Source organism: Peromyscus maniculatus, chromosome 5 (genome assembly GCF_049852395.1).
Source record: "Peromyscus maniculatus bairdii isolate BWxNUB_F1_BW_parent chromosome 5, HU_Pman_BW_mat_3.1, whole genome shotgun sequence".
NCBI classification, from domain to species: domain Eukaryota; kingdom Metazoa; phylum Chordata; class Mammalia; order Rodentia; family Cricetidae; genus Peromyscus; species Peromyscus maniculatus.
In genome coordinates, this window is record NC_134856.1 from 93,232,641 (window position 1) to 93,376,819 (window position 144,179).

The 144,179-nt window shown below is 41.1% G+C and overlaps 2 protein-coding genes across 33 annotated transcripts in view; one reads left to right on the forward strand and one right to left on the reverse strand.

Moving 5' to 3' along the window:
* The window catches only part of Dip2c (disco interacting protein 2 homolog C), a 417,859-nt gene extending 414,504 nt beyond the window's left edge, over positions 1-3,355 (forward strand). For all 8 annotated transcript variants that reach the window (XM_015998738.3, XM_015998740.3, XM_015998739.3 and 5 more), the window contains one exon: positions 116-3,355. In XM_015998738.3, coding sequence (XP_015854224.1) covers positions 116-368 — 253 coding nt within the window. In that variant the 3' untranslated portion in view covers positions 369-3,355. The remainder of the gene's footprint in view (positions 1-115) is intronic.
* A 12,603-nt stretch (positions 3,356-15,958) lies between these two features.
* On the reverse strand, positions 15,959-106,359 carry Zmynd11 (zinc finger MYND-type containing 11). 25 transcript variants are annotated; one of them, XM_076572902.1, is made up of 17 exons: positions 91,051-91,155; positions 90,109-90,187; positions 70,804-70,938; positions 53,643-53,802; positions 46,040-46,084; positions 43,246-43,407; positions 31,072-31,149; positions 30,414-30,506; positions 28,101-28,188; positions 27,456-27,511; positions 26,498-26,575; positions 24,891-25,009; positions 21,801-22,008; positions 21,329-21,397; positions 20,308-20,580; positions 19,918-20,103; positions 15,959-18,213 (listed from the first exon to the last, which is right to left on the reverse strand). In XM_076572902.1, the coding sequence occupies exons 3-17, from the start codon at positions 70,917-70,919 to the stop codon at positions 18,091-18,093; spliced, it is 1,854 nt and encodes a 617-aa protein (XP_076429017.1). In that variant the 5' UTR covers positions 70,920-70,938; positions 90,109-90,187; positions 91,051-91,155; the 3' UTR covers positions 15,959-18,090. The 25 variants fall into 25 exon arrangements, with proteins under 25 accessions (XP_076429017.1, XP_076429015.1, XP_076429016.1 ...); XM_076572900.1 differs by having other exon boundaries at positions 90,096-90,187; XM_076572901.1 differs by lacking the exons at positions 90,109-90,187; positions 91,051-91,155 and adding an exon at positions 106,228-106,359.
* Between the last annotated feature and the right edge of the window lie 37,820 nt (positions 106,360-144,179).

Sequence of the window (144,179 nt, forward strand, 5' to 3'; positions counted from 1 at the left end):
GGGATGTGCCAGTCTGAGGAGATGAGTGTGATCATTCAGGCAGATCTGAACAGGAAAGCGTTATCATTATATAAAAGACTCCCCCAGTGATGGTGGTTTTCTTCTTGTCTTCTAGTGCTGTCTTTACCTGGACAAACCTGTTAGTGGTTGTGGTTGAACTTGATGGGTCAGAGCAGGAAGCCTTGGACTTGGTTCCCTTGGTAACCAATGTGGTCCTGGAAGAGCATTACCTGATTGTAGGAGTGGTGGTCGTGGTAGACATCGGTGTCATCCCCATCAACTCCCGGGGAGAGAAACAACGGATGCACCTGCGAGACGGGTTCTTGGCAGACCAGCTGGATCCCATCTACGTGGCCTATAACATGTAGTCCCGTCACTTTGGCTTCCACAGACTTTTCTACGGATGTGACCATTTTTTTTTCTCAGTGTCCACAGAGACATGCAGACACTCAGCCACACTCGAAGGAGGAGCCTTGTGTGCTGGGGTTGGGGGAGGACTTCTAGGAGCAGTCACCTGGCAGGGAGATGAAATGGGAATTTACGCTGGATTTTGCTCAGAAGGACTTTGGATCACTGCCTTCAGTTTGCTGGAAAAGCTCATTTTAAGAACTTTCTTTTGTTTATTTGTTTCTTTTTTTTTTAATTATTGGATAAGAAGTGCTCTCTTCGTAAATGTGGTATTTTGTTAAGCCAAAATAGCGATTAAAAAGAATATTCTACCCTCCAAATGGGTTCTTTTAAACAATTTATGTAGTGTGACAAAGAATTGTTTTCTCTGTTTTAATGTGTCATGGAATCTTAATGACATGGATCTGTTACTAATTTAAGCCATCACTAGATCTCACCCTTCTAGGAGAGTTTACTGAGGTACGAGAACCTTCCAGGTAGCACCTTCCAATTAGATTTTAGCAGCTTTCTTTGTCAGAGACATGCTGAAGAAACAGAGGCCAGTTTATGGCCTTTGAAGTTAACATAGAACAAGAAGCGATTATAAATAAGGTATTTCGGCAACTATCTTGCAGATATCTTTGTACTAAACTAAAAAGATAAAAATAAGTTAACTTCCTCGATATGTAATTATGTACAAAATGTTTAATTTATTTTGATCTCTTTAGAAGTATAAAAGAGAAAAAACATTCAAGAATATTAAAGTCTTGTAATGTTTGCTAATATAAAAAAAGTGTTGTATTATCTTGCGTGGATAGTATCACAACAAATATATATATATGAAATATAAATTCACTAATGAACAAAGGAGATTTTAAAGTTTAAATGCAGAACTTGTCACTTGCATGGTGCGCCCTCCACTGTATTCACACACACTTGGCTGTTTCCGAGCAATCACAGGTTGCCAGTAACCCTGTCTTAGACCAGAGACCAGCAAGTGGAGTCACCGCCGTCTCTAAGATAGTGAAGGGATTTAATGCAAACATGCACTATTTTTTCCTTTGCTCTGAGGACGACAGTGAATGCTTTCGTGCCAGCATGTGCCAATGACATTGAGGGGCTCCAGGTTGGCAAATGGCACTGTTTTCTCAGCTGCAAGAATCTGTTGCATAATGTCAATTTTATTTTATTTTGGCATTTTTTTTTTGTGTGTGTGTGTGTGTGTGTGTGTGTGTGTGTCACTTTAAAAAAAAATTTTTTTTTTTTTGGTTAGTGAGAAAAGAATGATACCTTGTGGTCATTTGTACCAGGTGTCACTCATTTACCCCTTCCATTGGCCATTGTGAGCAGATAAATGTCCAGAATAGCTTTGAGGGAAAAGCTATGTGTGATGTCTTGAGACTGTAGACCCAGCCAACTCTAATCCTCTAGTCCTGGGAGCTTCCTAGGTTGGACCTGATTAGCCACTATTCCAGGAACTCAAAACAGAGCTCTGGTTGAAGCAAGATATTCTGACAGCTTCATCCTTGTACTAACTGTTGGTACACCAATCTCTGGTTATGTGTGCCTACAACTCAGCCACTCTGTCAGTTGATCTGGCCTGTCTGCATCCAACCAAGTAGGATGTATCAGCAATGCAGGGGGTCTCTTTTATAATTGCCACAGTATTCTCCTGCAGTGGTTCCCAGTACTAGATAACCCTGACTAAAGTTGCTGCTGGGCAGAAATGAGGCTCTTGATTGCATTATGGGTGAGGTCTTTATCTGCCTAAGTTATATGCAGTCAACAGTAAGCCCTTTGCTAAAAGAGAGTTTGTTTCACTTCTGAGATGTAAGGCTGTTTATTTTGTTTTTAATTTAAGTGGCACATTTTTAAATTTGCATATGTAAAGCATTCTTCCATCTCCATGAATCATTTGATTTTTCAAATATTGTTTGCTCATTGCTATGTGTTTATACATGTTTCAAATGCACATTCCTAACAGTCTGTAGCTTCCCAAGGGGGAAAAAATCCCTACCACATACAGAAAAACATTTTCTTGATACATGTACACACACACACACACACACACACAAATACACACACACACACACACACACAAATACACACACACACACACACACACACACGCATGCATACACTCTCTCTTTCTTTCCCTCTTTTAAAGGGAACTTGGTTTGACATTTCAGATAGGATATTGATAGTTAAACATCATTGCAGTGTCCAGGAAATCTTCCATCTGGCTGATGTGAGGAAGCAGAGCAAATTTAGATGTCACTCAAAACATACTCTTAACTTTTCACCATATCAGCTTCACACCAGAGGAGGGCGAAGGCTGCAGTACAGTTGCACAGGCCGTTCACAGCAGGTCTCTTCTGCATCCTGTCATCTGGGACATTAGACTTTAGGTTGGAAAGAGTTGGTGGACTGGGTTGGAAGCTTCGTTGTGCAAGAAAAAGGAAAGGAGATGCTTAAGTACCACCAGTTTCAGCAATAAAGGAGGATCGTTATGTATTAGAAATCGTACTGTAGATAAATCATTCATGAGAATGTTTTTTAAAAAAAAAAATGTTTGTCTTGTGACCATGTGCTTTTGGAGTCAGCCAAAACCGTGTAATCAACTTGCACAAAAAGAGGGTACACAAAGAACACTGAGACACAGACCTAATCAAACAGGAGCAGATTCCTCATGGTGCTTGTTTATTATATATATTTAACCCTGCTTGACACTTTACCCAAGGGGACGGTCCCTTTATCAGTTGAATGTTAGCAGCGTTATTTCAGAGTGTGGTGACTGGTTAGAGAGAACTCGTATACTCAACCAATCACAGTTTCAAACAAAATTTTTATGTGCAAAGGACAGCAACCTTCTTGTATGTTCAACCACCAGTACGCTTTGTACATCTGTGATAACGCCTGTTTTATATTCAAATGAACAAATAAAAGCTTTTATTTTTGTTGCTCTGAACATAGCAGTTTCTTAATTGGTACCCTGGAAAAAATTTTCTGGGACAGACCACTTCCATGTGAGGAAGGAGGTGACTCCTGCTGGGAAATGTATCTGACTCTGTTTACATGACTTGTTGCATAACTTAGTACAGATGACCCTGCTCTGGATGATGTATAAATCTTGATGTAGGCATTTCTAGTTAACAGCAGTTCCTATGGCAACAAATGTTTTGTGAAATGTTTTTTTTTATTCTTTTAAATATATCTGAATATATTTGTTCACATTTTGCTGCAAGTGTACAGATTATTGGTAACTCTGGGACAGAAGTAAGCATATGTCTTGTGTGTGAACCCTTCTATTTACTGTGTCAAAGGGGAACTTGGCATGTGTGGACAGGTCACTGGTTTCCTGTCCTCTCTAATTCAAACTGTCTTTGCTTGTTTAATAACAAAAGGTTCTATCTTTTGCTCAAGATCCTTGAAGTCTTAACAGTTTTGTCTTGGGAAAGCCTCGACTAGTTACCTGCTCTTTAGCCTGATGATTATAAAAAGGATCAGCATGAGGCTAGGGAAATTGCTTAGCTGGTTAAAGAGTTGCCACACAGCCTGGCAACCTGAGTTTGATCCTGAAACTCATGTACAAATGGAAGGAAAGAGCCAGCTCCACAAAGTTGTCCTGTAGCTTCCACAGGGACACCATGGTACGCCCTCCCTATATATATCTATAACACAATGATGTTCAAGGAGGGCATGGTGACATGTGCTCCTAAGCCTAGCACTAGGGAAGCAGGACCTTGCAGCTCACTGACCAGTCTAATCTTTGAGTTCCAGGCCAAGGAGAGACCTGGGGCCACAAATCAAGATGGGTATGACCTGAAGAATGACAGCTTAGTTGGACGTCTGGCTTCCACTCAGAGCTTATTCACAGTATCAGAACGTAGGTGCATCTGCACAGAGCACAAGGCTACCTAAAGCCTTTGTGTTGAGTTCTACTTGCCACTGCCCAGGTTGTATCAGGCATGACAAATGTTCATGCTGCTTTGAGTGTGCAAAAGGTATAAGACCTGTTTGGCAGCATCAAGGTGAAAGAATCTTGGAAGAAAGGGGTGCATCTACAGAGACCCAGGTTTCTCAAAATGGCAACCCTGATAACAATTAGTCAAATAGAGACCAGGTAACCACAAGAAATGTACTGATGGAGGCCACTTCAGATCCAGCATATGTACTTATATATATGTATATATGCATGTATATATCGCATGTTTTAGTGTGGTGTCCTGCACACTCTGTCCTCTAGGACAAGGCTGCAGTCCTGAGACATGTTCTGTAGCACTTTGGTTACTGGTGAATTATTCCATCCTAGGAATCCTGGACTGTGGCATCTCAGTATGTTGAGATCCAATGGTCTGTTTACCAACATGAAAATATTGGAGTGAAGTTCTGTGGAAGAAGTTCTGGGGTGAAGGAAGCATTCCTTAGCTACCACATGGACTGTAATGTTTACTGTAGCTTGCTTCATCTGTATATAGGCCTCTTGATTCCCGATCCTTCCCATATACTAAACATGATTTTCTATTTCGTGCTAGAATGTCTTAATGGAATCATAAATGACCTTTTCCAAGGTCCTTGGGTTATCTTTGTAGCATCAGAAAGTCTAGAGATGTCAGCCTTCTCATTTCCTTGGAGCAAAGGTAGGTCTACTCTGGTTGCCTTACACTGGTTTTTGATCTTTCGGGTTGATTATATGAACAAAAAACGAGGGAGCATACAACCAATACTTTTTTTCCCTCAGCAAATGGTTTGGTCATCTGGCTCCAGTGTTTGTGTGGGCTGTCATTTTACTGCAATTATGTCTTTCCTTGATGGACAAGGCCAGGTCACCTTGTGTCATATCTTGATTCTGTTCCCTACAGTGTACTCCATCTTGGCTCCTCCCTTGAAATAGGACTAAATGACCTTGTATCTGACCTCTGCCAGACAGTGGCTAGGTCATTTTAACTGAGATCTGCCTTTCCAAGTAGAAGCAGTAGAAATATAAAGGGGTCAGGCTCCTCTTGCTGCCTCAGAGACCAGATGGTGAATGCCTTGGGTGAACTTGCTGAGGTGGCGCCTATTTCACCAGGGTTTATCCTAGAGGCAGTCTAAGAATGGAGAGGCAAGCAGATAAGATACCCCAGGAAGCCTGTTACATGCCTAGGGTGGGAGGAGACATGTTCTTTTACCTTCATGTCTCACTCTGTGTAAGAGAAGTGTACCCGTTTAGGTATCTCCCAAGAGGAGTCATCAAATAACCCATGGAATGGTAAAGTTGTGTGAACTGAAAGGAAGAAGGAATGCAAATGTTTAATTCAAGTTCTGTCTCCTTTGGGTGTTCACTCAACACATACTTAAACAACACACCTCACATACACTGATTGTTGCTGAGGGTATAGATGAAGCATCCCCAGACCCAAGACCAGGCTATGAGCAATGAGGGAAGTCTCAGTTCTGTCTGTTTCCAGTCTCTGTCCTTCCACAGTGTGTCCATTTATACAGCAGGGAAACATTACTTTCTGGGGAAGATCTCTCCTCTTTCCCCACCATATACAAGATTCTCTGAATTCGTCTAATCAAATGTATCAAAATGATGGCTCACTTTCTTTAGTTTTTTTCAAGACTAGGTTTCTCTGTGTAGCCCTGGCTGTCCTGGAACTAGCTCTGTAAATCAGGCTGACCTCAAACTCACAAAGACCCACCTGCCTCTGCCTCCCAAAATCTGGGATTAAAGGTGTGCACCACCACCACCTGGGCTGGGTCACTCTCTTAATCTCTTACCTGCTACTGATGTGAAGAAATTATATCCTGATTTTAGTGACAAGAGGTAGAGAATAGGAGTAAAGACAGCTATGGCCAAGCCCAAGGGAAAATTTGACATTCCTAATTGGTAAACTAGAATCATGACTTAAATGTCCCCAGGATTCCAAGTAACCTGGGAACAAAAGCACTTCTCACGTGACCAGACCAATATTTCTGTGCAAAGCCTCCCCTCCTGCGCTCCATCACTCCTTCCCTGTAGCCAGTCTGACTTCAGTGGACCCAGTGTTCTCCAGTCCCAGTGCTCAGGATACAAATGCTTCTAAACCAGGCATATTGGTGCACACCTGTAATCCAGACTCTGCTCAAGAGGTAGAAGCAGGAGGAGCAGAAGTTCAAGGTCATCCTTGGCTACATAGTAATTTCAAGGCCAGCCTGTGCTACATGAAACTGTTAAAAAAAAATAAAGTTCTTAGCTCTAGGTCCAGTGAATGTACTTTGAGTTACCATCTGTGCCTGCTGAGGGGACTTGTCCACACCTGGCCCCTTTTCAGTATGCTATCTGGAACAACTCAGAAAATGCTGTTCTTCATAGTCCCCTAACTCTGAAGAGTTTTAGTATGTGGAGATGAGGAACCTGTGCAAACTGGCCTCCTGATAGAACACACCCAGCGAGCCCTGGGATGAACAAACAGGACATAACATCCGTGTGGATGTGTTTACTCCTATATGTGGGGGCAGAGGTTGACATTAGTGGTCTTAATCGTTCACCTTATTTTTTGAATCAGAGTATCTGTCTTTTGGGAATCTTCCTGTCTCTGCCTGCCCAGTGCTCAGATTACAAGTACCTGGCTGTACCTGGCTTTCCATGTGGGTGCTGTGGATCTAATGTATCTTAAACTTTCCTAGAAAGCATGTAACCTGACCAATCAAGCCATGTCCCTAGCCCCACGGACATGGCATTTTTGTTTCTTCAGGTTAATGCATGGAATATCTGAAGGCCTCTGTGTATGGTGTGGGGCCTGGCTAAGTTTATGGGCAAAGATGCGTGAAAGGTGGCCCTGGGGGGTTTGTGGGGACCTGAATGGTAGAGCAGGTCCTGATTGGTCGTGTAGCACTAGGTCCCCTCTTGCATCTGACAGCCCTTGTTTCTTCATTTAGAAATGCAGGGCATGGTGCATAGAGAGGATAATAAGCCAGGTGACAGTAGATTCCCCCAAATTCTCTTTCCCCACACCACAGTTCAGAACCGCTCTGTCTTAATTTCTGCTCAGTAGTCCACCAGCAGAAGCAAACAGACTTACTTCATTTCTCACTCCATCTGTGTTTAAAGTGAAGTAAGGATGCTGTTGAGAAACAGCTTGAAAGGATCCTGTGATCCTCTGCAATGTGGATAATTAAACCCTCCGTCTGACCTTTCTGAAGTTTGCATCAAACATTTGGGCATTGGCATCAGGCAGCTTTGTGCAGTTTTGTAAAGGATGACTTAGGTATGGGTTTCTACAGAAAGATCTCCTTAGATATGACTGAGGGCCACTCTGGAGGCAGCCTCTCTAGTTTTCCCAGCTGACTTTCCAGCTGCTTTAAAGGACACAAAGACTCAGCCTCTCTCCTGGGTTTCAGTGGCTCCTTGGCAGTCTATATAAGGAGCATAGGCCACTTTGATAACACACGGAATTCTTACCGTTTAAAGTGCCTCACTAGAGGTGAGGGTGGGGTTTGAAGAGCACATGGGCTTAGTGCTGCCTGATAAACCCCAATGGGATCCTTAGCCAGCTGTATCAAAGAGCCAGTGATCTACGAGGATAGTGATTGTTACCCCACATTCCAAGTTGTCTTCAGTGGCAGATCACATAGGAAGGGGGAACAAAGACCAGCCAATCAATTCAGAGTTTAGTGTCCCCTGCGGTCAAGTGGTTGGTCTTGTCTCAGGGTGGTGGGGGTGGTTGCAGGGTGTTGGCAGTGTTTCCTCATTACGGTCTCCTCTGTGTAGCGTGGGAGGGCTCACAAACACTAAGGCCACTAAGTCTTGCTAAGATTGAAGGTTAATCGGGGCAAAGGAATCATTAGCAGTATGGACACATAGAGAGAAACCTTTAGGGTAGAAGTGGCACTTAAGAGGGAAACAAATATATCTCCATTACTTGGTATGGTCAACAGCTCGATGTGTACATGTGGGCTGTTGGGGAAAAGGGAAATGATTTCATTCTGTACAAAGAATAAAATTTTCAATAAGAATTGAGTCACTTGATTCAAATGTGGCAACTCTGAAGCAGTCACCAAGAACTTTGTGTTTTGGTTAGCCATTTATATTACCTCTGGTGTGTCTTTCCAGTGTTTGTGAATACAAACCGATTATGGAACTAGATCCTTACTACCCCTCCCTTAATCCAACAGTGTATAGTATGTACTCCGTTTTACACCTTGGGTTCTTAATGGATTATCTTGGTAGACCACTTGCCTAGCACACATGAGACCCTGGGCTGGTGCTCTGGTACCACAGCAAACAAACAATAAAATGATATGATATTGTCTGGATGCTTCATAGTCCCTGTTGGTGGCACAAAGTCTTTTTAGGCAGTCTGAGATTTTAAACATCTTACTTTTGTTAATCACATTGTTCATTTCCTCTGTGATAAGCACATCTGCTCAATAGATTTCCAGACATAAGACTGATAAGTGATAAATACATCTGTCATTCTGCTTTGGCCTATTGCAGAGTGTGCTCATTGTATTTCCATGGGCATCTAGGACACACTCTGTGACTCTGAGGAGCAACATTGCCATGGACATGTGTGCAGTTTGTGACAGCCATGCTTTTCTTTCTGTGAGGTATATGTTGTTAACTATTCTGACTTGCCCCTGGAGCCTCCCTGCATCCTGATGTAAAAGCCTCATTTTAAGGAAAAACCCCTCCCCTTCCTCTCTCTCTCCTGCTTTTCCTCAACCCCCCTTCCTTTCTCTCTTCTCTCCCTCTTTCCTATCTTTCTCTCCACCTCTCTATGGTGATATTTTATTTGTACTAAAATGTTATTTGTATGTTAATAAATAAAGTTGCCCAGGGGTCAGAGCTATTAGCAAGCCATAGGAAAGCAGGGCAGTGGTGGCATACGCTTGTAATCCCAGCACTTGGTAGGCAGAGCTAGGTAAATCTCTGTGTGTTCAAGGATACAGCCAGCATTGGAGATACATGCCTTTAATCTCAATACCAACCATAGAAGACCTGGAGGTCTGTACAGACAAGCAGTGACTAGGAGGTCATTTGGTTGGGTTTACAACCAATGAGAAGACAGAACAGAAACTCTATAAAAAAAGACAGACACAGGAAGTAGGTCTCTTTCGGTGAGAGGAAGGGTAAGGTTTTTAGCTCTTAGCTCTGACTTCTTGGCTTTCTTCTTTGCATTGGTTCTGTGTTTCCTATTTAATAAGACGGCTGGTTACATCTACACCTCTCTATTATAATAAGCAATTTCCATGCAGATGCAGCATTTGTGTTGTGAATGACTGTCCACCACCATGCCCACATGGCTTGGGGTGCCCACCAGCCTGCTGTTGCATCTGCGCAGCATGCCAGCATGGTTCCCTGCACACATGGAATACTCTGGCCCGGCTAGCTGAGGATCCCCCACATGTGGAAATTCAGAACATACATACCCAAAAGTAAAATGGCTGGACCATGTGGTTATATAGTGTGGTGCATCCAAGTAACTCCAAACTTTCCTGAGCCCACTGCCTGCTTTTGTGTGTGTGTGTGTGTGTGTATGTGTGTGTGTGTGTGTGTGTGTGCCCATTTCCATGCATGTGCATATGGCCTAAGGATAATCTTGGGTGTCATACCTCAGATACTGTCCACGTTTCCCTCTCTCTCTCTCTCCCTCCTGCCCCCCCCCACATGAGCAGGATTATAGATGATAGATAGATAGATAGATAGATAGATAGATAGATAATAGATAGATAGATAGATAGATAGATAGATAGATAGATAGATAGATAGATAGATAATCTCCTATCTTTAAAAAAAAATAGGGTCTCTCTATGGCTGGAAGTAGTCAAGGCTCCATGAAAGCTCTCAGGTCCACCTGTCTCTACCTCCCCAGCACTGAAATTACAAGCACACAACCCCATGCCTGGCCTTTTCTGCATGGGTTCTAGAGATCAAATAACGGAATTTTCCCAAGGGTCTGTCCTGGGACGATTCCTCCCAGAGTCCTGGGGAAGGCACTACATCCAGCATGGGGTTATCTGGGGGAAAAGAATATGTACACCATGCTCTTACATCTGTTTATTTCTCTATAACAAACATATCTACAGAGCTTCAGTTCCATCCTGACACTCAGTTCTTTTCTGTCCCTTTTATATCTGTCCTCATAGTTTTAGTAATCTCCTATGCTTTTGACCTCATCTTTGTCCTCTGTTCCTTCGTCCTCCATCTTTCCTTCCTTGCTTCTTACTCTGGCTCTGAGGAACTCTGTCTTCTCCTCTCCGGCCACATGGTTCTGCCTACCATCTACAGAAATTCTCCTTGTTCTCTTCTCTCAGGCCATGCAGCTCTGCCTGCCTCTAGAATTTGGCTCCAGTCCTTACTGCACCTGGTTATGCAAAAAGCCCTCTTGTCCTGAGTCAATAGCTCTTCCATGTTACTAGGCCTGAAGGCAAGGGATGGTCTGAGCTTCATTTGCAAAAGAAACAAAGCTATGCATCTACAGCCTGCTTGTCTCCTAGGCCCTGCAGGGGTTTTAGTTACCTAGTGGATCAGCAGTAGGTCTGAGAAGCTTAGTTGTTTGCCAGTATGGCCTAGTAGTATATGGGCACACAAGAATTTCATAGCAGAAGACAGCTGACATATATTAGTAAGCTAAATAACACCAAATATTCCTTGATAAATGGCTTCCTCTTGAAGGACACCTTGATCAGTCAAGATATAGCTTATTATATACAGCTAAATCTCTATAATATATTCTTGTGGCTTGCTGCAATCAAATTCAGGTCCTCACACTTTCACAGGAAGCACTTTGCCAACTGAGCCATCTTCCAAGCCCTCATTTTACATGCTTGCCAGCAGTGCGTAAGGACTCTAGCTTTTTCACATCCTTGATAGTACTGCTGAGCATCTATCTTGTCTACCAGTTATCCTCTATGTGTTGTTTTGGTTCCCATCTTTTAATTACCTGCAGTCACCTGGCATCATGTTGTCTCACAGTATCTCTCCTCCTCTCTCCATCTCCTTAGGCAGGCATTGCAAATTCTCTGATTATAGTGGGGTTGAGCACACCACATTCACATGCATTCAGCACAGTATATTGCTAGAGGAGTCTAACAATTTTTATTAGATTTTCATTCTAGGTGTGCATATGTAATTGTTAACTGTCTTTGTCAAATGGAGTGAGTTCATTGTTTTAGAGAGTATTTATAGAGAAGGAATGATCCACCTTGAATGTGGTCTTTGACTGAATAAACAGGGGAAAGAGCTTGAGCATCAACATTCATCCCTCTCTGCCTTCCAGCTGTAGAACATGGCCAGACACCCCTGACTTCTGCTGCTGTGCAATGTGTGTCATGATGGACTGGAGCCTTGACTGGTGAGCCAAAATAGACCTTTCCTTCCTAAAGTTGTTTTGTCAGGAATTTTCTCACAGCAACCAGAAGAGATCATTGCTGTGTACAGGAAGACATGGGACATGTAGAAGTCAACAGTACCTGAGGTTTCCTGTAACCCCAGAGTCTAGGTGAGGCTGCAGATAAGGGTAATGACTGAACAGCAGTCCTAGTGGGTGTGACCTGGTCTCTCAGTGGGTGGTGTATTTTTTGAGGGCTTTTGCATTCATTCCGTGTCTTTTTTGTCCTTGGTTTCAGTCTTTTCTATACTGGTAAGGATGGGTATGAGAGCCACCAAATGAACACATTCTGAGGAGCCACAATGTTGCTGTTGGTCTCTAGATCTCACTCATCTTTCCTAATTGGGATTCTTTCTGGCCCTAGCAACTTCCATCCCTGAGTCCTGCAAGGCATGGTTTTCTCTGAATCTTTGTCCTTGACTGCTTTAGAATCTCATCCATGTAGGATCACAGTGTTGTCTTCCTCTGGACTGCTTCACTTAACATTTCCCTGAAGAGTGGCAAAATATACCATCTGAAATGCTGTTTCTGCACAAAGGTTAGGTGCTAAGGATGTTCTCATCAGCTCTTCCCTCTTAAAAACAGGAGAATGAAACTTTCTTGAGAATGATCAAGGAAAGTACAAAGAAACATCCTCAGCAGGGGAACAGACAACTGCATGAGATCTTTTCCCAAAACTCCTTTCTTCTGCCAGCTCTGTCACCAGCCCCTCACCTGCTGCTCCACATCAGACCCGGGACTTGCCACTTCGTTGAGTGTTGGGATTTCTGTGGGGCCCCATGTGAAATGCGAGCACACTCATTGCCAGGTCAGTCATTTTCCTAGCCAGAGGATGCAGGTACTTTGTCTTGCCTACTCCCTCCTCAAGGTTAATCCTTATCACATTACAGGATTTCTGATGGGGTGAGGGTCCTCACTTTTCTTTAGAATATGGTGACCAGACAATTTCTAAGCTCTCAAATTTGAGACTGCAACAGAGCCTCAAGGAAGCTCTAATTCTGGGAAGAATTCATTTTTCTTTTTCTGCAGCTCCTAGGAACTCGAACACATGTATGCTGGTGAATGCCACAGTGAGTCACTGACAGGACAGGTACTTGTCTATGACAAAGGAAGCCACTGGTCACATGGGACTATGTGGCTAGTCTCAATGGAGACAGGGAGAAAGTAATAAAATACTAGATTTTGAAAGCTTGATACAAACTAAGAATGCAAATGCCATCAGTCATAATTTTCATATTAGAACTGAGGTGTAGATCTGTGGTAGAGAGCTTGCCTAGCATGCACAAAGCCCTGGGTTCCATCCTCAGAATCCCATGAGGCAGATGTGGTGGTACATGCCTGTGATTTCAGCACTCTGGTGGGACAGCCTGAAAGATCAGAAGTTCAAGGTCATCCTTGGCTACATAGTTTGTGGCCAGGCAGGAAAATGTGAGACCCTGTATCAAAAGTAATAACCATAAGTAATTTTACATTACTTGCAAATTAAAGTATTTGATGAGATACATTAATTTTACCTGGTTGTGGTTTTTTACATGGCTACTATATAACATGTATAGTTCTGGTATAGTTCTGTATTTCCCTCTCAGCATTTTGCTTTATGGAGTTTGTGGTTTAATGCAGTAACACCTTCTGTGAATTCTCACACCTGGTCAGCAGACTCCATACTGCCTGGAAGTTCACAAGTAGTAGACAAGCTCTAGCCTTTCATGCTGCAGACCCACTCATGGATCCTGACATGTACACTTCCCTGGTGAGCTATCTATGTGGCTTTGAGCAGTTTGAACTAGAACAGTGTGGTGATACTGTGTTCAATACATTGTGCACCCTAATAAACTTATCTGGGGTCAGAGAACAGAACAGCCACTAGATAGACATAGAGGCCAGAAAATGGTGGCACACAAACCTTTAATCCTAGTATTCCAAAGGCAGAGATCCATCTGGATCTCTGTGAGTTCAAAGCCACACTGGAAACAGCCAGGCATGGTGACACACACCTTTAATCCCAGGAAGGGATGGCAGGAAGCAGAAAGGTATATAAAGCGTGAGGACCAGGAACTAGAGTCGGGTTAAGCTTTTAGCAGCAGTTCAGCTGAGATCCATTTGGATGAGGACTCAGAGGCTTTCAGTTTGAGGAAACAGGATCGACTGAGAAATTGGCAAGGTGTGGTAGCGGTGGCCTGGTCTGTCTCTCTGATCTTTCAGCGTTCACCCCAATACCTGGCTCTGGGTTTGTTTTATTAATAAGACCCTTTAAGATTCCTGCTACAGAACAGTAACTCTATTTGTCTCTCTACATATTGATGTTTCATTAACTTGATTGGGTCAAGAATTCTTAACCTGAAGGTCAGGATAATTCTGGACATGAGGCATCTATAGAATTTCATGCAGTTTGTCTTAAACACTGGTATATGGACCCATCACTTTAATTTTCCTGGCAATAAAGCTGTGGTCCTCAGAGTTGGGAACTTGTTAATGATGCCTGTGCTTAAGTAGGACCTTGAAGTGCATGAACCCAAGACTTCCTTGTTAGGACCCACCCAGCATCCGGATACCATCTTACCTGCATGGTGTGAATAACTTTCCACAGTTCCCCCTTGGCCCTGCCCACGTGGCCTGTCTCCTCAGCTCAAACCCACCAAGGCCTTGAGCACCGTTCCATAACACTCCTGACCTCAGGTTTGTGCACCTCTAAACTGAAGACTACAGATGAAGACACAGCAGGTACAGCTGCTTGCTGTCCCTCAGTCAGTGAGGGTATGGCTGCCCTGGACTGAGAGAGCAATGTGTGGGTGGAGTGGAGATGCCAGCCATGGGGCAGGTGACAAGTACGACTCAGGGGATGTTGAACTTGCTGACACTGACAACTGTCGGATGGTCATTAAGTTTTTCTATCAAGTCTGGCACAGCAGATGGGTTAAAAAAATGGACTTTGAGTCGAGGGTTGGTGGCGCACACCTTTAATCCCAGCACTCGGGAGGCAGAGGCAGGTGGATGTCTGTGAGTTCGAGGCCAGCCTGGGCTACCAAGTGAATTCCAGGAAAGGCGCAAAGCTACACAGAGAAACCCTGTCTCGAAAAACCAAAAAAAAAAAAAAAAAAATGGACTTTGCAATCAAACCAACCTTAGCTTGACACCTAGCTCTGTGACTCACCAGTTAAGCATATCTAGGTATATTAGGAAATCACTTTGAATTGACCTGTCTATACTTTCCTGGTCTTGTGTGGCCAGACCGAGGCTAGAGTTGTTTGACTAACTGAAAAGCTTCCTTCTAATGTGTTAGAATACAGCCATTTCTCTGCAGTATCCTGGGGGAAGGTGCAAGCTGCTTTTCTGTCTCCTGGCACACACCAAGGCAGTGAGATCATCACCGACTCCGACCGTCACTCTGTACTGTCACGGGCTCATACCTGTTAAGTATTTCTTAGTTGAAAACCTTTCTGAACACAACTCTTATGCTTGAGGTCTAGAATTAGGTGTCCAAAGTATGAGGGTTTTTGTTTTTTGGGTTTTTTTTTTTTTAAATAGGTAAGCTTCTTGTTTAGAGACAGAGACAAAGACAAAAATGAAGTGAATAGAATATTATGTGAGGACTGTTGGAAACTTCAGAATCGTACAGTAAGTTCAAAGCTAAACCATCTCATCCCAACTATGAAACTACTAGAGGATGTCAGTGCTAAAACCACACAGAAAACTACATGCAGACAGGTTAACGTTGGTGTGAAAGCTGCAGACTAGTAAAATCGTACCCACCTGTCATCCTGTGAGAAGAGGATGGCCCTGCCTGCTTAGCAGTCCAGTCAAGAGCAGATATGAGCACATGTTCTCATCCTTTTCTCTCTGAGAAATAACCCTCGTAATCCAAGGTAAATGTTGAGGTGAAGAACTGAACAGAACATGCTTTTTTTTTTTTTTTTACATTTATGTGTATGAATATGTTACCTTCATAATATGTGCACCATTTGTGTGTCTGGTGCCCACAGAGGTCCAAGAGAGCATTGGGTTCCTAGAACAGGAATTACAGAGGCTGTGAACTGCCATGTGGGAATCAAACTCAGGTCTTCTGCAAGAGCAGCTAGTGCTCTTAACTGCTGAGGCGTCTCTCCAGCTCCCCACACTGGTTTAATAGTCTCCACAAGCAACCCACCACTTTTGAACAACCTTCAGGTCTTATGTCTGGGACATGACACTGGACTAAAGCAGCTTATTAACAAGAATTGTTTTTTTTTTAATACATTTATTAACCAATGTTAACACAGTAAATGAAATCTATATATTGCTAGTCAGAGCAGCTTACAAAATGCCAGAATGCATCATAGAACTGGACAGCCACGATGGGTACTTACAATGTGCAGAGTGGCTTAACTCAACACCTTGATATAGCTTTATGATTGCAGAAAATTTTAATGATTCCTAAAACAATCAATTGTAATTTTACCTAAAACTTTTACAAAACCAGGCCACAATCTTTTTTTAATTTTGTTTTTTTTTTTTTTGTTTTTTGTTTTTTAAACACACAGTTTTCACACTGTAGTAACTTGGAAATGTGCAGCCGTGTCGACAGAGACAAGAAGCCAAAGTAACAGGAACCTCACTTTCATGCAGCTATCAGGTAAATAGTACATACTCTGGAATGATTTTACACCAAAAATATTCCCACAATAACTTGCTTTCACAGGGTGGATCGAAGTTTGAAAACCTGAAAACAAAGACTGTCAGTGTCCTTGGTTAGGGCAGCGGCGCGGCAGCGAGGATATGGTCTGCGGCGGCGGCGGCGAGGAGGGAGCGGTGGTGCCGGCTACTGCGGTTACTGCAGAGCCTGGAGGAGGTGATGGCCCCTGGTGGTTTTCTAGAAAAGAGTGTGCTCCGCTTGGCAGTAGTTTGTCAATGAACTTGTGTTCCCACCATCTGCACCAGCAGCAGGCCTGATGGAGGAGGATTCACAGAAGACTCCTTAGCTTTCACTTTAGAGTGACCCTGATGGACCGGAGAAAACTTTTTTAAAAGGCTTTTCTCCCGACTCTTTCACTTCTGTTGTGAGTAATTCCTTTAATAAATATCAAAGGTCTAAATAAATATTTACAAATTATTTCTCTAGCCCCAAAAAATAACTAAAGGATAAAGTGGGAATTTGGTTTGGTCTATGATCGGTCTTGGGGCGGGGGGGGGGGGGGGGGAACCAAATTGTTTTAAAGAAATTTAATTTTCCTGGTTGTCTTTTATATATCTATGTATATATAAAAATGTTATTCAACTATCGATCCATTCCTACTGGTAATGCTTCTTAACCAGACATCCCGCAAAATACAGACTTTGTACAAATCACGGCATCTTTAATACAAGAAAAGGAACATGCATTATTCACTGTGTACAGCAACGGAGTTCGTTAGTAGCAATGACCCTTCCCTCCACACACCGGCTTCGGTGAGACCTAAGTGCTTTCTCTCTCTGAGCAGGAACTTCCACTCGAGGAGACACAGGGAGTCAGGTTAGGGTGGCCCTGGGGAGGGGGCACTCGGTGAAGAGACGCCATGTCTCAGCTGTATTCCACGTTCTGAGTACAGGTAGTTTTTGGCTTTTGATTTTTGTTTTTGCTGCTGATTTTGTTACAAGCACTCATGTCAGGACAAAGATGAAATGTGCAAACTTTAAAATTTAAATATTCATTTTTCTCTAAGATCCAGCTCAGTAAAAGATTACCCCAGTTTCCCTGCAATTTTAAACTACAAGATCAAAGCTAATAATTTGTTATAAAAGTTATATATTGAAAAGAAATAATGAAAACACAATTGGGAAATATTTAAGAAAAAATATGCAGGGCTAGCCCTGCTGTGTCAACCCTGTTCCCTATATTCAATCACATGCCGCCAGCACGGCCACAGGCGAGGCCTGTGAACAGTGAGCAAGCTGCACAAAACCAGCTCAGCAAGGTCACGGCCAGGTCACGGCCAGGTAGTCTGTTTTCTTCGGAAGCGTCTGCCGCTCTTACATTCAGCTCTGTTCCGTCTTTGTTAGACTCACTCGTATTCACCTGTTGTTGTTGTTGTTGTTGCTGTTGTTTTAAGATCTGTTGTTTAAAGGTTAAAATCTCTGTAAAACCTAAAAATGTTTTAAAATTTGCTGAAAATGCAACAAATCTTCAATTAGAATTTATTTAGAGTAATACCCTCCATTGATGTTACTTCAGCCCCCGAAAAATGCCGGAGGAGCATTAACAAAAGATTTAAACTACTGTGCAAAATTTCACCACGAAAAGTGTTTAAAGGCTGGTGCAAAATGGGAAGCAAATTCTACACAATTTTGGCTTCTTGGAAAGAAAAACCGCTGCGTGTGAGGGCGGCGAGCAGGCTCATCTCTTCCGGCGGCAGGTGCGCTTGTGCTCTGCGTGCCAGTGCTCCTGCTGGCACTTGATGGAGCAGTAGGACGTGTTCCAGCAGCAGTGGTACATGGCCTCCTCCTCACAGTTGTAGCACTGCAGGGCGGGAGGCACACATGAGACCAGGAGCCGACAGCTCAGGCCCGCTAAGTTTCTAAGGCTGCGCTTGCAAAGCTCTCTCTGCTCAGGCTAGCCTACAGGTACATGCATGTGCATTGCGAGTATCATATGTGAAAGGACAGGAAGCCAGGGTGAGGGCTCAGGCATCTCCCCGCACTTCATCTCTGTGTCTCTACAGGCTTGTTCATGTCCACCAGCTCCAGCACCAACTGCCTCCTCCCTCATGCCGCCCTGACTCCCTAAGGACAGGCATTTGTAGTTCTGCTCTCCCACGATCACATCCCTCCACTGCACTCCTATGAAGGAAGTGAGTCCTAGCTTGGCTTTTTCAGGGAGAAGTCACTCTTGATACTAGAAGTTCTCACAATGGCCAGCTGGGTCAAAAAGTGCCTAGTGTTGAGGCTAGACCTTTAGACATGGGAGAAGGAATGAGGGGAAGTTCATGCTTGAGTTTTTGTTATTTTGTCTTTTTATTTTTCAGAGCTGAGGACTGAACCCAGGGCCTTAAGCGCTCTACCACTGAGCTAACCCCCACCGCCATGCTTGAGTTGTGAGCAGGGCTGGTGAGCCAGCAGCTGCACTGCTGTAGACGCCTGCAAAGATGTGAGCAGGAGAGCAGACTGAGCTTAGAACCCACAAGACTACAGAGAGCTGTACGCTGCACCTGGGCTGGGCTGACAGAAACGGTGAGGACCCAGAACACTCGGGTTGGTAAAAAATTCAAAATTCAACCTTCCAGTTTTCTTTTTGGTTGCATATTTGTTTTATTTTCTGTTGAAATTAGTATTTTGAGTTTGGTGATTTTGCTGCATCAACAATGGCAACTTCTACCATATTGCTGCTGGGAAGGTGAAGAGAGTCATGTCTTCAATAAATCTAGCGTCTTATGTAAGACAGAATTACCACTGTGGTGTCTGGGCCTTCTGGAGCTTGCTGGAGCACACCTTAGCCCCTGCCTAGCCCTGTCTTCCTAGCCAGCAGTTCTTCCCACCAAGCTGTCTATACAGACTTCTTTCTGCGCATGTGCCAAGATGCCCTTGTCACTTTTGCTAAGTCTTTATAACAATTCTTTCTTACCACAGACTTCATGAAAACTTTACACATATATATATACAGAATCTTCATAATAGAAGCTGGGTAAAAGGAAGAATTACCATGAAATGCTATATAAAATATTATTTAAATTGAAACCAAGTTAGGAGCATAAGGGAGACTTGTTCCCACCAGGTAGTTCCCTCAGGGCTCTGGGGCTCTGTGCAGGAGTCCCAACAGGAGGAACGGCTTAAGACCAGGACTCGGTGCCCCTTGCAGGCAGGTGGAAGGAGGGCACTTGCCGAGCAATGACAGGCCTCTAAACAAAAGGAAGCAATTCTGTAAGCTACTGTAACAGGAACTGTCTAGGACAGGGACACCGCTTGCTGGGACGCATGTGCAGCTTTTCAGCTTGGCTACCGCTAGACATCTCCAGATTGAAGCCGAGACCAGACAATCACAGTGTCTGCGCTGCTGGAGAAGAGCAGAGGACTAGGTGACAGCAGCACTCTGCCCAGGAGGGGTTCTAGTTACGCTTGCAGGGGTCCCTCTGTGCGCACTGCACCTCTTCTTCTGAGCTGCCCTCAGCACAGCAGCTCCCAGTCCCAGGAGCAGTGGGGACAGCATCTACTCACCCACTCTACTCACCCACTGCTTCTTCTTGGTCTGAGAGATGAGCTGCTTGTGTTGTGTCGCTAGCTTCTTGATCTCCTCGACAAATTCTTCCTTACACTTTTCCTTCACCTGCTTACACTTTCTGTCCATCTCACCCTGCACGTTGGCTACAGCTTTATTTACAGCTTGTCTCTTTTCTTCTTCCATTTCAGAACGCAGCTGAAATGAAGACAGCAACAGACAGGACACACAGGTAAGTGAAGCCTTCCTGCTGAGATTGGGCTCTGTCCCCCTACTTCAGTACACACGAGAGATGCTAGCGAGAAGGCGTTACTAACTACAACAGTGGACGGAATATTGGCTCAGCCGCTCCTGCCAGAGCCCGTCCCACTCACCACCGCCCCCAGCAATGCACAGCCCCACCTTTTCCAGTGCCTCTCGGACCACTCGTTCTGTTTCCCGCTTGTGGTCCGACTTCATCCTGTCTTTAAAGTCATTAAAGATTTTGGTGTACTTGTCGTGGCACATGCTCTGACAGACGCCATCACTACTCGTCTGGGTGCTTCGATGCAGCATTCTTGGGGAGGAGGCACTTAACTTCTTGGTCTGGGTTGACACCGACACCTTCTCAATTGGCTGAGGCATTGTGGGGATTTCCTGGCTGGAACTTACTGCTTCTGTTTCTGGCTCTGGTTCCTACAGTGTTTAGAAGCAAAACAGGGCAATGTAACTCACACAGCTCAGTTAAGAGAAAAATTCAGTGTATGCTCATACACACACACACACACACACACACACACACACACACACACACACACACACAAATGGCTGTTAACAAGCAAGTAATGCTGGTATCTTGTTATATTTTGTCACAAATAAATCCTCCCCAAACACAACCAGTAAATGAAGAGTTAAACCATTAATAGCTTAAGAAAAGTCTAAACAAAAATTTCATTTATGATTTCACTATATACTTTTAAAATAAAGTTTTTGGTTTATAAAATATAAAATCATTATCAACTATCAACAGATTTCCTAGAATCATAAATCACACCTTACGGAACGTGTCTGGCATGTAGCCAGATCTACAATTTTAAAACATGCTCAGTTCACACAAAAAAGGAAGCTTGACCGTGGTCTCCTTGTTTTCAAAGCTGGCATGACCGGCTCATCAGATAACTGCTCTGTTTCACACAACGCCAAGAAAACCACCAGGTTCTCAGGAACCGCAGCAGCACCCTGCTCGCTCCCCGGACTCTGCTCCACGGCTGCTTACTGGGGACGGAGACTGTGCACTCGTGTGCTGGTCGAGCAGCAGTCCACAACGACAGGAGTCGGGAGACTGGGCCTTAACTTGACGGACATTACTTGACTGTCTTGACCGAACTGTGAGACTCTTTCCTCTTTCCACTGCCACCTGGACACTGTGAGGTGGGCAACTTACTTCCTTTTTGGGCTCCACACTCTGATTACGTCGTCCTTTCTTTGCTCTTGGTTCTTGAGTGACCTTCAGCTGTGGGCATTATAAAAGTAACATCTTATTATTCGACACACCAGGAAATACCTCTGTGCTGTAAGTACTTGTAGTGGCCCCGCAGCAGAGAAGGGAGGCCTTCCATCCACGAAGCAGCCACGTGCTTTGTTACTGCTGCGGGTTGGTGATCAAAGGGCCAGTGGACCTGCAGAGCCAAGTAGCACACTTACTCTCCTCCCACCGGCTGGGTCAGGCTCCAAGGCGCTTCTACCCACTCACATCTTTGCACTGGTTTGCTTACTTGGGCAGAGCACTTTACAGATGTTTGTATGAAAGGGAAAGAAGATGTCAAAACCTGTTTATGACAGTGAGGAGTGTACACAGAGGTTTCTGCATTGAAAAATCAGAATCAGCAGGCCCTTCTTACCGAGACATCACTCACCTGTTCATTACTGGTGGAGGAGATACTGGATTCTGCCTCTTCCTCACCTCGGTCCTCATTCTTAGACTTCCAGAACCGGCCTTCACGGAGGAACCGCTGGTGCAGTTCCAACTCATCACAGGCTTTTTTCCAACCCATACTGCGTTTTACATGCAGTCGGTGAACATTGACTGTGATATCTTGAATGTTTTCAGAAGGAATCCAGGCCCTATGGGAAGTATTGGGAGGTGTAGTTAGAGACAGCCATTGTGGTGGGAAAGGTTACGAGCATGGCGTGGACTCTGCCTACTGGAAAGAATATCTGCAACAACTTGACAGAGGCTCACACTCAGGCTTACCAAACTCTTAGCCAGTAGACAAGAAGTGAGGAGCCAGTTCCCAGGCCACGGTGATTTACTCACTGTCCTCTTTAGTCACCTCAGCTTGCCATGTTCAGAGAGACATTTGTAAGTCTTTTAAAAAATATTATCTATTGTTTTGGATAATGTAAGCTAGCAGGACCCATCCAGCTACATGCTGATCAGCATAATGGAACCATTTCAAAATGCACATAATTTTAATATGTGTGTGTGTGTGTGTGTGTGTGTGTGTGTGTGTACACCTACATACAATGAGGGTACCTTTTATTAACTAAGTTACATTTCTGCTATGCCCCTATAATTTAGACAAACCAAATTAACACATGGAGCTGGATCTGTATTCTTTAGCAATAATGCAAGCCCTCAGAAGTGCATCTGAGTTACAACATGTGCCAGAGATTTCAAAGAAACGAATAGGAGTGTGTGTGTGTGTGTGTGTGTGTGTGTGTGTGTGTGTGTGTGTGTACACACGCGCGCGCACGCATGTGCCAGTGTGTGAGTGCATGTACGCACACTGACTGGTAACTGGGAGCATGTGATGCATGCTCCTGATACAGTGTCTCTGCCTTTATGACTAAGCTAAAGATAAGAGGTGACAGGAGGTAAAGGTGATCTAGAACATGGAAGTCATGTGCTCCTGTTGCACAAGGGCAGTCAGCAAAAGTGGGAGAGTGTGCTGCTTCAGTGAGGTTCCTGTGACAAGGTGTGCATAGTGAGCTGGTCACCTACCAGGATAGATGCTCCTTCCCTTACATTCTCAACACAATTTAAAACATTTCCATGCATAGGTGTCAGTTTAAATTAACACTGGGTACTCTGAGCTAAAAAAAAAAAAAAGAAGAAGAAGAAGTAAAGACATCCCACAATTTAAGGCTAGTATAATAAAGTAAAGATGTATGAACTGATTCTGTGACTTATTACAAATTATTCAACGACTTTCTTGCTGGCTGCCTACTGGGGTCATGCCATCTCCAGCAACTTACAGAAAAAAGGTCTAGCTGCGTTAAGGAAGCTGACTGGTCCAAAGCAATCTTGCAGATTCTAGGTAGATCCACTACCACAGGTCCTATGTATAGGCAACTGGTTTCTCCTGCTGGCTAAGTCAGCTTCACAGTCTAGGTGAAGCGAGCCCAAAATTATTTGCTTAATTTTTTCTGCCTCTCATGTGTAATACAATATACTATCAAAAAACACATTCCTCAAAACTAGCAACTAGTGCCTTCTCATGAGCCATACATAGTCTTTTGATGCTTAATTCATGATTACAATTTCTGTTTATTTTCAATATATCAACTACTTGAATATAATAGAATTTTTACAGTATCTCCTAAGCAATCATTCATGTCATATTCTATCCAGATCAATGATTCTGCATTACGTGATGGAATAGCAGGTCTACTCAGAGACCTATCTATCTGGAAGTAAAAAAAAAAAATTCCCTTTCCCCATTCTCCCTATATTTGCTTTAGAACTCATCACTTTGTGGACTGCCACAACCAGCTAGGTGCTGTGCTTATGTCTGTATCAAGCTTGCATGAGGAGTGAGGCCCCAGCTTTGCCAAAGCTCAGAGAGCCTGGCTAGTGTGTCTGGGTGACAGAGTCAGTGCAGAGACTTGGACACACGCTGACAGACACTGACTTACTCCACAGGATGTGCACAGTGCCCCCTTGTGAGAACCTGAAACTAACTAGATATGATGCATGAAGCTTGTCACGCTAAAATTTACCTATTCATCAAAAGCTGAAATGTTCACTCTGTATTAAAATTGTACATTGTGTTTTTAGTTTATGTTTCTTAACGTAACAGTGTCTGCTAGGTGTGTCTGTATGAATGAGAAAACGGGCATTTAAAGTACTCACAGGTTATCTAAGACAAATTGCAAACCAGGAGGGAAAACACAGTCCTTTGTTTTGAAGCTTCTCGTACTGACCTTTGCCCCAGACACTAAGATCTACGGAGATATTCAGAGTTCACGCACAGCTGACTTTCAGCATGATTCCCATTCCTTTCCTATCTGTTACAGGAACCTTTTCTGACTTTATCACTGGACTCATTAATCTGAGTCCAATGGTACTTCTCAAAAGTTCAATTCACCTTTCTAATCCAAACTAATGGTGACAACACTTTATGACAATACTGTTAATATCCTAAGTTTAATGTTCAATGTTATCAGGGCCATAACTCACACTGAGAACAGTATTGGAAGCATGCCATCCTACAGGTTGGTATTTTTCTATGAAATATATGAAGTAATTTTATAGTCAGCTTCTTTGTATGTATTCCACATATGGAAACCTGGGAGTGGAGACGATGCTCTGCAACTGTGCGCTGTCTCTTTCCACTCACTGTGCTTGTCCACAGTCTTAGACTGATGCTATAATTAAGTTGATTGTTTTTGCCTGTTAAAGGTTTACAGAGAAGACTCAAATACATGTGCATCTTTACAGTGTGGAATGGACATGCCTGTAGACACCCCCCACCACACATACATACACACACATACACACACACCCTACATGATGGGTTCAATCTCAGTACAGTGTGCTCCGCACCTGAGGACCAAGCATCCCACTGAAATGTCCTGTTTACAATGATATTGGAAAACCTGCATAAATTATTACCAGCTACGGGCGTGTGCTGTATTTGAAACAAGCATGGCCCTCACTATCTCTAAGAGCCGTCAGCACACATATGTACATAGCTCTTGCTACTGCGTGTGTTTGGGATTACCTCTGGTGGTGGTGGCCAAAGAAGCGTACATCAACTTGATTGTCTTCTTTCTGCATGACTTTGGCTGGCCAAAACCCAAAACCTTTCATTTTAGCCCACACCAGCTCATGATTAGGTATCTGAAAGTGAAATGTTATTTCTTTTAATATTGACTACTTAAATAGAGAAGCATGGATTAAGTAAGACATAATCCATTTGGATAATATTTCCTTTTAACTCTGAAACACATACAAGTGTTTTGTTTTCCTTTTGCCATCAAGAAAAACAATTCATATGCTTAAGAGAAAGTAGACTTATGGAGTATTTCCCAGATGAGGTAGGAACTGGAATAAGGTCACCTCGAAAGTCAAGGGCTCTGTGCACGACAGCAGTCAACAGAGTGCCCTGACTTTGCTCCTGTCCCAGCATCACCTGGGGACTTGTTAGAAAGAGGAGAATTTTGGGTCGCACACAGACTCTCTGATTGTGAGGTCTCCTAAGTCCACCCAATGTCAGTTGCTTGCATGTACTTCCTGTTTTTATTTTTGTTAGCTAATATTATTTCCTCTTGGGTCTCTGAGGGAGATGAAGATTAGTTAGTTAGAAATGAAGATTAATTAGGATAGAAAGTGAATTAGATACAATAGGATAGATAATGGAATTATTTTCTCTGAATTTGTCAAATACAAATGAACTAGACATTGTTTAGGTATTTATTACTTGTATATATTGTATATAGTTATTGTACTTTTGTATATAGTTTTTCTTATATTAGTTATAAGCTTTTTCCTTTTTTCTTTTTATTAAAATAGAAAAGGGAAAATATGGTGATACCTTATTTGTATTAAAATGTTATTTGTATGTTAATAAATAAAGTTGCCCAGGGGTCAGAGCTATTAGCAAGCCATAGGAAAGCAGGGCAGTGGTGGCGTACGCTTGTAATCCCAGCACTTGGTAGGCAGAGCTAGGTAAGTCTCTGTGTGTTCAGGGATACAGCCAGTATTGGATACACATGCCTTTAATCTCAATACCAACCATAGAAAACCTGGAGGTCTAGACAGGCCATGACAAGGTGGTCATGTGGTTGGGTTTACAACCAATGAGAAGGCAGAACAGAAACTCTATATAAAGACTTTAACACAGGAAGTAGCTCTGGTTCGGAGAGGTAGGACCACTGCAGGAGGAAGGGTAAGGTTTTAGCTCTTAGCTCTGACCTCTTGGCTTTTCTTCTTTGCATTGGTTCTGTGTTTCTTATTTAATAAGACGGTTGGTTACATCTACATTGTGTCACTGGGGATACTGCCCTCAAATACCCAGAGACCTTTTTTCATTTCAGAGGAAATGATGGAACTACAGATAGAAGCAAAGCCCCAGGTCTCTTGTTGAAAATGATAGGAAAAGCAAAGACTCAGTCTCCTATCAAAGGACCCAGTGCATGGTCTTACTAAGTACTCTGTTTGAGATTCAGAAAAGCAATTAGTGTTACTTTCTCATGTTTCACTTGTGCATATTCATTAAGACCATATGTACTATGATGCAATTCAGAGGTACTATCATCCCCAAGGAAATAGGAAGTAAATGTGATCCAAACAGTACTCTATAAATGAAAATGACAAAATTCCACATACGCAAGGATAGCAGAACCAGTTGTCGGGCCGTGCGTTGGATAGATAGAAGCAGTTCTTGCACAGCTGCAGCTCATCCAGCTGAAAAGCAAAGCAATGGTCTGAGCCACACAGCCAACCAATGAGCCACACAGCCAACCAATGCGGCTGCGTGGGACTGACAGGAGCTCTCCGTCAGGTCCTGACTTAATGTAGTACACTTCAAATCTTCTAGGATGACGAAAGGTCCTGCTATGGCCAGACTCTGCCATCACACTGAGCAGCATGTGGAGGACACGCCCGCCCGGGTGACAGTACCCTTCCCTGGCTCTGCCCACTGCCAGCCCTCACTTGCACACTATTCTCTTCACCATTGTAAAGGTCACTTGTATTTTTTTTTCATATGTCAACATCTCTTCAGAAGACAGCCCTCAATACACCGGAGTCTATACCTACATCACCATTTCATTCCTTCTAACACACTGCCTGGCACACTGTAGACATTCAACAAAACATTCGTTTAATAACTAAAAGGAAGAGCCAAGTTTGAAATGAACTGAAGAAATCACGCTTCTTCTATGAGAATTTTTACCAAAACCATATTTGCAGGGGCTTCACTTATTGTCTGCCTATGCACTTGGTTCTCTCCTTAACTGGTTTGCCCACTGGTCTATTGGGAGCATGTGTGAACCCCATTCCAAGACGTGGCTCTGGCTGCAGAGTGCATTTTGTTCACATCCCACCATCTCACCAACACTCCCAAGAGCAACTAGCAGTGCTTGAACGTTACCAAATCTGCCATAACATTCTTTGTCAGCTTTTTCAGAAATATTTTGTTTACTTAATTTCCATGTATGCCAAACATGAAAGTCAAATTACTTTCAAAGGAAATGCCGTAATTAAAATGTAGCAAGGAAGGCCAGGAGCCTTAAATAAATTTGGACTCTAGCAGGTTTAATGATTAGGTGTGAATGGGAAGTACCTCATGACACGTGTCTTTATATAGCATCCTCGCAATGTCTGCTTGTTCACTGTCTGCTGCAATTGAAGAGAAACACAACCTATCATCAATACTCAGAAACTGCCACCAGCAAGTCCATGACCCTGCTGTCATTTCAGTTTACCAAATGGAGCCACATTCATCAAAACACATATTTTAGAGAATGTTCAGGTGACAAGATAAACTCTACAGGCAACTTTCATTTTTACCCTTAACACAACCACTAATTCTCTAGGTAGAGAATGACCTCTTGACTTTAAGAATGAGATCTTAGTGGGAAAGTATCAGACTTAATGAAATGCCTGGATGGACAACCCTGTTAGCTAAGATAACGCATGTGAATGTAAAGAGTACATTTCACTGAGGATCTAGTTCAGTGGTAGTGTTTAATCAGCATGCACAAGGCCCTGGGCTAGCTCTTCATCCTCAGCACCATTACAAAAAAAAGTGAAAATGTTTCCCCCACACCACTGGTCATCACCTCTGTAAACCACACCAGCAAAGCAGACATCAGTTTAAATTCTAACATAATTAGTCATGTATGGATAACAAGGAACGGGGACAGATATTCTCAACATGGAATTTAACATTTTCAAAACTCTACACAAAAGACAAAAAGAACTGAACCTCCATAGAAAATCACTGTGTTGTGAAGAAGCAGCTGTGCGTCAGCTTTAAATTCCTCGTAACTCCGGTATTTCCCCTCATTCACTTTCTGTGGGGGTAAAAGACAGAAGGACAAATGTGTTGTGAGTGACAGGACTTAGGGGGACACAACAGAATCTGTCCAGATGGCATCAGGACTCTTCCTGCTACCCCCACCAGAAGTGACAGGGCCACAAGTAGCACTGTGCCCATTGTGTTAACTCCCACAGTGGACTTCACAGCTGCCACACCTCATCTGCAGCGGTGGTGGACCGCACAGCTGCCACACCTCATCTGCAGCAGGGGTGGACTGCACAGCTGCCACACCTTATCTGCAGCAGGGGTGGACTGCACAGCTGTCACACCTCATCTGCAGCAGGGGTGGACTGCACAGCTGTCACACCTCATCTGCAGCAGATGTGGACTGCACAGCTGCCACACCTCATCTGCAGCAGGGGTGGACTACACAGCTGCCACACCTCATCTGCAGCAGGGGTGGACTGCACAGCTGTCACACCTCATCTGCAGCAGGGGTGGACTGCACAGCTGCCACACCTCATCTGCAATGGTGGTAGCCAGCTGCTGCTGAGCTTCGTCAGAAAAAGCAGGACCACACATGCCTGCCCTCTTTCTAACAGCTGGATGAAGACAGGAAAAGGAGCCCTTAGCCTCCACAGTAGTCACCAAACCTCTAAGACAGTGACTCTCAATCTTCCTAATGCTGTGACCCTTTAATACAGTTCCTCATGTTGTGGTGACTGACCCCCAACCATAAAATTATTCCATTGCTACTTCTTAACTGTAATGAATCATAATGTAAATATCTGATAGGCAACCCACAGGTTGAGAACCACTGCTCTAAGGCACAGACACTAGCTTGCAGTCAAGTTTGGAGTTCCTCTGTAGACCAAGGCAATGCACAGCTTTCTCTACATGGATGAGACACAGAAAAGGACTCCTTCAATGCACTCTCTGTAGCTCTACTGTTGGTAGCCAAAGAGGATTACAGAATAATTTGGAGGGCTTTTCCCTCCTTGTAGAAAGGAGCCCAAACTTTTTCAAGTAGTGTGTGTATATAGCTAAGCTACCTGGAAACAGCAAGAGAGCATTTCTGAATTCCAGTGATCTTGGCCTAAAAATGGCTTGGAAGGCCAAGGCCAAGGCCTCTAAAGAATGCTCACACCCCATGCCCCTCCCGTGTGCCTCACCTCTTTGCTCCTGCAGCTTCTTTCCTGTATAACTCTAGTTCAACTGCCCTTCCTTCAGTGAAGATTTCCACTTCTCACATCAACACATCACACGTGAAGTTACAGGCCATGTAACTTTGGCACATCCCAACTTTGATGCTTGCCTTCCCTCCTTACATTCCTGCCTCTGAAAAGCTTAGGTACATCAGCCTGTACAGGGCCTTGCCCAGTCTAAGTACCTCCTTACAGCACCCCTAAAGTGTTTCCTGTTGAGTTATGCTCTGAACCATGATTCATATTTTGGATTTTAAACTGATAAGATCATAAAAATCTTGTCTTTCTATTAATTTTCCTTTCAGGACTTCTCATTTTGTGCAAGGCCAAAGTATTAACCCAGCTAGCATCAGCCCATTTCACAGGGAGCCTTACAGGATCCAGAAGCCCTCGGGGAGGGATGATGGCAGTTGGGTCTAGAGGGTTTTGGCGGGAAGGAACTATAGGAGCCCAAGCACAGGGTGTGTCGTGGTGGGGGGGCTGTGTCTTTACATCCTCATACCTTATACTGTAGCACAAAGACAAGACCAAAGCCCAAGATATATGGGCAGCGCAAGTTGGACTTGATGGGTTTTTTAAAAAAGGAGGGTATAAAGTTGGGTGGGTGGAAAGAGGGGTTAGATGTGGGAGGAGTTGGGGGAGACAGTGAACATAGTCAAAACTCACTATTTGCCATTCTCAAATATATAAGAATTACTTCTTTTAGATTTAACTCTAGTTTTATTCCTTTTATGGTTTCCCAAGATACTAAATCGATTCTACATCCCAAGTTTGTCCTAAAACTCCCAAGCACACTGCTAAAATAGAAAGGCATGTTCAGAAATCATACTGTATATACAAAATGTCAAGCTGCCCAGGCTGGAATATCTTCCTGTAATCAACAAATATCAAGAAGCTAGCTGTCAGTGATGGAAAGCCGGGTCTTTTACAATTTGCATTAGAAAGCATGAATACACAACATCATGACACCACAGCCACCTCCGCTGTGCCACGACTTCCTCTCTAACCTGACAGTTAAAGACAAATGGACATGAAATAAAAGGAGCCAAGTTACCTCTTGTATGGTAGGGACGTCAACAGCTGAATGGACCAGCCTCCGGTACATGGGATGTTTACTGTCCTTTCCTTTTTTATTAAGGTCTATAGCCTAAAAGGGTGTTAAATACATAAAAGGATATGTAAAGCATCAATTCCTAAAACTCAACATAGCTTATAATCTCACAAGATGTCCTTTATAATGAATGGAAAATGTGTACAGTTAATGTAATGTGGCATTCTTCAAGGTTTGACAGAACAGCTATTTGAGAAATTCCATTTCACTTTAAGTAACAATAACCAAAGCAAATGTTTATTTGATAAATTAATTTTTAAACTGTGTTTTAACTGAATGTCGTCAACAAAATGCTTATGTCTAACAAAACAAAACATAGAGTCCAGTCCAGTACAAAAACATTAGTTGTAGAAAATGAATAAAATAGCAACCAAATTTGGTAGTACAGGCCTATAATCCCAGCACTCAGGAGACTGAGGCAACAGGGTCACAAATTCAAGTCCATTTCTGGGCTACATATTGAGACCTTGTCTTGGAAACCAAGTTAGACCAAAGCCAAATATGCCCGCAGAAGTTGCTATGGTTCCCAGTGTGAGAACCACAATGCGAAGAGCCAGAGCAAAGCAAGCCTGGCAAGATGCCGGGAATCAGCAGCACTCACCCGCTCCTTCATGCGGGAGACAATGAACCTCAGGTAGGTGCCCATCTCCTGCTTGTTTGAATGCTTCTTCTTAATGCTCTGGGGAAGAAAGAAGAGGCCAAACAAGTCCATCATTTATGTGTCCATGGGTAAAAGGCAGGAAACTAAAAAGGACTAAATACTTTGTTAGATTAATTCCAACATCTGATAAAGTCTGTGGTATTTGCATAACATGAGTAAAATTTCTCTCAATAAGGAGGGAATTAAAAAATATGTTGTCCTTGACATAATGCTTAAGAAATGAAAATTTTATCTTTTCTTGGTATTTTAAAACTTCAAAGCATTTTCTGATAAAGAGAAATAATATATGTAACAGAGAATCTCTAAGTTTACTAAAGATCAGTGGTTGAAGTCTTTTAGAGAACACTGTAAATTGATACTACCAAACAGACAATTTCAATATATCATTTTTTTAAACATTAAAAAATAATCTGTTGATGAACTGTGCATAGTGAGTACATTAACATATATGTTTTTCATGCTATAGACATGTTTATCTCATATGCCAGATTAATGGAAGTAGAAATGACTGCTAATTAGAATTGATTTATCTCTCGAGAAAACTGGATTTCATATTTCATGTCCTTTCTAGACAGCTAAGATACTAGGACAAATGTCCCTTTGTCAGAACAAAGGCACATGCTAGGCCAAAGGCGGCACTGTTACATCATACTGCAGAGAGATGAATGGGTCTAGCTCTATTTTAATGGATGTCACAACTTTTCAGCCACTAGATTATGATTTTTCCACAGTTAATATCATTTCTACTAGAAAGCTTTACACACAGGAAGTTATTTACACACAGAAAGTCATTTTAATATGCTAAGCCTGGAGAGAAAAACAAATATTTTCAGATTCATTACATATGCATATTAAAATATCTAATAAAAAGTTGACAATTTACTATCTAGAAATAATCTCAGATAATTCTTTCATTTCTTGACCTAGGGCCTCATTATATAGATAAGATTGGCCTGGAATTTGCTATGTAGCTAGCCTGGCATTGGTACTCATCTGGCTGAGTGCTGGTATTATAGGCATGTGTCATACTTTGCTCAGACATTTACCACTTAAGACCTAGCTTTCCTCCTATTTACGTTTCTCACCTGGACTCTTTGGCAAAGAGAAGGCACACTCCATGTTTCCCCTCTCAGCCCGATGGACTATGCCATCATCTAACACAAACAGATGGTAAGTGGTTAGATACAGGGGTGAAGAGGGGAGACAAGTGCCTCTTTTCCCAGCATGCAGGAAAACAAGTCTACATCCTTTAAAAAGAAGGGAGCATGGAGACACGTGCTCCTAGCCAGGTGCCCTGTCTGGTCTGCTCTACACACCATGGACACATCATTAGCACTGCTGAACTCAAATGAGAAATGTCCATACAGTCATCTACAATAGCAGCAGATACCCGACAGAAGTCTCGAAATGCTGTTGGCCAGATTACAGTCTATAGGCAGGTAACTGATTTCAAGGAAATACACATTCAACCCTTCATACAGTACTAAAATACACTCACTGAATACTGAACCTAACCTTGCACAAACCAAACATCTGTCCTCTTTGCACCCTCCTTTGAGTTACTCAAGCCTGACTGGGCTGTGTGTGGCCACCTGGCTGGCAACAGCGGCCTCAGCTCTTTGAACTCCAAGCACCTATGTTCTAAACATAAACCAATGGTATGGTTCACTCTATTGCCTTGAACCTAAGCTCTTTTGATGCCAGTGCTGCACAAAATAAAGCAATACAATTTTTTCCTATGTGCAAAACTCAGATGGAACTGGAATATCACTACAGCTAAAACATCTCCACTAGATTCTTCTGTCTCTAAAACACTTTGTAACAACATGGAAATCATACTGAGGCTCGGGGAACTCCTTCTCCCACTTGCTCCCATCATCACCTAGCTTCAACAGAATCTGAGTTAAGTTCTTTCTGGCTTTATCTGTGTGGTCAGGGCTACTGATCTGCGCAGGCACACACAGCAACATTCCTGGGGAAAGAACGGGAGTGTGGCGCTTTCTTGGAATGAATACACAGTAGGACAGAGGGTGACAACTAGTTTTTACACTGTGAAAGTTTGTTTGCAGCCAGGTGGCTGGAGGATTTAAGTGTAATTACAAGTGCAGATCTAATAAGCCCAGGGAAGTAACTATTCCAGAAGAGTGTGACAGGAAATAGCTAAATAGCTTCCCCTCCTTAACTATGCCCAGCGGAAACTGGCCAAATGCTTTAAATACAACCTTCATATAACTCCAAGAAACTCTAAGAAGAACCTGCCTGAGTTGTTCTTGAGTTTAGACATTCTACTTTAGTTTATCACATGAAAACCAGCTAAAAGCCTTGAGAAATGATGCCAGTGTCCATTTCTATGAAGTCCTAGAACAAGTAAACTCTCCAGTGACAGACGATGGGAAGGGACAAGAGCCAGCTGTGATGAAACATGCCCCATGTGGTCCTCAGATGCCACACAGGGACCTGTGTATGCCCTTCTAACATAAATCTTTCCTTCAATGACAACTGCCAATGTCTATAAGCCACTCCCAGGATTCTGATGGAGCTGGATGAAGGACAAGACTTAAGTGGTCACAGTCTATATGCTGTCCTGTGTGACCTACTGCCTAGGGTCATTAAAAACAAAACAAAAACCAAAAACAGTAGGCACATACTGCGGCAGCAATTGAAATTTCACTTTTTGCTGCCCTACTGAGTAAGTGTGAAGTGGTGAGTCTTCAAAAGCTCCTTTGGAAGGTTACTTCACAGGCCACCTGAGTCTGTTTTTTTCAATCCTCACCCAGCTTAGGTCTGCTGCTCATAAAAGGAAGTGCCTCCTCTCACTGTGTACATCAAATCACTGTGGAGGTTGGTTATATTTTAAGCATTTGTGGCTTCATTTTAGCTACTGTGTCCTCAGCCATATGGGACTGACCCAAAGCCATATGGGATTTCATAGGCAAACCAGATCAGTTTGTGGAGTGTGTTGTTTTCACTGGAAACTCCAGCCCTCTTTTCTGCTGACGAACAGGGAACTAACTCTGTTCCAGATCCTAAAGCTGCTGTCCAGCCTTCTGCTGCACATACCCACTCCTGCTGGTCCCTGTTGGCTGCTAGCAACCACAGAGCTGTGTCTGGACCCAGAGAGTGATGGAATCTCCCACAACAGAGGGGCTTCTCAACAGAAGCAGAACCTCTCTCAGGGATGTATGAGAACAAAATGTGGGCTGCAAGATATTTTTATACCTGAGGGGCTTGTAGGTTTTCTCCCATTACCAGGTATAGTTCAGATTTACTATTTCATAAAAGAAACGCACAGAAGCTGTGTGTGGTGGCACATGCCTTTAATTCCAGGACTGGGGAGACAGAGGCAGAAGATTTTTGTGAGTTTGAGGAGAGCCTGGTCTACATAGGAAGTTTCAGAAGGGCAGCCAGGACTGTATAGAAAAACCTTGCCTCGCCGGGCGGTGGTGGCGCACGCCTTTAATCCCAGCACTCGGGAGGCAGAGCCAGGCGGATCTTTGTGAGTTCGAGGCCAGCCTGGGCTACCAAGTGAGTTCCAGGAAAGGCGCAAAGCTACACAGAGAAACCCTGTCTCGAAAAAAAAAAGAAAAAAAAAAAAAAAAAAGAAAAACCTTGCCTCAAAAAACAAAAGAAAAGAAAAATCCACAGAGCAAGACTTCTGGGGTAGCTTTAGGAAACAGACGGAGCTGCCCACTAAGGCACAGACACAGTGTGGCAGTGTGTGACCATTAGGCTATGCACAAATCTGAGTAGTCTGAGAAAAGCTACTCCAACCCGTGGAGGAACAGCTTTTAAAGTAAGCATGACTGTCAGAATCACTAAACAGACAGCTCCTGACCAGGTCCAAGTACTGCTGAGCCCAACACACAACAAACACAAAAACACACGCCCAAGTCAGAGTGCCACCTATCCCAACACACACACACACACACACACACACACACACACACACACACACACACACCCCTCAACTCCTTCACGGTTTTGAAGATTATGCTTGTTTTCACTGGCAGGCCTTAGCCTTCTTCAATTAAAATGAATTAAGAATCCATGGGCATGGCCTTCCCTGGTCAAGAGCCCAGTGCTGCCTATTTTATCAAACACAGCACTAACACAAAGAGCGATTTAAGGATAACTTAAGAGAGTTAGTTCTCTCCCTCCACCATGTTAGGTTCTAGAGATGGAACACAGGTCCCTAAGCTTGACAACTGAGCTCTCTTGCCAGCCTTCCTTTTCTGTTTTGTGCCAAGGCACACCCAACCACTTGTTCTGTTCTTAAGAAGGAAAGCATGCAGACAGTGAGACCTCTGCCCGTGTATTCCACATCCCTCCCACCCTATACCATGTATTTTACACTGTGGACAAGAGGAAATTATATACTTTCTGTTCCTCAACACTACAAAAACTAAAAAGTTTTGCTTCAGATCATACCCATCTATACAGGAGTCAGCCTAAGTGCTCCCTTCTCGGATCTTGAGCATTATAATAAGCTTCATGGGGCTCAGTGGTTTTATTTATTGCGAGTTTTTATCCTGGTAAGGACCTGGGTTTGATTCCAATGACCCACATGATGGCTCACAATCATCTGTAACTCCAGTTTCAGGATATCCAATGCTCTCTTCCGATCTCTGTGGGTTCCAGGTATGCATGTGGTGGGTGTACAGACATACATGCAGGCAAAACACCCATATGTACTAAATAAAAATAAATCTAAAAAGTTCAGTTAAGTGCTAACCAGCCTCTGAAAGAGAAGTCACAAGAATCTAATACACTACTGCCCAAAACATGTCACACAGGCATCAGTCATTTCCAAGCCTGTTCACTGTGAAACTGTTACATTTACCACAGAAATGCAATATAGTAATCATGCTACTTCTTTTCTTACAGGAGTGGGCTTAGGTAGCTTCTACAGTGATTAGATAACTATATGCAGGATTTTACAGTTTCCATCTTGGATTTAATTTGAACAGCTTCTTCATTTTTCAGAGTTCTCGTTGCTTTTTTGTATGGCTAAGCCCATACCAAGCAACAAAGTCACCTGATGACAGTACATGGTTCAGGCAGCATCATGTTAAAAGTAAATTTCTGCTTCTGTTTTAATTAAATTTATAGGGTGCTGGTGTCTTTAAAAACAAAAATGTGACCAATGTTCATTATTTTCAGTATTATGATTACTTACCATTAAAAAAATAACGTAAAAGTCAAACTGACAAGGCTTTTGAATCCCCAGTTGTGGGTTTATCCACCAATGCAATAAGCCAAATCGAGCCAAATTAAAAGTCCAGGTTTGATGAGCAAAGCATTTCCAGGTGATCTCAGGGGAAGGAGAAATCACACGGCTGCTCCCAAGGAGGGGCCTTAAATACCCTGTAGGCGAGGTCTTTGAGCAGCTCTGGAGGAAGAGCCACTACTTGGTGGGCTTTCTGAGGGCGGGGTCTGGAAAGGAGGAGTGGGGCCCAAGCAAAGTTCCCAGCTAAACACAAATCTCCATTCTACATTTGTTAATATGGAGCTTGAAAGCAAAGGTATTTACTTTAGGGTGAAGATATTAATAAATTGCTCTTATCCATAAAAGTGGACTAACCAAAGAACAAGAGTAGCTATTTCAAAGCAGATACATAAAAGAAATTTGCATATAAACCACTTTCATTTATCATTTGGTCTCATTTCATTGTGAACATTAATTGCATATCGCTCTACTTCAGGAATTAGAAAACACTATACTATCCACATCCCCAAAGCATGCAAGAAGTACAGATGCAACCATCAACTCTTTCCGTGAGACAGCTTCCAAGTGCTTCAACACTGTAGTCAGTGTGGCTTACCCACACCAGGTACTCTGAGCAGTCAGTGACTCCCTGATGCTCCCCCATGTAGACACTCTGTGGTTAGTTTGAATAGTAAACAAATTCTGTTCCTTTGATTTCCATCTACCTAATGGGCACACTGCAACCTGGGTGGGACAGAAAAAGCAGCGGGGGCTGGCTTGACATAGGACTTAAAAGTTCATTTTAAAAGGCTGGTGCCTGAGGAAGCCAGAGACCCTGGAGCTGGAGTTGCAAGTGGCTATGCTCTGCCTAGATGAGTGCTGGGAATTGAACCTGGATCCTCTGAAAGAACAGTCTATGCTCTGAAACACTGAGCCACGTCTCCAGCTCTTCACTAAGTTCGCTTCTCAAGTCTTTGTCCATTTGTTTGGTAAAACCTGTCCCTTCTGTGCACATTCAGAAGAAGCTTGGGAGACTTTGAAAGCCATTCCCACAGGCCCGAGGCCTTAAAAGGAGTTTTCTCAGACCTCAGTGGACTTTTTAGAGGTTAGGTCAAGGGTCAGGGTCACATGCTGCAAACCTAAGAGTGCTTTATAACCCAGGCCCAGGACATTATATGATGATGATATTCTCCAACGACCATCTTTTTTGTTTTCTTATCTGTATTTCCTATGCTGCCATAATTTACTACTGAGCTACATTCATTCACCATGCAATTCACACACAAACATAAATTTTTCAAAGAGAAAAATGCCACGTGGATATTTGAGAAGGGACGAATATTTTCCAGTTTTTAAAAAGACATACTGTAACAATTGTATCTTTTGTTGCTTAAGAGGATCCTTTCACTCAAAAGCAGTGTGTGATATATGTGGTGTGTGTATATAGTGTCTAGTGTCTGGTGTGTGATGTCTGGTGTAGTGTGTGGTGTCTGATATGCTTGGTGTGTTGTGGTGTCTGATATAGTGTGTGTGTGTGTGTGTGTGTGTGTTAATAGTAGTAGTAGTATGTATGTGTGTGTGTGTGTGTTAATAGTAGTAGTAGTAGTAGTAGTGTGTGTGTGTGGTAATAGTAGTAGTAGTATGTATATGTGTGTGTGTGTGGTAATAGTAGTAGTAGTATGTATATGTGTGTGTGTGGTAATAGTAGTAGTAGTATGTATATGTGTGTGTGTGTTAATAGTAGCAGTATGTGTGTGTGTGTGTGTGTGTGTGTGTGCGCGCGCGCGCGCATGAACACTACATGAGATGTAAAGTGATATAGAGTTTAGTCAGATGAGGTGATGAATAGTTATGTGGCACTGTTATTATCCCTTGTGGGCAAAATCACAGAGTGGTATTCCATCTGAGGCCCAGATACAAAGATGAGAGCAAGGAACTCACCATGACTTCTAATTTTTCCCTTCCTGAGACTCACTGACTATGCAAGCATGGTCACACTTGGTGTCCTAACTGCTGCCCATGGCACATTATAGTCACAGATGAAAACTGTATGGATTTAAACTGGCACTTACATGAATCTACAACTTATCCATGTCAAAAAAAAAAAAACAAAAAAAGAAAAAAAAAAAAAACAAGACAAAACAAAACAAACCGCACCCATAGAGGAGGGTGAACACAGTGAGGGGAGGAGGAAAAGACGGGGCCCACTCTGGAACCCGGTCTCTGTCATTCACTGGCAAGTACCAAGTGTCTGGGAAGGAGACATTTCACTCGCTTGATGGTTCTGCTCCCCTTGTTAATGTTCTGATACTTTATGAGGTACTAGAGAGCAAATGTCACACTCTCAGATATTAAAATCACTGCTCTCACAGGGAGGGCTTGCTACAGAATCTGTACACTGGGAAGAGAAGGTCTGTGCAGACCATTCCTTTAGAATTCTTAAAGTAATAGCAGAATCTGACGAGGAGACAAAGGCTAGAGCACTCTGACGAAGGTGACATTTTACACTGGAAGATGCTTCTCTTGGGACTGTACAGGGTTCAGAATATAACTTTTGAAAAAAAAAAAAAACAGTCTGCTGTGGTTGCCAGAGCTACATGTTGCTGGAGCTCACACTGAATAGCACCAGAGACCACTACCACCACTACCACCACTACCACCACCACCACCACCACCACCACCACCACCACCACCACCACGGAATGCCAGGGAACACTATGCCAAAAGGCAGTGTGGTGCCACCCTAGCAGGTGGTTGTGTAGTTTTAATTACAGACGACCTTGCTTGTATGTTAAAACAATGCTCAAAAGTTCTTTATTAGGATCTCTAACTATCCTATATTTTCCCCAAACTTTAAGAGGAAAAAGTAGACTGGAAAGTTGATTCTGATTGTAACCATAGTTCCTGATTTTAGTCTGATGATTCCCAATTCTCTTAGTCCAAGAATAATGTTCACAGGTATCATTCCAACAGTCCTGTGATTTTTTTTTCTCCCCCAAAGCTTACAGGCTAACAAGAATGTAGTGCACGCACAGACACAGACACACACGCCTACCACAAACCCTGACACCAAGAGGTACATGACTTTGCAATCTGGAAATGACATACCCACGTGAAGTGAACTGAAAATGAGACACCTGACGAAGTCCAAAGGGTCAATGAAAACAGCTGCTGTGCGCTGTGATGTGAGTGAGCGCTCTTTGAAGGGCACATGGTCATCTTAGTAAATAATATAAATGTCTATACTTATATTGAAGAATTGTAGTCAGTGAACTCATCTTAAAAAATGAGAACTGACCAGAAAGAATCAAGCATATACACACAATACAATACACACACATGCTTTTCGAAAAGTACCATGAACTATGTTGTGTTTTAAAGGTACTTCCTTTATGTAAATAAAATCTTCAAAGGAGTTTTCAAAACAGGATTTTTTTTTTAAGTTTTGCTTAGTAAATTCATGATCATTTTGTGAAAATAAAATGTAAATCAGCTTCATGAAGAAATAAATAGTGAACACAGTCTTCAGAAGCTGAAACTGGGTATGATTTCAAACACAGCAATGTGAAGGTCATCTTTGACAAGCTGTCAGTGGAGAAAGACGGGCGGCACATGAATACACATTTAAAAGAATTGGTCAGGTGAGGGACCTGTGGCTTTTCTCTACTGTAAGGTGTACAAATAGGATGTCTAGGACACAGCTGATTGGAGACAAGCTGACTGTATCAATAGTGCATGTCACTCACACACAAACACATATGCACAACACAAGAAGCCTGAAGAATATTCACCTACAGAAAAGGAATTCTATGAATTTGCTTTTCTTATTTTACTTTAATTCTTTACAACACAGTTTTTAAAAATTATTTAAAATATTTTCTAAATTAGTAAGTTCACAGGAACGAGTATATAAGGGTGAGGATACTTTTCTCAAAGTAAAATCTACTTAGATATTCATGGGCTATTCTTTAAAAACAATTAGCTGTGTCTGCAAAGACACATCCATTGTTTGGAAAGCAGGCATCTAAAGGGGCATTCTTGGCCATGCAAGATTTCTAAAGTAATCTGAAAACTGGGAAATTACTTTGGCTGGGAAAGGTGCACATTGTCCTCTAACCTTCAGACCTGAGACACAGGTGACTAGTGTGACAGCACAGTTCACAGCGGGGAGAGAGCAGTGTTTCCAAACACCTGGGACCTACGGCAGACAAGTCTTCAGCTCCCTACCAGTTATCAGAGCAGGTTTGCTTTAAACTTCCATTTTTGTAAGGATGATTGACTTCTGTCTGCTATTTTTGCTTGACTGGAAATAAGGTTCTTTTCTACAAAATTCTTTGTCTGTATACGTAACTATCCTACTTAACTGTCCAACATTCCACAGAGGGAAAGAGACTGGGAAGTTTATTCTAATCGGAACCACAGTTCTAGAGTTTTCGTCTGTGAACCCCACACTCTCTTAGTCCAGGAATATTTCAATAGGGATACTCATTTGTTAAATATTAAAGAAGGCTTTTATTGAAATTTTGTTTTAAAAACTAAATTTCACCCGATACACATTTAAAATTCCATTACAACTTTCAGGTTATTGTTACTTTTCATACTAGAAAAAGAATCATTAGCAATTACCTTTTCTTGAACATAACTATTAAATCAACAGAACAGACCTAACTTAACAAATGATGGTTTCTTTGGAGGCTTCAGAGATGAAGGTAAAATTCCCTACACTCAGCCTCAAACACAGGCTTTCTGAGTCTTACTGGAGGCTAGTTCATATACTATACTATACATAGACAGTTTAGTTTTTTTATGTGACTTACAGTATCATTTGCATAAGTACAATTATATCCTTGTATCATAAACACATCCAAACTGAACAAGGGAAACAAAAGAAAAAAATGGGATGAGGTGGCCATGCATTTGAGTCAATTGACAATGAAATATTAAAAAAACAAAAACAAAACAAACAACAACAAACCTAATCAGAACCCAGCAGAGCAACTGTGAATGAGAAACAGAAACAGAACCTCATGCATACTATTTTCTTTAAAGTATGATTCCTTTTCTATCTCTTATATAAATAATGTAAAACCCTGACTAGGTCACCCTGCCTCAAAACTCGCAGTCTTTTACTTCAGTTCCTGAAGGTGGGGTGGGTCTCCCGCTCCCTTGTTCCTGGCGTTCACTGGTGTGCTTTCCCTTTTCCCTCTCTCAGGGATGAGGTACACGGGATTGAATCCAGGCTCTCCCACATGCTAGGAGAACTGGTCAGGAATCGACTGCTGAGCTATAGATAGAAGTCATCTTTAGTTTTTTTACTTGCTTGCTTGTTTTTGCAGACAGGGCCTCTCTGATTTTTCTAGTTTGGCCCTGAACTTACTCTGTAGCTCAAGCAGTCCTGAGTAGCTGGGATTAGAGGCCTATGCCACCAGGCCCAGCTCTTCCTCTTGAGAGATCAAGTTTTTACTTCCTAGAATATAAGAGAGATGTATTTGTTTTTAAGAGGCATGATCCAAATCTGTGAAAACAGAACACAAGTGACACCAGTGTCTGCTCAGAATGGTGACCTGCATGTCTGTACTAACTCCATGTGGGCATCACGTGCTGATGAAGATCTAAAAGAAATCTACACCCTCAGCTTTGACACTGATGCAGCCAGATTTATTGATTGATACTGTCTCACTTTTCCTGATAATTCACCTGAAACAGGTCTCTAATGTTGTCCCAGTTGCCTTTTGTATACTTCTTAAGCTAAGTGGGCTCAGGTAATCAAGACCTCAGTTCCCAAGGGAGGACTGGATAGAGAGCCCATTAATTCAAGCCCTCACTTACAAAGTGACAACTAGGTGAGGTGGGCTCAAGTAATTCAAGGCCTCAGTTAGTAAGGAAACTCTGGGTGAAGTGGGCTCAGGTAATCAAAACCTCGGTTACTAAGGAAACACTGCACCAAGTGTGCTCAGGTAACCAAGGACTCGGTTACTGTGGAGGATGGGTCTGGACATTCACTGATCATGCCCAGATGAAATCTTTGATGTTAAAGAGGAGAAAATAACATAAATAAAATTTTGAGAAATTAAACATTCAAATTACTAAAGCATTATTTAAGACATACTCAGAATCTGAACTCACGGGTAACTGGGACAATGTCATGATTCCAGCTAAGTTGCTGAGTAATACAAATTATAAAACAATAGTGCGTGCAACCAAACAAGTTCGTACCATCACCATCAGTGCCTGTGAAATGCAGTATTTAGTCAGCACACATCGCTCATAATGCAGACGCACTACAATCTCACAGCATGCATATTCTTCAGTGAGAAAAGTGAGGGAAAATTATTGTGCAAATATGTATTTTACCAACCGCACAATGCATTTTACAAGTAATTGGAATTCAAATGTCCCATCCTTCCACCCTCCACATAAAATATAAGCAAAAAAAAAAAAAAAACTAAGTCATGATGACAGAAAAGTAACTTCCACAGCTCTAAGACAGGAAGCTCATCATGAATACTCCCAACACTCTGCCTTTTCCCATGTGTATTTTCAGTGGCATCAACTCTGCCACAAATTACAAGATCATTATTGAACAGAACTCCACGTGGCAAGTAGTTCGTATTTTAAAAAGCTATCCTTTAAAGCAGTCACATAATCTAGAAATAGGTGTACAGTATGGGAAGAAAAGATATTTTCATGTGACTAAAATTCTCTGAAATGTAAACCCTGAAACATGGGGTATGCTTTGTATGTGCATTTATGAGTGTTGTGTTCATTTGTCACAGTAATTTCAGCAGATAACCCCCACCCTCCAGGATTTATCATTCACCTGGCAAGACCACCTGGGGTATCTTGGTGACACTATATTCATAAATTTCAACCCTCTGACCAGCACATGAAAGCTCATAGGTACTCACCCTGCAAACTGGGCACTGCCAGTGACTACTGCTGTCTCTAAGCCTGAACTCATCAGACAAACACTTGGAATGATACACACGAAAACACAGGTCACATATCAACACCTCTCCAGGCAAATGGCATTCAAAACAATACCAGTCATGAGTTTCTGTTTCCCAGTCCTACAAAAAATACAAAATAATTTCGTATGATATTTTGTCAATATCTTCAATAACTAACAACAAAATTGAAACTAAAGTCCATCACAAGTTAGGCATTATAAACAATTTAAGACATTTAATGTGTTAAAACAAGAGAGAAAATATCTAGAAATTGACTTCTTTAAAACTTGGATTCTCTCCTATGTAGTATCAACACTCAGAAATACCTTAACGTGATCTGATAGCAAACAGCTCCAAAGTGAATTATGCCCAAAGCCAATCCCAGGTCTAATATTATCTTTCATTTAAAACTACAATATACGGAATGGTGTCTTTTATAAGCTAAGTGCCCCACACCAACTGGCAGCTTAATATTTCAAACAGACAAACCTGTGTTTTGTCCTGCTTTTTACAGATTATAAACTGAGTGCTGCCATACTGCGGGGGTGGTGGAGCTCACTGTGCTTGTCTCTCATCCACAGTATTTGATGCTTAACTGAAAATAACAACTAATCAAAATGCCCAAGTCCCGACAGGTTGCCAAATATTCAGGGTCTGTTGAATTTAGAAAAATAAATTAAAAATATGAAACTAAAGGTTTAGTCACACTATCTAAAAGAAACTGATTACCGTATGAAACAGAAGGAAGCAGGCTCGCTTCTTGCTGTGGCTAGTCCTAGCAATCCAACACCACAAAGGGTTGACGAGCATTCTTCAACAGGTCTGACTAGTGAGGTCTCTGAATAGCCAGGGCAGGCGGAGTAGAGACAGGAAGACTCAGACTTGCTTGACTCATTCTTTCTAAATGTTACTCTTTGCTTTTTCTAAAGTACACTTCAGAGTAAAGGTTAACTCTTGACCTTCTTTTGTAGATGTGGAAGTCAAAGGAACGAAGGGGAAACTTAACACCAAGGCTACTTCCGGTGGGGATCCTGACATTCCACATTTGGGTTTAGCTATCCATTATTTTTATGTATATCTACATTCTTTCCAAGGTTGAGTGGCTTCCTCATTTTCTCAGATGCTAATATTATCCCAGCAAATGGGGTTCAAGCTAGTATTCAATAAGCATTGATTACTTCAACCACATTAGAATGCCAACATCCACTCACAAAGAGCATAGTCAGTCACTAATGTTCACAGTGTATGTCCAACCCACATCCAGAGCCATGGTGAGGGCAGAGTAGTCAATTCTGTAGAAATCTAAACTTTCTGGGTTAATGTTTCATTAAGAAATTGATGGTCTTCACTGACCAGAACAATAATGTACACTCATCTGATGGAGCGATCCATTTGAACTGCAATCATGAAGTACTAATTTTACATAAAACTCAGAAAAAAGTATCTACACTACCAAGTTTGACTGAGGTACACCAAAGACATGTATGTGGTGCTTAGCTGAATTAAAATTAAAGTGAGAGTCACATTTCAGATAGACAGCTTATACACACATTGTATATTAGCTATTTCATTTTCATATTCAAAATTTTTAATATAAATAAGCTTCAGAATTCTAGTCTATTTTTTAATTAAAGAACTTGTTCTAAGCAGTTAGACAAATATTATTCTCATGGCTGTTTGGAAATATTTTAAAGGACATTAATGATTTATATATATTGACTAATAATAGAAATTGCCATCCTTCATGATTTAATTTCTTATTTTAATTCATCTTCACATGATGGGTCAAACAGTAGTTACTGGGATGGTTAAAAGGGCAGGAAGAACACAGTTCCAGCTTGTCCACATCAACGCCTTCCTCTTTCCACCACACACTTTTTACCTACTTATGAAATGGACACTGAGATGGATCTGTCCTTGTTGTGTGCTTAACTCTACACTTTGAAAAATAATTGCAGGAATGCAACCATAACTTAAGTGAAGCAAAGTACAGAAACTTTTTAAATTAATTTGCTTGATATTATTAACTTTTTTTAAAACTACTTTTGTATTTTCTTTTATAAGACAAGTTCTCACTAGCAGGCCTGGAACCCACAGTGTAGATCAGGCTGGCCTGAAACTCACTGTGTAAAACACGTTAGCCTGGAACCCATAGAGATCTGCCTCTCAAGTGCTCAAGTGCTGGAATTACAGGCGTGTGCCTCTGTACCTGGCTTGAGCATGTTTTTCATATGGATATCACTAACACTATCATCACACGGATTAAAGAAGACAATGCTTCTTGTTATTTTAATCATGGCAAGAGCTATTCATAACACACCAAACACGCAAACATCACTAATTCAGAACCTATTCAATTTTTTCTGAGGTATAAATGAGTCATGTGGACCATGCCCAAGCTGCCTCCAGTTTGTCTTTAGTGAACAGAAATTAAATAGTGAGGCTGACACACATCTGTCACTACGCCAATAAGCCAAGTTTACATTTGCACTGGATGTCACCAGAAGTCATCAGCTGCTCTAGATACGGCCTAGTTAGCAGCATGTGTAAAATGCTTTTTCAGAACAAGAATGCTTTAAAAAGCAAACCCACTAACACAAAGTTCAAAACTGGAAGCAGTGTCAAGACTTTACAATTTTCACAAACAAGTCTAGAAAGAGTTAACTGAGCTAACAAGCTAGAACTCCATTACAAAAAAAAAAAAAAAAAAAGCAGAATTAAAGTAAAATAACATAGTGCAAAATTAGTTCACCTTGTCTGGGGCTGCTGTCCTGGAGAAAGGCTGCATACTGTAGGCCTTTCAAAATAAAAACAAGATAATCTTGGTCTCTCTATCACAATTTTGCTCATATCAGATAATATACAGGGCTAAAGGGATTTCACACATGGTTTATTACTTGAAGTACAATTCATACTACTTGGCTGACAATATTAACAAAAGTCTATCAATGAGCTCATCATTAATGAAAAGATAGTAGCATGCAAACTTAAGAGTTGTCACTGACTGTAGAAGGAGGTTATGGATAGACAATGAGAAATCTCTCGGGAATTCATGTGCCATGAAATGTACAGTCACATCAGGAAAACATCTTACTAGCAAATAAAGTCTGTGCCACCCATACCTGTACACTACCAGGAATGCATGTCTGATTGGTCTGAAACTGGATTGATTACACTGGACTGTTTAAAAATCAGAATAATGAATGTGAGAGTGGTAAACTCAATCTCTCACCATAGCATGAAATCTATACAGGCTGCCCTCAGATCCTAGGAGCAAACACCAGCAGCAGCCTGATACACATTCAGTTAGCACACTGGAACCAGGTTGGTTCAAATCCTGGCCCTGACACTCATGGCCATATAGTCTTGGGCAGAATGCTTAGCTTCTCTATATGTCATTTTCTATCTGTAAAATGAACAGAATGAGAGTACCTGTTTCCTGTGGGTGGTAAGAATCAAATGAGTTCATATGTATACAGTGCACAGAGGAGTGTCTGGCACAGCCTGATCACTCAGGAGATGTCAGCCAGTGTTATTATCTATGTATTGCACAAAACAGGAACAAAGCCGCCACAAATGAATAACATGCTTCTAATCACATGAGTATATTTCTCTCCAAGCACTTCAGAACTCATTATCATATCTGATTTTCACAACATTTCTCTGAGCAAGGTAGAACAGAAAATATAATTAGCTCCGATTCAGGGATAAAAAGGAAGCTCAGAAAGATGTTTGGCCATGTACCAAGGGAGGTATTTGAAGAACTGTTGGAAAAAAGGTATTCCAAATTCTGATTAAGGCTCTTCAATAATCAAAAAGCAATTTTATCTTTTGAATTCCCTATGTCTTCATGAGCAGACACACATTACACTACTAAGCATGTGTATGACAGTGTGCTTTAATGCAGATACAATGTAAAGTGAGTCCTCTACCATTCTAGGTTTAATTTAATTCTGTTAACAAATTCAGCTAATCATTTACATGGGAGGATATGATGGTTACATATGTTTAGTGATTTTAAGTATAGAAAATAAGTTACAATACTGCTCAGTGAAACAGACTTCAGAAGGAGAAAAGGGCCAAACAGCAGGAACTCACACACACAGTCCACCAACACACGAGGAGAAGGATAGACCCACCCAAAATGCTGAGCAAACAGACTCTTTTTTTTTTTTAATGATAGGAAGCCTCCCCAAAGCAACAATGGCTGTACCAATCCCTACGCATTTGTTGCTTTGATGAGACTGAGATCTTGTGATTTTATTCTAAGAGAGTGCATAGTATGAATTATTTTCTCCCTTTTATTTTATTTTACAATACCATTCAGTTCTGCATATCAGCCACAGGGCAAATAGACTCTTAATGGAGTCACTTCTCAGTAAATCACGGCTTAAAATCACAGAATACTCTAGTGTAACTGGTTTCTAGTTAACTAACAATCGCCAGCATTTACTTACTAGTTAATAAATAAAGGACTGTTTATTTCTTTTTGTAACCAAGGTTGGGAATGAATATTCAAAGAAAAAAATATACAATATACATACATAAATGACATAAAGATAATAAAAACATTTCAATTTTTAAACACAAACAGCATCAACATACATTGAAATTTGTGTTTAGGGTATTTAAAACAACGAACGAGACAGGCAGTGGTGGCGCACGCCTTTAATCCAGTACTCAGGAAGCATAGACAGGTGGATCTCTGTGAGTTCGAGGCCAGCCTGGTCTATAGAGCTACTTCCATAGTTCCAGGACAGCCAAGACTACATAGAGAAACTCTGTGTCAAACCCCTCCTCCCCCACAAAAGAAAAAAGAAACAAAAGTCTAATGACAAATATAACTATAACAAAAAAGGGCAAAAATCTAAATTGTTTTTAAAATTAATTCTTAAATTTACATGCTTTATATTTGCAATGTACTGGAATGTCTAGTTAGGTTGAATTCAGCAGCCTCTCAACATGTTTCCTCAAGAATGAAGCCAGGGAAGCCCCCTCTTGCTGTGGCTTCAGGCTATAAGGTCTGTGAGGAACAAGGCCATCAATTCTAATCCAATGTTTTACCTAAAAGGCATGAACTTAGCTAAATTTCAAGATAAATATAAATCAACCCTTCTTACAAGCTGGCATTTGAGTTGGAAGTAACAGATGATGGCACTCCCTCAAAGTGTTCATCTTGCCCCACTGGGGGTGGGATTTCAGCCCATTCATTGCTAAGATAATATGCTCATCTCTTTAGGAAACCACAAAATACGTATTTCCATTAATTATGCTTTTAAAAATTATCAAAATCCTAAGACAATTAAGAAGTGAAAAATATAGAGAGAAAAATGTAGAATGCCCCCTTTCATTTAGAATGATGCTCTCAGGCCCGAGAGCAGCTTGAAGTCCTGATGTTAGGAATGATTCACTTGAAAGTGCAGCACTTAGTCTGGACTCACTGCAGGAAAACAAGAGAGCAGAGGATTCTGCATAAAACTACAATCTGTGGCTCTCAGCAGATACCTGATCCCTACACTGCCATGAACTATGAAAGAAATGAGGTCCTGAGTCCAAATCCAGCAGGTCCATAGACGGAGAAAGGAGTTTTACAAGCAACATCATTTTTATAAAAGATTTTTAAGCCACAGTCAACACTAGCAACCAATTCTTTACTGTCAGATCAAAATCACTTACAAATAAAAGTGTGGCCTTGTCCTGGGAACTGTCAATAAAGTTGGAACTCACCAACAGTTCATAATAATCACCTGGTTTCAAGATACATTTGTATATATTTTATCTGCAAATGATCCAAAACTCAAGGTTACCTGCTTCCTATGTTAAAATAAGTATTTTGGAAACACCTTCCTACCCTTGCTGAGTACTTTATAAACCAAAGGCTAATTTGTAAAACATTAACTTATTGATTACAAAGACAACTCGTAAATCCTAAACTTCAGTCCTCTAGCAAGTGGTAAAACTCTGCCCAAGAAATATAGTTCTCAAAATTTAAGAATAAAGGGGATGTAATATTGGAAACATGGTCTCCCATCATGTGTACTTTAGAGTAAGCAGATGATAAAGCATTCTATGAACATGAGCACATATGCATGCATGTATGGCATGTATACATTCAACATGTGTGTGCATGTATATGTATGCATTCATTAATTATTTTGCAATACTGGACCAGTCTTGCATAGAATGCCAAAAAAAAAAAAAAAAAGGCGCACTCTGCTAGCTTTAAAAACTCAAAAGAGAAAAGGTGTTGACATGACAAAATATTAAATGTTCAGACAGCAAAAGGCACTCCATGTCTTCTCACCAACAGAACTTCAAAAGCTAAGAAAACCATGTTTATAAGAACTACTCAGACCCTATCAGTTAATGTAATGTTATTACCAGTCTAGGAGTTTTCAGATGACCACAAAAATTCCTGTGTGTTTTTCAAGTACCGTGGATATGTCATTTACAAAACAGATTGATGTGTATACTTATTGATGGACTACTGTGTAAGCAGACCATTTAGAAATAGGAGTAGTCTTGTTGTGAATGGTTGCTGTTTTATTCCACCATCTCATATACACTGTAGGAATCAACATGAAGATACTTAGACACTAATCATTTTCAACATAGTTTTGCCAACAGAATTGGGCTTACACAGGGAGCTGCAAATTGTGTATGAGATCACAAATGAAAAACAGTTGAGAATATGCTAGAAGGAGGAATTTCAGTAACACAGGGCCTCTGCCTTTGTATTATAATATACTGGCTTCCTCAAAGACAGATATAGTTTCATATAGTACAGGGAGCTTTTAGGACATGATTGCTGTACTTAATAAAAATCATGGTCCAGAGATGCATGTTTTTTGATTGGTTCAAGTTCTAAAATTGACCATTAGAGAAAAAGAGGTAGTAGGAGTATATTAACAATGTAATACCAACAAACTGACTTTTAAGCTCCTTTTACCATAGCTGTGTGGGAGAAAGGAAAACTATACTAATTGGCTTCTCTTTATCCACACATTGATGGGAGTAAAGACAAGTATTGTCCAACTTCTGCTACTTAAAGTAACGCAGGAGACAAAGCCTGTAAGCCTCAAGAATTAATCCTGTTTACCCACTTCCAATACTACAGCTTCTCTCTTCAGAGGAATAAGAAGAAGAGCATCAGCACCTATTCTTCAATAACAGAACCCCCTTACTAAAGCCTATCGTAACCTGAACAATGTGTTCAACATACATACTGCACTCTAAAACTCAAGGTTGTAAGGCACCAAAGCAACTGAAACCACAAAGTGGTGAGACTATAAAGCCCCAAATGCCCTGGCCCACAGAACTTCATGTAAATTAGAAAAGGTGACCCTTCCTTCCATCAAACATTCTTGAGGTATACTTTTTATTCAGGAGAGAACTTTTAAATAACATACATAGTGTCTGTGGTGTGGAGGGCATTTAATAACCTGTCAGTTCACAGCTTAGACCTGCCTCCTGCACAGATGACAGAGTTAATTAAAAAATACACAAAGCCTGGGCAGTGCAGAATCTCCTACTGTGATATAGGTGACACAGTTAATCACATGAGCTTGTGGGGTATCATAGGGCATGAGGACACTCACTGCCTAGTCAGGGGGTGTTATCAGCCCAGGTAGTAAGATACTCATTTCGTCAGCCAGCTTCATTGTTTTATACCTTCAACAAGAGCTACCTTTTCAAGGGCAAGCTTTTCACAGTATTTAAATTGGAGAATACTGGTTACATAGTAAATAGTATAAAAAAACTGCTTATAGCTAGTTAAAAAAAAACTGATGCTTTTACTATACTGTCTACAGACACTTATTTTAATCATTTTAAACATTTAATTTTTAAGTAATAACTACATCTTTCTAGGGTAAGTGTGATGCCTTGATACATACATACATACATTCACACACACACACACACACACACACACACACACACACACACACACACAGTGGAATGACCACATCAGGCTAATTAACATATCCATTTAAAGTCCATTTCTTAGCTGTTTTGAAATATACACCATATAATTATTAACTTTATTACCTTTCTGCACAAGAGGTCATTACTAAGTATACTTATTTACTGGTCAAAACACTTGCTTTGAATATATTTGTGTATATATTCACTGCTGAATGAACATATTTTCATTTAATCCTTGTGATGGTTTGAATGAGAATGGCCACCACAGGCTCATATATTTGCACGCTTGGTTCCCAGTTGGTGAACTGTTTAGGAAGGATAGGAAGGTGTTGCCTTGTTTGAAGTGTCACTGGGGGTGGGCTTTGAAGTTACCAAAGCCCCCACTAGGTCCAGTGTCTTTCTTTGTCTGCCTGTCTGCCTGTGGGTCAGGATGTAGCTCTCAGCCCCTTGCTTGCCTGCCTGACACCACGCTCCCTGCCATGATGATAATGGACTAACCCTCTGAAACTATAAACAAGCCTCCAATTAAATACTTTCTTTCATAAGAAAGCCTTGTCTTAGTCATGATGTCTCTTAATCTTTGATTAAATGAAATAAATATTAATATGCCCACATTACAGCTGAGGACTGAATCAATGATGTTTAAACAATTCCAGACATGTAAGCAAGGAATGCTTAAGATGGACATTATCTCATTCCATCTACTACTTTATCCTTGAGTCTTTATGGTTATATATTTTATAATGTAAGCAGAAGTTTGACATACTCAGTTATATTACATGTGCATATTTAGTATAAAATGGCTGTGAATAAGGACTAATTAGCATTAAGCCTGTATAGTTGCTGTTTAATATACTTTAAGATTTCATTTAGTAAAAAAGAGATGGAAAGAAGACTATAAATACATGCAAAAAACATGTACAAATAAAAAGAAATGTAAAGTCTAATACTGTAGGAAACATCTAATAAGCTAGTTAGCTGCCTGATGAATTAAAGAAATTTCAGTGTAAGGAAGAACAAAGTATATATATATTTATATATAACCACAAATTTTAAAGGAGCAAACAAACCCAAAGGAATGTGCCCATGACCCACAACTCCAAGTCCTGCGTGTCAGCAGCTCCAGTCATCAGTTACACTCCCATCACACACCTTCTCTGTGTCTTCTGAATTTCTAAGTGTCCACGTGCTTGGGACACAATACACGATCTTATCTGGACTGTCCTGAGTCACTGGACTCTCAGTTTCTACCTTTGCTCTGTCTTGGCTCATGCCATCTTGGCTATTGCACCAAGGAAGCTTCCAGATGCAGCAGGGACTCCAAAGGAAACTGCTCTGGTGGCAACAGTTACACTTCTTCTCAGGAACAGTTCCGGTGAACAAACTAATTACACTGATACAAGTAACGCTGCCGCCGTGACCCCCAGGTTTTCTGAGGCTTTGACACATAAATAAAATGGATAAAACTGTCAGGCCTGGTCAGCTTCCTACATTTAGAATTATCAGAGACTCTTGGCCTCACTGAGCCCATGGGTTTGTCTGTCATATCATCAGAAAAATGAAATGAAACAAAAACTTTCAGGAAATTTTCCCACAATGAACCAGTTTTTAAGATTTTATGAAATTTTCAAAATTTTAGATTTTAGAGAATTATTAAATCTCCCAAAATGTACATTTAAAACCTATTATCTGAAATGATGTTTATTATAACTATGACATTTCCAATTAGTTGGTTAAATATCAAAAAATATGATGGGGAGATAGAAATACCACACATGAAATCAATCTTTATGCAAGAAGAAAGGACTTCTCTATGTGCTTCTCAGCATAAAGCCATGTCCTGAAAGGATACAATCATACAAAGCACCCTCCCATAAGAGATGTCATAGCTGGAGCTAAATGAAGGTACAAAAGAAGTAACTTTATATCCATCCTGATTGACTTATGCTTAGGACCAGAAGCCTGCCAGTAGTCACTGGTCAGTGTGGACCAGGGCCAGTCATGCTAACATCTGGGACCTTTGTATTGTGCATGAAAACTCTGCCGTAAGCCTGGACTGGGATTTGATGCCATCCAAGTGAGCATTCCTAAATAAGCAATGTGTCCCTTTCCATCTCTCTAGGCAGTATAAACACTGTCCTGCACTGAAACATGTTTTAAACTAATATTAGTTCAAGAAAGCACCAAAAGTACCATGATTTATATGCACATTTAGTTTTATTTTTTAGATGCAAGATAATAGACAGAAGAGCAGGATTTTTGTAAAAGTTAGTTTTTTCCTAAGGAATCACAAGGAAGCTATCAATACAGAGCTTTAGTGTTAATAAAAATGTTAAGAATTGTTAAATTTCTGACAATGGATTTCTATAGCTTATATTAATAAGTCCAAAAGTCCAAATTTCTGAATTTATCAAATTAAATATACTTACAATCTCATCACCTGGTAACCAATATCCTTCTTGCTCAATACCAGCTTTTGAGCCTTTGCAGCCCACTGTTAGAGTTTCGACAATAAGACCATCTTTCACAGCTAAGCTCAGCTGACGGGTGGTCTCTTTGGGATGCATACCGTGGACTCGGGACATATACCTGAACACAGAGGAAACACAAAGTTAGAAATTTCCGGTGATGCCAACTAAAAAGGAGTAAAAACAAGAAAAGGAAGGGCCATTAGTTCCTATTTTATTATGACATATATTTATGGAAGGAACAAAGGAAGGGAAGTAGAGAAGAATGGGGGGAAGGAGGGGAAGGAGCAGGGAAGGGAGGGAGATAGGGAGAAAGAGAAGAGAGGAAGTAAGGGAGGGAGGGAGCGAGGGAGGGAGGGAGGGAGGGAGGAAGGAAGGAAGGAAGGAAGGAAGGAAGGAAGGAAGGAAGGAAGGAAGGAAGGAAGGAAGGAAGGAAGAAAAGTATCCCTCAACTCTATTATGCTATTTTTTTTTTCATGGAAAATGATGAATTAGGCAAAGATTTTATTTCCAAGGTCTTCAAAGATTATTACAAACACAAAGTTTCCTTCTAAAAGTGTCCCAAGTTAAATCAAAAGCACATCACCCTAATAAAAAACTTGTGACATGAGTTGTTTTAGGTTGCAACATTTTAACATTTTGTTTTTAGCCATTTGTAATGTTCTGAATTACATCACAATTTAAACATTTTCAAAGACATAAACATTTTTTAAAGGTATAAGTACTTTTTTTAAAGCTACAAACACAATTATAAAGTAAAGGAACTAGAGGAAAAGATCAGATCAGCTTCACCCAAGATGGGGTAATGTAACAATCCACTGGTCCGTTTAGATAGGCTTGCTAAGGAGCATATGGTGCTATTTTAAACCTGTATGTTTGGACCAACAGTGGCTCAAAACAGTCCCAACTAACAATAAAAATCACTGGGCAGACTTGCGTCAAACAAGCAATTTAATTTTTGCATTATTGCCTTTACTCTGCACTCTAAAGACAGGATCTCATAATCCTCCATCAAAGACTTTACAATACTTTTAATACTTTTCAAAAGAACTTGTACTCAAAACTCAGGAAATGGTGCTAGTGAGTATGTGAAATTATATGAATGGTTGTTAGACAAAGAACATGGACACACACCATCACCAGAAATGCAATGTACACACTTATCGAAGCCCCCACTAGTACCTGCTGGTGGAGATTTCTCCCAGAGTCCCAAATAGATGCTATCAGCGGCTGAGAATTAATCTGAGGGATATTAGATTCTTTCCATCTTTGTTCTCCCCATCTTTATTCTCCCCCAAGTCTCTGAAGCTTCCAGTTTATATACACATACAATCAGCAATTCTCTGGCTGCACCACTTTCTAGTAGGGTAGGGGAAGTTTACTCAGTTGCTAGGAACCTGTGTCACAATGTGTAGTATTTGGTTAATAAAAGCACTTTTGCTCTGAGTTAATTGCTAATGGGGGAATCTTTAGAACTAGGAATAACACCTGGGCTGAGATAAAAGAGGGAAGATTAAAGCTTGATTTGCACAAGAAACGAAGCTTGGCACCTATCATCTACCTGACCTTGTTGTAGTCTCCTTGGATCAGTGAAAATAATTACCTTATCTCAGTAACTAGCAGATGTCCAAAACACCATCTCAGGACAGTAAGTGGTAAATCTCTTAAATTAGGGTCTTGTGTTAATAAACTGGGGTGAAGGTAAGGAGTTAAGAATTTAATTGTCAGTGGTTATTTTCTCTTATCTGTAGGCAAGATGAGCTAATGCTTATCTATCTGCAGTTTGTCCTTGGATGTAGGAGAAGTGTCTCAGATGAAATACTTTTGTCCAGAGAATGGCCCTGGCCAGATGTTTGCTAGTGAATAATAAACACAGCTGGGGAATGTTATCCAAAATACCCCAATAATATAAGGGAAGTTGTGCCCAGTAAATGATCAAGCACATTGTTAGAAGTTCTTGGGGAAAGAATCAAATGGGAGGCTCCAATAGCACACAAGAAATTCACTGCAGGAAACAGCAAGCCAGTGTCACCAGTACTTCTTGAGTCTTGGCTTCCCTCTGGAAGAGTCCTTGACCCTTTCAGGTAATAGCTTTGCCACAGTCAGTGGAATTCCTACTTCATATTTCTGCGGCCCACAGCACACACTAGTGCTAACTGATTTACACATTTATGGTATTTTAAAAATAAAAGGTAAAAAGGTGAAACATTACAAACCTTCCCTGAACCACAGAAAATAATAGTAGTTCCTATGCTATGTTCACCAGCTACACGTACTCCCATTTCACTATTTGCTTATGTCCATCTGTACTTCATTTGGTTTAATCTTTATTATTGGTTTTATTACAAACAAAATGCTATATATTTCTTCTATTTTTATTCATTTAAAAAAAGAGCCCTTTGCCAATCTAGATAAAAACAGAGCACATGTGGATGCTGTCCTATAATCCCAGCACTCAGGGGGCATCAAGAGTTTGAGCTCAAGGGCAGGTTGGACTAGAAAGCCTCCACATCAAGTATGAGATTAGCCTAAGGTACAAAGTGAGACTCTGCCTCAAAACAACAAAAAAAAAATCAAATTATGAGACAAATCAGAATGGCCTCAGCATCTTCCCATGAATATCCCATGTAAAAAAAGAAAGTAATACAACATCTTAAGAAATAAGTAAAATAAAATAAGAGAAAATAAACAAGACATAATAAATTTTATCAGCCAGGCAGTGGTGGCGCACTTCTTCAATCCCAGCACTCGGGAGGCAGAGGCAGGCGGATCTCTGTGAATTCACGGCCAGTCTGTTCTACAAAGCAAGTTCCAGGACAGGCTCCAAAGCTACACAGAGAAACCCTGTCTCGAATAAAAAAAAATAAAATAAAATAAAAAAAGGAAAAGAAAAAGAAATTTTATCATGATTTTGAAAATGGAAAAATACCAAAACCCAGCATTTAAGGACCTTCTTGATTCAAAAGATTAATTTTTGTCCTTTTCTTCTGGGAAAGCCTGATGAGCCCAGCAAAAGATGTTCTGCCAAGCCCTGCATTTTCAGCATGGGGAAGATGGCGACTTTCTGTTTGGGAGGCAGCTAACTTTTACTGATTTCCTTTTTCTGTCATAAAATTAACTGAAGGACTAAGACAGAAAGAAACATGGAGATTATGATTAGAGAACAGAACAGAACATTAACTCTGACAATGGAGACTCTGTAATTAACAAATAGGAATATGTCAGGGAGGAAGATGAAGTCCAAGCACACTAATTCTGACACGTTCTCAGTCAACAACTTTTAAAGGCTACTTTAGAGATTATTTAAATTTATAAATAACTTAGAACAAAAAAAGTCTCTTAATTATCGCACAAAACACCATAAATAGTGAAACACAAAAACAAAAGAATCAATAAAAATGGAAAGCACATCCAATGTGACAAGATGAAAAACAAGCACTGCAGAAAAACTGAAAATGAACGTGCAAAACACACTGCAGGAGATCTGGGAGGAGAAGGGGGCAGGGAATATGATCAAAATACAATACATGAAATTGTCAAAGGATAAAATACTTTAAAAATTAAATACAGAATATTCATACAGTGTAATATTAAATAATATTTAATAGACAATTAAAAAAACAACAATAATGTAAAAACATAAACATGACTAGGATCAGGGTCTCAGTGTACAGGATTTGGAACCTAGAGCAACTGCGCTGAAAAAAGTCGTTAGAAACTATCAAGACCTAGACAGTTATAATACAGAACCTGTGAGGAATAAATGAAGTGCTGGCAAAAATAGGGAGCTGGAGACATTAGTTCCCTTCTCTGAGTTCACACCTGGGAAATATCTACAGAAAACAGAACATGGATCTAGAGACTTAACTGATCTGGGACCTAAACTAAATACGAGCAAGGGGTGCACAGGACTGAGTACAGAGACGGCCCAGGTAGATTCCAAAGGTGACACACTTTGTCAGTCATGCAGCTGGAACAGACAATGGTAAAACAGGAACATCACAGAGATCTCAGTCAGACAAGGCTAAGGCCACTGAGTCAGAAGAACAGCTTGAGAGTGTTAACTTAGAAGTTCTTTCTTGGGGAAAAACACAGACTTATGACTAGCTAGTTGAATTCACAGTGAAGGACCATGCAAACCAGACCTATCTAGAGGACACAGGCACACAAAAAGGAAATCCCCATAGTCCTAAGCTGCTACTTTTCTCAGGTCTTCACAAATTATAGATACTATAGTCTTCTAAGAAAATGTTAAATGACCAAAATGTAGTTATCTGATCAATTAAAATATCCAGTTTCCAAAGATATAAAGAAAAAGTGGGGGAAAAAAAAAAAAAACAGAAAAAACACCACTGGGGACATGGTCAGAAGTTGACTTTGCCATACTTTGAGTGACCAGATTCTCTTCTAGCCCATAAATAATAAAGGTAGGCAAGGGTACTAGTATATAATATTAAAAAAAAACAACCTATAAAACAACATGCAAAATAAAAACTAGTATACCAAAGGAAAGCTCATGCACAATTTTAACAAAAGATATTTGAATATACAGTCTAATATTACATCTGTTTGTGAATGTTAACACATTTATATAATTCAAATATCAAAAGCAAACACCGTAACCAAATGTTCACTGAAAATTTAATGTTGAGAACTATAAATACAAAATTTATTTATTGAGACTAAAATTAAAAGAAATCATTAAAAATGTTCCTCAGGGGGCCAGAGCGATGGCACAGTGGTTTAGAGCTCACACTGCTCTCTTGGAGAACCCATGCTGGCTCACAACCACCTGCAACTATAGCTCCAGGAATCAGAGGCTTCTCTGGCCTCCATGGGCACCTGTGCTCTTGTGTGCATCCCTACACCAGACATAGATACAGACACACAACCTAAAAAATGTAATCCAGGTTGAAAGGGACTAAATGAAACTCAACACCCAGCCCCGTCAGTACATAGGAACAAGCAGGTACTTCTGTAATGGGACCGGCTATACAAGCCATCTCCTGCTGCTGCTGCTGCTGCCACCCTCCAAGACACTGAAAGGAGAGAACAACACAGCTGAAAGGGCCCCCAAATCCAACCAGGGTCAACAGAATCTTCATTCACAAACCACATCTTTAGAACCTAGACATTCAGCTGACAAACTGTAAGTACATTCACAAATTCTTCTGAGAAACAAATGAAAATATTAAAAATAGAAGAATTGATATACCACAATCAAGTGTTTGTTTTCATTAGTTAGTCAACAGATCAGGTATTAAGGGCTGACTAAGTACCTTGTGCATGCCCAGCCCACACTCTAGCAGTAAGCTAAACCTGAGTCCCAGACAGTGAGAGTTAAAAGAGTAGTAGCTGGTGGATAAGCACCTGAAATACCACTCAGGCAGACGAGCAAAAATAAGAACTAAGAGAAACAGAAAAGTCTGAATCAGGACAATTTTGACAGCCACAGATACTAAAGATAGCATGTCAAGAATGCAGGCTGTGCAAAGGAGCACTCAGATCACTGGTAGAAAGGTCAGCTATCACTGCATGGCCTGAGGACACCTGACTGCTGGGATGGGGTTGGAGGAAGAAGCCCTGTGTTCATCTGTGCCCATAAGCAAATCCTAACAGATCAAGTTTAACAGTCAAAACAAAACCACTAAGCATTCAAAGGGAAACACTGGAGACTTTCTTATACTGCTGTGAGAATACCTTCTAAGCATGGAACAAAGCCACAAGTGACACTACCAATAGACAGATTTACACAAAAGTAGCCATTTTAACATGGGTTGGGGGAACAACAATAACCTCAGTTAAAATGCAGTGTATAATCTGGGAAGCAACGCACATCCTAAAGACCTAGTGTGTCCTACATAGTCCTAAGAACCCCAGCACATACGCGCTGACCTCCCTTTACAAAATGCTTAGGACAAGAAATAGTTCAGATTGTAATATTTAGAGACTGTGAAATACTTTCACATACAATGAGAGTCCTTGGGGATGGAACTCAACTTGAACAGGAAACTTTTCTTTTACACATATGTGGTCTAAAGGTAATGCACGCACTATTATTTGCAGTTAGTGTACCTGTGTTCTGAACAGAGCCATTTCATGGGATCACATGGAATTCTCCACTGTGCCATCATGCTGGCAATCAGAAAGACTGCCCTTAGCGAAGCAGGTTTGACTTTACATGCCATGTAAACTTGGCTAGTGTTTAGGTCTAAACTGAGCAACGGCCTTTCTACTCAGGTTTGTCTTCAATACATTCAGCCTGGCTGTCTCATTTAGGACTTCCGTAAACTATACATCTGAGGTAGCAATAAAGCCTTATTTTTGTGGGGTTTTTGGTTTTGGGTTTCGAGACAGGATTTCTACATACCCTGGCTGTCCTGGAACTCATTCTGTAGACCAAGCTGGCCTCAAACTCATAGAAATTCACCTGCTTCTACCTCCCAAGTGCTGGAATTAAAGGCATGTGCCACCATTGCCTGGCGACATTTTTTTTTTTCAGGAAATTCTTAACTAGCCACCATGCCACAAGATGCTTGAAGATGGCTACTGCACAGTGGCTGTATGATGCCAGATAGAGGACATTTTCCTGAGGATTTCCTTTTTCTGGTCCCAGACTGTTAAGAAGAACATTTTTGCATCTTATATTCCTTGATACACTTTTATCCATGGACTTTCACCTTTAAAATGGGTTTTCTGAGCTGCTTTGTCCTCAGACTGCTTTGGGGCATGGGTTAAAATACATAAGAGTTTTACTTTTTCCTCAGTAATTGAAGCATCTTTGGTTACCAGTTCTCTATGCTCACCCCTTCCCTCCCTTTCTGTAAAACACTAACTCAAGGACTGATTACCACTTCTCTCAAAAAGTAAAGGAAATGGCAAGAACTGGGACAGAACAAAAACAGTTCCTATACAGAGGAGTGATGTCTTAGTCCTAGTACTGTTAGCTTGAGCATGCTCAGTAAACTTGCCTTGACAAGCTGAGAAGCCAGGTGATGCACAAGGAGGTGCTGCCACAGTGGAACTATCGTGTAAAGCATCGGGCCTTCAGAGTTCACTGGAGGGACAGTCACAGACACCTTCTAGTCCTCTACTCAGCATAACAAGTCATCAGTGTAGAAATGTCTAATTACTTAAAGGACATATTTAATTTCTTTGAACATTTTCAGTACATTTCTTCATCTTTCCTATTCACTTCCACTCCTGCAATCTTCCTCCCACTGTCTGGGGACCCAGGATACTACTTTGCAGCTGTTGTGAGACATTCAAATAAGCTGTAAAATTCTGAAATTTCCTCTCCCCTGAACCAATTCTGCATGTTGAAGACCCTCTATCCCCACAAGAAAAACAAACATATACAGTTAAATGTACAGAAAATACTTATCACTTTTAGGAAAGTTAGAACTTGTATAAACCATTTCTGACTTATCATTTACCTATGAACCCAATGACAAGTCAGTTTCAGAAACTGCACCGCATCTAAATGAATACTGAGAACTGAGCCCAGAGATGAGAACAATGGCTTCACCCAGGGGAAAATGGCTGCCAGGAAGTGCAGCAAGGCTTCCTGCCCATCACAACTCTAATTCATGGCTGCATGCCCTTTCACTTCTTGTGAACAGCTCCACACTGGTTATAGGTTCTAAGACCTGAGAATAGTCACCATTCTGGTAACCACGTAACACTTTATTCCAAGTGTATGCTGGGGAATCTGGACCAACACTTAGCTCAGGGCCTCCCATGCCCAGCTGGCACAGGTTGCTACTGGGTTGCTCAAAGAGGCTTGGAATCAACTCCCGCAAGTTGTCCTCTGACCTTCACATGACCTTCACATGGCATGTGGATGCACAATGCTTGCATACACATATACAAAATAAGTATATTTTTTTCATTTTAAATTAGAATATAATCTTTTAAAATCACATATAGTTTGACAGAGAAATGGCTGAGATCTACATGAACAACCTGGACATGAGCGGGGTAATGAAGGGCGAGGGTCGAGGGAAAGAGAGCTTAGGGGAGCGAGAGATCCCAGCTGGATCAAGAACAGAGAGGGAGAACAAGGAATAAAAGACCATGATAAATGAAGACCACATGAGAATAGGAAGAAGCAAAGTGCTAGAGAGGCCCACAGAAATCCACAAAGATACCCCCACAATAGACTACTGGCAATGGTCGAGAGATAGCCTGAACTGACCTACTCTAGTAATATGATGGCCAAACACCCTAATTGTCGTGCTTGAAATCCCATCCAATGACTGAGGGAACCGGATGCAGAGATCCACGGCCAGGCCCCAGGTGGAGCTCCAGGAGTCCAATTGGTGAGAAAGAGAAAGAGGAGGGTTTGTATGTATGAGCGAGAATTGTTGAGACCAAGGTTGGATAAAGCACAGGGACAAATAGCCAAACGAATGGAAACACATGAACTATGAACCAATAGCTGAGGAGCCCCCAACTGGATCAGGCCCTCTGGATAAGTGAGACAGTTGATTGGCTTGAACTGTTTGGGAGGCATCCAGGCAGTGGGACTGGGTCCTGTTCTCAGTGCATGAACTGGCAGTTTGGAACCTGGGGCTTATGCAGGGACACTTGGCTCAGCCTGGGAGGAGGGGACTGGACCTGCCTGGACTGAATCTACCAGATTGAACTCAATCCTCAGGGGAGTCTTTGCCCCGGAGGAGATGGGAATGGGGGTTGGGCTGGGGGTGGGTGGGAAGGGGGAGAACAAGGGAATCCATGGCTGATATGTAAAATTAAATTAAATTATAAAATAAAAAAATAAACAAAAGGAAAACAAAAAATATGATAAAAATGCAATGCACATATGCATACATGAATGAAATTTTGAAAGAATAAATGAAAATGAAAATTTTAAAAAATACATAAGATAAGCTGCAAAAAAGATGATTTTAATTTTAATCTCATTTATAAAAAATAGTCACAGAAAATTCATATATCTTATCTAGCCTATTGGTGAAAGAAAGAAGCAAAATAATTAGGCCTTCTGTTTAAATTATCTATAAATTCCTCTTGATCTCATTTACTACAATTCTATTCCCAAATCTTAGTAGAGTGTACTTTCCACAAGAGGTAGGAATGTTCAGAAGCAAAGCATTAAAAGGACATAATTCCCTTGCAACTGAGATACTGTCTTCAGTTTGCTAATTTGGCACAGAAAAGTCTTCAGTGGAAAAGAGAGAACTAACTATAAATGATAATTAATATTAAATGATCTGGATCCTTAGAGCAGAGTGCAGTGGGTCAACATTGTTCCGAGCAAGCCTACTGGGGACATAAAGACAAGACAGCAAGGGACAAGAGGGGCAGAGACATGAACCTGCCCACTCTGCCTACCTTTCTTCATCACTTAGCTCCCAAACAGACTCTTCCTTCCTATTTACTTCCTTTTAAAAGTTGTTTTAAAACACACACACACACACACACACACACACACACACACACACACACACACACACACACACGGAATTCAAGCCAGAGTCTGGTACATGCTAGACATGCATTTTAGCACTGGGACACGTTCCTTACAAGCGTGTTCAATGTTCCTGGTTTTGAATGCTTCCAGAATGGAGTCACAGTACACATAGTCTCTGTAATTGGAATCCTTTCTTCAATATTATCTGCTAATCTGGATGGATTAATGATACTGCTCAGTATAACAACCTGCTATATAAATATATGACTGCCCTCTGTACAGCTCTGCTATTACTCCTAGATTTGGTTGGTGTTCTAGTTGTTCTAGCCTAGTTCTCTTTTCTATGTTGAGTGTTAGCTTTATTTTTTACTAGTACTGTTTTAACTTTATTGACATTTATTAAGACTATGGTCACAATTCCCTTTTTGTGTATCATAACTTAATTGCATTTCCTTTATCCTCTGGCCCTCCCCGCTCCCATCCCCAAGGTAAATCATGATGGGGTTTCTCTGTGAAACAGTCCTGGCTGTCCCAGAACTTACTCAGTAGACCAGACTGGCCTCGAACTCACAGAGATCCGCCTGCTTCTGCCACCCAAGTGCTGAGTGAGATTAAAGGCATGTGCCACCACTGTCTGGCATGCATGAGTAATCTAATCTTAAAATACCCACAGTCCACAAATATTTTTTAAAGTTTCGAAGAAACTTTAACAAATGATAAAAATGAATTTAAGCATATTACTATGAAAATAGAGAGAAGAGTTAGAGTTAACTATATCAAAATCAACATCTTCAAAACTGCGTGAAGCAGGTCTTAAAAGGATGCACATGACAACATCACATGTTCATGAATGGGGGAAAAATACAAAATACAGGATCTGTGATATTCTCACATAACCCAGGACAGTCTCTGGTGAAACACCAAGTGGGAAGAGTTGGACATAAAAGAAGACATGATGGCTCTAACTGAGAAGGGCTTTGGATTTTATATACAATTGGAATCAAGAGGATTTTAAGAATACGATCATATATGAAAACTAGAGAAGTGACTGAGAAGTGTGGGGCTGCGGAGGAGAACAGAAAGGAGAGCCTGGGAGTGTCATCCCAAGCAGTGTGAGGCAGCCAGGCCTACAGAGAGCCCAGGGCTTTTAGAGTACAGTGGGAGTGAGGCAGCAGGGGGCAACATAGGGAGCCATGCAGAGATAGCAAATGAGCAAGGTGCTGGCCATGTGGACTCCATGACCACGAGAGAAAAGTTGGCAAGAATAAGGCACATTGATACCTCAGAAAAGGTAGCACTAACCCAGTGATCGCAAGAGGCAGGAGGACTACAACACAGGCAGGAAAATGCAAAGCAACTAACTCCAGAGTAGCACACAAAAAAAGCAGATGCTTAAGACATAGGGAACCATTTAACCTAGCTTGGAAGGGGGAAATGAGAGTGCTTTATCTTAACTCTGTATTTAAAACCCCTGCTATTCCTCTCTAGCTACTGGTTAAACACCTCGGTGCAGGTTAAACACACTCCTAACCTTACCCTTTCAGCCATGTCCCTTCAAATCTACAGATGTTTTACATGACCCAGACAATCTACATTTTGACTCTCTGCTTTTTCAAGGCCTTCCAAACTCTCTCTGTAACTTTCCCTCAAGCCAAGTCTGCAGGGTTATACATCACTACCTCCTAACCCACAGGAGCAAGCTGTCGTCTGGACCATACCTTTCTCTATCCTCCATACTGCTGTTTTATTCCTTAGTGGTTAGTTATGCTCTCAGGTGCCTTGTCTTTTATTCATAGAAGTGCAAAGAAATGTCAAATTTATGCAAACAGACAAGCTTCTAAGGCAAGATGAGAGCCCTAAAATCCGTCCTCTGGAAGAAGCAACTGTGGACCACAGCATCCAGAATCACTCCTATAAGTCTGCCCAATGAGAAGTCAAGTCATAATTATAACAGTGATAAAGTGTGTCTACAAATCTCTCAGGTACATAAGAAGAGTCAACGGAAACTAAGATGAGGATGCAGAAGAGACACTGTAAGGACCCCGAGACCCAATGAGCAGAACAGTGGGGGTAGATGGCAGTTTTTAAAGCTAACATTTCTAAAGAGCTTGTTTAGGCAATGCTCACTCTCCTCCTCTCTGATAATCCCGAGGGAATAAAATCTCACAAAGAGAGACACGGCTAAATTTCACATAATTCCTAGGAATTGGGTGTGACAGAATCTTAGTAAATATGCAATGTGCATCTACTTGTACCTTCATAGGAAGCCTAGGCACAAGGAAGGAGGACTTATAGTTCAGGTCTACATATGTCTGTAGCGACAAGAACTTCAGGAAGACTCAGAAATGTCAATGCCAAACATGTCACAAGAGGTCAGAGGCCACACTTTCTAACTAGGATTTGACCCTAAAGTAAGCAATACAGGTAATTAATTGTGGACTCAGTGGAATGAGCTCCATCAATCCAAATAACTGTAGAAATGCAGAGCCAAGTGCTCAAGGAAAGGGAGAAACCTAGCCAGTGACTACGTCAACTGTCTCTCTAGCAGGCAGTAGGAAGTAAATGTTCCACTATAAGCATCCTGCCTAGCCAGAAAGGCAGGAAAGACAAGTATAATGTACACTAACTTCATCAACACACGTGTAAACTATCTCTAATAACCACTGGAAATAATATACCCCTCTAATACTGTGTTATAATAATCCAAAGCATATGTGAGTACTCTGTCTGGAGAAAAGCGAAGTGACCTGTGCACCTGTTTTTCCTGCAGCATATAATGCCCACAGCATTTGAAGTCCCAGGAACAATGAGTTAGGAACCGCCACAGTTCAGAGGTTCAAAGTCTAAGTTTTACTTCTGTGACTGCTTCTAGTCACAGGATTCTTCATCCTTTGTGTCTTGATTTAACACTAATGCACAGCATCTTAAACACATAAATGTTTTCAAAATACTTATTTAATATAAATGTTAGAGGCCAAATGTTTCCAAGCTTTGTCATAAAAACATCTATCCAAACTACACAGAAGAGGTCCATGCACATATACCTACTGTCCCATACACTTACAGATACTGCAAGGCGGAGAGAGATCTTTCCTAGCCATCTTCTCAGATAATCTAAACTCTCTAGCCTTATTTATAATAAAATAACAATTCATATGAATATGAATTGTTTTGATAATTAAACATCAGTTCCTACAAATGTAAAAATAGTTTTATTGACAGGTCAAAGATTACTTGAGATTATACCTTGACAGCATCTCTTCAGAAGCCCCTTTCCATTTCTTAGGCAGATACTATCCTGTTTCTAAGCAGATGATGACAACCTTCCTAGAGTTACAAATGCACTTGGCACTGCCAGCTATGGAGGATTGCCCAACAGGACGGACAGGTGAAAGACTAGAGGGATGGCTCAGTGGTTAATAGCTTTTGTAGAGTGCATGGATTCAGGCCTCAGCATCCATGGGCCAGTTTAACTCTAGTTCAGGGGATCTGGGCCCTCTTCTGGCCTCCACAGACACCAGTCATGCCCACAGAGTACAAATATACCACAGGCAGAAACTCATATACATAAATAAAGATAAATAAATCTTTTTTTTTTTTTAAAAAAAAGAACATGATCTAAGCCAATAGCTTCTCACTATAAAGCCAAGGACAGTCTCAGAAGAGCAGTGACAGACAACCAGAGGGAATTTCACACACTCACAGAGAAGGAGAATAATATGCACTGTAGATGCTCAAATTAAATAGCTAAAGTTCCCTTCCAGGAAAAAAGCCCCATGTTTAGTACAATGCTAGGAATTAAAACACCAACACTGATGGAGTCAGGTAAAAAGATTTTCTGTATGTGCTGTGGAGACCATATTTCTGTCAATTAAAAAATGGCATGTAAAGGAACTTCAGAGACATACATCTAATGTAAATTCAAGAAGAGATTCAAATCCAAATGAAGCACTGTAGCTAAAGAGGTAGAACACAGAATAGTCACCTACAAAACAGGAAAACCGTAATCTACTATTTCAAATGCAAGGTAAGACAGGAAGTCAATAAGCTACAAAAACTGTCAATCAGAAGTAGATAAACCTCAAAATGAGTCAAAAACTTAAAGTAAATGAAAAGCACTTCAGAAGTGAAGTCCAAGGTTCAATGATCAGCATTGCAAAGAAGTCTAAACAAAACAACAGAGCAAGAATGAAAACCTTAGACATAAATCTAACCCAGAAGGCACGCATAGGCATGAGTGCAGGAACAGAGAGCAGACCACGCCACTGTTAGACCAAGTTGCAAAGCAGAGAAATATTAAAACTAAAATAAAAAGAACAAAGGAAATCACAGATACACTACAGAAAGACAAAAATCCAGCATACTAAATAAAAATAAGCCATAGTATGTGTGCAAGCGTGTACAGAAGTGTATGATAACATTAGGTTATAAGGGGTATGGATGGAAGCATGTCAAGCATTTGGTGTATGAATTCCAAACGGCTCTTAGGAAGTCCACAGTCACCTACTAAGAATGCCATTTTTTAGGGGCTGGAGAGATGGCTTAGAGGTTAAGAACACTGGCTGTTCTTCCAGAGGTCCTAAATTCAATTCCCAGCAGCCACATGGTAGCTCACCACCATCTATAATGAGATCTGGTGCCCTCTTCTGGCATGAAGCATGCATGCCAGCAGAACACTGTAAAATCTTAAAAAAAAAAAAAAAAAAAAAAAAAAAAAGAATGCCATATTTAGCTGGGCAGTGGTGGTGCACACCTTTCATCCCAGCACTCAGGAGGCTTAAGTAGGCAGATCTCTGAGTTTGAGGCCAGCCTGGTCTATAAAGTGAGTTCCAGGATAGCCAGAGCGACACAGAGAAATCCTGCCTGGGGGCGGGGAGGAGGTGGCGTGGGGGGGGGGATGTTATCCTTAAAAGCAGTAAAGTGAAACATCCTTTTCTGTGGTGACCTATGTATGGCAGCCACAGGGAAGCTTGTCCTGAGGAAAGTGCTCTAGCTGGAAGACTCACAAATATTACCACTGTTCACACCTTCCTAACTTCTCAAGTTTAACACGAATGGCTACAAATGTCACAAAAGGAGAATTAACATGTGCCTCCTACAGTAGAGCACAGCATCACCTACAGAGTCTGCCTACAGTCTCTAGATCCAACTCTCCCCATTCCATGAAATTCAGAGGACTGGGGTCACACTTGAGTTACTAGACCACAGTGATATGACCAGCATGACCAGAGCATGGGAACTGCAGAACAAGTAAACCAGTTTCCTTAGTAAAAATCCCAAGGGAGAACAACAATAAAAAGATGGCTGTGGAATTTATAGATTAAAATAATAAAAATAAAGAACAGGCAGAACCATGCCATTATGTAGAGTTAGACAAGATACTTAAGAATATACCAGGCCATAAGGCAGTAACCTCAACGGTTGTAACACTTAGTGCACGACTAAATAATGGGGCTGCTCACCAGTTAGCACAGATAGAAAACAAGGTCTTGATGAGAACTCAGCTTGGGCAACCTAAGGTATTTTCAAAGTTTAAAAGATACCTGCATATTCTAACATGAACTATGCCAAGTAGCTTGATTTAAACTTTATGAAATGTGTGAGAAGTCCTGACCTCAGGATGCAGAACAGGAATCCCAGACCACACAGCAGCAAACCTACTTTCCATCACCGCCAATGGCACTTCTCAGCCAACCTCAGGCAAGGGGACATCAAGGGAACTGGCATCAGCCAAGAAGCAAGGGCACTAGATTGGGCAAGTCCTAGGTGGTCCTCTGCTTCCATCTTCAGATCAGACTTATAGATCCATGACCATTTGACAGGTAAGCAAATGTATTCATATTTAAGAATTATAGAACTTAAGAAATAAAGAAAAATATGGCTTGGTCACCATTCAAAGTTACACTGATGAAGAAAGGAGAAAAGAGAAATCTTGTCAATGATTCATAGTGCAAAGGAGATGTGTGAGGTCCCAATGACCACCCCTGGGTCTTTTGCTAGTTTCACATATGCACAAAAATACACACACAGGTCTTAAATAGCCAGCAGATACATGCGCCATCAATACAGCCATTAATCTTCTTCCTCCAAAATCAGCAGGTCACCCAGCCCAGCAGCAGCACTCATGATACTCCTGAGGTTCTTGGTGGGTACCCTAAGCTGCTCAACAGACACTCCATAGAAGAAAAAGAAGTATTGTCTGAGAAATTGAAATTGTTCAAAATTACATGCTTTAAAATTTCAATCCAAACAACAGTATATTCTTTTCTAATTTCAATGCTCTGCTACAAACATTTCAGCTATCTCAAGGACATATTTAGTATTTTTTTTTTTTTTATTCTTTTAGATTTATTTCCCAGTGAAGGGAATTGAAAATAGGCCTCACCGGGCGGTGGTGGTGCATGCTTTTAATCCCAGCACTCGGGAGGCAGAGGCAGGCGGATCTTTGTGAGTTTAAGGACAGCCTGGTCTACAGAGCAAGTTCCAGTAAAGGCACAAAGCTACACAGAGAAACCCTGTCTCAAAAAACCAAAAACTAAAAAACAAACAAAAACAAAAACAAACAAAAAAAAATAGGCCTCACCTTTGAAAGGTATGTGCTTTTACCACTGACCTATGTTACAGACACAGCCTGAGATTTTTGAAAACTCATCATCCTATTCTATACTTAATTACCATACCTCAAAATGGTTGCTTTTTAAAAATAAACAACAATTAGGTAATAATTAAAGCAATGTACTATTTATTTTTGGAAATTGTTTTTTATTTTAGCCCACAGGAGGCAGGGCTGCAGCTGGCTTCCTGCCAATCTCCTGGTCCTTCCATCTTAGGTAGCCTCATTGTCTTCACATCTGGAGACCATGTAGATGTGCATGGGGCTCAACTATATTATGTGTTAATAATGTCCCAAAGCACTGTGGAAGTCAGTCTTTAGAGGTCAGCTGGCCTTTCATTTTTATAGACACCACCCAGCAAATTGAGGGCAGGATAAGCATAAAGAAATTCTATTTCAGTTAACATGTAAAAATCAGATAAGCTTTTAAAAATGTAATGTTAGCTTTATTTTTTAAAAAGCGTCTGGAGAAATAAATAAAATCAAATTCCTAACTGAAGACTCCTTCACAGTACAAAATCAGTAAAAAGAAGATCTATTAGGTAGTTTGGTTTTTGGTTGTTGTTTTGCTTTGTTCCTACATTGAATCTAGATCTACTAAAACAAATAGCATTAGAAACTAAGAAGAAAGGGGAATTTTCTTTTTAACCTGAATGTGTATTCAAGCTAATTTCTGCTAGTGAGTTATAAAGTACTCAAAAATAGTATTTACTAGAAAAAGCATTTTCATCTTAACATTGAAATAAGCCACGAGCAATAGATTTTATTTAGACAGCTTCACTACAATAAAACATGTTACTAACAAACTTCTTAAATAAAAGTTTCTAAGAGCCAAAAAATATATAATTGAAAAACTACTATAAATAGAATAGACTGATCTTTTACTTATTTATCTAGTATTAATTTACAAGGCTTCTAAGTACAAATTGTCTATACATGTTTCTGTTATTTTCCCTTTTCTGTATTCTTCTGGAAGGCAAAATGACTTTAGTTCTTATAATGTATGACTAGCATATGAGATAAGGGCATTTGGGAACTTTTACAGTTACGTTGTTTGTTTGTTTAAATTTACTTACTTTGTAATACGGTCAATGTTGGCAATTTGCTTCTGATTCCTTATAATTTCAATGGCTGCCCAAAGATGTTGGATAGCTTTTGTATCCGCCTGTCGTCTTTTTGTTAAACGTGCCATGACCTGTTTACTTCTTTAGCTGTAGTAATACACAAAAACATAAGGCAGAAACCATGAATTACAGAGTGAATTTCCAACATGAGAAGCAACAACAGCAGCACCTCCTGACACTGGTCATACTGAAGTGAGACGCAGTATTGCAGCTTTCCATTTTCTATCTTTCATATTACATTTCTACTTAATAAAAGCAATCATTCACTTGGTTACCTGCTAAAGTCTGATGTTCTAAAATCCAAAACACTTGAAAAGGTCTTTCTAAGAAGTCAACTTTATATCAGTCTCAAAAAATAAAGACATTTAATGTTAATTCTAAAACACATAAATATTACAAGATAAAATTTCAGTTTTAGGTATTACACTGTGTGAAACCTGAGCAATACAGAGTGGCATTTACATGTCCTAATTGTTTGGTATTTCAGCTTTTTTATTATCAGAACCTTAGAGATTCCAGAGTTATATACAAATGAAAACAATGTTTATAAAAAGCAAACACTAGTCATATGTGGCTATGGCATGTGGAGCTGCACACTTGTAATCCCAGCACACAGGAGGTAGAGCAGGAAGATCAGCACAAATTCAAGGTCAACCCAATCTACACAATGACTTCCATGAGAGTCAGAACTGCATAGCAAGACCTTGTCTCAAGAAACAAACCAACCATTGACAGAGAAGCCAAGTTGTTCTGAGGTAAAATACAAAAGGCCAAGAGCTAGGGCACCAGATCGCAAATGATCAGTAATGATCCAGCTGCCAGAATAGGGGTTCATTTCAGAGCGAATAATTACATTATTGGGAAATAGCACTACTATTTTATTCAAATTTTAGTATTCTGTATGGGATGAAGGGAATAGCTGTCAAGCTTCCGAATACCCTCCCAGCTGTCTCCAGGCACGAAAGAACAAATGGATGACAGCCCAGTGTCTGGTGGGTGGCAGTATTAAAGAAGGCCCACTGAAGCTTTGTTTCATGCTCATGGAGAGCCCAGTCTTGAGGATCCAATGAAACATACAACCCACACATCAGTGTGCTAGGCCCTTAAGTGCATGGCAGGAAGGCAGGCATTGGGCCAGCTCCAGCTGGCTACTCCCTTCAAGGAGACAGCAAGTGAGGAGCCCATTCTAATACTTCAGTGTACTCCCAGAAAGGCCAGAGAAGTTGCTGGAATCTCACTTTTCTCTCCTTCTCTGTCTTGGCCCACTTGGCCTCCTTCTTTCTCTCACCAACCTGAGTGAGACTTGTAAGTGCCACTAGGGTTCATCTTAAGCAGACTCACTGGGGAGCCTGGAGCCAGCCAGATCCTGGATATGGTGGCTTCCAGCACTAGAGAGCCAAAAGAGCGTGAGTGCTCTGTAGAAGTGCTGAAGGTATTTCTGGATGGCCTACTTTTCCCAGGGCTACTTCTAAAACAATGCTAGGCTAGGGAGATGGCTCAGTGGTTTAGAACTCTTCTTGATGCACACATGAAGACCTGAGTTCAAATGTCATAGCCCTGTGAGCCTGTGACCCCAGCACTTGGCAAAAGGTGGGAGGAGAGGCAAGGAGATGGCTGGGACTTGTTAACCTCCACCCTAGCTTAGGTTCAGTAAGAGACTGTTTCAGGGAATAAGGCGGAGAGTGAGAGTAGAACACCTGTCATCCTTTAGCCTCCTGGCACATATTTAACACTCTACACACATACATGTTTGCACATGCATGCACATGCACACACTACACAATCAAAAAAAAGTTGGTATTCAAGTTTTAAAGGAACATCAGTTGGTTCTGAATAAACTTAGACCTGTAACTAGGTGATGATAAAAATGACAACTATGATTTATGATGCTTCTGCTGTAGAGTACACAGACACCTGGGTTTCAATGTGCTTCTTCAGGAGTGCCAGCTCAAGCATGGAACAAACCATGGGAAGAAACTGCATGAGCCACAGCAAGGTATAACAGCACAGCTCAGCCCAGTACTGCTGTGTCTGTTGTTCGTTCACACACAGGAGCACAATCCAGCCATCTCAACTATCTACTGAGTGGCCAGTGTCTGCCTTGTTCATATTGCTGTGGCTACTACCAGGAGATATTTAAAATGTAATGAATGGCAATCCTTGCCATAAACCAGATTTGACAGAGGAAATCTAGTGTGCACAGTGTAAGGTCATAGAGAACAAACATACAAATGCTCTAGAACTTCCTGTGAGATTCAGAAAAGGATCATGCTGCTTCTTGCCTAGGTAAAATTTAGGCAGAAATAAGTGAAAAAAATATAAGAAATATGAGAAAATATAAATACCAATGTTGTTCTTAATTTATTTTAAAAATAATTGTTTAAAGCAAAAAGAAAAATAATTAATAGATGTCGTTATGTTTATAATATATGCAGAAGTAAGGTATATTATGACCATAACATAAGGTATGACAGCATCATAGTAAACAAAGTGGAATTTCTGGTAAAATCAGGAGTACACTGTGTTCTATATAATAAGAGAATAATACAAGCAGATATAGTAAACATATAACTCATCTGCAAATTATTCTTTCCAAACACATGGTATGAGCTAGACCGAACAGTGAAGCCCTGTAATCCCACTACCCGGAGACTGCAGCGGGTGCCCTGCAAGCTCAAAGATTGTCTGGGCCACAGAGTTAGCTCCAAGGCAGCTCAGGCAACCTAGAGAGATGCCGCCTCATAAATTAATCAAGAATAATTATCAGATCTATAGACAAATTTAATAGAAAATTTAACTTTTGAGAATACTAGAATAATAACTATAATTATTATATAACAATCATACTAATATAACGGAAACTAAGTAGCAGAAATGCTTCAAGTGATATTATATTCCTAGAAATTATTAAAAGTCAAGACTGAAAAAGGAAGTGAGCTATATCTCAGGAAAGCAGACGCAAAGATACAAGCAGGGACTTCTGAGAGCCATGGGCATGTGACAGATAGCAGACATGGTGTTATCCAAGTTCCACCAGACCTGGGGATGATCACTGGTTATGGGAGTCAAAGCGGAACACTGGCAACTGAGTGAATGGTGAAGTATGTGGTACATCTTCAAAGTGACAAAACAATTAAGCCTATTAAGACTATTCCTATTTCATTAACGTACAACCATTCAATTAGTTCTGAGTAAAGAGAAATTTCAAAAAGTAATATAGTAGTGGAACTAAACCCAGAACTTTCAGGAATCCTCAGCAAGTGCTCTACTGCTGAGCTACAGCTCCACCCTTCAAGCTTCCCTTTCTTAGGATATCTGTGTTCACTCATTTCACACACACTCAGTGTATTCTGCCTGTATACGAGCCACTCCTGTACTGTGGGCAAACAACGGGCAGAAAAGACAAAAACTCTAATCTAGTAACAACATGGCTGGATACAGGAAAACAACGATAACTAGGCAAGAGTCAACAAAAAGAAAACATCTTTGGAATCTGGTTTCTTAGACTCTACATAAAAACTAGTGGTAACTCAAGGTCTGTGGGAACATGGGAAAACCAAATTCTGCAGTCCACATGGGTAAACCAAAATCTGCAGTCCACTCTTCTCTGAGTGGGGATCACTAGGTCCCCGTCCCGGCCTGAGTGGGGATCACTAGGTCCCCGTCCCGGCCTCTCTGAGTGGGGATCACTAGGTCCCCATCTCCGGTCTCTCTGAGTGGGGATCACTAGGTTCCCGTCCCCAGCCTCTCTGAGTAGGGATCACATGGCCCCACAATAGTTCTTAGTGCACTAATGGTAATCTGTTCATAAAATTAATTATAAATTCCTAAAATTAATTCTTTAATTCAACTAAGAAAGTTGTCTCATTTACTTTTACATCTAATGTTTTTCTAGGTGCCTAGAAGAGTTGCAAACATGCTAACCTTTCCATATAAAAATACTAAATTCAACTCTTCTAGCTATGCCATAAGACCCTGGAGTGGTCCCTCATTTCAAAAAGAAAGGTCATAAGATGTGTAGAAATCACAATGACAGTCTTTTCCAACATACACGAGGAATACAATATACTCCTTTTGGTAAAAGCTACACAGGGAAACAATTTTCAAGAGGCCTATAGCTTAAAAAGTAAGCAAAACACTTCAGGTAATTTTAATAAGCCCCTAGCTGATGCCAATATTGTCCTTGGAAATCCAGATTTACCACAATTCCATTCTATAGGGATACTCCTGTGTCATCACAGCACTACACAAAAAGAACACAGCAAGCCAGGAAAAATTAACAAGCAAAATTTAAATAACGCATCATTTGATGGCAAATGCATATGTATGGAGGCTGTGTTGTAACGAGTAATAAAGCACACAGTGAAGACAGCATGGATGAGGGAAAGATAAAAGACTGCAATCAGCCTCTGCAGTGAAGGAGCTCTATTTACTTCTAGTATAGGTTTGTGTGTGAAGGTTTGGCTTTATTGCATAAATATTCAAATATTTACACCAGATATTACATAAAACTTTAAAAAGTCCTATTGCTTCATAGTTTACACTGTAACTTAGATATGTATGAAACTTCCTTATCTATTAGTGATTTTACTTTATGATTATATATTTTCACCATCCTCCCATTTATATCTTAGCTTTTGGTGGTTTTTGTTGTTGTTGTTTTGTTTTTTTTTTCTTTTTGTTTTGTATTTGGGGGACAGGGTCTTACTCAGGATGGCCTTGAACTCACTATGTAGCCAAGTACAATTTTAAACTTCTGATCCTCATGCTTCCACCTCCTTATTCCTGGGATTATAGGTAACACCACTATCTCCAGCTTTAGTGTTTTTTTTATGTATTGTTATTCATAAAATACTTTTCTCTTTGCCTTTTAATAAGCATTAAATGGAATGATGCAGAAATCTAGACATATGTTCCTTTATAATTACCTTTTTGGTAAACACTTCTACACTCAGATCAGAAAATTTTTAAATCCTTTTGGAGAAGTTTTAGGTTGGTAACAAATTTCCCATATACAGCCTGTCTCCACATAGGCACTACTGCCATCAAGACCTCACCAGGATGGTGAAACCTGCTATAATCAATGAACCTATACTGACATCACTGTCAAACTAAGTGCATAGGTTAAGGTTTTGTGCACTCTTTAGGTCTTGGCACATGTTCAGTGACAAGCAAGCAAAATTGTGACATCACACACTATAATTTCATTGCCTTACAAAGTTCTCTGTGCTTCACCTACTACTGTCTTCTCCCCTCTAACCTCTGGGAACTACTATTCAGTGTTCCCACAATTTCACCTCTTCCAGAATGACATGCTGTTAGAATCACACAGCCTTCTTTTCATAGCTTGATAGCATCTGCCAACATTAACTACTATTCCAGTGGTTATATGAAACAGTTTATCTACCCACTCACCTACTAAAGGCTGCCATGGTTGCATACAAGTTTTATTAGCTATGGAAAAAATCCTGCTATAAAATGTACATGAAGATTTTTGTAAGCAGATAAATTTTTGGCTCATTTGGGTAAATAGCAAAGGGCATGAAAGCTGAATTTTATAGTAAAAGTATTTTTAGTTTTGTAAAACATCAAAAGCTCTGCCCGACTGTCCTCTAAAGTAAGAGGACATTCCTCCCAGCAAGGCATGGAATCTCCTGCTGCCTTACAACCCTGCCAGCAGCCAGAGCCAGGACTGTGGATTTAGACAGTAGGCATGTACTGATTGCTAATGTTTTCACTTTCTAATTCCTAATAGAAAGTTTTATTGAACATCTGTTCATTTTTCTTATGTTTGTCACCTTTTGCATCTGCTTTAGGAAGGTGTCCACCCAGGGGGTTGCCTTCTTAACTGTTGTTTTTTTTTTTTTGTTAATAATTTATGTATTTTTATTTTGTGTGCATTGGTGTTTTGCTTGCATGTATGTCTGTGCGAGGGTGCTGGATCCTGGAGTTACACAGTTGTGAGCTGGCATGTGGGTGCTGAGAACTGAACCCAGGTCCTCTGGAAGAGCAGTCAGTGCTCCCAACCAATATGCCCTCTCTCCAGCCCGCTTACTGGGTTTTCTTATTGAATTAAAGCTTTATTTTTGTATTACTGTATTTGAGGGGTGCAGATGCATGTGCATGTGCAAGCCAAAAACAATCTGGGGTATCGGTCCTCAGAAGCATTATCCACCTTTTTTGAGAAAGCATCTCTCACTGACTTGGAACTCAGCAAGATTAGGCCCGCTGGCCAGTGAGCCCCAGGGACCACCTGTCTCCATCTCTCCGCACTGGGATTATAAGCACATGCCACCACAGCTGGATTCTGGGGATCAAACTCACATTCTAGAGCACTTTACCTATGACCAGGCTACCTGCTCACACCCTTTGCAAATGTGATTAAAAGTTATCAAAGGCATCTTTTGGAAACATTTTTCTCTTAGTCTATAGTATATGTTCTTATTCTCTACACTATATATCACTCACATACAAACACCTGGCAATCTAAAATCCTGTTTATTAATTCTCTCTTTCACTGACAGTCCCTTTGGTGCTGTATCTACAGTGGTATCAGCAGAGCAGGAGCATGGAGGTTCTGCTGTCTTGCAAAGTTTAGCAGTTCTGCATTTGGCATTGAGAAATTGATCCATTTTCAATTAATTTCCAGTAATGTCATTTAAATTCACTTTTATAATCAAATGTTCATCTATTGCAGCATGGCCTTGACTCCTTGGCTGATGTTCAGGTCTATCTCTTGGTTCTCTATTCTATTCCATCGTCAGTTCTTTTGCTAATGCTGCATCATAACTGATTGCAACATCTTCATCGTAAGATTCAAGGTTGGCAACCATCAACTTTTTTGACTTTGTTCTTCTGGGTCTTTGCCTTTCCATATCAACTTCAAAAAGGGTTTGTTGGTGTCCATGTACCAAGTGACTCAGGTTTTGACTGATGTTGCATTAAAATTACAGATCAAACTGAGAAGGTGGGACATCTTGACATTAATCTTCCTAGCCATGAGTTATCTTTACATTAATTATCTAATTAGAGTTTTGTAGTCTTCCTCATATAGACCTAGAAGATATATTGTTAGATTTCTATCTAAACATTACAGTTTTTGCATGTTAATGTAAACCCAAATGTTTCACCTTAAATTATACTGTTCATTGCTGGTACATAAGGAATTTTTATACATTAACCTTATATCTTGATCTTACCAAAATATTTCCTTCATGGCTTCTTTCAAGATATCTTGATGTGTTTTATGCTTGAAACTTCATTCCTTGGTGTGGGTCTGGTGACATTGTCCCTCTTACTGTTTCTTGTACTTAATGTCTTGACATTTGGCAAAATTCTCCAGGAAGTGTTGCCTCAAATACTGTTTCAAGTTCTTTTTCTTTTCTATATTACCATCATACATAAATTACATATTTTTGAGGTGCCCATGGCTCCTGAATGTTCTACTCTGAAGCTATCTACCCCATATTTTTCTTTTGCTTTTTCAGTTCAGAAATTCTTCCATATCCTCAAACTCAGATTACTTCCTTAGCCCAGCCCATCATTGACTAACTCCTCCGAGGCATTCTTCATTTCTGCTACACTGCTTTTCTCTAATACTTTTTATTCTTTCTTAGGACTTTTGACTCTGCTTACATGATCCACTCACTATTACATGCTGCCTACTTTTTGCCCTCAGCATTTTAACCATAGTTTTAAATAATGCACTGTCTGATTATTATCCAATATTCTTATTACATAGACTCTGTTTCTGATGTTTGCTTAGTCTCTTCAAACTATACTTCCACCTTTTGGTAAGCCTTATGGTCTTTTGCTTTTGGAAGAAAATGGGCATGGTGTACTGAGCAAATAGAGCCATGATGGATAGGCCTTTAATCATGTAGTTGAAGGGATGGGGGAGAGGGCGTCATTCAATCCTATGACTTCACAGCGACCTGTTGTAAGTCTTTGTTACTGGACTGCCAGTGTCACCAGCACTTCTCTCCCTCACATGACAATGTGAGAAGAAACTGAAGCTGCCCATTTCCTTCCCCCAGACTGGCTAGGTTCTGGTGAAACACAGCTGTTAAGGTCACACAAAGGAGCCTCAAGCCTGCAGACAGGTCTTACTAAGAATGGAGCACTCTGCAGGGCGGGCAGTAGTGGTGTGCCTTTAATCCCAGCACTCGGAAGGCAGGCAGAGGCAGGTGGATCTCTGTGAGTTCAAGGTCAGCCTGGTCTACAGAGCAAGTTCCAAGACAGCCAGGGAAACACTGAAGAAACCCTGTCTCGAAAAACAAAACAAACAAACAAAAAAGAATGGAGCACTCTGGCACGTCTGCTAGCCTCTCTTCCTCCTGCCTGTTGCTGCCCAAAGCACAGGGCATTTCTCTCTGATACTCACAGTGAGATCCTGATTAAGGCAATACTTGAACACATAAGGAAGCCATTTTCTGGGTTTCCCTGGAGTCCTCACCTTTCCCAGTTGCCCAGACTTAAAATTCTGACAGTCGATCAATCCTACCATGGCTTTTGTTCCCACGCACAGTCCTGCACATACACTTCAGCTCTTAGAAGCCTTAGCTCTTTCTACCAGCCTATCTCAGTTTTCTATGTAGTAGCTTGCCCCTCAAAGTGGCCTCACTTCTCTGAAAGATCCAAAAAAGACTGATTTTTCTTACTTTTGCTTTCTGCTCATCTTTTTAAACTTGTTATCAACATAGAATAATGCCAATGCCAACTGGAAACAGTGGAATTTCTTTCTGAATATCATTGTAAATGAGATAATATGATGTTTTACCACAGAGGAAACCAAATGAATTAGCATGATTTGCTGGAAATTTTCTCTGTTCTACAACAAAATGTGATACTCCTAAATTTGTATTTAATTGTTAGGAATACTAGAATTAATTTCTTGACTTTGTTTAGCCTGTTGTTAGTGTCTCACAACTGTGATTATTAAAACTTGTATGCAAGCTACATATGTGAAATTATAATTAAACACATTGTCGAGTCCTACATAATTATTTTACATGTACTACCTGCCCAATACTATCAGTTTTGAATTTCTTATTTAATTTAGTTCTTGGGTTTTCTGAAATGGAGGTCTTGCTATACAGCCCAGAGTGCCCCAGAACCTGTGATCCTCCTGCCTCAGCCTGCCACATGGTGGGATGACAGGGTATATACCATTATCCCAGCTTATCAGCTTTTAAAGCACACCTCTTTTAAGCTTTCCTTATGTCGCTGCTCAGCTTTACCACAAACTAGATATGAATAAATGCTTCCTGGATGAACATTCCTCCCCAGTTAATTATTGTGATATGTTGCAATGAGCCTGTGGCTGCCAGGAGCTCAGTGTGAGGGATGGAGAGCTGCAGCTCACTGAGTTGTGGGTGGGTGGTAAAGACAACTGTGCAGTACTGCAAAAGCCTTTACATTGAACTATGTGCTTGAAATGGTTAAACTTTGTGCTAAATGTATTTTACCTCTATTTTTAAAATTGAAAAACAAGATAGAGAAAGCATAAACTTAGCCCACAATAATAATAAAGGTTTGTTACTATGTCTTAAGAGGAGTAAATCTCAAATACTCCACTAAGAACCCTCCAAAACAATCAGATGGCATCGTTCCATGTGTGTGAGCAGCTGGTGTGGAGGGATACAAAGAACACAGAGTGGATGCCTGCTAGTTCTTTGTCTGCACATTAGATTGAAAACTAGAAACAACCAAGGCTCCTGACAACAAAACACGCCATACAAGGCTTTTATTTAAAAGTTTGGGTTTTTTTTAATGGTTCACTTTTAAACTCTACTAGCTTGAGTATGTTTTCCACTGTGGCTAGCACAACAGCACAGGCTAGGTAAGTTACTTACAAGTGTATTTTGGTTAATTGTTCTGGTCCAAGTTGAAGGCCTGTGCCTACAGATCGATTTTTGGTAGCAGAGCTCCTTGGCAGCATTGAGCATCAGAGGGTGATCATGAGTTGAGTGAACTTGTAACCACACACCTGCATGTGAGGTCTCTCTCTTCTTATAAAGCCACCAGAATTTAATTCAAGGGCCCAACTCTGATGATTTTACTCACAAGCTCCACTTTAAAAAATTACGTTTCTCCCTTTTTAAGATAATATCAAGTTCCAAAATGAGTTTCAGAGGATAGAATCATTTTCTGATATTCAGATCACAGCAATTTATGTGTCCAAAGGATGTGTCCAGACTAAGACTTCTTTGTAAAATGAAATGACAAATTAGAAAACTAACAACCTTTTCTTTTTCAAACAGATTTGCTGAGCTATAAAACCACAAACCATTCAACTCACAAATGCACAAAGTACAGCTTACTGGGGTGGAAGTGAATGTAGCAAAGATATTTCACAAGTAGAATCCCACAGTGTGTGTCTTCCCGCATCTGGCTTATTGCACTTAATATCATGTTTCCCCAGTCCATCTCTTACAGGATGTAGCAGATCTTCAGTTCTCCTCATACCTCACAGCACTCCTCCTCTGAATACAACAGGTGTTATTGTTCATCCATCATCTATTGATGGACACAGGCGGTTGCTAACATCTAGCTAGCATCACCACTGGCAGATAAGTGTATGCTTTCAATTCCTTTGGACATGTACCCAGAAGAGGAACTGCTAAATCACATAGTAAATCTGTTTAACCTTTGCAGCAATCAGAAAACTGCTTTCTATAGCAGCTGAAGCACTACACCTTGATCAGCAAGGTAAGCAGTCCAATTTCTCCACACTTTTACAAACACTTCCTCCTCCTTCTCCTCCTCCTCCTCCTCTTTAAATCTCAGCTATTTGGGTAGGTGCAAATAGTCCATCACTGTGGTTGTGATTAACTGATTTATATGACTGGTAATGTTGAACATATTTTCATATTTTGCTGGCTTTTTGCTATTCATTTTCTTGGAAGAAATATCCTTCAAATCCTTTGTCCATTTTAACTGTTATTTAGTTGGTGCATAGGGAGCTTTATGTATCCTAGGTATTATCCCCTTTTCAGAGGTGCAAGTTTTACAGGCAATTTCTACCTTTCTACATGCTGCCTTTACCACTTACATTATGATTTTCTTGTCTCTCTCTTTCCTCCTCCCTCCAACTCAGTCAGATAGACTCTTAGTATGCAGCCCATATTCTAGGCTCTTAGTATGTAGCCCATACTCGGCCTTAGGATTTTTCAATCTTCCTGCCTCAACTTTCCATGTGCTGGTATTCTAGGTGTGTACCACTCCTAGCTCTAGACTTTTTAAAAGTAATGTCCTTTGATACACAGAAAGGTTTTAATTTTGTTGAAGCAGAATTTATTTATTTAGTTGGTCATGTTTTGGTTTCTTATCTAAGATTTTTCTAAGTAATCAAAAGTGAAAAAATTAATTTATCAATTCTCAAGAGTTTTCATATTCTGGCTCTTTTATTAAGGTCATTGGCTCACTTTGCATTAGATTTTCAACTTCTTTTAAAGTGTGGTCATCAAGAAACACCTGCACATAAGACAATTTTTTTCCCTAACTGAGTAGACTTGGCATCCTTGTCCATGGATGTGCAGGACAGCTACCTTAGACGGGCTGTCAAGGTTGCTACAGTAATCAACAGTGATACTCACCAAACAATTCTACCTGTCTCAAGCATCACCACCACTACTACAGTTCCCTACTGCTGCAATGAAATCAGGTGTGTCGTGTGTTCTGTCTTAGTGAGGCCATATGGGCTGCATTAGGTGAGGTCAACTGTCCTGGATTAGGCGAGGCCACGTGGGCTAGAATAGGCAAAGGGAAGTAAAAGTGATTTATGCCACTTCTACTTAGAAAGATTTAAGATTCTCAATATAAGTTTTCATGATGTCATTAATGCCATGCATGATGAGGGTGAGGGTGATGTCTCTGATGGTAGCTGCATTCTCAGCCTGCATCTCAGAAGAGGACAGTACAGTGGAGCTCTAACTAAACTGTGATATCTAATATGAGCATGAATCACTGCTTTAAGCCACTGTGATTTCTGAAGTTGCTTATGAAAACTATCATAAAATGTTAAAGAAATGTGCCCCTTATCCTGAATACTTAGAGCCAGATACATTTCAGATGTTTTCAGATTAAGGGAGATCTGCACATACATAATCATGAGATATCTCAGGACTGGGGCTCAATTCTAGGCATGAAACCCATGAAGGTTTCATGCACACTCTAAAAACACCCTAAAGGTAGTCTTATACAATATTTTTAGTGCACCTGCTTTTGACTTTAGCTCATTAACATAAAGGCAGGTCTGCGTTTTCCACTGGTGGCTTAAGAATGCTATGTGCTGTGTGAGGTGGTCATTCAATGATGGAGAAGTGTATCTGGAAAAGAACTCACAGAAAGGAGGCACAGAAAGACTGGAAGGGACAGAAAGTGAAGAAAAGCAGAATGGAAACAGGACGAAGGTAGACTGACAACAGATAAACAGGAGCTAACTAGTAAGCAGTTTGATTTCAATACATGGAAATTAAGAAGCCTTCACACTGGGGCAGGCTAGGGGTTAGGAAAGGACAAGTACAAAATACATAGCATGAATGGTTGACAGTCCCTTTCCTACACCAAATTCTAGACACCCGAATTCATGTTCTGTCATGAGACTAAAAAATCCAAATAATTTCCTACCTGGAAAATCAAATGGTTCCAGAGAAAGGACCTTCAGACACTGACATCTGAAGGAAGCTAAAGAAAATACCACCTGGCCACCTGACATCCCTATAATGCCCCTACACAAGACCTGTGATTAGCTCTCTGGAGTCTCCCCCTTAAATATGGAAAGGCAGCCAAGAATCATTAGATGTTCAGAAGTAGCTTCTCAACAAGAGGTCACATCAAGCAAAACGAATGGAAGCAGGGGCTCAAATCAGAAAAGGCTAGTAAAGATTTTTAGAACATAACTTAGTGTCACAGAAAAGTAAGAAATAGAATTGTATCTGTAAGCTATAAATAGGATAACGCAAATAGGAATGCTAATGAAATGTTAAAATAAGGCTGAGTTTGGGGCTAGAGAGATGGCTCAGTGGTTAAGAGCACCAGGGGCTCTTCTGGAGGTTCTGAGTTCAATTCCCAAAACCACATGGTGGCTCACAGTCATCTATAGTGGGATCTGATGCCCTCTTCAGGCATGCAGACATACATGCAGATAGAGCACTAGTATACACAAAAATAAATAAATAAACCTTAAAAAAAATAATGCTACCAGGTGGCGATGGCGCACGCCTTTAATCCCAGTACTTGAGAAGCAGAGTCAGGTGGATCTCTGTGAGTTTGAGGCCAGCCTGGTCTACAGAGCAAGATCCAGGACAGAGAAACCCTGTCTTGAAAAAAAAAAAAAAAAACCAATAATAATAATAATGAGCTGAGTTTAAATGGTTTAGTGTTGAAGTTGATGCAATTGTCAACCAAGTTAAAAAATGTACAATGAGAACTAAAAAACCTGTGGTATAGTTTAAGCAATGTCCCAAGTCAGAGGTGCAAGCAGGTAGGAGAGGTTTCCAAGGGGGTACAGGTCAGAAAGTGGGCTCAGAGGACTGACCACACTTCCCAGTACCTGCCTTCTGACTGAGGAGAAACTCTATTCTACCTACATTTCTAAGCCATCCAAACAATCAACTGGAGGTTGACAAGAGACCTTTCAGTCATTCAGACAGCCCACAACTTTATGACCTCTGTAATTTTTCTCAGGAAGTGGCAAAGATAAGCTAGTAAAGCATGAGAAAGGAAAGCCCCAAATCCTGTCTTGTCCAGGAAACAGGTTTCACCATGGGAAAGCAGCTCTAGAAGACCTGAAAAATTCCCATCCACATCAGAGCAAGAGTAAACAGTAACCCGGGAGCAGAAAGTCAGCTCCCTTGGACTCATAGACAAATACTTACACCAATAAACATACAAACAGCTTAGAAAGAAAATCCAACAAGTTAGCTAAGATTATGAAAAAAAATCCTAAATAAAATCTTGGCAAACACAAACAATAAAAAAAGGGATGTTTTATTCTAGAAATGAAATGATGTTTAATATTAGAAAATCTAGTGGGATATCAGGAAAACTAAGAATATTATCATCTCTACAGATGCTTAAAAAGTACAGAATTCAGCACAAATTTGTGTAACAATCATTACACAAATAAGAACTGAGGGATGATTGTTTAATATGCACATCCTGGCCTCAAAGCTACTAGAATATCCGATGGTTAAAATGTTGGAATTTTCAGCTACTATGCAGAAAGAGATAAGCGTATCCACTGTCTCCATCCTTGTTCAACACTACACAGAGAAGACAATCAGGAGCAGTAGCAGGCCTCATGCCTACAGCACATGCTAAAGAGGCAGAGGATCAAGAAGTTACTCAGATGAACAAGAACTGAAAAAGTAAAGTTACTTCTTGCAAGAGACACAGGTGATATAGTTATAAATAATATTAAAACAAAAAAAATGATTGGAAAATCCAACCAAGAGTCAGAAAAATAGGACCGTCAAGTAATAGAAAGCATAAAGCCCTTTAATGTCAAAGTGTGTGCATGGGGGGGGGGGGTCCTGTGACTCAAAAACCTGAAGCAGAGCAAGTTAGGGAAGGGCCGGTAAATCTAACTAGAACTGTCGGCAACAAGAACCATAGACAAAGCACAAAATCTAGAAGTTTTTTGTTGTTTGTTTGTTTGTTTGTTTGTTTTTAGTGGCAAGGCAAAAACCTAGTCCAATGGAAACTCCCAGGACTCCACAAAGGTGAGCCTAGTGAAGACTGCTAGTAATGGCGGACATGGAACTTCAACTGGCCATCTTCTGTGACCAAGCAAGGCTTCCCGTGGACAGACTGGAACACCAACCCAGCCATAAACCGTCTAGTTACAATTAGTCCTGCTGGGGTAAAGGTGATGAAGGACTTGTGGGAGTGGCCAACCAATGGCTGATCTAATGTTGAGACCCATGCTAGGCGAGGGAGCCCATGGCACTGTCTTGAGGGCCAGGAACCAGAGTCTGAAGAGCCCAGAAACTAAGGATAGAACCAAACAGGATTGGGTTTAAAAAAATAAAAGTCAATGAAATGATTCCTAATTATACTCTGCTATACTTGTAGATAGGAGCTTAGCATAATCATCATCAGAGAGGCTTCATCCAGCAACTGATGGGAGCAGATGCAGAGACCCACAGATAAACATTAGGCAGAGCTTGGGGAATCCTGCACAAGGGGGCAAGGAAGGACTGGAGGAGGCAGAGGGATCAAGACACCTGAGGAAAACGGCCCACAGACTCAACTAAGCAGGGCTCACAGAGACCCAACTGACAATCAGGGAGCCTGTACGGGCCTGACCTGTGTCTTCTGCATGTGTTACAATTGTGTTGCTTGGTGTTCCTGTGGGACTCCCAACAGTGGGAACAGGAGCTGCTTCCGACTCTTTTGCCTACTTTCAGGACCCTTTTCCTCCTACTGGGTTGTTGCATGCAGTCTTAATATGAGGGGATGTGCCTAGTTTTATTATAACTTGATATGCCATGTTTGGTTGATATCCCTAAGAGGACTGGCCTTTTCTGAAGGGAAAGGAGGAAGAGTGGATCTAGGGAAGAAGGGATGTTGAAGGAGGGACTGGGAAGAGAGTAGGGAGGGGAAACCAAGGTTGGGATGCAATATATGAGAGAAAAAAAATAAAAAATACATATTAAAAAATAAAAATAAATGAATGAACAAAAGGAAGGAAGGAAGTAATGTAGCATGCAAGATCAAAGGCATATAAGGCAAAAGAGTTAAATGACAAGCTGGATAAGGAAACAAATAAGAAACATTGCCAATTACGCCACAAATGAAAGACTAAGTTCCCTAATATTTAATGAAACTCTACATTTTTCTTAAAGCCAAAAAAGAAGAAGAGAAGGAGGAAGAAGAAGAAAATGAGAAAAACATAAAGAAAGGCGAAAACCAGAAAAAGGTTGTAAACGGGTTATAAATATATGGAAAGATAGTTAATTTCTCTTACAATTAGAGAAATGAAACTACACTTAATGTATCATTTCTAAGTGTGAGGCTAATGAAACTGGTATCTGGCAATGTACTCTTGACAGGACTATAGATAAACAAGCCTTCTCCACATTAATGATGGGAAAACAAAAATCACAGTGTGAGTGGAGGGGAATGTGGCAATAACCAGCAAAAATGCACATTCTCACAGGTAAAAACATCTACACTGCCACTTATACAGTACTGGCTAAATGCAGTTTGGGGGAGCCAATAATGAAATAAAATCAGCTATTTTTTTATTGCTACAATGAGAGGGTGTGTCAAAATGCAATCTTTACTATCTTACTTGATCAAAGCAATTATTAATGATTATCAACTTAACAAAGTACTTTCAAAAATAATTGCTGAGTGTTAGGTGTGTCTCTCCTTCCTTTCTCTGACACTTTGCACCCACCTTTTTAAAAACTAGCTATTAGCTGGGCATGGTGGTGCACGCCATTAATCCTAGCACCTGGGAGGCAGAGGCAGGTGGATCTGAGTTTGAGGCAAGCATGATCTACATAGTAAGTTCCAGGACAGCCAGAGCTACATGGTGAGGAAACACAAACACACACACACACACACACACACACACACACACACACACACACACACACACACACTAGCTGCTGTCTGCTTTGTAAGTTCCAGGACAGCCAGAGCTACAAAGTAAGACCCTCTACACACACATATACACACACACACACCAATTGCTGCCTGCTTTGGTTATTAATAACTTTAAAAATTAAACTACAGTAATGGGGTTGGGAAGATAGCTCAATTAATTGGTAAACAGCTTGCCACACAAGCTTGAAGACCTGAATTTGATTCTTAAAACCCATATATTACATCTATATTATATACTTGTAATCCCAACACTGGGGAGGTGGAGACAGGTGGATCCCTAGGGCAAGCTAGCCAAAAGGCTAGCAGATCTCTGCAAATTCAAAGCCAACCTGGTCTACAAAGCGAGTTCCCAGACTGTCAGGGCTACACAGAGCAGTCCTCTCTCAAAAAAAAATGAAACAAAGAAAAAAGATTGTCCACACATGAATATGTGCATGCACACAAGCACACACACAAATTACTATCATTTCTAAGCATACAAAGGTAGAGACAATTATGACTCTTTTGTGACGTAACAATAGCTTTGCTATATATGTTTTCTTATATTTTTCATTTATTTTTATTATTTTTTAATTATGTGTCTGTGTCTGTGGGGGGCGGGGAGGAGAATGTGCACATGTATAGGTGCCCTCGGAGGCCAGAATAGGACATCAGATGTCCTGGAGCTGAAGCTAGTTACAGACAGTTGTAAGTCACTAGTCATGGGTGCTCAGGACCCAACTTTAGTCTTCTGGAGGAGTGCTCTCTGGAAAAGCCATCTCTCCAACCCCCTGTAATACATTTTAAATCTCATCATTTTCTTCAAATTCCAAGACCTACATAATAAATGTTCAAGTAACTTAACCTTAATAACAGAAACTAGCAGTGCATAGTGTAAATTATAATTTTCAATTTAAAATTAAATTTCATCCCAAACTCTCAGGGCTACCATCAATGTCAAGAAATCAGAATGACAGAGTGAGCTCTGAAGACCTTCGAGAAAGTCATCCCTACATCATCCAAAACACTAACAGCACAACTCCTGCCTAACTTTAATTTAGCTCTTAAATTATCTTTTGCTTTTCTTCCAGTAAGTACTCAGAATCATAATCTTGAGCTTTATGAGAACTCAAACTAAACCACCAGGAACGTCTCACTCGTAAGCATGTTGCCTCTCAAGTACATAGGATGTACCAGTCTGTTTCCAAATTGACTGTTTCTTATCTGAAAATAGGCAGATAGGGGTTTTGTTTTGTTTTGTTGTTGTTTTGCTTACTAAAAGCTTTTAAGCTAAAGCAATAACAATATTTATTATTAGGAATTAAGCTAAAAATCATTATGTTAAGCAAAGTAAGCCAGGCTCAAAATGATTAATACTTTGTGTCTTCTGTGCAGAACCTAGCCCTAAAATTCCACGAGGTATATATTTTTAAATACTTACGTGCACAGGTGAACAAGCTTGAATGGGGAGTGGAAGGTAAAAGAGGGCAATGTAGAATATTACTTTAAGGTGTGTTACTTTTGCTTATGTTGCATTTGTTTAACTCTGTGAAGTTGTGTTACTGTGCCTGTGTAAAACACCTGATGGTCTAATAAATAACTGGCCAATAGCAAGGCAGGAGAAAGGGTAGGCGGGACTGGCAGGCAGAGAGAATATATAGAGGGAGGGAGAAATCTAGGAGAAGAGGGAGAAGGAAGCAGCCAGAGAAGGAAGAGGACTCCAGGGACCAGCTACACAGCAAGCCACGGAGTAAGAGTAAGATTTACAGAAGTTGGAGAACAGGAAAAGTCCAGAGGCAAAGGTACATGGGATAATTTAAGGAAAGCTGGCAAGAAAGAAGTCAAGCTGAGGCCGGACATTCATAAGTAATAATGAGCCTCCTGTGTGATTTATTTGGGAGCTGGGTGGTGGGCCCCCCAAAAAGAGTAAACAAACAACAGGCAACAGAATCCATGTGCTAAGAGAGCAGAACAAGCAGCTGAAGGTGCTACACAGTCCTGAGGAGGAGTGAGAGGGGAGGAGTGAGAGGGGAGGAGTGAGGGGGGAGGAGTGAGGGGGGAGGAGTGAGGGGGGAGGAGTGAGGGGGGAGGAGTGAGGGGGGAGGAGTGAGAACAAAGAACAGCACACCTGGAAGAAGAGGCCGGGAAACCTAAGAAAACTGATAGATTAAAAAAAAAACAAAAAAACAGAAACTAAAGCATGTAGTACATATATGCTAAAAATTAATCATAAAAACACAGCAATAAAGACTTACTTTTAGCAAGTTACAGGTACATGACTTGTATAAATAAGACACTAAAATATACTAATAATTGATTTAACAAAATTTAAAAGTATGCTGTTCTAAAAATTGAACTTTCCAAATAAATGATTTAAGAATTAAATAATTCGGCCAGGTGGTGGTGGGGCTCACCTCTCATCCCAGCACATGGGAGGCAGAGGCAGGGATCTTTATGAGTTGGTGGCCAGTCTGTTGCACATAATGAGTTCTAGGACACTCTGGGCTAAATGGTACTGGGAATATCCATACCTGTTATACTGTTATGTATATGTATACTGTTAATGCACTCTTTAATAACTGCATTGTCCCAAACAAGAGTTTTCAGCCAAAGCACTAAATTTTAGAGGGGCTTCTTGTGCCTACCGTGGGGTCTCACCATGAGAACTGTCTAGGCCACACGATTCTCAGAAGTGGAGCAGCATCTCAGCCTACACTCAGGTAGGAGTCTGTGGTGCCTTTACAGAACATAACCATGGTGGAGATCAGTTACAGGATAATAAAATAGTATGCTGAATAACCGAACTTTAACAGTATCAACATTCTGAAACCACATTAAAGAGGTGTATGAAGGAAATGAAAACTTTCTGAAATGTTGCCAGCCAGCCACAGTCAGCTCTGAGTAGTCAGTCCCCGTCTGAACCAGGAATCAATCACTCTGATCTTACAATCTCAAAAGGATCCCCAACAATTAGTGGAGATAAAATAACCCCTGCCTCCCAGGAACTTAGAAATCTAAGAGGCAGAACATGCTGGCATTTTCTTCAAGTCTATTTAACTAGTCACTCATGTGTTATGTGGCAACTACTCCAGTCTACACCAAATTAACCAAATGTTTTGTTTCTCAAACAGTTTTTCAAGAAGGATCTTTCATAATTTGCTGACTGCATAACACTAAATTTCAAAGCTAAAGAAGGCAGCAGCAATTCCATGCTTCAGAATTTTGACTCACTGGGACACATAGTCATAGCATGATGAATGCACTAGAGGGGAGAAACAGGGAGGACTGAGTCAACTGTTAGATACAACCAGCTGTCACTAACTAAACTAGTACTGACCCTTTATTCAAATCATCTCCTAATAAATTAACTTTTATTTTTAAATTATTTAATAAATCTAACACAATTTAATTTATGAAATTAGACCAAAAATGAACTTTTTATTTTTAACTACATGAAAATTACCATAATTTATACTCTCAATTACCATTCTATATAAGGTTAACAGCGTTTCATTTTGTTGTCAAGAGCATGAACAAGAAAGAGGACAAAGTACTCAGACATGATACCAGTATTTTCTAGACCAAAGAGCAAACACATACAGGGCTGAGGGGCATGTCACCAGGGCTCCTCCCTGCAGCACCAACAGCAACATCACCCCGAGTCACAAAGCATGCTTTCAGCTGACAGTCAACTCCTGAGCAGGTCTGAAGAACACAAGTTCCCATCTTATTTTAGTTTTGGTATTGTCTTATTGAATTATCTTAAAATGCATAGCATTTTTGGAAACATGAAATATAATTTGAAATCTTCAATTATTGCACACAATCTGAAGTGTTAGGTAACAGTGCACATAGCAACAGCAGACACTGACAATGTGTGAGGGTTTAACTGCCAATACCACTGTCCTGCAGTTGGGGTTCAAAGCACTCTGGGCTGTGATTTGGCTAAAATGTGTTTCCTAGAGTGGTAGTTTGAATATGCATGGCCCCCAAAGACTCACTGTTTGAATGCTTGGCTCATAGGGAGTGGTACTATGAGGAGGTGTGGCATTGTTGGAGGAAGTGTGTCACTGTGGGGGTGGGCTGTGGGGTCTCTTATATGCTCAAGATCTACCCAGTGTGGGACACAATGTCTGCTTCTGTTGACTGTGGATCAAGATGGAGAACTCTATTACCTCTCCAGCACCATGTCTGCCTGTATGCCACCATGTTTCCTACCATGACAATAATGGACTAAACCTCTGAAACTGTAATCCAATTTCAATTAAATGTTTCCTTTTATGAGAGTTGCTGTGGTCATGGTGTCTCTTCACAGCAACAGAAACCCTAACTAAGTCACCTACCATTGAAAGGGCCATCATAGGTCTGGCCCCATTTTGCAGTTCTAACTCATTTGCAATGGTTGGCTGCTAATGTCTATTTAGGGAGAATCCTGGAGTTGGTGGGGGGTGAATTTGTAAGTTTAGAAGAGGAGAAAAGAAATCCAGTCTCCCAAGCAACTAAATATGTCTAATTATTGTGTCTTATGAAGGCATACTGTTTTCTAAAACAATTCTGTCTTAAAAGGGGCCACAGCCCACAGGCTGACGAATTTCTAAATCTTGCCAGGACAGCACTGATCTAGCTCACATGCATACCACTTTCAAGAAAGCCTGAGGTAAACCTGGGAAACTTTGGACTACATTTCCCAAACTGTCTCCTTCACTATTTTTGAAGCTGTTTGGGGCAAGATAACTAATGAACATTCTATTGTCTGAGAAACATGCTATTTCATTAGACTGTCACAGTCTTTCTGCCCTTATCCTAAGTGACATCATGTGAAATTAAGTGTAATACTTGATAAAACATAAAATTAGTTCCCATATAAACTGAGACAGGGGCTGGAGAGATGGCTAAACCATTAAAGGCTAGGCTCACAACCAAAAAAATAAACTGAGACAGGCCCAGAATTTAATGCACAAATATCAAAATAGTAAGATGACACTACATGTAATTATGCTTCACTATGACTTCCTTCTTTGAAAAGTACACTATAGATACCAACATTTAAAAAACAGTGACCCAGTGAACTAACAAATGCTATCTGAGCACAGTCAGCATTGGCTTTACTCCTGCTTGGTCTGGTGAAGGTCTGGTATAGCTATGTACCATTGTGACTCAATTACTCAAAAATACAATACTCAATCAACTGATCAACCTATGTTCATACAAAAATCACAATTTTGGGCATCTTGTGTACAGACACTCTGGGAGCTAATTATACTGGAAAGAGGTCACATTCTATGACCTCACTTCGGGATCAATGCAGGCTTCCCTGAAGAAGGGACACTGACTCAGAGACCCCCAGGATCTTCTAGTGTAAGCCAGTGAGATCACACCATAGAAAGACTATAGGTGTGAAAAAAGGGACCGGTTTATTGAAATTTTGTAAGTCACTATAAAGGACGTAGGATGCAAAGGGGAAAGTGAAAGCACTGAAGAGTTTTTGGTTAAGTGATTGAACTGCCAGCAGCTACAGGCCTCACACGGTTAGTCTTCAGCCATCCGAGGAATCCCACTGTCCCTTTCTGCAGAAAATCAGCAACGGCCCTGTCAGTCAGGCGAAAGATGGATGTTAGTGGTATTTTGAAATGGAAACTTCTAAAATGTCTTAAAATGGTCATTTTGTTCTCCAAATAGTGCTAGGTCTGAATGTGATGCCCCAAACAGCTGTGGCTACCTTGCCACTTTGAGGGGACTAGCCTTAGAATAAATAAAGCATATGCTGAGAGTAGCAGAATAAACAAAGAAGAGTGGTCCTTTGAGCTACTGAATGCATTACTTAAGAGTCCATCCTCCCTTTGGATTTCCAGGACTATGAGATAGTAAGAATGTAAAGTTTAATACTGGCTTGAGTCAACTAGCTCTGTCTGTTCAAGCTGAGGGTATGTGGCTTGTCGCCTGAACCCATAACCAGGGATGTGATTCTGAAGGGAGACAGTCAGGAAAAAATTAGAGACTTGGTGCAGACAGAGCATGATGCCAATCATTTGCAATTTCAGGCTGCAGAAGGGTTCTGAGAGCAGTCAGGTTATAAAGAAAAGCACAGAAAGTGTGGCACTAAGGCAACAAAGGACGGGATGGGGGGGGGGGCACTGGGAGGGATTAGGCCAGTAATCTCCATGCTGCTGGCAGCAGTGATCACCTACCTAGTCTACGAATGGGAGCAGCTGGAGCAGGGTCTGCTGATGAATAAGGAAAGCAGAGAAAAGAATGATATGCTTTAGGTGAGTATTTACAGATGAGAGAGATTTGTAAAGGACAGAAAAGAAACCCATAGAATTGGGCATAGAATTCAGTAAAGATTTTTGTTGTTTGGTTTTATTTCTTTGCTTTGCTTTATTTGGTAAGGATTGGAAGTGTTCTAGTATTATTATCTGGAAGCAAATGGAAGGGGGACAACATTTTTAGAAAACAGGCAAGGGGTTTCTGGAGGGGATGCTGCACAGAACACAGGTGTGGGTTCTGACAGATGGAGGCAGGTTTGCAGATTGCAGTAAAGCATGTTACTTCCCAATGGCAGTGTTTCTGGCCCCCTGAGAAGGTAGCTAGGGTTGGCTCCAAGAATGGTGGGGGCAGGGAGTATGAGAATACAAAGTTTAAAACACTGTGGGAAGTGGAAGTATGATTTCAATCAGAGAAATAAGGTAGGACTGGGAGAGCCCAAGTGGGCACACACCACATGCTGGTGTCCAAGATCCCACAGCTGTACCATCCCCCTCCATAGTGTTTCCAGCAGGTTGTGGGCAGAACGACAGATTCGGGTTTTGCCTATATATAATAGGCACTAGAAAGACAAAGAACTGATTCTTTTGGCAACATCTACATTCATGTAACTCTCCTATTCTACAAACAGCACTTTGGGTAAGCATACCTTCTACTCTACAAACAGTACTTGGGGTATATTTCCCTTCTAGTCTACAAACAGCACTTTGGGTATGTTTCCCTTCTACTCTACAAACAGCGCCTTAGGTATGTTTAAGAAATTTAAAAGCTGATGTTCTCAAGTTAAGGAAGCTACACAGTGACAGAGAGAAACCTTAAACAGTAAGTAATATGGAGGCAGAAACTCTGTAGAGGTAAACAAAGAAATCAAATCACTGAGCTGATGGCAATAAGAGGGAGAGGAACAGGATAGAGACATCAAATGCATATAAACCTGATGTATGCATTCACTTTTACTTTCTAGAATGGGGATTGAACCTAGTACCTTGCAAATGAAAGACAAGTATTCTACCACTGAGCTATATCTTCAGCCCACTCACAAACTTTAAATCCAATTATTAAAGTTTTCATTTAATATAGCAGTGCTAATTGCACATGGGAGGAAAACCTTATTGAATGACTAAACAGAATGACTTGGTTGACATTTAAGAGGGAAATGGAAATGTAAACCATAAGGCTGGACTATGAATAAATACCCTAAAATGTCCTAATAGGATTACTATCTCGAGGGAAGGATAGTGAATGTGGAGAGCCTCAGTCTACTGCCTTGGAGCACTTCGCATCCCACGGAGCAGTGACAGATAGAGGCCCAAGTAGTCTGGTCGCTCTTCACCATGGTGACAGAAGTTGGATTAGTGTGGCCACTCTCCAGTGGAGCCCTTCTTCTCAGAGTGCCAGCTCTTGCAAGTAAGCCAGACTGTGAGCCCAGCCTCAGGCCTCTTCTCTCCTCACAGCACTGAGTGCTGTCCAAGAAAAGCACCTGCACCTACAAGCAAATACGAACTCCAACAGTACCACCAACTAAAATGTCTGTTCTTCAAGTTCAAATTTTGTAAAAAGAGAAAAAAATCTCTTTTGTAAAAATATTCTTTTGTAATATTTCCATTTAAATGAAATTCTAGCAGCAACAAAATGAAATTCTTCCATGTATATGATCTAGAATGCAGAAATATTTTTATATACAAAAATATGACATGGTGCCCTCTAGAGGAAGAGTCAGAACTTTGTACATGATTACAGAAGACAGCGGTCTGTAAATGGGCCGCACCATACCATCAGAAGAGGAAAAGGTTGCCACACTGTGGTGAATGCAGTTATAGAAAGTGGCACTGGTCCTAAATTCCTTGTCTCACTTAGTTGAAGCCCATCTACCATGCACCTTGACTTTTGTGGAGCTGGAGGAAGAGTATGAACACTATATTCAAGAAGAATCAGATACGCCTGTGCAAATTACCAAGTACTGCATAGGTCCTGGGATGGTTCCTACGAAGCCTCAGAATGCCGTGACAATACAGCAGTGGAGGAGAACCTGCAGACGCGACTACCGTGGCTGCTGCAACAGTAAGGCATATAGCTCAGAGATTTCCTCCAGAGCAAAGAAAGTAAGCCAGACATTTCAGATACTCAAAGGAACTACTCCTATAATCCATGTGGGTACAGCAAACTACAGGGAAGGACCTGGAATGAAGGAGATAACAAGAATTCCTCAAGCATATATAACTAAAGGCCAGGGCTGAGGAGGGAGCTGGCCAGAATAAAAGCTTGAATGCTTCCTCAAATGCCCACACTACTGAAAGCCGAACACCCAAGACAGCTGACACGTCTGCCCTAGGAAAATCATGCTCTTAATCTGAGCAATGAGGAATCCTGGAGGGCTCATGTGGAATAAGAATGCTGCTGCTTTACATGCATATTAGAGGAACATCCAAGCAGCACCATTTTCTGAGCCTCCTTTATCATTATCCCCAGATATGATGCACAGTAACTGATGACTACAACTATATCTGAGACCACTAGGGAGTACTAACTCCCTTGGGCAGTCATCTTCCAGATCTAGTACAGTGGCAATATTTACATTTCTGAGACATGGAAAGACTTCAGGCTTTCTTTAGCAATAAATTTCTCAGGCTACTTGATTATTCCGTACCTATGGATACTCGATTCATTGATTTTTGGTTCTGAAGATAGAACCTGGGGCCTCATGCATGCACTCCTAGCAGATCTGATTCTTCAACAATTTCTGAGAAGCAGAGCTAAAGGTCCGAGGATACATCATTTTCTGTAAGTTATCCCAAAAAGCATTTTCCAAAGGTGCACGTGCCACGATTGAGCACCAGTATGATAAACTATTCTTGGTTCCTAATGTGAGTCCTATAACACTATCATCTAAAATCACACTAAAACATTAAAAAAAAAAAGAGGTTCCAGTTTTAATTTAAGCAAGGGTTACATAGTATGATCCTTATTAGCATTTAAAATATACAAATGAACAAAGGAAAAGTCTAACTCTGAGTTGAACTAATATCTAATTAGCTTTTAATTACCATGGTGAGAAAAACTAATTTTATTTAAACAATTCTAAGAAATCTTTATTTTGAATGATTCAAATGATAATTTCGCATCTGCAATATCAATCAGAAGCAAGCAACTTCTTAGTATGTCTAGAAGATTTCATATATATATGTGTGTATATATATATATATATATATATATATATATATATATATATATATGAGAGTGATACATAGATGCAGAGTGGTAAAGTATGTAGGAATTTTAAAATAAAAATTTCATCATTTTGATAATATTTAATTTGATAGTTCTGTACATATAAGAAAAATGCTAACTTATGAACACAGTAAAAAAGTTACCTTAGACTTTTTTCCCCTCTAACTTAAGATACATCTCCAATGGCAAACTACCCAACAGGTTAGTCTCACTTTTTTTAACTGTAAAAGCCAAGCAGTTAAAATAGATAAAATTTATGTCAATTGACAAAGGGCTCCATGTAAAATTCCGATTAAAAATTAAGGACTTGCTCTCTCAAATAGTTATTTTCAGATGCAGTTTGGAGACAGAAAAATACTAAGCAGATAAATCCAGAAGTGACAAAAATAAAACTTAAAAAAAACAAAACCCAATAGCTTTCAAGTTGAGAAATTCCCCATAATTAGCCTTCATTAAGGGACTGTTTCTTTCTGAAAACTTGGGCATAGCTACTAAATGAGAAAATCGTATTTACTGCCCCACTGCAGCATCGCTGCTATGACTGCCTGGAGCACGTGACTCTGGATGCTGGAGTGTTGCTCATCTCCTGACAGCATGTGCTTCTCATGGAATCACACCCTTCCATTGTGGACAGCAGAACACACCCTGCAGAAATCTGAAGGCTAGCATGCAGAGCAGCTTTCCAGAATATAGAATTTCAGTCCAAACGAACTTAGCCATTTGAGAGACAGCTAAGATCCAAGACAAAGGTGTCCCTCCCTCCTAAGACAGCAAGACTTTAGCACTGCAGTTCATGCCAAGTATTTTCAAGCATGTTTCTCCTGCTATAAACAATAAAATAAAGATTTAAGTATCCCCACTCACTACTCTTGAACATAAGCCAAGTTGTGTCTCCATAATATGAGCTGCTATGGCAACAGAAAGAAAATGAACCAATTATCTATGCTTGTTCTTAGATTACTAGCTGTCATTAACAAAGAAACTGGAACTAACCTGGACTTGATTTATGGAATGTTCTGATTATCAGTTCTCTAATAATCTTTTCTTTCCAACTACTGCTTTTTCAAGTGAGCATGGTCTCACATTCCTATCGTATGTACTTCTCTCTTTTTTGCAGATTTATGAAGGTGTTCCAGGGAGATGTGAATCAGTACAAAACCCCAGAAGGTTCGTGGAACTTGGAGAGATTGAGAACAGCCGACTGAATGTCTGGTGCTCCTACGTTTGCATTCAAATCAATGTGATCATATCTGTGACCTTGAGCAACAGGAGCTACCGTTCAAGGCCTGCTGTCTTCTTATGAAACTGTACTACAAGACACTGCCGTGAGGGATACATGGAGTATATAATTTGCCTACTATGGGAAATGCTTATTTACTAACACCTTAAAAAATAATGGCAATATAAAAAGGTGCTGCTACAGGGCCATATTTATATGTGTTAACTTTCCTTTTATTTATTCTATGTGTCTTTCACATCATGCATCTTGATCCCATTCATTTCCCCATCCCTTTTCATCTGCCCTGAGCCCCTGCAACTCCCCCCCATAAAACAAAATTTACAAAGAAAAAAATTCAAATTCTCATCATGAAAGCTGCAATGTGACACAGTGAGTCGCGCAGTAAACCCCTTTGTCCATATACTTTTATAATTGCAAGTATTCGTTGCAAAAAGAGTCACTGGTCTGGTTTGAGGTCTCTGGCTCCTACTACACTATCGATACTATGCCCTCACTGGGACTCTTTTTGGATATCCTATTGTTGCCCTGCGTTGTGAAGATCGTGCAGCTTTGGATCTGTGCTCCAGCTGATCATAGATGGGGTTGGATATTAGGGTGGGCCAATTCACAACCCTGGTTCTGGGCCTGAGCAGCTATAAGGTTGATCAGCCCTCTAGTTCTTCTCTATCCTCACCACCAGGGTGAGCTCTCCAGCACTGCTTGCTAATTCACCCCTTGCCGCAATGAGTGAGGGGCGTGGCCAGTTCTCCTCAGGATCCCTCAGTGTAGGCTCTCCCACACCATCAGGGCCAGCTCCACTGTGTTGCCCAGGTGAAGCACAGGGACTAAAACTCTGGAGGACTGAAGCTGGTAAGGGGCAAGGACAGCTCTCCCACTCCCATGACCCCAGGGCCAGCTCTTCTTCCTGTCCCAGATGTTGATGGGCAGGGATTGGGGGGAGAAGGCATCTCTCCATGGCCCGTGCCACCAAATGTCAGATGAGTAATGAGGGCAGCCCCTCCCCTGCTCACAACATCTGGGCTGGGTCACCCACACCTTGGACAACAGGGCCAGCGCTGCTGTGCTGCATAGGCCAAATTTATAAAGAAAGTCAGCTTCCCAAAAACTGCTTACAAAGGAGACTCTTAAAGTAACTTAATGTGCAAGGTAAAATGATTGAGCCCAGTTAGGGTCATCTGATTTTAAAAATGGTTCAAAACCCGTAATTAGAATATTATGTTACAGACTCTTAACAGATAATCATTTTAAAATCTGCATAGATCTTTCATGTTCACATTATAAGTGCTAAAACTAGGGGGAAAGATCCTCCTTCATCCCCCCGTCCCCCAGACAGGATTTCTCTGTGTAGCCTTGACTGTTTTGGAACCCCCTTTGTAGATCAGATTGGCCTCGAACTCACAGAAATCCACCTGCCTCTGCCTCCCGAGTGCTGGGATTAAAGGCGTGCACCACCACCACCCGGCAAGATCCTCCATTTTTTAAGCTACATTTTAAATTTACTTAACAGACCAAAGGAGTTGGGGAAAGCACTAAAAACTTTCAATGAGTCTACCTTTCTTTACCTACTCAGATAGTATCTGGGGAAACTTATGCTTGGTGTTTACTCCAGCTCTGCTTTTCAACAGAGGAGTGTGACCAATCATAAGAAAGTAGCTTTTAGAAACCACAAATGATTCGTGTAGTGTATCTCGAGGTTACAAACTAGCATAGATAAGACATCTACAAGACCTCACAAGAATCCCAACTCAAACACAATGTATCTCAACTGCTCTTCACTGTAGCACTTTGGACTTACTTTTCCTTTACATTTTATTTCACTGGCTTGGTAACTATTACTCTAAATTCTCAAGCAGGAATCTTTTTATTTTATTCACCTTAGAATCTAGCAAGTATCTAACACATAGCAAAGTTTCAATAAACAATAATGTATTAATAAATATACCAAAATAATACATATTTTATACAAAATACAACATTTCAATGCAATCTTAAGTGATGCTTAACTATGGACTAATTTATTAAAGTATGCATTAAAACAAAACTAATTTGCTTCTAAAATATTGTTTATAAAAGAATTAGACAAGTTGTCAGCAACCCACACTTTCTAATTCACCTGTGGCCTATCCATAAATCAATCCTTTCCATATCTGAGGAATAAACAGATACTAGTCTATCATTCATTCATTTATATGGTTTCTCTGTGTATCCCTGGCTTTCCTGGAACACTTTCTGTAGACCAGGCTAGCCTCAAACTCAGAGATCTACCTGTCTCTGACTTTCGAGTGCTGGGCTTAAAGATGTGAGCCACCATGTCTGTAACTTTTAAATGTCTAAAAACTCTGACCTAACAGTATTCATTACTGTCTACTTTTCTTTCCTTTTTTTTTTTTCTTTTTTAAGTTTTACAAAGAGTCAGTAAATAAATCACTTAAGCATTTGGACATAAGGGATTTTTATTCCTCTTATCAAACACACCCCGAGGTCTTACCCTGCATTTCACTGTGAAAATATTGTCCCAAACACTAACTTCCCTTTAAAGAACATGACTTAAAAATCAGAAAACTATTCTCAAATAGAAGGCATCATCAAAAAATGGAAGATTATCTGACTAACCTATTATTAATAGTTCAACTGTTAAGTAGCTAATTCTAACAATTAGTTTATCTACTCAAATAATGGACTGGGCAAGCATTTTTAAATGCTCAAATGTATGTTTTACTTTACAGATTATTGCTTTGTATTTACAAAGCAGTAATTTTGATTCTGATTCTTATACAACATTTTCACAGTGGAAACTAACTAGAATTTTCTGAGTGGAAAAAAGTCAATAGCATCAGGCTCATTTCTATTTCTCCCTCTCTCTGCTTACAACTTCAAATGGTACCCATTTCATGCACATGTTTAGAGTTAGACTATTCAGAAAGATTGCTCTTCGAGGAATTTCTATAACATGCTCTCTTTTCTGCAGCTTCCATTCCTGTCACTCAGCCATCATCGCAGGAGTTCCTGACCACATCTTTCTCAAAACACCTGGACTGCCACTCCCCCTGCAAGTGGTTCCAGTGCACAGGCATGAATGCTAGGATGGGGAGCACACTGCTACAAGGAACTCAACTTCCCACAACTAAAAGACTGCTATACTTTTAAGATGACAATCTATCATTTTTTTAAGTGGGCCAGTGTAGGTGAATAGCTGCACAGGGGTGGAGACACAGCAGACAATGGTTTACTCTCATGCTACTCACTTCTGTGATTACACTGCAGGTCCCAAACATTTCAATAGAGAACCGTAGGAAGCCATAGGTCCCTGGAAACGCCAGGCACCACAGCATAACCGAGCTACACTTCTTGGGACAATATGAGAACAGGCACTACAAGCAGTTCGCCATGTGGGAATAAAAGCAGTTTCCCTTCATCTCTTGTCAACTATTAGGACAACAGTTAGGAAAACTGTGAGTGAGGAATGGAATTTATCTCCAGAATGAACTAATGAAAGGACAACAGGGATTGCTCTCTGCAGGTTTGCTCCTTACACAATATAAAACACACAGCCTGAAATTTTATAGATAGGGTAATGTAGGTGAGGAAAGTATCAAATTAGAGCCAATAGTTAAAAGTAACTCTCAGATAGTATATTCCAGCTATTTACTATTTGTCAGGGATGATAAATACCAGGGATTAGGAAGTGATGAATTAAAAAACAAAAAAACATCATTGTTAAAATTGCTTCAGGGAGCTAGGTATAGTAATATATACACATATACATACATACATACTGACAGACAGACAGATAGATATTATCCCTCCTTCTACTCTTTATATGATTTGTAAACAAAACCAAGGGGCAGGGGGACAACAGCAGCAAGGGTAACTGAGAGAAGCAAAGTAGCAATATATCAAAATGAAAACTAGAAAGTTGTGAGCCTGCGAGATGGCTCTATCTGTAAAGTCACTTGCCACAAAAGCCTATTGATTCTAGTTCGCTACCCAGGATTCCTTCAAGTTGTCTTCCGACTTCCACACTCATGTCACAGCATGCACACCTATACACACTATGCATACGCACACACAATAACAATACATCTAGAAAGTTTTTACACATAATTTCCACCACTGAAAACAAAGTTCAAAACAATGAGGAGTGGGGTCTCAGACTTCATTTGACCCATGCTCTGAGCTAATGGGCTTTCTAAGCTAGGCCTATGATACTTGACCTGTGCCAAAATGACCACTTCTGGGAAGTAACCCACATAAAGGCACCTTTTACAAACTATATGTGGGTATATAATCTGCAGTCTTTCTTGTGTCTGAATCAACAAAATTGATTAAATACATTTTAAAGGAACAGGAAACAGCATCTTTCTTCTATGTTAGATAACTCAGAGCTAGACTTCAACTAGGAACACAAGACACCAAGATGGGAGTATTGGTTGTGGCTCTCCATACATCCTACATCAAGAAGGAAACCACGCACTGTAAGGACCTCCACTGTGCAAACCTGTCCTCACTTTTCTCACGGTGACCCTGGCACTGCTTCAGAAATGGCCTAACATTCACAGGAACTGTGAGGCTGGCTCAGTTACTCTCTGTTCTTCCTAGCCTAACCTGCCAAAAGTTAAGTAATTTGCCAAGAGCCTAATAAATGACCCAAGTGAGACTCAAACCCAAGTCACTGGGCCTCAAGGTCTGTGGTCTTAAATCAAAACAACAAAATTAATCACCCTGAAAAATAGTAATGTTAAATTGAGTTGAAGGTTTGCAGGCAGTGAAAGAATAAGGTTCACTGCTCTTTGATAGTTTTTTTTTTCCATAACACATTCTCTTTGCTTAGATTTAATGATGTGTTTTTTTTTAAAAGTCAATCAATCGAAGGCTAAAGAGGGTAATAAAAATCTTCCAGCAGCTGGTTAGGGTTTTAGGCAACCACTGTCCTAACAGCATGTGATAGTTCTGTTACAAATGTCAAAAATCTTTACTCCAATCAGCATCTCAATTAAGTTATGCCGGGATATGAATGCCTCTATTATTTGCTATCAGAACCATCCTAAAGGGAAATGGAAAGAGGGTTACAAAAGGGTGAAGGTTCAAATAAATCTATGTCATTCAAAGAAACATGCAAATAGACGACATGCACCAGAGCACCAACTTTAGGATATCTGAAGAATAGTTAAGAAGAACTAGAGCACAGTTCTAACATTTTAAACCCATTTTTCTTTATAAAGAAAGCACTCATGTGTATATTTGTTTAAATGCCTTGCAATTGCTAACGCAAAAATCAAACTGTCCACTTTGGTGAATATAAGAGTTGCTGATTTCACATGAACAATCTCTATGGGGAAAGATAGTATATAAACTACAGCAATTCTCTTAATCAGAGTTCGACAAGAAAAATTTGATTTGATCATAATCACTTTTCCTGCCCTCTGATCTTTGATTCTCTGTCCTTTTATCTTTTAGCTGAAATACTGACTTCAATGTAACCGAAGTACTTATTACAATGTAACAAAGACCAGGAAAGTAATGTGCTGGACATAAATTCACATTGCTTCTAGCCCAGCAGTTCTCAACCTGTGGGGGCCAAAGGATCCTTTCCCAGAGGGCGCTTATCAGGTATCCTGCATATCAGACATTACATTATGGTTCATAAGAGTAGCAAAATTACAGTTATGAAGTAGCAACGAAATAATTTTATGGTTGGGGGTCACCACATAGGAACTGTATTAAAAGGGTTGCAGCATTAGGAAGGTTGAGAACTGAACACATTAGAGATTGTAAAAAGTACAAAGACCATCTTACCTACCAAAAACCACTCAAACTTTTAGAGTACAACCACACTCTCTAATTTCTAGCCATTAATTGTAATCAGTGACAACTGTCCCATCGTTTGAGGTTGTGTCCCATAATAATCAAGCTAAAGAGTATTCCATTTCTCGTTTTATTTTTAAAAAGCATTTACTTTCTGCGTCTCCCAGTGACTATTTTTAATGCTTTAGCCAGCATGTAACACAATGGACTGTAGGAAACTAAACTCCCAGGTGAAGCAGAGAGAGGACCTGAGTGAGACAGACTCACAAAAACCCTTCAAACTGCCTACTGCTTTTGGGGTGACCGCACCACCTGGCCACTTCTTTCAGGCTCAAAAACATAACGATGCCAGTCATTATGTACACACCAAACGAAACCAGCAATTGAATCCCTACCACAAAAGACACTGAGTACGGTGTATAACTCCTACTAACATGAGTCCTGTGTAAATACTACGTGACACTAGTTACTGTGCATACAGCTCTACAGGAAACCAGGTAGTGTGTGTTTACACAGTATAAGGCACTGGTCATGCAACGCTTATTACCACCACCAGATACTCTTGACACTTTATGACACTGGATACCCTATACAAAGACACTGCATACACAACTGCACACACAATGCTAGATACTACGTGCACGTCTTATCCCTCCCTCCCGGGATACAGCGCGCAGTCTGGTGTGTATACAGATTAGAGGACACTTGGGTGCACACTGCCTGTGACACTGAGTGCTACTCACAAACCACACAGGACAGTCAGTACCACGGACACACGGCAAACACTAAGTACCACGGACACCAACGACCAAGTCCCATGGACACACCGCAAAGCACTCTCGGCTCGGCCCAGGAAAAAAGGCATGAGGGGGAGACAGCCCAAGTGAAAGTTCGGCCCACAACCCCGCAGGCAGCGTCCCCATCAGCTTTTCTGCCCAGCTCTGCCTGGGCACACGGCGGCTGATCCGGCAGGACGGCCGGGAGGACCTGTTGAGGCAGCTGAAGCCTCGCAACCCGCTCGCCTGCAGCCCCCGGGAGACCGACGGCCACTGGTCCTCGGGTCTCGGGAACGGCCGCTTCCATCGCTCCCCTCCGCCCGCCACACGTTACACGCAAAGGGCCCTCGGGCCTGGCCAGGCGGGAGGCGCCGGCACCCGGCGGGAGGAGCTCACAAGACTCCGCGGCTTCGCGGCGCCAGTAGGCCGCGCGCGGTGCTCCGCGGCCTCCACCCGGGGCCTGCTCCTCACGGCTGCCTGAGGCAAGAGGCGCCGGACCGAGGGAAAGCGCCCAGCCCGCAGGCCTCACCGGCCTGGGGCAGTCCCCGAGGCCACCATCGGCCGCCGCCCGCCCGCCCGCCCGCCCGAGAGGCCGCGGTCCGGGCAGCCGCTCAGCGCAGGCCGCGCCACCGCCACGGACACCTCCGCCCGCCCCGCCGCCCAGCCGCCCCGCCGCCGACGCCGAGCTTTCCCCACCATTATGCTCCGCTCCGCCGCCGCCGCCGCCGCCGCGCCCGGCCCTCCCTCCGGAGCCGCCTCCTTCCCGCCGCCCGGCGCCTCTCGGGCCTCAGCCGGCGACGGGCGCGGGGGGCGGGGGGGACGCAGGCCGCCGCCTCCTCCTCCCCGCCATCTCCTCCCTCCTCCCCGGCTCCCCCCGCTGGCTCGGCGCGGAGGGCTCGGGGCTCGAGGGGCGCCATGTTGGCGGCGGCTTTCACCACAGAAAATGCCTCAGCGCGCGCCGGGGCGAAGCCTGGCGAGGCGGCCGGGGCGTCGCGCGCCGGCTGGAGGCCTGGACCGCCGCGCGCACTCGCTCGCTCGCTCGCTCGCTCACTCACCGCGTCTCCTCAGCCCGACGGCGGCGCGGGGCCTGCGGGGCTGCAGAGGACGCCCGTGGGGGGAAAGTTGACGGTCCCCACTAAGCGGTGGTTCCCATGGTGCGGGCGCGGCGGCCGGCCGGGCTCGCAGCCTCCTCGGAGTTCATTGTGTGCGCTCGAGTGTTTCCCCGCGCGGGGCCGGGCCGGGCGAGCGGGGCCTGGGCCGAGCCGCGCACGGGGGGCTCTAGCGGCGGGCGCGGGACTTGCGCGGCCCGCGCTGCCTCCCCGCCCCGAGGCCGGGGGAGCCCGCCGCACCCGCTCCTACCTTCCCTCGACCTGTCTTCGGCGCCTCTCTGCGAAATCGGTCTCAGCATAGTCTAAAGGGTCCACACACGAACTCCATATCAACACACACGTGCAAGCTACGTACGTGCAGGCGCGCTGGAGCCCAGCACCGAGACACGAGGGGTAGCATTGTTAGGATCGGGCCAAGCCCGGTGGGCTGCGAGGCGGCTCGCGGGGTGGACCCGCTCCTCACTAGGCTTGGTTCCTAAGGGCTCCGAGTTGGACCAGCACTCGCCCGTGTCCTGACCCGGGTAGGTAAGATAGTCTCCCTCTTTTTCCAACCCTGTGCTCAAAAAAAGAGTTGCAAGACACCCAAGTTCCCCCGTCCCGTAGATGCACAAATGGACCGCTTAGAAAGAATGACCCATGACCAATCTGGCTAGAACACTACAGATTGCTGTGAGAAGCAGGTTATCTTTTTTAGTGAGTAATTCTAGATCTAATCAGAGGAGATCCCTTAAGCTATATGGCTTTTAAAAGTCTCGGGGGTAAAAGTCGCAGAGATAAAAGCACATACAGATGTCATACATTGTCCTAATAACCTTTGCCTGCTAGGAGTTTAAAAGGGAAACCCTACTCGCCAAAATTGCTTGCCCCTATTCTCATCGGATATATGTGCCTGAAAAATCATTGGAGACGCCTCTAGAAATCTGGGGTCCTTAAATTATCCACCTGTTTACAGAGCTAAGAACTGAGAAATGAATGGCATTGAGTTGGCCTTTGAAGTACATCAGTCAAACGCGGTCTTTCAACCCATTAACAACCCTGGCACTGATAGCCAAATCTCCGAGAGTAGTGTTTGGGTGTTTTGTTGTTTGTTTTGTTTCTGGCTTCTTTTTTCCACTTCAAAGATCGTGAGATATTTCGCTTCATTCAAATAACAAAATAAAACATGACTGGGCAGCAAGATTACTCAGCAGATAAAGGTGCTCACCACCCGACAATCCAAGTTCAATCCCCAGGACCTATACATATGGTGGAATGAGATTAAATGCCATTAAAACTAGATAGAGGGAAATCAAGCCATATCTGATTGGAATGCTTTGCTGGGAACCACCTGTTTACGTGAATCACCTTTTTAAAAGGTCGTATTTCAGCTATAGAGGAATGCCTACTTCTATATTTTTATGTATTTTAAAGAGGCCACTCAAGCATGTCTCTCTCTCTCTCTCTCTCTCTCTCTCTCTCTCTCTCTCTCTCTCTCTCTCTCTCTCTCTCTCTCTCCCTCTCTCTCTCTCTCTCTCTCTCTCTCTCTCTGTGTGTGTGTGTGTGTGTGTGTGTGTGTGTGTGTGTGTGTTTGAATCATACCTTTTAGGAAAGAAAGGGACTGTATAACCCCCCCCACACACACACCTCACGCCCCAGTTATACCGAATAGAAATCCCTTCTTTTTTTGTGTACACCTCTCTTAGATAACCTGTCCCTAAGATTTCCTATTCCTTTGCTCTGGTTTCCCAGCCCAACAGCATCATTAACTGCATTTGTCTGTCAGCTGGGCAAGTATATGAGAGTGGGTCAGAAGGCCAGTGGCTAGAGGTTAGGAGAAGGTCTGGAAGACCAAACTAATGTAGTTGTTTCCATGCAGCCTGGGACACACTCTGGATTTATGTACTGGGTTATGAAAGGAAGGCAAAAGGTTGAGGTTCTGAGGGAAGAAATCGGGGACAGAAGGAATGATGGACTGGAGGGATGATTTGCATCCCTCCAGATGTGTTTCACAGACTGTGGGAACACAGCCCTTCCTTGGCCCCAACCAATAAACTCTATGTCTTATAATATCTATTCAGCAGATTGCTTTTTTCACATTCTACTTAGAGAAAAGTCATAGACATACAGTAAGCAGCAATTCAAGCAAATAAAAGTGAAAATTTTGTCCGTTGAGGAATTATATTCTTACCTTATATAATACTCTTTTTTTTTACAAAGTCCAAATGACTTAAGTCATATAAAAACTGAAATATTTTCCAAAGCTAGGAAAAACATACAGATGAATATTGGTGATATTTTTGAGTGGAGAAAAACCATCCAAAATTCTCCAGGAATGGGTTGGGGGGGGCGTGTGAAAGAAAGTCACACCCACTCTGGTAGACTAATAAATTTGATTCTATAAAAGTGTATAAAATCATGTCCAAAAAAGTGTGGTCTCTAAAATATGTCCATGAGAAGTTCCTTCTTATGTACTTTCTCCTGGTTTCTCTCATAGTAATTAAAGTTCAGTGTGTGTGTGTGTGTGTGTGTGTGTGTGTGTGTGTGTGTGTTGGAACCCCAGAAGAGTCATACTCACTGCCATCGACAGTAGAAGCCTCTTGTGACCTTCTGGGAGTTCCTGGCTTGCTAACTGCTGACTGTTGCAATAGTTCAGGCCCCTGCCGCCACTGAAGTGCAGGGTTTTCTGTTTTGCTTTTACTTTTTTTCTTGGTTTTAACTCTGTTTTGTATTATGGGTGAATGACATAAAAACTGAGTCATATAGATATCCCTCCTCCAAAAGCATAGACTGAGGGCACAGTGTAGCACTATCTGTGTAAAGCCCCAGGAACACAGAAAAAAAAAAAAAAAAAGCATGTTGCAGAGAAATAAGTGAACAGAAAGCATCAGGTTGTGGTCAGGTTACTAATGTAAAACGTCATTCTCTGCAACGAAACTTTCCTGAAGCTCAATCTAAAGAGATCTTCCCTGGATCTTTCTCCAAACCACAAGCTAATTTATCATGCTACAGTTACACACATCTAGGTACACAGTACCCATTAAATGAAACATGCTGCAGGGAAAGTTGCTAGTCTCATTTGAAAGCAAAATGCTGTTAAGATATAGTTTTAATAACAATGCCAGTGGTTCTGTCATTAAGGTATTACACTTTTTTTTCTTTGGTGTGTGTAGGTGTGTGGTGCATGCATGTGTGTGGGAAGGTGTACAAGCTCATGCTGGGCAGAGATTGACTTCAGAATATCTTACTCAATTGCTTCTCCACCATGTGTTTTGAGACAGGGTCTCTCAATGAACCTGGAGTTCACTTTCAGCTAGGTAGGCTGACCATTAGCCCCTGGGACCCATGTCTCTGCCCACTCTCCCACCCCCCAGTACTGGGCTTAGAGACACATGCTGCTACATTCAGCTGTTACCTGGGTGCTGGGGATCTGAACTCAGGGCCTCATTGCTTGCACAGAGAACACTTCCCCCACTGAGCCGGCTTCCCTGCCTGTAGTTTTTCTTAATGTATGGTAATTAAAATTCCATGGCAAAAGGATTATGTGATGTCTAGGTATACTGTGACTGTTATTTGTACAATAGTAGCTAGGGATAGTAAATGAACTAAGGATTGTTCAATACACAACACCAGGCAAGCTCTGCCCTAGCCCATCCCAGAGTCAAGGAGGCAGGATACTTGAGGACACAGGCTGCTCCCTGAATGTCCCAGGTATATTTCCAACTCCTGTGGTTCCCTTCCTAACAGCCAGGTTTAGAGCAGATTTCCGATCCCCTAAGCCCAGGCTAATTGCTACAGGAGAAGAGCTCGAACCATTGCAGCCTCATGCACACCTTTAGGGAGGCCTGTTAAAACTCCACTCTCAGCAGGCAGCACCTTGGACTAGTTATGTAACTTTTGGCAAGTAGCAACTTCTCCCCGCGTCAGCTCCCTCAGTAATTGAAGGAGGGTTACTAATTGCATGTTATGTTCCCATTAGCACAGACTTTTATGAACTTCAGATTTCCAGAATCATTGGTCCTCCAACTCCTACTGTCTGATTTGTGGTGGTGGTGGTGGTGATGGTGTGTAAGTGGATGATGTGGGTATTTGATCACATGCATGCACAAAGGTACATGTAGAAACCAGCACTCAATCTTGGGTGCCATTCTTCAGGCCACTTGTTTTTCTGAGATGTCTCTTACTAGCCTGGAACTCAACAAGTAGGCTATGCTGGCTGGCCAGCAGGCCCCAGGCATCTGCCTGGCTCTGTCTCCTGAGAGCTGTGATTGCAAGCATTTGCCACCACACTCATTTTTTTAATGTTGGTTCTGGGGACCAAACTCATGTCCTCCTGCTTATATGGCAAGCACTTTACCAACTGCGCAATCTCTCCAGCCATCTGCTCTCGTCCACCGGAGTCTTCTAAGGTCCTTTGTAAAATGCTCTTCGCTGGGATAGTCACACATGTTCTGTGCGCTCTTAGTTCTCTTTCTCCTTGGCTGCCTTCTGTCTTTCTCCCTGCTTCTGTTTTGTTGGTAGAGTTGAAAACTCCCATCATATGTGATAATTCTCAGCCTCTATACCAGTGCTGTGGGGCTGGCCATCCTGTGTTGTCGAGCCTGTCACCCCACGTGAAAGTAGGTGCTCCTGGAGAAACTCATTCTTGGTTTCCAACTCCTTGTTCTCTTCCTGTCCAACAGCCAGGACAAGAACAGATTTCATGTGGATGTCACTGCTACATGTCAGGAAATTCTTGTCTTCATGTGAGCATTTTGACAGAGGAAGACAGGCTTCAGAGGTTTCTCAAGGCCAAAAAAAAAAAGGCAGCGTGCCTTTACTCTAGGTGTCCAAACTGTTGAGTCACCAAGCCTCCCTACGGAGAGCCCCTGCCGGGGCTTGGCTTTGACTCAGGTCGTGAAGTGAACGACCTGCAAACAAGAGGATTTGCAGTTAAGACTCCTAGAATCCACAAATCCTCTGGAGTGGTGGTGTGCCTTTGTAATTCTGCACCGAGGAGACAAAGACAAGAAGACCCCCAGAGCTCACCGGCCAGCCAGTCTACCCAATCACTGAGCACTGGGTTCAGTGAGAAAGCCTGCGTGAAAAGACAAATCAAATGGAGAGTGAGAGAGGAGGTTGCCTCCATCTCTGGTCTCCACGTGCACATGCACAAATCCACACACCACACACACAGGCACACACACACACACACACACACACACACACACACACACACACTCAAGCACAAAAAAGAAAGAGGAAGGAAGGAAGGGAAGAAGGAAGGAAGGAAGGAAGGAAGGAAGGAAGGAAGGAAGGAAGGAAGGAAGGAAGGAAGGAAGGAAGGAAGGAACGAACCTGAAGCCGGGCGGTGGTGGCGCACGCCTTTAATCCCAGCACTCGGAAGGTAGAGCTAGGCAGATCTCTGGGAGTTCAAGGCCAGCCTGGTCTACAAAGTGAGATCCAGGACAGGCACCAAAACTATACAGAGAAACCTTGTCTTGAAAAAAAAAAAAACCAAAAAGGAAGAAAGAGAGAAAGAAAGGAAGGAAGGAAGGAAGGAAGGAAGGAAGGAAGGAAGGAAGGAAGGAAGGAAGGAAGGAAGGAGCCTGAAAATTTGCCAGTCAATCCTTGTTCTTAGAGCTCTATTCTCAGAAAATAGGGCACTGACTGTGCTCTTTGGATGATTCTTGGACATTATGTTAGAGAGGAGTCCTGGCTTTGCATCTTCTAGAATGATCTTTCCACAAGGAGAGACTGGTTTTCATACCTGACCCAGCTAGGTCACAGGTGATTACCTGGAAGACAAGTCAGCCCTGCCTTACTGGGCTGACTTTGTGCAATGCATTACTGAGCACGTCTTCCTGCAACTTTCTAGCATGGGCTACCTCCCTTCATCTCCTGAGCCCACATTCCTATGACATTAGGCTCTATTTAAGGCACACCTGTCTTTCCCCTGTGTTTTATCGTGCAGTCTATTTTGTGTGCTCTTCTATACTTCCTTTGACTGCTTTTCAGGATATTGTTTCAAGTTTGAGGAGGAGAAAAGTGGGCAGTCTGGCTGCTCCATTATGAAGGACTGTATGTAGTGAATGGACATTAAAATAAAAGATACCCAAGCTGGGGAGATGGCTGAATGGTTAAGAGTGTGTACTGCTGTTCCAGAGGATCCAAGTTCAGTTCCCAGCCCTCCTGTAGGGTGACTCACAGCTGTCTGTTCCTCATCTTCCAGGGGGATTTGATACCCTCCTCTGGACTCTGGGGACACACATTCACATTAAAGAGAAAGGCGGGAAGGAAGACAGGACACACGTACTTAACCAATATTGCTATCTGACCACAAGGATTCCTTGTGAATGTAACATTTTTACAGAAACTGGTTACATAGTAAGCTAGGGAGCAGTCTCTACTATCATTGTCTGTGGTAGCAAAGGAGACTATGTGCCTTTAAAACCCACTACAGGGGGCTGGAGAGATAGCTCAATGGTTAAGCACTGGCTACTCTTCCAGATGACCTGGGGTCCAATCCCAGCACCCACAGAGTGGCTCACAGCTGTCTGTAATTCCAGTTCCAGGGGATCTGACACCCTTTTCTGAATCCCTCTGGAACAAGGCAGACACATTGTGCAACAGACATACATGCATACAAAACACTCATACACATAAACAAAATCCAACCCAGTATAGTGCACTGTGGATATAGCTCAGGGATAGAATGCTTGCCTAATATGCACAAGGCTGTAGGTTTAAATCCCATGAAGAACAACAAAACTACACATTATTGTGGTTATTGTCGCTATATTTAAGGTTTCATTTTTTATTCTCTTCCTTAAGCTTAGTGGCAGTTGAGATTTAATTTTCTTTAAATGTATATGAGTACTTTGCATGTATGTCTGTGTACCACTTTCATGCCTGATATTCTCAGAGGTCAGAGGAGGGTGTCAGATGCCCTGGAACTGAAGTTACAGATAGTTGTGAACCACCGTGGGTGCTGGGAATCAAATCTGGGTCCTGTGAGAGAGCAGCAAATCTAGAGTTGAGATTTGCTAACTAACTGATAATTACGATCCCATAGAAATTTGTATTTCAGATGCCATCAGTCAGTGAACTTCCCTTCCATGCCTTTGGAATTATTTCTTGTTTCAAAGGATCCTCTCCTCTTTTAAAAATATTCATAGACTCTGCCTTTCACATATGGATACTTGACAGGAAGTTAGAGCTGATGCTGCAGTGAACATGGTTTGGATTTGTAATTCCAAAGTATGAGGAGAAAAAAAAAATAAAGCCTGAGGGAATAGGGACATTGAAGGTAGCAAACCTAATAGTTTATTTTTTAAATTATCCTCTAGAAATTACCAGGCATATAATGTACATTTACAGTCCTGCTTTCTCTTTTATTATTTGAAAGAAATTATATGTCTAGTGATTAATTTCTTAAAACATGATTAAAATTTATTGGGGGGCTGGAGAGATGGCTCCAGGGGTAAGAGTTCTTGCTGCGCAACCTTGAGGATCTAAGTTCAAATCTCCAGAACCCATGTGAAAAACCATCAGGCATAGCTGTGTGTGTAACTTCAGGAATCTGGAGCAGAGACCGCTGATCCTGAGAGCTCCTTGGCCAGCCAACCAAGCCCAAACAGTGAGCGTCCAGTGCAGTGATACCCCACCCTCAAGGCAATGAGGCAGAGAACAGAAGACTCTCCACATCCTTTTCGAATGCTTACATGGGTACATTCACCTGCACATTCATGTGCATACTGCACACACTCATACCACATACATATGCACAAGCAACACACACACACATAGGAAAAGGAAATTAAAAAATAAATACCATCTATAAAACAGCTTAGATCTCCTAGGTGAAATACCAGAAAATAAAAATCTAGAGGAAAAATTAAATGAAAAATTGTTGAGCTGGATTATACTTCCTTAAAAAATTATTAGTCTCCTAATATTTCCTAAGATATTTGGGATTAACTCTCACAGATTGAGAGCTCAGTTCACCTATGTGTCACATTGAGATGAAACCAAAGCTAGAGAGCTCTTCTTTCTTTTTTCTTTTTCTTTTTTTTTTTTTAAATCTAACTGCTCTAAGAGTCTCAAACACAGGAAGCAGTGTCTTCAACTACCAAACAGAAAACTTGATGCTTCTGGGCCCATGTCAGCTGTGGAGCAACCTCAGGCAGTTCAAGTACTTTCTACCCTTCCTTCTGCCTTGGAAAGCCTGTGTTAATTTTACCTACGAGTGGTTTTTAGGAGTTAATTGATTCTTTTTTTAAATTTTTGCTAGTTTATCTTATCTCTGTTTGAAAACTCACCCCGAGTAGAAGTGAAAGTAAAAGTGAAAGTACATTTTTGGTTTTTAAAATTAGTAGTAGTATTTTCATTTTTATTAATTCATAATTTATATGTATGTATGTATGTATATATGAAGGGGTGGTATGTGAACATATATGGGGTGCCTCCAAAGCTCAGATCTCATGCAGCTTTTGAGACTTCAAATAGGAGTGCTGAGACCTGAACTCTGCAAAAGCAGCAAATGTTCCTAAGTGTTGAGCCATCTCTCCAGCCCTGGTTTTTTATTTATCTTATTCTAGTTTGCATGTATGTGTGTATGCATGTGCTCACATGCCATGGCACACGTGTGAGGGTCAGAGAAATCTAGGGACTCTGGTCTCTCTACAATGTGGATCCGAGGAATAAAGCTGGTCGTGAAGGTTAGTGGCAAGTACCTTTACCTGCTAAGCTGTCGTGCTGACTCTCAGTGGTAATAGTTAAAGAACCACTGCACAACGTTGATGGAATATGTAGTTTAAAAGACTGAGAGATACTATATAACTTCGTTTATACTTCCTAATGTTCTAAATGCTAGTTATCAAAACACTCTAGGAGCTGAGGACGTAGCTAAGTGGCATAGTGCCTCATTAGCATGTGCCAAGCTCCAAGTTCAAGTCTTAACCCTACAAAACAAAACCTCTGCTTATGTCTAATTAGTACTTAGCCAAGGGTTTCCATTATAGGAGCTTAGTTGCCAGGTGTTAAATACAAATTGGAATCCTTTATTAAGTGATATATTATGTTGGCAAGGTGATATGTAAACTTTACATGCTTGTATGTAAAAACAAAGGGGCCAACAAGATGGTTCATCAGGTAAAGGTGCTTGCCACTCTGCGTGATGGTAGAAGAAGAGAATTGATTTGTTCTCAGACATCCTCAAATTTGAAGGGGCATGCATGTGCATACATACACACTTGGGTTATAACTTGCTACCATGGAAAAATGTGTGTAACCATTAGGGAGTTATCTTATAAAGGTTATATTATAGTGCCATAGCAATGGAAAATTAGAATACGCATTTTTATGGAAAATAATTATATCATATAGAAATGACCATACACACATACTAGAAAAAAAACGATGGTAATATAAAATATTTAATAGGTTAACCTCTAGCAAATAAGACCTTGTGATTTGCTTTTTCTTCTTTTCTTGAGCTTGTATTCATTTTATAACTATATTAGCTTGCCATAACATGAAATATTGGTTTTTAGAAAACTTCTATAACTAAATTATGTTCATTTAGTAATTCAATTTTCCTCAACCATACCCTATAATCCAGGAAAATATATTTCTGATGAAAATGTCTATGAACAGATTCATTCTCTTAAGAGAGGAATAACACTCTGGTTGTAAGAGTCAAGTTGAAGTCATTTGTGTCAGTCAAAGAAACAAATTCTCGGTGTTTTCTCATGGTTCAGCCCAGCAACATCAGTTTTAGATTGTATTTCTGTTCTCCCTCTAGAATGGCGAAACTCAGTCTTAATTTCTCACTAACTGTTCTTCTTATCTCTACATTGGGACATACCCAAACATGACCCACGAAAGTAAGGGGACAGGCCCGGAGACCTGAAGGTAAGTGTGGGCTAGAGATGGAGCCCACGTTAGAGTGCTGGAGTGCTTGCCTCACATCCACAAAACCCCTGCTTTGATCCCTGCACATCTGTAACCAGCACTTGGGAAATGAAAGCAGGAGGATCAGAAGTTCAAGGTCATTCTCAGCCACACAGCACAGTGAATTGGAGCCCAGCCATTACAGTGGTAATCTAAGAATATGGTGGGTCTTCAGAAATCCCTCAGAATAGCATTTCATGTAAATTCTGTGAAAATAAAAATAAAACCACCAGGCAGACATCAAATGAGCTTTTCGCCACAGAGCAGAACACCTCAAAGGAAGCAGGACCCATGCACATGCAGAGGAAGTCTGCGAACGTAGACGGTTGCCATCTGTGCCCTTTGACTGCAGGCATCTGGAGCCACCACATCATTATGCTTTGGCCCCAAAAGTAGGACTTGTCAAGAGGTTATCCAACCCCGACTTAAGGATATTTTCACTACTTATAGACATTCTTTTCTCTGTCATCTATTTGTCACATACAGCCTTTGTCACATTGGCTCTGTCTTTCTCAGCTTTCAGTTAAAGTTCCCTGCAAAGAAATGTTTACTGCTTTGCAACAAGTCAGCAGAGCTGACCTCTATGGACCCCCCACTGTCCCTGCCTGCTTTGGAACAGTCATCCAGAACTGTCTATGTGTATGCCTTGTGAATCCCAGTCCCAGAGATCCCTGGGTTCTGTTACATTTACAGTTTCCAAGTTTAAACGGACAGGTTTCCCTCAAACACAACTTTTAGGGCAATCAAGTTGTCTCAGTGGGTATAGGCACTTACTTCCAAGACTGATGACCTGGGTTCAGTTCCTGTGATCCACATAGGGAAGGGAAAAACCAGCTCATTCCTGTTGTCCTCTGACCTCCACATGCATGCCATGCCATGCCTGTGCCACCCCAATAAATAATAGACAACATCCCAAAGTCAGGGCAATGCTTGATATGGGCAGATACGTTGGTGTTACATGATACAGGTCATGAAGATAAATTCTTTATGTGTTGATGAGGAGTGCATTATGAAAGCTTATTTCTGCTGGACAGTGGTGGTATGCACCTTTAATTCCAGCACTCGGGAGGCAGAGACAGACGGATCTCTGAGTTTGAGGTCAGCCTGGTCTACAGAGCAAGTTTCAGGACAGCCAGGGCTAAGTAGAGAAATCCTGTAAAGGAAAAAAAAAAAAAAAAAAAAAAAGGAAGGAAGAGAGGGAGGAGGAAAGAGAGAAAGAAAAGCAAGCAAGCAAGCTTTTTTTTTCTATCAGTTAGCTTTGATTGTTAAATCTCTTGCATAGTTAGAACCTGCATCCTTAGAAGTGAAGTATTCTGAGCACTGTGTAGTGGACACCAGCTGCCCTTTGCTGTGTCAGCTCGTTTGAGTCTCAGTGACAGAACTTTCACTTGCATTGCACTCATGAAGAAATTGAGTTGGTGTGTGTGTGTGTGTGTGTGTGTGTGTGTGTGTGTGTGTGTGTGTGTCTGTTTGTCTATTTGGAGGGTTTATCTTGTTTTTTGATTATCTGAGGCAGGATTGTATTCATGTATCTTAGATTGGCCTTGAACTTACTTTGTGGCTATAGAGTGCCTTGCCTCCCAAATGGTGACCACTGAACCTGGCTTAAAACTGATTTGAAAGATCAAATATTTTATCTTGACTCAGAGGTGGCAAATGACCTAACTTAGACCTGTCTCTTCGATTCCAGGAAGTCAGGAAGTTTTTCCTTCTGTCATTATTCCCAGTATAGAGTATCCTCTAGATGTATTCCTCAATTGGGAGGCCATTATTATAAATATTCTTTAATGCTACACACACACATATACCTCCCTGTTTTGTATTAAGGGTTCTATTCTTCTGGTCTGGGAACATAGCTCAATTGATAGAGTGCTAGTTAGCATATACATGGCCCTGGGTTTGAGTCTCAGCACCTTCTGTCATCCCAGCACTCAGAAAGTGGAGGCAGGAGAGTCAACGGTTCAAGGTCATCCACTTAGCAACATTGAAAGTTTGACAGCTTGGAATACATAAGACCCTGTCTTTAAATGAATAAATAAAAATCAAAACAAATAAATAAAAATAAAATGTCTGCCCATTAGAACAAAATATTTTAAATTGCCTAAAAAGATTCACATCATAGACCTTTATAGGGCCATGGGATGGTTCAGTGAGCAAAGGTGTCTGTCCCCTAGCCTGACCACCTGAGTCCCTGACATGCCCCCACCACTCTGCATCCACACAGTGGAACAAAAGAACCAACTCTTGCAAGTTGTCCTCTGACTTCCACACATACATTGTGAAATGTATGCACCCCTCAATAATAAATTAAAATGAAATTAAAAAAACAGGCCTTTATATACGAGGGAAAACAAGCAAAAATCTTAAAACCTCAACTAAAAAATAGTATTTATATTAATCAAGCAACATAAAAAGCAAAAGCAAACAACTCTCAATCATTTACTCATGAGGGCAGTTGACTTCCCATTGGTGGTTTCATTTGTGACTCCTTCACAGAGCTCCAGGGGCCTGGCTTCTAGCCAGAGAGATGGATGGGCTGACAATGCAAATGTAGAGTGGAAGAATGAAGTATGGCCAGCTTTGTGGCCTGCAGCTTTTAGCAAGAATTCTTTTGGTTTTATTTTTTGTTGTTGTTTTTTTGTTTGTTGGTTTGTTTTTCAAGACAGGGTTTCTCTGTGTAGCCCTGGCTGTCCTGGAACTCTCTCTGTAGACCAAGCTGGCCTCGAATTCAGAGATCTGCCTGCCTCTGCCTTCCAAGTGCTGGGATTAAAGGCCTATAGCACCATGCCCAGTGACATCATTCTTTCATCAAAACAATTTCTCCTAGGTGACATTTTGTTTCAGTTACAATTAAAATAAAAACATTTTGTTAGTGCTAATTTTACAAAGTCACGTTCATCTTTGCATGTGTGACTAGGTGACACATCCAACTTTCTTGCCAGAAATGGTGGCCTGGTTGCTTCCATAACATTCTACACATAGAGATTTGTCAAACCTGAGGATGAAAGTAATAAACTAATATTCAAATAAAAGGCGAAGTCAGAAACAATTTACTATACAGCCATCATGGATAGAAAACAAAGTCATCACAATCATTTTTTCTTAATTTTATTCTTAAACACAATTTACTGGGCTGGGGATTTAGCTCAGTGGTAGAGTGCTTGCAAGGCCCTGGGTTCGATCCTCAGCTCCACAAAGAAAAAAAAAACACAATTTACTATATTTATTTTGTGTGTGTGTTGTTTGTTTGTTTTTCCCTTTTTGTTTGAGACAGAGTCTTACTCTGTAGCCAGCTGACTTGGAACTCCCTATGTAAACCAGGAAGTCCACCCACTTCTGCCTATAGATTGCTGGGATTAAAAGTGTGTATCAACACATCCTACCTAAATTTATTCTTAAAGGTTGCTGTATCCCGGGGTTAGAGAGATGGCTTCCCAGTTAGGCTCATACTGTTCTTGCACAGGACCTGAGTTCAGTTCTTCTCACTCACATCTCCAGATGGACCCGATGCCTCTGGCCCTGTGAGCACCTGCAGTCATGTACACAGACCACAGACACACAGACAGACACACACCCATTCATACACACACTTAAAAATAATAAAAATAAGGCTGAAGAAGGAAGATTACTGCAAGTTCAAGGCTAGCCTGTGATGCATAAAGAAACCTTGTCTCAAAAACAAACAAACAAGCAAACAAAAAACAAAAACAAAACATTTCACTGTTGTAGAATATTAATTTAAGGTGTGTTACTTTTGTTTATGTTGCATTTGTTTAACTCTGTGAAGCTGTGTTACTGTGCCTATCTAAAACACCTGATTGTCTAATAAAGAGCTGAATGGCCAATAGCAAGGCAGGAGAAAGGATAGGTGGGGCTGGCAGTCAGAGAGAATAAACAGAAGGAGAAATCTGGGAGAAAAAGGAGAAAGAGCAGGAGAACAAGGAGAGGAGGATGCTAGGGGCCAGCCACCCAGGCAGCCATGGAGTAAGAGTGAAAGAAAGATATACAGAAGTAAGCAAAGGAAAAAGTCCAGAGGCAAAAGGTGGATGGAATAATTTAAGGAAAGCTGGCAAGAAACAAGCCAAGCTAAGGCCAGGCATTTATAATTAAGAATAAGGCCAGGTGGTGGTGGCACACACCTTTAATCCCAGCACTTGGGAGGCAGAGCTGGGCGGATCTCTGTGAGTTCAAGGCCAGCCTGGGCTACAGAGTGAGTTCCAGGTGTAAAGCTACACAGGGAAACCCTGTCTCAAAAAACCAAAAATGAAAAAGAAAAAAAAAAAAAAAAGAATAAGCCTCCCTGTGTGATTTATTTGGGAGCTGGATGGTGGGCCCCCCAAAAGAGCAAAAATAACCAGCTATACCCCACAACAAAATGTTGCTGTGTCCCTTTCTGGTTGCACACACACACACACACACACACACACACACACACACACACACACACACAGAGTGCGTCCTTTTGCTATTTAGGTTTTGCAAACTATTTTGGAACTCTATATTCATTTGTACTTCTTCCTTCCCTTCCTGTCTGTTTTTCCTTTACCTCACATGATCTTTTGTCTTCTAGCTCTCCTTTAAAGCTAGAGAGCTGAAGATATGCTTTATTTGGTAGAGCACTTGTCTGGCACACACAAAGCCCTGAGTTCAATCTCCAGTATGGCATAAATTGACTGTGGTTATACACATCTGCAATACCTGCATTTAGGAGTTTGACACAGGAAGATCAAAGTTCAAGGTCATCCTTGGCTACTTAGCAACTCCTGTTTCAAAACAACAGAAAAACAAAAATCTATTCTATTAGCTAGAGCCCTCTGCTTATACTGAATATATGTTTCTAAAATAGTAAAGTAAAAACCATACAGTCTGACAGAAAGCATCATGTTCAATGGAGATAATAAAAGTCTTCAAACAGCTACTGGTCTAAAATTCTACCTTTTGACCCATGGAAGGATGGGAGGAAACTGGTTCCCTGGAAACATCCTCAGAGTCCCTGGAGCTGGACAGAAATGAGAGCTAGAGGAAAGGTAGGTAGTTTTGACATACAGTCAGGAGGTAGAGAACCTGCCTGGTAGTGCTGCCATTTGGGGGCATGGAAGTCTGGAGCTTATAAGAAGGGGGAAAGAGATGCATTTGGGAATTGACATCTTATAAATGTTACATATTATGTCTAGCTATAAGACCGGAAAAGGTGTCCTTCAGAGGATGGGGTGGGAGCAAAGACATACCCTGTAGCTTTCTAGATAAAACAGAAACTCAGTGATGGAGGTGGAGAAGGTGGCGTGTCAAGGAGGAAGCCAGAGCTGCCTGTCACAGAAACACATGAAGAAAATACCATTTTGACTTTTATGACACAAAGGCTCATGCTAAATTCATGAAGACAGATGGGAACTTCGGGGCTTATTGGTGACCAGTTTGTTTGCTGGACTGAGTTATAGCCAACATGGTGTTTCATTACTAATAAGTTTCCTTACTTCAGAAGACATCTGATGTGCTGTAGAGGTAGAATAAGAAGATTGTTCCTTTGAGGCTAGTATGGGCTGTAGAACAAGACTTAAGGAAAGAAAAAAAGGAAAGTCAGGAAGGAAGAAATGAAGGGAGGGAGGGAGAAAGGAAGGAAGGGAAGAGAGATAAAGAAAGTAAATTTAAATATACACATTTTCCTGTTTGATAATGATCTTTGTCAACAGGAAGCCTAGGTTATGGGAAAAGGTTTTGGTAATGGAGACTCAGGACTCAGTTCCCATCCACTTAAGTTAGGATTGTATTGTGGATAAACCATTTAAATGAAAGTGGCATCCCACTTATTTTGCCATTCTTAATATCCACTTGTGTTTTATTTATGCACCTATTTCCCTCTATTCATTTAAGTAATGGAAAGTAGTATCTGTCTGTGCATAGAGGATACTTAAGACAGCGTTAACAATGCACTTGTTGAGTAATAGATATTGTTTTTTATAGAGACTATCCATGTAACATAACATTTAAATCTCAACATGGGGCTGGGAAGATGGATGGATTCATGAGTAAAGTGCTTGCAGTACAAGCTTGAGGATCTGAGTTCAATAGCCAGAACTTATGTAAAAAGTCAGGCATGTGGAAGGTGCTTGTAATCCCAGCATGGGAGGGAAGCAGAAACAGGAGGATTCTGGGAACCTGCTGGCCAGCCATTGTAGCCAAATCACTGAAATCCAGGTTCAGAGAGAAACTCTGACGAAAACAAAACAAAACAAAACAAAACAAAAAAAAAAAAAAAAAAAAAAAAAAAAACCAGTGCCTGGTCTCACTGCAACAGGGCTGGTTGATATCCGTGGGAAGCCCGCCATTTTCTGAAGAGAACTGGAAGGGAAGTGGATGGGAGTGGGGGGAAGGAGGGAGGAGGAACTTTGGGATGTAGAAAAACAATAAATAAACAAGAAAACAACAACAAAACTGGAGAGCTAGCAACCTACCAACTGAGGATGTCACCTGGTATGAACCTCTAGCGCTCGCACGCACGCGCACGCGCGCACACACACACACACACACACACACACACACACACACTACTGACACACATCTTTAGAGGCAAAAAAAGAAAAAAAGACACCACCAACAATGAAAAACAGGCTTGATTCTTAAGCATTTATTCATCTTATCTTAGGTGTATGTGGTGGTAATCTAATTGTATTGAAATATTATTTTGATTTGTACTGAAATATTAATTTGATTGTATGTTAATAAATAAAGTTGTCTGGGGGTCAGAGCTATTAGAGCCATAGCAAGAGTGTGGCGGTGGTGGCACACGCCTTTAATCCCATAGATATCTGTGTGTTCAGGGTCAGAGCTATTAGAGCCATAGCAAGAGTGTGGCGGTGGTGGCACACGCCTTTAATCCCATAAGATCTCTGTGTGTTCAGGGATACAGCCAGCATTGGAGACATATGCCTTTAAGACCTAGGGGGCTGTACATTCAGACAGTGACGAGGCAGTCATGTGTTTGGGTTTACAACCAATGAGAAGGCAGAACAACATACTTTAAAAATACGAACCAACAGGAAGTAGGTCTCTTTTCGCGAAGCTGGGACAGCAGGAGGAAGGGTGAGATTTTAGCTCTGAGCTCTGACTTCTCGGCTTTCTCTTTTACATTGTTTCTGTGTTTCTTATTTAATAAGACGGTTGGTTACATCTACATCTGGCGCCCAACGTGACAAGAATCCATTAAAAACTGCTTGGCTTGGCGGCAGGTCCGCTTTCCCGCAAGGGCGGCAGGCGGCCCGCGGCGGCGGCGGCGGCGGCGGCGGCAGCGGCGGCACACGGCGGCCGACGGCGATCGGCTTCTTAGTCCGAGCTGCTGGCGTCCTAGTCCGAGTAGCAACTTCTAGCCCGGGCCTAGGTCTGTGAGCAGCTTGCCTAAAGCCGGTGCTACAAACAACTCAGACCTGCCCTGCCGAACAGGGCCCTGCCTGTAAAGCCAACGCACGTGGTCGGAGCTTAAGGAAGCCAGACCCAAGCCTTGACTCGGCACAAGAGGGAACACGTGGCTGCATTTAAGCTTTAGCCGGCTACGCTTTCTTGTGCGTTCTCTCTTTCCTCTCTCTCTCTCTCTCTCTCTCTCTCTCTCTCTCTCTCTCTCTCTGGATTTACACCTGGGACACTAGGTGGCTGCTTTGAAAATCCCCTCGGATTTCTACTGTTCTACGCAGATTTGGTAAGTCATAATATATCAGATATTTTAAAGGAAACTATCTAAAAGAGAATTTTTTTCCACATTAAAAAACAAATGGGTTTTATGTGTACATTGGAAGAAAATTGGTTTTTGTTCGAAATTTTAGGCAGTCTGGCAATGGAACAACTATATAATATTAGTATTGGTGGAATTATGCACCTCATCACTATAATAATCCACATTTTAATATTTAAAAAGATAGTCAATTTAAGTGCCAGGATAACAGCGTTAGAAGAACTTGTTAAACCTGTAAAAATTCAGACAGAAGAAATTAACAGTGAAGTTGTTTCAAGTCGGGATCATAAGGTTGCAGAAAGAAAGCCTGTTTTCACACAGTCACCCTTAATTTATCCTGTAACAGTACAGCAGATGCCTGATCAAATGGCTACACAAAATACTTGGGCTCCAATTGAAATGTTGGATTTAAAAAGGTTTAAGGAGGCAATAGTATCTTATGGCATGCATTCCCCATATGTAAAGCAAATGTTAAACACTTGGTCAACATATAATAGGATAGTACCACAGGACTGGCGGGACCTCGCACAAGGTGTTCTGGAACCCAGCCAGAGACTTCAATTTCTGACTTGGTTTAAGGAGGAGGCTAAAAACATAGAAAAACAATGGAGGGATAAAGGAGTACAAGTTTGCCAGGATCAGCTTATGGGCGAAGGCCAATATGCTTCAGCACAAGCACAATGTTTATATGATGTCCAAACCCTAATTTTATGTCAAACGGCAGCCTTGAATGCATGGGACAAAGTTGAGGAACCAGGAAAAAAATCTGAGTCATTTACAAAGGTGAAGCAAGGCCCAAAAGAGTCTTTTACAGATTTTTTACAAAGACTGGCTTCAGCAGTAAAGAGAACGGTCTCGGATTCAGAAGCTGGTAAGGCAATAATTGAATCTTTGGCCTTTGAGAATGCGAATGCAGCATGCAAAAGAATAATCAGGCCATTAAGGGCAAGATCTGCACCTATGGAAGATTGGATTAGAGAAACAATTAATGTTGAAGCTGATGAGCATGATGATACATGGGTAGGAGAAGTAATTTCAAAAGGTTTGAGGAGTGTTAGATGTTTTGGATGTGGAAAGCAAGGACATTTGAAAAGGGACTGTAGACAGGTCATTTCCAGAAACAATGTTTCTTCAAGGAACAATGGCAACAGAATGCCCCTTCCTTCTGGAGTATGCAGAAGGTGTGGTAAGGGAAAACACTGGACCAACGAATGTAGATCAACAAAGGACAGACAGGGTAATCCTTTGCCTCAGTCTTCGGGAAACTCCCAGAGGGGCCTCAGGCAGGCCCCCAGTGCAAATCCAGTTCAAACCTTTCCGGCAGCCATAGAGGAAATGCCTGCTCTGGAGAGCGATTAAATAACCAAATGCCTATTGGAATAAATCATGCTGGTCAGAATGATGAAACAGAGAGAATAGAAAATTCAGGAGAAAACATAAAGAAAATTTTTTGGCAAACTTCTATTAATGAACAAAGACCAAAATTAACGATAAAAATAAATGGTGTTTTGTTGTCTGGTCTGGTAGACACAGGTGCGGACGTTACCATAATTGCACCAGAATTTTGGCATCCAACTTGGCCTCTTCAGGAGGTAAACGTTCAACTGTTAGGAATTGGGACATTATCTCAGGTGAAACAGAGTGCAAGATGGCTCGAATGTATAGGTCCAGAAGGACAGAGAGGAAAATTAAAACCATATGTGGCTAACGTAACTGTGAACCTGTGGGGTCGAGACTTGTTGCAACAATGGAATACTCAGATTAACATCCCTCCAATCTCAGAAACAAATCATAAACTAGCACATGTTACTGAGAGAAATATTAGAAGATATTGTTCTAATGAGTGGTCACCAGCCATCCATATTATACAAGAACAGGGCACAATAACTGATGATCTTCCAAAGACACCAACAGCTCTACCTTTAAAATGGTTAACAGACAAGCCTGTATGGGTCCAGCAATGGCCTTTAACAACAGAGAAACTCCAGGCTTTAGAAGAGCTGGTAGAAGAACAGTTAAATGCTCAGCATATTGAAGAATCAACCAGCCCTTGGAATTCTCCTGTATTTGTTATTAAAAAGAAATCTGGTAAATGGAGAATGGTAACAGACCTTAGGGCAATTAACAAAGTAATTCAGCCAATGGGTTCTCTACAATCTGGGATGCCTTTGCCTACTCTGTTACCAAAAGGATGGCCTCTCATAGTTATTGATTTAAAAGACTGTTTCTTTTCAATACCCTTACAAGAAAAAGACAGAGAAAGATTTGCTTTTACAGTGCCTACTTATAATAATTCTCAACCGGTTAAAAGATTTCAATGGAGGGTCCTCCCACAGGGAATGTTGAATAGCCCAACTCTGTGCCAATATTTTGTACAACAGCCATTGGAAGTGATACGTAAAAAATTTCCTAAATCTATAATTTATCATTATATGGACGATATTTTACTAGCTGACTCAAATGCAGATACTTTAGAAATAATGTTTGAAGAAGTAAAGAAAATTTTGCCTCGCTGGGGATTACAAATTGCTCCTGAAAAGATACAAAGAGGAGATTCTATTAATTATTTAGGATATAAAATAGAGCTACAAAAAATTAGACCCCAAAAGGTGCAAATTCGGAGAGATAGACTACAGACTCTTAATGACTTTCAAAGATTATTTGGAGATATTTCTCATCTACGAACTATTGTTGGGGTAAAAAATGATGAACTGACTAATTTGTTCAAAACCTTAGAAGGTGACAAGGACTTAAATAGTCCAAGAGAATTATCACCTGAAGCTGAGAAAGAATTAGCCTTGGTAGAAAAGAAAGTGCATGAAGGACACGTGAATCGTATTGATCCAAAGCTGGATTGCATTTTGGTTATCTTACCTTCTAGGCGTTCTCCTACTGGAATATTAATGCAGAGGGAAGATATTATATTGGAATGGATATTTTTACCAAATAAACCAAATAAAAAATTAAAAACTTATGTGGAAAAAATCTCTGACTTGATTTACAAAGGAAAACTGAGACTTCGTCAATTAGCAGGCATAGACCCAGCAGAAATTGTCGTACCATTAACTAAGGAGGACATTGAAAAATTATGGACAGAAAGTGAACCTTGGCAAAGAGCTTGCAGTAATTTTTTGGGAGAAATTAACAGCAAATATCCCAAAAGCAATAGAATTGATCTTATAAAGAGAGCTGAATGGATCTTGCCTCGAATTGTACGGCAAAAACCCATATCTGGAGTTCGTACATTTTATACAGATGCCAACAAAGAAGGAAAGGCAGGTTACAAATCAGAAAATTTAAGTAAAGTGGTTCAAAGTCCGTATAATTCAGTGCAAAAATCAGAATTGTATGCTATTCTGTTGGTATTAATGGATTTTTCAGAACCTCTCAACATAGTAACTGACTCTCAGTATGCTGAAAGAGTGGTGTTACATATTGAGACTGCAGAATTTATCCCTGATGCTTCAGAATTAACTTCACTATTTATTCAATTACAAGATACAATCAGGAAAAGGAATCATCCTTTATATATAACTCACATTCGATCCCATACTGGTCTGCCAGGCCCTCTAGCACAAGGCAATGAAGAGATTGATAAATTATTGATAGGAAATGTGCTGGAGGCCTCAGAATTTCATAAAAAACATCACGTTAATAGTAAAGGTTTAAAAAAGGATTTTTCCATAACCTGGCAACAAGCCAAAGAAATAATAAAGAAATGTCCTACTTGTTCCTTCTACAATCAGACGCCATTACCAGCAGGATGTAACCCAAAGGGTACTCAGAGAAATGAAATCTGGCAGATGGACGTGTTTCACTTTGCAGAATTTGGAAAATTGAAATATGTACACCACACTATCGATACTTATTCAGGATTTCAATGGGCAACTGCTTTGAGTTCTGAAAAAGCTGATTCTGTAATCACTCATTTGCTAGAAGTTATGGCCATCATGGGTATACCTGCACAAATCAAAACTGACAATGCTCCATCATATGTCTCTGTTAAAATGAAACAGTTTTTTGCTTATTACAATATAAAGCATATTACAGGCATACCACATAATCCTACAGGTCAAGCAGTTATAGAAAGATCAAACAGAACTCTAAAGGATATGCTAAATAAACAGAAATGGGTAACAAAAACCCCCAGAAATAGACTGCATAATGCTCTTCTAACTTTGAATTTTCTGAATGCCAATGAGAAAGGAACAACAGCTGCAGAGAGACATTGGATAATAGAAAAAACTACAGAATTAAATCAGCCTATATACTTTAAGGATGTGCTGACCTCAGAATGGAAACCAGGGTATGTATTACATTGGGGACGTGGTTTTGCTTTTGTTTCTACAGGAGAAGATAAGCTGTGGGTACCATCAAAATTGATAAAGGTTCGATTTGAACAAGAGAGACCTCTTAATTAGAGGAGGTGATAGTTCATCAACCAGCATGAATATCCAATTTAAACTAACTTGTATCAATAACACATGCCTTTTCATTTAATCAGATAATAACTTGTCAAAAGGAAACATCCCCAAAATTAGTCTTGGGGAAAGGTTTTTGTTTTTGTCTTTTAGGAGAATGAAGGTTAAGGAATCTGAAGAACACTGGACAAATGAGACAACTGAAGAAAAGGGACAAATCATCTATCCCAAGAAACAGAGTGAAACGGTGTATGGGTATATATTATCTAAAAAAATTTTATGTCTTCCTAAATGTTTGTTTCTGCTTTTCTCTAAAGATTTAACACTCTTGGTTTTCTAATAGTCCCAGTTCAATTAAAATTTAAAGCTGACTTTGGAGTTGGAGAATGGCTCTCTCCTTCTTTAAAATCAAGCATGTTGTTAAAAGGAAAATGCAAACTCCCTGTATCATGCCAGAATAAGAGCCATCTTCTGCTATGGTACAGGACAAAAGCAAAATTAATTAAGGGACTATTCTATTACTAATCTCAACTCTTTGATTCTATTCTGATTCTTTAAACTTTTCTCAAAGTATAAATTTTATATCAAAATTTACAAGATTAATATATATATATACATTTTAAACTTTGTTAAGATATGAATGGTCACATAGAGTACTAACTAATTCTAGAAAAAAGGCTAGCTGCATATATATGTTTTTGTGTTCGAGTCTCTTATCAGTTTTCTGCAGGAAATCACGGCCTGGCCTAACATCAACTGAAGTCTCCAGAAAGAAGATGGGGCCCCACAACAACAACAATTCCACGTGGACAATAATAATATCATTAAGCTGACAAACATCATCCACAGATCAGCTTTGAACTACAAGGTGCTCAGAGCAAATTTGAGATGACTAGCTGAGATGATCCAGTCTCAAAGACTACTTGAATAAGGACTTGAGATAAACCCTCAACTTTGGCATTATACACAGACTGGATAATGAAGGATATAGTTACCTCTCCTAGAATTTGACTATTAACCTAAAATTTTTCTTTCAGGATAAAGAAAACTTCGCCCATACCCAGCAGGAAGCAATTTTAAGAATACGACGCCCACATTCCCAAAGAGGTGGTGTGGGGCGGGTGTTTTTTTGGTCTTTTTAATGGGTTTTGGGTCTGGGATAATTTTCAGTATTTAGGGGGGTTGGTTACAAGTTATTGTCAAGGGTTAGGAAAAAGGCTAAGCAAAGGAGATTAGATTTAAAGTTCTTGTTTAAAAAAAAAAAAAGAGAAAGAAAGAAAAGAAAAAGACAATTACTAGTTTTAAATACTTTACATTGGATTGAATTGTTTTATATTATACACAAATTTGAAACTGATATTGTTAGAAAATGCTATATGTATATTTCTAATTGTATTTATTCCATCCATTTAACAATGTAATGCAAATTTCTGATCCTTGAATGTTATTATTATCAACTATTAAGATATAAAGAAATGAAAGCTAGTAGTTAGACATTATCATAGAACTTGTAGTCATATTAGATATGTTTTAAAAATTGAGCAGAGATGTTTTAGACAGGTCATCTTCAAACCCTTCAGAGATCTACAGAATATGGCATTTAAAATGTTTTAATAACTTAGAAAATTTTTCTTTTTGAGACATGTCGGCTCCTGGCAGTACCAATCTACTTTAGAGAAAATATGGGCATTGAAGAAACTGCATATGGAGTCAACTTTCATTCTGGCAAAAGTTAGCCACTGGACAACAAAGTATCCTCGAATCAACAGGACAAAATGGACAGACAGATCACGAAACAAGGGACTACTGATTCTTGCCAAAACAAGTGTGGTTATGGCTTTATCAAAAGGCATCTTCTGAGGCCAGGACAATATGGCCCCATCCCTGAAGTGGCCTTCGCATCCGGAAAAGGTACGGTGCCCTTTTCTTCGAAGGCAGCTTAACAGGCAGAGGGCCGATGGATTCTGTTGTACAATGGAACAGCAGCTGAAAGCTCATGCCTCTCAAAAGTAGACTGGCATTTAATAGAGGGATGTGGAGAAGAAGGGGATGCTGAGATGAAGCCATATATACACAGCCAAGAAGAATGGACAGCTGAATTAAAAAACTGTCAACAATTTCCAGAATTTAAAATCCTGAATCATGACAGGACACTAGTGGAATTCAGGTGTTTCTGGTACGTGGACTGCTCTCACCCAATGTGAGGTTGAACTGTTGACCTTGTGTACATCCTACTTCACAAATGAGTCTGTCAGATACACTAAGCCTATAGGCTGAAGATGATGCCCCAACACTGCGGAGAAACCTCAGGTGACTGCCCAGGCAGCTGGCTGTTTCTGTCAACTCACAAAATTTTTTGGAAGTTGCTTGCATGCACTTCCTGTTTTTATTTTTGTTAGCTAATATTATTCCCTTCTTGGGTCTCTGAGGGAGTTGAAGATTAGTTAGTTATGGTTGAAGATTAGTTAGTTATAGTTGAAAATTAATTAGGATAGAAAGTACATTAGATACATCTTGGAATTATCAAAATAGGATAGATAATGGAATTATTTTCTCTGATTCGTCAAATACCTGTTTAGGTATTTATTACTTGTATATATTGTATATAGTTATTGTACTTTTGTATATAGTTTTTCTTTTGTTAGTCATAACCTTTTGCTTTTTTTTCTTTTTATTAAAATAGAAAAGGGGAAATGTGGTGGTAATCTAATTGTATTGAAATATTATTTTGATTTGTACTGAAATATTAATTTGATTGTATGTTAATAAATAAAGTTGTCTGGGGGTCAGAGCTATTAGAGCCATAGCAAGAGTGTGGCGGTGGTGGCACATGCCTTTAATCCCATAGATATCTGTGTGTTCAGGGTCAGAGCTATTAGAGCCATAGCAAGAGTGTGGCGGTGGTGGCACACGCCTTTAATCCCATAAGATCTCTGTGTGTTCAGGGATACAGCCAGCATTGGAGACATATGCCTTTAAGACCTAGGGGGCTGTACATTCAGACAGTGACGAGGCAGTCATGTGTTTGGGTTTACAACCAATGAGAAGGCAGAACAACATACTTTAAAAATACGAACCAACAGGAAGTAGGTCTCTTTTCGCGAAGCTGGGACAGCAGGAGGAAGGGTGAGATTTTAGCTCTGAGCTCTGACTTCTCGGCTTTCTCTTTTACATTGTTTCTGTGTTTCTTATTTAATAAGACGGTTGGTTACATCTACAGGTGTATGTGTGAGCACCTGAGTATATGTCCATGTACCACACAATTGCAGATACATGCAGAGGCCAGAGAGGGGGTCAGACCCTTGGAATAGAGTTCTAGGTGGTTGTGAGTTACTCAGTGTGGGTGCTAGGAACTTAGCCTGGGTGTCTGAAAGAGCAATATGTGTTGTAAACTGTTGAGCCATCTCTCTAGCCCCTGCCCTCACAAAGATTAAATAAGCATAATTGAACAGGTGATGATGGATTAACTAAGCGTGGCGGTTCTGCTGTAATCCTAGTACTTAGGAGAGTTGTGAGTTGGAGGACATCTTGGGCTATACAGCCAGACTCTGTACAGAAAACCGCTAAGAATGGGTGAGAATGGCAGAATGGGGTAGACTTGGAGAGTAGATCTGAGTTTGAGTGATTTCTTTAATCTGACTATAATCCCAGTGTAGGTCAGTGCCCGCCCTGGCGTGTTGCTGTGTGCCCAGAGTAAGGAAGCTATCCATGTTATATGTAAGTTTGTGCATGCATCTCATTCATGCCCGATGCCAATTCAGAAGTGGTGTTTAGGATTATTGGGGTTATCTAGGAAGTGCTCGGTAAAGATTTGTATTTTGGAAAGATGATAGAATAACAAACATTTTATTAACGCACATGCTTTTATTTCTCTTTGAATTGTTGAGTTTCATAATGACATTTTCCTTCAAATATACCATTCCATGTCCTATGACTATTTCCCTGTCTTTTCCCACTAGTCCCTTCTTCCCAGATATACTTTGATATTTGTCATAAACATATACACACATGTATATATATATGCACATATATTCCATCTAATTTCATTCTTATAGGAAGCAAACTCAGTGGCGATTTCTAGTCATTTTTCTTTTTTACCGATGAGAGTTTACATGACAAGACAGAAGTCTTCATTGCTTCTTTGTTACGGCATGTCTTCCACAAGGCACTTTGGCCCTACAGCGAGTGTCGCCTCAAACTGTAGACAATAGAGGCACCACCTGAGCTAGGGCTGTTCTAATCTTGGTACTTTCCTTTCTGGTTTTTCAATGAAAAGCTTTTTCCATTGTTGTTGTTGTTATTATTATTATTATTATTATTATTATTATTATTATTATATTATTTTATTTAGTTATCTGAGATAGGATCTCATTTGTCCAAGCAGATCTTGAAATTCAATATGTTGCTCAGGACTTTGAATTCCTGATTCTCCTGCCTCCATTTCCCAAGTACTGAGATTTCAGGTGCATGCCACCACACCAGCTAGAATCTTTTAATGTACGTAAATCCCTCCCATGTATGAACTAAAATATAAAGTGCACATGTCTAGTAAACATACACAGAAATATTTATCATCAGATTTAGTTACTCCAAATTCCCATACAGCTCATTCATTCAACTGAATACTAAGAAATTGTCTACAAGAGCGGTTCATCTCAGGATTTTTTTAAGTGCTAGTTTGGGGCTTGAGAGAGGGTTGACTTGCTGCTCTTTCAGAGGCTCAGACTAGAATTCCCAGCACTCAAGTTGATGTGACTCACAGCCACCTGTAACTCCAGCTACCAGGGAATGGTACCCTCTTCTGGCCTCTTCACACACACACACACACACACACACACACACACACACTAAAACAAATATTAAAAATAAATAAAAGTGACAATGCTTAAAACCAACGCAGTAACTTTAAAACCCTATTTTATGTAATCCCTTAAGTCAATGAAATAGTTTCACTTGTTTTCCTAGAGAAAGCAGAATTTGAATTATTTTATTGGGAAAGAATAGTAACTCATTTTTGCAAACAGTAGAAAGTAATATTAGAATAAAATGTTACAAAGTTGAAATGCCAGTGTATAGAGATACACAACTTTATATAGGTTTTAAAATAAAAATTAAATATATTTTTCTATAAAAGCATCATTCTGATAACTGAGCTGAGAATACTAAAACAGCTTAGAATTAGAATGCCTGAGGGGAGTAAGAACTAACTTAAAGCTTATGCGGTGTGTTTTAGTATTTCAGCAAGGCAAGGTGTCTCTTTCTCCATATGTACACAGCAAACCCTGTTTCAATTCGGGCACATTTCCCTTACACCATGTCCTACTTCCTTTCCTTTCCTTTCTCCTTCTTTCTGCTCTGCTCACCCTCTCCCTCCTCACCCATCTCCTTCTCTGAGACATGGTCTGGCCTCAAACTCGCAGCAATCCACCTGCCTCTTGGCAACTTTATAGCATTTCTGGAGAGGGCAGTGACGCTCAACTCCATTGGTTATAGAATCCAGAAATACCGTTGTTGGGGACTGGGGTGATGGCTCAGCAATGCAAGTGTCGGGACCCCGATTCAAACCCCAGAGTCCTTGTAGAAAAGCTGGGTGTGGTAATGTGCATTTATAAATGGAGCATTGTGAAGGCAGAGACAGGAAGATTCCTGGGTCTTAATGGTCAACTGGTCTAGCCTAATTGAGTTCTAGACAAAGTGAGAGCAATGAACAGCACCTGAGGTCCTCTGGTTTCCACCCTCAAGTGCATGTGTTTACAACCCCCTTGCTTTCATTCATACCTACCCACATACACATGCATGCACACATAGTATTTTTTTTCAGGAAATCTTTCTTAAAATTTTGATAATCTAATGATGTACAGTAGAAACAAATTCTTATATTTGACCTGACTCTATTCAACAATGATTTTTCCCCCTTTTTCTTATCTCTTCCCTAGAAGAGACAGGAGAAGTCACTGTCTTTAAAAGTTACTTATGGGGCTGGGAATATGGCTCCGTTGACAGAATGCTTGTCTAGAATGCATGAAGTCCTACGTTTGAGCCTCAGCACCACATAGTATCAGACATGGTGGTGCACATCCTAGTCCTGAGGATGTGGACAGGAGAATTGGGAGGCCATTCTTGGTTACACTGTCAGTTCAAGGACAGACTGGGATACATGAGTGCCTATCTAAAAACTGATTATGTTTTATATTTATGATTATGAATTGCCCTCTACTTTGTCATCCTCAGCTGTTCTCCTGCATTGATTTTTAAAGATCTTGTAGATTGAAATGCCCAGCTCAGATTTTGTGAAAAGTGAAGGATGCCCATCTCCAGTGAGGATCCAGAATGTTCATGCAGAAACCACCTGTGACCCCTGTATTCAGCAGGCATTCCCCAACCCCAAGGATGCAATGTATATGTATGAGAATTGGAAAGCATCTCTCTGCTAAGATATATACTTGTCACATAATGCCTTTCAGAAGGACGTGACAAATATACTTGTCTTGTATGTTAATACACTTTGCTAAGGTTTAGGTACTTCATGTGAAAGACACTAGTATGAAAGGTAAGATTACTAGATCTGCTTAACCCTGGAAATAGATTCATTAATGGATCTTGGCATATGCTGGTTGCCCATCAGGCGTTTCCACTGCCAGAAGGCACTGTCTCCACCGCGTACTGTAAAGAATTCTCTCTTTTGATACCCTGGGGGTCTTGGTTACATGGGCTCCGATTGCAACCATTAAACAACCCCCCTCGTATGTTAGGCCAGTGTTTTTATGCCTGGCTGGAGGGAATAATAATCTATAGCCACTGCAGCCTGCTGTGTGGTTGCTGGGAGAGTGGATTAGCTATGCCTGTTTTGATTTTGAATGAATACACCCCCTGGCAAGCCATGTGGCTGAAATAGTCTCTTAGGTGGTAAGCTCATCATTGCGATGGAACTGGTGGCTCGCCTGTATAAATGCCCCGAGTGTCTTCAGGGTCCAGGTTCCCTTTCCTAATAATGCACACACAGAGAGAAGCAGAATCCCAAAGTCTTGCCTGTTTGGTTCTTGTTTTCATTCTTCTTCTCTCTTTACCACCCCTTTCTTCCTCGGCTCTTTTGAAAGAGGGGAGGCACGTAAGGACATGTCAACCTGCCTTCTCACTGTTTTATCTCTTCAGGAAAGGCTGACGGATTAGATGATAGAAATTACCAACTTCGGGAAGGTGAGAATCAGGGGAATTGGCTGACCCTGGATTTTGTGCTCATTGCACTGCTTCCAGGTGTAGAATTTGCCAGAAGTCTTTGTGTAGTGTTCTCTCCCTCTCTCCCTCCCTCCCTCCCTCCCTCCCTCCCTCCCTCCCTCCCTCCCTCCCTCCCTCCCTCCCTCCCTCCGCTCCTAGGCTTCTAAGCAAGAAAGGGGCATATGGTTTCTGTCTGCTTCCTAGAGTTTAAGATTCCAGGATAAAAATTCCAGGATAAAAATTCCAACCTGTCAGGGACAGGTTGGCTCTGCCAGGTAGTAAAATGAGATAGCCTGGATCTCAGCAAATTAATTCCCAGGTCTGTCTGTGAATCAGTGAGCCTTCTTTGTGAACTGAGATTGTATGTCTGCAGGTCTGTAATCATGTCCTACAAGAAGAAAATCATTGAGGATGAAATCTTTCTCAAGGAGGTATATGTATATGTCTACTAAAGAAGAGAGACTTGAAAACAAGATAAAAAATAATAGCTAGCATAGATCAAATTCCTACAATGCCAATTGTAATGAAAAATAATTCTGGGGCTGGGAACAGCTCCATGGTTGAATCACTTGCCACCCAAATGTGAAGACTGAAGTTCTTCCCCCAAACACACATGAAAGCTGGGTGAGTGTGACAGCCTACCTGCAATTCCAGCATCAGAGGGTGGAGTGAGATTCCCAGAGCTAGCTGACTAGTGAGACGAGCCGTATTTATTGGCGAGCTTTGGCTTTGACTGAGAGACCTGCCTCAATAAATAAGACAAATGGAACAGTGATTCCCTGGCATCCACTTCAGGCTCCACATTCATACACAGTTTGCACACATGCCCCCACATGTGCAAAATTGCTTATGCATCTATGGTATGTGCACATGTACACATGTACACATGAAAATGGAAACAAAATTCTGCTAGTAAGTTTCCACTGATTTTTACAGAGAGATGGAGGAAGGACATGGATTTATTGCTTAAACAAAGAGCAATGGGGGGAGGCTATTAATAAGTATCTTACTGATGATAGCAATTTAATCAAGAAAATCAGGAATATATTTATGTATGAGAAAGTTCTAATTTCCAGAGGGTTTGAAGGGTCAGAACTCCATTTATTTTTATTAAGGGAGAAAAGTGCCAGAAATTACACTTGTCTTTATTTCTCATTTTCTTTTTCACAAAGGAAATATGGTTTTTATTTCTTTTTTCTTATTGCACCTGTCTTCTTGGCTTCTTGCCAGGTTTATATTGCTGATTTTTACTTATTTTCTTTGTTATATTATTCTCTCTGTTCTTAAAGCCAGACAGCGATTTTATGATTCCTTTCTGTTGAATTTAGGAATTCAACAGAATAGTCAATGTTCTAGGAATGAAATGAACTAGTTATTAGAGCATTTATCAGTAAATACAGACTTCTGGCTCGGAGGAGACAGCTCAGTCAGTAGCGCTTGCCTTGCAGTCATGAAGATATGAGTCTGATCTATAGCACCTATATAAAAAGCTTGGTACAGTGGTGCACATTTGAAATCTCAGTGCCAGAGAGTTAGAGGCAGGTGGACTCCTGGAGCTTACTGGCCAGGCAGCCTAGCCCAATCCATGAGTTCTATATCCAGTGAGAGACCCTGCCTTAAAAAATTAAGTGGAAGCCAGGCATGGTGGCAAATGCCTTGAATCCCAACACTTGGGAGGCAGAGGCAGGTGGATCTATGAGTTTGATGCCAGCCTGGTCTACGGAGCAAGTTACAGGACAGTCAGGGCTACACAGAGAAACCCTTTCTTGAGAAACCAAAACAAACAAGCAAAGTACAGACTTCTTTTTTTTTTTTTTTAAGTTTTCACTCATGTTTGCTTGCATATTATCATTTACTTAGAGTGGAAACTTTTATATTTAAATGGGTTTGATTACTTTTTTTAAAAAAATTAAGAGTGCTTTTAGGGCTGAAGAGATGGATCAGCTATTAAGAGTTTGATTCCCAGCACTCAAGTCAGGGTGACAATCACCTGCAACTCCAGCTCCAGGCATTCCCACACCCTCTTCTGGCCTCCTGGGGTCCAAATACTTGAGTGCTCATATGCAAACACAGACACACAAATAAAAAATAAACCCTAAAAAAAAAGCTTTTGTCTGGCAGTAGTAGGAAATAAAATGCAATGTTTTGACTTCTAAGTCCAAATCATTTTATTGTAAAATTGTTACAGATATCATTTCCTTTAAAACATGCATCCTCCCCATTCTTGTTGTTTTACTGAAACATCCTTGTCTTCTCTGAATTATACAGGTTTTAACTAATGTATGTTTGCTTTATCCTTTCTCAATATCACTGTGCCTGTTAGAACTTGCACAGTAATGGTTTTAGAAAGTGATGCTTTGTCTGTCATGTAGCAGATTGGATGACGTAGCCCTGACTGTCCTGGAGCTCAGTTTGTAAATTACAGGATAATGTTTGTAATCCCAGCACTTGGAAAACTGAGACAGGCTGGTCTCAAACTCAGAGATCTGCCTGCCTCTGCCTCCCAAGTGCTGGATTAAAGGTGTGCACCACCACACCTGATTGACAGAACGTTTATTGATGGCATTTGCTGAAAGAGTCCATAGACGTTTAAGAGACTGGTAATTCGGACAGTGACACCTCTCCCAAAGTCTGACAGTAGGAAATGATGGATGAAACCGAGGTCCACACCAAGAGCTAGCCATGTCTTCCTTCATTGTCCCTCTTCCACATTTCCTGTCTATTTTCTTTTCAAAAATAGGCTTGTCCTTAGAGTAGCCATGCCAAGCAGCTCTCTCGGAGAGCATGGAGGTGTTCTACATCTGGGCTATCCAATATGGTGGCCACCAGTCACTGTGACAGCTGAGCACCTCACATATGGGCCACACAATTAAAGACCTGAAATTTTAAGTTCCCTTCATTTAAATTTTATATTGACTACCATATTAGATACTATCGACTTGTTGCTCTGTGCCTCTGACTGCTTCAAAAATATGTGTCCCTAAGCATGAAAAAAAAAAAAATGGCTAATGCCAGTACTCCTAGCACTTAGGAGACAAACAGGACAATTGTCTTGAGTTTAAGGGCAGCTTGGGCTACAGAGTGAGACCCTGTTTCAACAAAGGAAAGAAAAACAGGAGGAAGAGGAAAATGGTTCTTCTCAGACTCAGTTTTCAAAACAAAGAACACAACAAAGAAGACTAATAGGCAATTATTACAACTCACAAATTTTTATGCTTCATATTTGTGTAGTTTAATAATTTGATCTCAGTTTAATAATCTAACCTTAAAAGTTATCCTCAAGTCTAAGCAGGATCTCAAGAATATTTTCATTCAAAGGAATGTACATTCTGCTTGACATACAAGATTACATGTTATTTGAGATAAAAAGGATTATGATCACATTATTATGCTACAATCATAGGACCGACATAGTTTGACATCACTGCTATTTATTGCACATAAAACATCTTCTGTTTAGATCACCTCCCATTAGTTATTCTGTATGTGACTTTTAGAATTTGTTAGCTCAGCAGTTTGGTGAGCCTTAAATACAAGCCGCTGCCATTTAGTAGTCCCCACCCCCACCCCCTTCATAAGGAACAACCCCCCCTTCTTTCTTAAGACCCAATTCTTTGCCAAGCATTGTTGATCTTGCCAATTATTTTCAGCCTTTATTCTATAAAAACATAACTTCTTACATTGCAAAGAGACACAGAAGCACTGAGTTTGGCGTTTTAGTATTTTAAATGCAGCTCTAACAGAAACACTTTGTTTGTCACGAATGATGCAGCCTCGTTCTGCTGGGAAGAAAACCTCAAGCTGTCAAAACTTAGGATCTGTTCTCATCCTCTGAATGGATGTGCGGCTCACAGGATGTCACCAAGTTAACCTCTTTCTCTTACAAGATCAATTCAGCTGCCAAATCGTATACAGACTTGGGGGATGGGGGAGAAATGATCAGAGGAAAATCCGGGGGGCAGCCGGGCCAGCAAAGGAGTGCATAAAGGAACAACCTACTTGTTGTGGTAACTGCTCTTCCCAGAGGGAAACACTGAACCCCAGGGGGCTACTTCAGTATCTTTGCTATTGAAACCCGGATTGCAGTCCCCTGGCAACAAATGGATGGCAGCTCTGCTGAAAACAGCACACATGTTGGGCAGTGGGGCTCATAAAGGGCTGGATTGTCAGCGGTCTGAACACCTCAGCAATAATCGCAGCTGCACTCCGAGATTTTAGGGGTCTTTGTTCACCAGGAAGGGGTTGAGAACAACCACCCCTCTGCCTGGGCATAAATCTCCATGCGGTCTGCGTTGCCCTCAGACTTTTTGTTTTATTTGAATCTTTTTGGGGGAATCGACAGTTTCTATTGTCTGCTGCATTTTTCTTTAAATCTTTCGGTGGAGAAACTTTAAGGATTAAAGCACTGAGGATTATATCCTCTGGACTCCTGTGTCATCGTGTGCATGTTAAATAGCTTTTATGTCCCTGTTAATGTCACATCCTTTTTATCCCTATTAAGTACCTTAATGTAAAGGAAGACTTCTTGGAAATCTATTGTGTCTATGTAACAAGTATAGATATACATAAAATAAAGAAAAATTCAAGAAGCCCTATAAAGAACATAATAGAGAAGTATCATATGTCTGATATATCGATATAATTATTTTGTTATATATAATTATTTTGTGTTAGATATAATTATGTTGTTAATTCCGGGGAAAATTGGGAGAAATAAAGTAGTATCTTGGGCTGAGAGATGTAGCTCAGTGGCAGAGGCCTCACAGAGTTCTTGCAAAGTCCAAGTTCAATTCTCAGCACCACCAAGAACACAAGAAAACAACAGTTACCTTATGATGTGATCAGAAATTTTCTGTTATTCAAAGCAGCTTTCAAAACACAGCATGTGAAAATGATCTAGTTCTTCATTTTATATATTTAGTTTGTTTGTTTGATTTTTTTTAACAGTCTTTGTCAGAAAATGTCGCTCTCACCCCTCATCAAAGAAGCTGTCTATGCAGTAGACAGAGACCATTGCAGAAAGACACAGCTGGTCAAAATGCAAAGAACAACTGTGGGGGGGGGGGGTCGACCCCAGTTGATACATCTACAGCAGAGCCCCTGAGGCCCAGGGAACGTCACTGAAGGTGAGCAGAAAGATTATGACAGCCAGAGGGCCAGGACATCTGCTGCAGGACAGTGTCTCCTACATATGAGAGAGAAGCTGCACCCAGGAAGTTTCTAAACAAGACCCAAATAATGAAAGCACTGATTGACATGGCATTGTGGGTGGGAGGAATCCCTCAAGGCCACACCCCTAGATGAAGACGATAGGTGATTAATGACTACAGAGAGATGGGGAGCAGTCTGCTCCAGGGATGAGCCCTTAGTAGGTCATCCAATCTCAATCAGTCAGCCCCAAACACATATACATATGAGCAACACCAAGTGGACTTAGCAGGTTGTATTGATAAATTTGTATGTATACATTGTGTGTGTTTAATTACTTAAAACAATAATTAAAGAATAAAAAATAATTTGAGGAGGGAGTGGGGCGAGAGACATGAAAGAAGTTGGAGGGAGGAAGGGGAGGGAAATGATGTAAATACAGTACATATTTATGAAATTCTCAAAAATAAATAAAAGGTTTTTTGTTTTTTTTTTTTTTAATATCCAAAGGACAATCTCATTCATCATTCCTGTTTAAATCCAACTTGCTTTTGCTGTTGTTGTTGGTTATTTTGTTTGTTTCTTGAGACAAGGTCTCTCACTGGCCTGGAACTTGCCAGGTAGGCTAGGTTGGCTGGTTAGCTAGTCACAGGATCCACCTGATTCTGCCTTCCTAATAGTAGAAGCCCACTAACACGCCTGGCTTTTTAAAGATTAAATGGTGTTATTATTACTACATATGTTTGTGCATGATACATATGTTCGGGTACATATGTGGAAGTCAGAGGACTTTGACATGGTTTCTGGGGACTGAGCACAGGCCCTCCTGTTTGCAGGCAACTCTTTACTGACTGAGTCCCGTGCCCACCTCCACCCCCAACTATCTGATTTTATATATTACAGGAAGCAGCAACATCTTAGTTTCTTCACACCATTCAGCAGTCTTGAGAATGGATCAGTATTCTTTCCTATCATGGCTGATATGTTGTTATTGTTTTGGTTCTTGTCTGTTCATTTCTTGGAGATGGGTCTCACTATATAGCCGTGGCTGACTTGAAACACATGATTCTGTCTAAGCCTCCCAAGTGGTGAAATTACAGGCATGTACCACCTCCCCTGGTTTACATCTGACTTATTTTTTTATAATAAGAATGAATGAATTATATTGATAAAGTTATGTTATTGGAAATTTATTGTAATGAAGATGAGATCTATCAAAGGGAAATAGTATTTAAATCAAAATACTCAAAGTTTTGCAAAAAAAAAAAAAAATTGAAGCCATTAGCTTACTCCAGATGTCAGGAACCATATGGAAGTGTCTAGAAGCCCTGACTACTGGAAGAGGAGCTGCGTGTGAGAGCATGGGACCTGGCTTGAGCTCAGGACAGTGGCTCCATTCCAAAGCCACTGGCAGGGCTAGACACAGGAAGGAACCGTTTTCCACGAAGGGGTCAGAGCTTCTTGTGGCTTCTCGCCCACTAAACTAACTCACAGATAAAAGTAGGATTCAGATTGTATCATGGGTTTCTGTGCATAGTGAAGAGTTTGGGTACGTAGTTCCTAGAGACAATATAGATTTGCACCAGTGCCTGTTTTTATTGATGATCAATTCAAACACCATAGTTCTCCGCGTTAAATTCTTTCTCTTAGTAATAACAAGCTAACACTTAAATTTTTTACATTTACTTATTTAATGCACGTGTGTGTGTGTGTGTGTGTGTGTGCATGGCATGGCTCATGTGTGGAGGTCAAAGGACAGCTGGTAGGAGTTGGGTCTCTCCTCTACTATGTGAGTTCCAGGGACTGAACACAGTTCTTCAGGCTTGGCAGCAGGTGCTCTTACCCAATTAGACATCTCCCTGGCCACAGAGCAACATTTGTTTCAGTGAGCACAGTATCTTAAGGCTCAGGGTGCTCACCAAGTAGATGTTATCATCCGTTTTTACATAGAACATCTAAGTGGACTTTCCAAGACCACATATATCAGCCAGTCTCTCCGAGTCCAAGGTATGCCTCTCTGTTTGTATCACTACATTTTATCTCTGGAAACTCTAGCTTTGATAGATAGAAGAGGGGCTGGGTCAAGGAACCCTCCTCCACTCAGATCACCTTTAGTTTCATAAAACATGCATGCATGCCCTAACACACTTAAGCACCGTAAATAATGAGAAGTTAAGAAGGCGCTTGCCTGGCATACAGATTATGGACTATCTCTATTGTTTTCACTTTGCCTCTTTTGCGCCCGCCCCCAACCCCTGCTTGTAAGCCAGGAAAGAGTCATGGGAAATTAAATGAGTTGATAAATGATAAGAGACTTGCTTGAGCCGGGCGTTGGTGGCGCACGCCTTTAATCCCAGCACTCGGGAGGCAGAGCCAGGCGGATCTCTGTGAGTTCGAGGCCAGCCTGGGCTACCAAGTGAGCTCCAGGAAAGGCGCAAAGCTACACAGAGAAACCCTGTCTCAAAAAAACCAAAAAAAAAAAAAAAAAAAAAAAAAAAAAAAAAAAAAAAAGAGACTTGCTTGAAGTAAAGCTGATTGGACAAAAGGGTAGACTGTGTGACACACCTTGGCTCCCAATGCCACCAGGTGTTGGAGAGGCAGGAAAGATGGAGGACAGAAGAGGGTTGTTGTTTGTTCTTTTGTTTTTCTTTTTGTTTGTTTGCTTGCTTGTTTTGGTTTGGTTTGAGTTTTCAAAAAAAAAATTCATTTGGGGGGCTGCTGCATTGGGGAGGGGAGGATATGGGAGGACTGGGAAGTGAGCAGAATTGGGGTGCGTGATGTGAAATTCCCAAAGATTCAATAAAGAAATTATGTTAAAAAATTTTTAAAAAAGGAAAGACTTGCTTGAGGAAAGGCATATGAAATGAATCAGGTTTGATAGAATTGTGTAGTTTTTAGAAATATGTACAAGGTATTACATATCCCTGTGGCATTTTGAAATAGGGCATGTATTAGTCATTTTCCCTTCCCATTACCGCCCCCCCCCACTTCTGTAGCCTCACCCCAGACACTTCTCCTTCTATGCCTCACGTGTCCCTTTGCCCACGCATCCTTCCTCGTCACTTACTATCACCCTCCCTCGGTCCTCTTTACAGGCTAGGGTCTTCTCCTGGCAAATACCCAGAAGTCTCCATTTCCTGCCACAGAGACACTTTGCACGTCCATGCATACTGCTGCTCTATTCACAAGGGGATGGAGCCAACCTAGAAGTCCTTCAAGAGATGAATGCATAATGAAGAAGTGCTATGTACACACAATAGTACTTATTCAGCAGTAAAGAAAAATGACATCTGCAGGAAACCGGATGGATGCAGAGTTTTAATGCACTCACTGTTATTAGTCTACTTTATTCTGTAATAAAATCCTATATCCTGAGTCGCTCAAACAGAGGAAATCTATTCTCTCATAGTTTGAGAGGCCAAGACGCCAGAGATGAACATGCTGACTGACTTGGTTTCCCATAAGCTTTCTTCTGGTTTCCTGTCTTCTTGCTGTGTTTTCACATGATGGGGTGAGGAAAGGCAGAAGAAGCCCACTAGCATGCCTTCCTGCATAGACAGGACCCCCTGCTATACAAGAACCCCACTGTTACGAAGGCCGTATGTCTAATGGACTTATATAGGGGCACCCAGTTTCACATGGATTTAGGGAATTCAGAATCCATTTGTGTGTATGTGTGTGGGAACGCTTTTTTACTTTTTTTTTTTTTTTTTTTTCTGAAGTGCAGTCTCATTATAGTTGCCCAGGCTGCCCCTGAACTCCCTCTGTAGCCCAGGCAGCCCTTGAACTTCCTTACATTCAGCCTTAGCCTCCGGAGTAGGCAGGGTTGTGCATGGAATAGATTTTGGTTTTGTTTTTCTGTGAGGATATGTGTTTGCAAATGTAGATGTG

Excerpts from the sequence above, each read along its gene's own strand:
- Zmynd11 (XM_042278196.2), bottom strand. The coding sequence starts at position 70,919 with ATGGCACGTTTAACAAAAAGACGACAGGCGGATACAAAAGCTATCCAA. Across the intron at positions 30,507-31,071 it reads TCTCCCGCATGAAGGAGCGG|GCTATAGACCTTAATAAAAA; the intron begins GTGAGTGCTGCT and ends ACACCCTTTTAG. Across the intron at positions 21,398-21,800 it reads CCTCCACCAGTAATGAACAG|CTGAAGGTCACTCAAGAACC; the intron begins GTGAGTGATGTC and ends TAATGCCCACAG.